Here is a 133,011-nt window from a genome sequence, read left to right as displayed (position 1 = left end):
ATAATTAATATTAGTAACTTTTCTAATTTTAATTAATATTTAAATTTTAATAATAATTTAGTCAAATCATGAGTAAGATAAAAATAAAAGTGATAATGGAATCCTAGATTTGTTTGTTATTGAGAATAATATATTTTTAAATATAATATATATTTTAAAATATAAATAAAAATTTGAAAAATATTATTTAACAATATTTAAAATAACATTTATTATAAAAAGCATATTTAAAATATAATCTCCAACTGATAATTGGTGATAATGGGTATTTAATATTGTTTATGTCAACCATCACATTCGTAATCTTATTGAAAATTTGGTAAGATTTTTATAATTTTCATATCTTGGATTTAGTATAGACTTCATAGATTAATATTTTTAAATTTTAATATAATTAAATAATATGTAAACTTTTATCATAATAATTTATTTACTATAATTTTTTAATAAATATAAAAAAGCTTTGTTGTTAGATGAAAATTTTTTTCCTTTGTCCAACTAAGTAACAAAAGTGTTCCTCTATAAGATTATGATTTTTATTTTTTTATTTTTTATATAGAAGACCCCATTAAGTTCGCTTTTAATTTTTTTTAATTTTTAATAAGTAATATTCTATAAATATAACTAGAAAAATTCCTAATAAAATAGATTTCATATATTAGTATTCTTAAATTTTATTAAGTCAGTTTCTAATAATTAATTAATTAATAATTTTGTGGTAATTAAATATTTATAAAATTTTATTAAAATTTAATATTAAATACGGATAAATATATTATCTAAATAATAAATAACGTAAATAATATTTAGCTAGTTACAATAATAATTTGTCTCCTTTTACACAAGAGATATAAATTGTGATAGATAAATTTTTATATAATTAATCAAATAAAATTTTATATAGTATAAATTCTTCTCAATTTATAATTTTGATGCCAAACCAAATACATAGCTGTAGGTCTAAACAATAAACATCCGAATTTATATAAAAATCATAATTATTATATTTTTTTGAAATTGATTAATTTAATTTTATATTATCTAATTAAATAAAATAAAATTAGCCCTTTATTAATAATATAAATGAACATGGGTAGTTTTGAAAATCCCAATGTTCCCTCATTTCATAAATTTATATAGACTATAGGTTATTAATTAATTGTATTTTTTTATTTTTCATTTATTGATTTTTTATTTTAATTAATTACTTCTTATGAAATTTTATATTTAATTAAAGTTAAATATAAGTGGGATTAAAAATTTTAAATTTATATGAATATAAAATTAAGAATTTTAAAATTTATACAAATATTAAAATTAATTTAAATAATAAAATATAATTGTAATTAATTTAAAAAATGAAGGGCAATTTAGATAAAGCAAATGTTCCCTGTTCCGACATTTATATATAGTATAGAAATGTGAATAGTTAATCAATTTATAAAGAAAATGTGGAAAAGAATTATAAAAATCACATTAAAGACCAATAGTTAAAAATAGGATTTAAAAAATTATGATTTTAGTCATTATATGTATATGGTTGTGGAAATAGGCTAACCCCTTAAGTAAGCCATCAATTTCATTTACTAATTGGTTCCTATTAACCAAAAAAATTAAAATCAATTGGATTTTAGCCTAATAGTAAAATTAACCAAATTATGATCTTAAAATTAAAAATTTTGATATTTTTTTGTTTGATATATTTTATGTTATTAATTGATTGTTTGTCTATTTTATAGTTGCCAATATATTATAATTATAATTAATATTATTTTTATACCACGATGCATTTGCAATTTTTTTATTACAAAAATTAAGAACTTTAGTGAAAAGAAAAAAAAAAAAAAAAACCCAACTCCCCACGGCACCGTTTCTAGGAGTTGTGTTGAGGAGATTTTCTATGCTAATCATTGGATGGACTGCTAAAATTTAATTTAATGATAAAATAAATAAAATAAGTTAAAAATCTAAATAATCATAGAAGACACTAATAATATTTCTCGAGACAAAATAATATTAATTATAATATTTCTATATATTTCAATCAATTAAATATTTTATATGATATTATCTTATGATAATGAAGCCTTGCTTTAGTCAGGAAATAATAAAAATTATCTTTGTCTGACAATATAAATTAATATTTTTTTAATATAATGAGTTTCATAAATAAGTAAAAATGAAAGAAAAATTATATGCATAAAATGCCAATTGATATATATTTTTTATATTTTTTAATTCAAATTTTATTGAGAAGCTAAGGCTTTCACCTTTTACATTGTCTAAATTTTAGGGTTAGGTTGGAATCTAAATTGAGAATTCACCATCACATCACAACTGTGATGCATGGAAACAACAAGGGTTGATGTTCCCTGTTCTGAAAATGTTTCTGATACGAAAATGGTGAGACATAATAAGAAAGCGTTTCAAAGTCATCCTTAAATTTTGAAAGTTAGAAACGCGTTTCAGATATCGAAAATGTGTTTCTTTGAAAAATAAAAAATAATTTTAGATTAAAAATGCAGACAAACAAGACAAGGCTGTCACATAGGCAGAGAAAGAGAAGAAAAATAAAAAGTTGTGATTTTCTGCGATTCCTAATGGAAGCTTCTCTTCCTCATATCGGTGGTGATGTTTTCCATCTCTAGTTGTTGTCTGATCATGGAGCTCTTCATTTTGGCAAACCCCCTCTGTTCCGTTTCTTTGATTCGAGTTGTATTTGGGTTGATTTCCTTGGGTCTTAGTGCTCATTTGTATTTGGGTTTGGATTTAATATTTCTGAACTGGGTGTAAATGTGTTGGTAAGGCCTTTTTTTTAAGCCCACTTTGCTGCTTTCATGAATTAGGTTATTTAACTCAAAATTATTTAAACTGATTCTAAATTTTTTAGATAAAAACTTAGTTGAGTTGAGTTTTAATAATATATTTTAATAATATTTTTAAAATATAAAAAATAACTTTTTCTTTTAAAAAAAATAAATTCTTTTTTATCTTTTTATTGATTAAAAAATATTTTTTATTAATCTATTTTCTTGAGTCTTCTAAAAATAGAAAGTGTGTGCAAAACAAATGAAAGGTTAATGTTTTTTCTTTTTTATATGGTTGAATGTTGATTTGTATTTTATTTATTATTAGGTTTCTTTCATAATTTATGTTTGGATATATATATTTTTTATATCTACGTGTTTTTTTCACATTTTTGTTTTTTATATATTTAAAAGGTCATTTTTTTGTATTCATTTTTACATTTTTTCATGTATGTATTTTCTCATATAAGTATTTTTATTTCTGTACCAGCAACATAACTCAAAATGGATAAATAACATAAACGATATATTAATTTAAGATTATGTAATAATAAGATATTTAAAGTTTAATTTATAATACAAAATCTTATAATTTTGAATTTAAATAACATAAAACTCCCTTATTATTTATACTGACCTAACATTTATTAAAATAAAAAATTATATTTTCATGAAATGATAGTTTTAAGTAAATCGATTCTAAGTTATATGTACAATTTTAATTGTTGTAGTTATATGTAAATAGGTAATAAAATTAAATTTTTTTTCGAGAAAAGTATTATTTTAAATATAACAAGTATCTTGCTGATAAAAATAACTTAGAAATTGATTACTAATATCACAGGAGGTTTTTTGTGACTTAAATTAAGATTAAAAAGTATAGTAAATTAAAATTTAGATATCTTATTGTTACATACATTAAGGAATGGTACATAATAAAAGGGCAAGAAAGAGTAAGGGGGTATTTGGTTTATCATTTTGATGTAGCTAATAACTGATAGACATTCAAATAGGTAAATTGCAGTATTTGGCAATATTAAAAAAATAGAGCTAATAGTTGATAGGTAACTGATAGGATACCTATCGGCTGTAGTTTGTAAAAGCTTTAAAAATAAAGTTTTTTTAGTTGATTTTATTTTATTTTTTATTTAGATCATATTATCATTTTTTATGTAACTCGAAAATTAATGTTATTAATGTTACTTGTATTTATTTTTTCATTTATAATTTTAACACCCTTAATTAGCATACTGGAATTTTATTAAAATATTTTTTTTATTAATAACATAAAATATAAAATACTTATTTATTATGAAAAAGAATACTTTTTTCTAAAAACTTAAAATTATAAGATTTTCTTTTTTTTTATCAATAATAAAATTACTTTATTATTTGATAACTACATTTTTTAAATTATTTAATTACTTTTGTAAGAATTTAATTATTTTCTTATTTCAATAATAAAATAAATAATATAATATAATAAATTAATAATTATATTTTCATTTTAATAATTTAATAAATAATATAATATATTAAATTAATAATTATATATTTATTTTAGTAATAAAATAAATAATATTATATAATAAATTTTATAATTTTATATTTATTTTAATAATAAAATAAATTATATGATAGACACCCTTATTAATCATTTTACTTATTAATAATAATTATTAAACATAATTTTACTAAATACTTAATATAAATTAACTATTATTAATTATCAATCGTTAAGATCAGCTATCAGTAATAGTTATCAACAGTTATAACTATACATCTAACAATTAAATTAAATAAGCCTTAAATAAAAAAAAATAAGAGTTATCAATAAAAAAAATTTTATATTTAAAAAAAATTAATATAAAAATAAAAAAATAAATTTATTCTTTATATTTAAAAAAATAAAAAAAATAAATTTTTAAAAATATATAAATAAAAATATTCTAAACTTTTATTTAAAAAATTTCAAATTTACTTTTCCGCCCCTTACCTTTAATTCACTTTATCTTTGTTTACCCATCTTCCCCTTCATCAAGCTTACCCTGTGGTAATGATGATGAATCCGACACAAAATCCAAACACCACATCTCATATATCCCCTGCCAGAATCCACACCCACGATTAAAATCATGGCTCATTCGCCACTCTCCACACACAGAATGCCATCGCTGCAGCATTTCAAAGGTGCAGAAATGTGTGTCCAACGGACTCGACAACGCCAGTGACGAGTATAGAAAACCCATTCTTAAAGCAAATTCGATCATTGAACTCAGTGCTACAGATCGTGGAGGAAATTAGTGGCCTCGCAGTGGAGATCCTCGAGATACCTAACCCCTTTCTGAAACCGTGGCAACTCCCTTGGGAAGCCATGAAGTTTCTATTGTGCTTCTCTAGGTTGGCGGAGGAGCCGAAGGTGGAGAACTTCCCTGGCATTGGCTAAAATTTTTTTTCCTAGCAGTGTGAAAGGTCAAAATATTTATTATTTATTAAATTAAAATTTAAAAAAATTCGTGAAACTCAAAAGCATAAAGACACGCTCTTTGGCAAGGTACCCTTTTTATAATCACTTGCCCCCAACCAGCAACAACTGTCTATTCTCCACTCCACACACGGCAGTGGCAATCTCGTTATTTCAATCAAATCCGGTGGCATTCCGTTCTCTCCTCACTCCCTCGGTCCCATCGCCGAAGCCCATCCCCTTTAAAACACACAAAACACACGCGCAAAAACAAGACAGACGTAGAGAGAGAGAGAGAGAGAGAGAGAGAGAGACACCGACAGCTCTTTCTCCGAGACACCATAAAAACAAAGAAAACTGGTCTACAGGTGAGCTTGGACAAGATGTTGAAGGTACCCTTCAATTCTACGGACCAACTCCAAGCCCTAGCTTCTCAATGCAGATTTCTTAATCATCACCATAACAGCCCTCATTTCACTCGCCGCCCTAACGCCCTCGCTTTCTCCTCCTCCGTCTATAACTCTAAGACCTCCGTTCAGGCTGTCGTGTCTCAGGGAGACGCCACCCGCGTCGATTCTGTGTGTGAAAGCTTGGCCAACCGCCTCCGCTTGGGGAACTTGACGGAGGATGGCTTGTCTTACAAAGAGAAGTTTATCGTCAGGAGCTATGAGGTTGGGATTAATAAAACTGCCACTGTCGAGACCATTGCTAACTTTTTGCAGGTACGCTTTTGAATTTCATTTCTTTTATTCAAGTCAAAGTCTTATTCTTTTTTTCTTCTGCTTGTTTTGCCTTTCCTCTTCTTTGTAAATTTTATTAATGTGTTTCGTTTTGTTTGTTTACACTTTGGAATTTTGAGGGAGTGTACTTTGACCTCTTGCTTTTTTTTTTTTTTTTTTTTTTTTTTTAGCATTAAGTGTATTTATTCGATTTCAATTCTGGAATTGTTGGCAAAGTTTGAGATTTTTGTCATCTGGGTATGCTTGGTTTTGCCATTTTCTCGCACTTGCACTTCTAAAGATATGAAATTTGGCAATTATCATCACATTTATGACCATTAGCATCTGGATGGTGCATAACTTTGCTGTTGGTTTGCTTGACCGTTTTCCTTAAATTCGTCATTTTTCTTCTTCTTTTGTTTTTTTTCGGTTAGTTTGTTGGAATCCATGACTCTTACCTATCAGTCTCTTTGTTTGCATTTCCGTGAAATTACATATTCTTCTGCTACCTGAGGAATGGTGATGAACAGATTGAAATCCTTACTTTCGTTGCAGAAAATTGTCAGTTGTGTTCTTTGTGTTCGCTATTGAATGATGACTTATTTGAAATTTGCGGCTGATGCCAATGTGGTCATTGCTCAACAGAAGTGGAACCAATCTTACCATTTTATTTTTTCTCATTCCGGTTGATTACTTTTAGAGGACAAGATTTCATTTGGCTGTTGCTACATTTAACAATTATAATTGGTTTGGTTGTCGGGATGGCTTTTCTTTTGCTAATATTAACATACGAGAATATGAATATGACTGAATGAAACTTCGCTTTCATCGTGTATTTTTCTAATATTTTTTATGCCGTGGGGAAATATGATCTCTAGGAGGTTGGCTGCAATCATGCTCAGAGTGTTGGATTTTCTACTGATGGATTTGCTACAACCCACACAATGAGGAAGTTGCATCTCATATGGGTAACTGCTCGCATGCACATTGAAATATACAAGTATCCAGCCTGGTGGGTTTTATTCTCTATCATCAATGATGTTAGTGAAAGTTATGGGTTTATAATTTCCCTCAGCTATTAAAATATGGATATGTCAAACAGGAGTGATGTAGTTGAAGTAGAAACATGGTGCCAAAATGAAGGAAGAATTGGAACCAGACGTGATTGGATTCTGACAGATTATGCTACTGGTCAAGTTATAGGAAGAGCCACAAGGTGCATTTCTAAGTTTCTCTCTTTTTCCTCTGTTCTTTGCAGGAAAGAAAAAACAGACAAATAAAGATGGATTCTAGCTACAGACAACTATTTGTATTAAACCAGAGTCTTTTATAGATGTACACACTTATTTAGTTGGACCTCAAGGCAAGGACCTTGGAGTTGACTCTCAGACTTGATTGATCTTTTATATCTTTTACCTTCTCATTTCTTACGGTCCAAGCTGCTTTGCAAACAGAATTTAATGATGAATATTTAAATACCCTAGGTTGATCAAATTTTAGCTATTAACAGCATTGCATTTTTTTAAGAGCATACTCTGGCTTGGTAGTGTTCAATAATATGCCTGTAGCACTTATCCTCTTTAGGTTTGTATCATTTGTTTCAGATCTACATCAAGAGTTGAACTTTGCACATATCTTTCTGAATAAAGTTGTGTTATAGCAGTTGATTATATGTTTTACTTGATTTCAGCAAGTGGGTGATGATGAACCAAGATACTAGGCGGCTTCAAAAAGTAACTGATGATGTCCGAGATGAGTTAATGGTTTACTGCCCACGAGAACTCAGGTAGGCAGCATTTCATTTCTAGAGGCCTAAATAATCACCGTTTATTCTCTCATGTTTCTGCATAATTCATAATTGACATCTAGAAGGCTATATTATTTACTGCATTAGGTTTTCAATAGTGCGGCTAAATTCTATCTTCATATTTTTAGATGAATGGCTGGGTCAAGGGTGAATAGAGAGGGAATTTAACCACATGAATTCAGTATATCTCCATCCACTATTCTTCAGTTTGAACTGCAAACTGTCCCTTTAAAATCATGGTTTGGTTTGTGATGGAAAAAAGGGACTTTGAGATGTGCTTTTCAGATATTAACACCTCCCAATTATAGCTTCCATTTTTTAGGCTCATTTATTTTCCAATTTCCAGGAACATGTGCCATGAGAAGGTCCTTTTGGATATTTTCTCATAACAGGTCTTTTCATTGATCTTTTAAATGCCCCTAGCAGACAAGTTTAAGTTTTTGGTTATATTTGAGACTATGAGGGAACATTTTAAGAAATTAGAAATGCATTAGCGTTTTTAACATTTTGAGAGTGTGAAGTTACAACATAAAATTTTGAAAATGCATTACAGCAATTTGGAACATATAATAAGAGTGCAGATTCAACATCCCCAGCTCCACTCTTCCTTCATTGCCATTGCAAAAAGGACCATTTGAAATTTGATGACGATGTTTTAATGTTGATAGTTTTATTTTCATCTAAGATTTTTTTTTTGGTGGAAAATCTCAAGTGATATGGAAGCACAGTCAACTCATTGATTGATCAAATATCGTAACGTATTCCATTTTGCTTGAATTGTGTCTGATTAGAATATTTGATGCGTTTAAGATAGTAGGAATCCATAATACTTCTGTGAACTTCCTTTTTTCTATTTTCATTTTCCTTTTATTGTCCACATCTTTGGTTGAATGTTTAAGAAGGTATACCATCAAGCTTACAGGACGCAAGCTGCAAATTTCCAGGAAATTCCCATGTTTGTAGAGTATATGGATAATTGCGTTCTGTCTCATTTTGATTGATTGTGATTGACATAATATAATTGGATTATTTGTATATTGGCGGTGTTTATAGATTAGCATTTCCAGAGGATAATAATCGCAGCTTAAAGAAGATTTCAAAGCTAGAAGATCCTGTTCAATATTCCAAACTAGGACTTGTGGTAAGCTATTTGGTTCATCTCAATTCTGTCAATTTTATTCCAATTTATTAAGGTTCGATTCAGTTCTACCGTGTTATTCTGACTTATAAGCATGCTTTTGAATCTGCAGCCTAGAAGAGCAGATTTGGATATGAATCAACATGTTAACAATGTCACTTATATTGGATGGGTTCTGGAGGTTGGTAATTGAAAGTATTCTTGAATAGTTTCTGTTGGTTTTTTTTCCATCACTTCTTGGTCTTTAAAAGGTTACGTCTCTTCATGACAGAGCATGCCTCAAGAAATCATCGACACCCATGAACTGCAAACAATCACTTTGGATTACAGAAGGGAATGCCAACATGATGATATAGTTAATTCCCTCACAAGTGTGGAACCTATTGAGGATTCAGAGCTTCATGAAACAAATGGTTCTGCCACTGCAACCGCTGGCTACCAGGATTGCCGAAACTTTTTACATCTACTGAGATTGTCAAGTGATGGGCTCGAAATAAACCAAGGTCGCACTGAGTGGAGGAAAAAACCCACAAGATAAAAGGTAAATCTCTGTACTTGTTTGGACGTCTACCAGTTTTTTAGAGGATCCCTGCTGGTTTCTTTTTCTGTTCTTTCACTTCCAAGTAATGTTCTGATTATGTTGTTAGGTTAGATATTGTGTTGAAAAAATAGACATTGCTTGGACGAAAGAGGAAAATGTACCTAATTTATAAAATTGTTTCGTGTACCTCGCCAAGTAAATTAATCAATTGTTCTGCTTCTGTTTAGTGTTTATTAAAGATTCTTGGAAAGTTCAACTACTCGAGACTTTGCATTGTCAACTTCACTCGAAGTCTTAGTTCAATAAGCTACAAAATAGAAATAATGATCTCTTTTCTTAAGATTTGGTCTCTCTCTTTTGGTAAACCTAATCGGATCTGAACTTATTCTCGTCAGAATTTGAAATTGAGACTTTCCAAAATATATTATGAAAAAGCTTTCCAGGGCTGTTAGGTCATATATATATATATATATATGAGAATAGTCCATCCAAATACGTTAGGCAAGTGCAATGTCATTAAATTAATGGATATTAGTTAAAAGTGCCTAGTTCATCCAGTAAAAAGTTTTGAGGATTTAATTTGTGGTAATTTTTTCTTAAAAATTTCAATATAAAAAGTTGAGAAAATGAAGTATTACATTATGACTATATTATGAGACTGGAAATTAAATGAAATCTTATAAGATCAATAATAATTATTTAATAATTGAATATTTATCTTATATTATAAGAGATTAAGAATTCAATTTACAATACTATTTTTCTTGAAAATTTCCTATGAAAAAAAAGATTTGTTTTTTTAAAGTGTGTTTATGAGTGTTTTACAGCAAAGAGTTCATATTGCATTCCTTAGAAGCAATATTTAAGAAACGTTTAATCCAAGGCTTTCCGAGCTGGTAAAACCTTCATTCAGTAGAGAGAAAACAAGAAATAAAAATATAAGATTTATTTTATGTTCATGGTAAGATACGAATGAAAAGATTTCATTATAGGAATCATTCAAAACTCTTTAAATCTTAGTTTTACTCAAACTTTCACAATTTATTGAAATATGTAAAATATATAATATTTATATTAATTTATAGTATGAGAGCAAAGTCAGCACCATGCCTATTATAAACTATAATTATTTGCATCATAATAATTTTGGATTTAATCTCTCCTCTCTTTTCCTTTCTTTGTTTCTCTCGAACCAGGGTTCCTGTCCTTTCGTACAGTTGTTTCGTCAGTTTCATCTACCTGCCTCTCTAGGGATGACAATTTTTATCAGCATCTAATTTGATCGAATTCTAATAGAATGAGTTTTGACAGTATATAATCAGGTTTGAGACGAATTTGAGTTTGAAATATAATACTCGTGACGGGTTCGAGTCTGGTTTAGATTTTATATATTAGGTATTTATTACCTGAACTTGTTTTTATATAAATATTTATTAAATATAAAATATATATATTTTTATAATAATATTTATAAATTTTTATATATTTTATTTCATATAAAATAAAATTGAAATATTTTATGAAATTATTATTTAACTCAACTAAGCCTTTATCCCAAAAATTTGGGATCGGCTATATGGATTCGCTTTCTCCACTCTAAACGATTTTTGATTAAATCCTTATAAATTTGTAATGCTTCTAGGTCATGTTGTACTACTCTCCTCCAAGTCAATTTAGGTCTATCCCTTTTTTTCTTTCTATCCTCTAACCTAATGTGCTCTACTTGTCTAATTGGAGCCTCCGTTTGTCTACCCTTCACATGACTAAACCACCTTAATCTCCCTTCTCTCAACTTATTCTCAATTGGTACCACTCCTACCTTTTTTCTAATACTCTCATTACGGACTTTATCTAGTCTAGTACGGCCACTCATCCACCTTAACATTCTCATCTCTGCAACTTTTATCTTAGATGCATACGACTCCTTCAATGCCCAACACTCACTACCATATAACATAGCCAGTTGTATGATTGTACGGTAAAATTTTCCTTTCAACTTATTGGGAATCTTGCGATTACATAAAACTCCCGTGGCACTTCTCCGCTTCAACCATCCATCTTTAATCCTATGACTAACATCCCCCTTACATCCCCTATCTACTTGAAGGACTGAGCCGAGATATTTAAAGTGATTACTTTGGGACAGTACCCCTTTAATTATTAATTAAATATATAAAATTAAACGGGTTCGGATATTTTTCAGATAATAATAATTGGGTTTGGGATGGATTCCAGTAGTTGAGAATAAATTTTAATTGGGTTTATGACGGGCTCAGGTTTTGAAAATATTAATCGTGTTCAGATTCGAGTATGATAATTTTCACAGATATCCTACCCATTAGCATCCCTATGCCCCTCCGAGCAAAGGAATACCCTTCTATCCCTGCTCAGCCTATGGTTTCTCTTCTCACAAGTGGGTTGGGTTGTAAATAATTTTGGTGTTACTTGGTGGAGCAAGTTGGCACTGCATGTTGAGAGGGAGTATGTAACACCCCCACTGTAACCATTCCATACATTCTATTGTTCTGATGATTGGTGTCGGTCCGGATAGTTAGAACGTTTAGAAAAATATTTAGACTAGAGTGAGAAATCATAAATAACTCAAATATTAATAAGAAAAATTTAGGAAAAATTTTAGAAATAAAGTAAGGTAAGTTAGGGTGCTCCGGCACCGAACGTAGCACATCTCGCTCGGTTACACTGTAGTCGGGTGAGGGGTGTTACATTTATAAGTGTAGCCGAGCGAGGTGTGCTACATTCAGTGTCGGAGCACCCTAACTTATCTTACTTTATTTCTAAAATTTTTTCTAAATTTTTCTTATTAATATTTGAGTTATTTATGATTCCTCACTCTAGTCTAAACATTTTTCTAAACGTTCTAGCTATCTGGACCGACACCGATCACCAGAATAGTAGAATGTATGGAATGGTTACAGTGGGGGTGTTATAGAGTATTTAGGGTTGCTTGGGTTTTTACTATGTTTTCTTATTTGTGTTTTGTAAGGTTATTTATAGGTATTTCTGAGAGACTATGTGAATCGGCTTGAACTCTGTCTTTGAATGGCTAAGGATAAGTTTTGGTGTTGGTAACTCATAGGGTCACACGATGGAATGGTCGACTTGGAAGGTGCAAGCAGGACACCAAAGAGACCCACCTCCGCTGCTCTCTGCTACTTCCGGTGCTAATGAGATGTCTCCGACCTTGCCTATTCCTGGGGTTGCACTTTTTTCTCCATGAATGTTTTGCCTATGGGGGTTCTGCTACCTATCCAACGAAAGTAAGAGTTTGCCAACTCAGTTGCTGTGAGCGTAGTTGTGTAGTCGTTTCTGCCCGGTTTCTATCGCATCAGAGTGCTAGTGTTAGAAATGGAAGGCATCTTAGGGTGGCAGAAACTTTCTCTACTGGTTTAGGAAGACTAGAGTTAGTTTGGTATATGAGCCTAATGCTCGTCTTGGGCATTTGTTGAGGGGCATTTATTGTTTGGGCCTCAGTCCCCCTTTTTTCAATTAGTCCGTCTATGTTTGTAATAGATTTAAGCTTTAGTTCTAATGTATTATGTTTAGCTTTTAAAGCCCATCTATGAAATATCTTACCTATTGAAAACAAAGAAAAACTCTTGATTTAGTAAGCGTTTGGTTCACTTTTTTAGGGTAATTGATAGCTAAAAGATACTTAAATAGGTAAATCAATGTGCTTGATAAACTTTTAAAAATAGAGATAATAGCTAATAAGCAATTGATAGAGTACCCATTAGCGATAGTTTGTATTAACTTTAGAGCCTGTTTAGTTTAACTATTAACCATAACTGATATCTGGTGATGATTAATAATTGCTACTGTTAGTTGATAACTGATAGGCAATTGTAACTGATTTTTATTAAGTATTTGATAAACTATGTCTAACTGTTGTTGATATTTACAATGACTGGTAATAATATATTTTATAATTTATTTTACTATTGAAATAAATATATAATTATTAATTTATTATATTATTTTATTTTATTATCAAAATAGATAAAAAAAAATAATATAAAAATACATAATCCAATAACTTAAGAAGAAATTAAAAAAAATAAATGTTAAAAACAAAATGAAATTAGAGTGATAAATTAAAAATAGGAAGAATAAATTTTAATAATAAAAAATAAATCATTTGATTATAAAAATTGAAAAATAAAAGAATGTAATTATATATTTATTTTCTTTTATTTAAGAGATTTTAAAAAGCGTGGTGCTTTGCACTGTTTCAACATTATTATAATGTTGTTATTTCTTTGAGAGAAAACAAGAGAGAATAGGTTCATTTTGTCAAAACAATTAAAAAAGTACTGCATTTTACATGCCAACGGTTTAACCAAACAAACCAAGTAATAATTGATTTTATTATTTTTTTTATTTACATCATATTATCACTTCAAAATTATTAATTACAATATTTGTCTTTAAAATAGTTATTTATACCAGTGAATTATTTAAAATTATAACAAATAATAAATAAATATAAAATATTATAAACATAATAATTATAATTTTATTTAAAAAATAATTATATTTTTAATAATATTGATTAATAAATTAATAATTATATTTATTAAAATAAATAATATGTCATATTCCCTTATAGATATTTTACATATAGTAATAATAAATTATCCGTAATAGCTATTAACTATATCATTTATATGTTATCCGTTACCATTCAGTAGTTAAACCAAACATATCCTTATTATCCCTGCAAAAGCTATTAATAATACCGGGTTTGGAGGAAGAAAGAAAAATAAAAAAATCTTGAAAATTGCTTGAAATACATTTTGATCATTTCTATTTTGAAATTGGCATTTTAATCCCTAAATTTTTATTGATAAAAAAGATTTTAAGAAATTAAAGTATTTCTATAGTATAATGATTCAAGGACTAAACTTGTTTAACAACAATGAATCAATAGTGTGGAAAAGATTTTTTATATAAATTAATTTTAATTTAAATTTAAAAAGAAAAACTATAAAAAAAATATAGTAGTCAATAAATTATTTTATTGTTGAGAGAGACTAATTAATAATTAATAAAAATTTTAAACACAAATAAACAAAATAAAAAAAAATGTATAATACTCAATTGCACATCAGGCACAAGTAAAGAATGAGTATTTTGACTAAAAGACTTGCAAGATGATTGCCTACCAAGCAGGAGGGGAAAAAAAAAAAAATATTCAAGAAGAAAAAGGAGAAGAAGATGATAATTGCCTACCAACCCTCTTATATGACCAAACATTATCATAGATAAACCTATTACCTATCAGACTAGTAAGTTGTAGTAGCGCTTCTTAAAGCTTATTGTGTTTAGTTGTCACTGTTAATATATAAAATAATTAATAAAAATATATATTATATAATTTATTTTATTAATAAAATAAATAAAAAATTATAAATTTAATTTATTTTATTATTAAAATAAATATATAATTATTAATTTAATATATTATATTATTTATTATATTATTAAAAAAATATATTATTATTGATTTATTACATTATATTATATTATATTATATTATTGATCTTATTGTTAAAATAAGAAAATTATATTCCTTAAAAAAAAATTAAATAATTTTAAAAAAGTAATTATAAAATAATAAAGAAAAAAATTTATAAATTTAAATTTTTAGACGAAAAAAATATATTTTTTCATAATAAATAAATATTTTATATTTCATATTATTAATAAAAAATATTGTAACAAAATTGTAATATGCTAATTAAGGTGTTAAAATTATAAATGAAAAAAAATAAAAGTACACAACATTAATAATATTGATTTTTAAAAAGATAATATAATCTAAATAAAAAATAAAATCAAACAAATTATTAATTGATAAAAACATATTTAAAAATAGACCTGATACAAATTATAATTAATAGATATCATATTAGTTATTTACTAACGGTAAACTATCAACTATATTTTTTTTAAGTTTATCAAACACAACACTTTAATTCATCTGAATGTTTATTAGCTATTACCTACACTAAGGACCTGTTTGATTTAACTATTGAATACAACTGATAACTATTAGCTGATAGTTATTACTGTTAGCTGATAACTAGAAGCTAATGATAGCTCATTTATGTTAATTGTTTGGTAAAACTATGTTTAGCTATTGCTGTTGATATATAAAATAAACAATAAGAACATATATTATATAATTTATTTTATTATTGAAATAAATATAAAATTATAAATTTATTATATTATTAAAATAAAAATATAATTATTAATTTATTATATTATATTATTTATTTTATTATTAAAATAAAAATATAATTAAATTTTTTAAAAAATAATTAAATAATTTAAAAAATATAAATAAAATAATAAAATAATTATTACTGTTAATAAAGAAAATTTTATAATTAATTTTAAGTTTTTAAATATAAATAAATATTTTACGTTATTAATAAAAAATATTTTAACAAAGTTAAAATGTATTAATTAAAATATTAAAATTATAAATAAAAAATATAAAAATATTAATAATATTAATTTTCAAGTTAAATAATATGATCAAAATAAAAAATCAAATCAACTATCAACGAATGAGAAACGACTCTAAAAATAAAGCTGATATAAACTGCAACTATTGGATACATATCAACTATCCATTAGCTATCAATTTTATTTTTTAAAACTTACCACACACTCTAATTCACTTATTTGAGTGTGCACTTAACTGGTGAATCAAGCATCCCCTAAAAAAGTGATCCAAACAAAAGTACCCAACGTTTCACCGGTTATTATCCTGAAAATGTTATATTAATTATCATGAACAGAATAATAAACTTTTTTTTAATAGGGGAATAATAGGATTATAGACTTAAATAAACTAAACATAAATTTCATAGAATTTCTGTTGTCATCTGATTACCTGATAAATTTAGCTCATCAACCATTTGAAGTAAATTTGACCCCAAAAAACAAAATCCACTATTGCCTTTTGGTATATCAATTTGAACCGCACAGGTTAGAGAAAGTCCAAGTTTCAAGTAAAAAAAATACAATAATAATAATCCACATACATGCTACAGCCTCTGTTTCATCCCCCCATCTCATAACTGTTTCTATCAACCTGCTGCAGAAAATGGAGAAAATGAATTAATCATCGCTTTGGGATGAACATAAAGGAGATAAAAATATGTGCACTCATACTAAGAACAAACACATTCGATACTTTTCATAATAAAAGCCATTTTTTAAAATAAATAAATAAATAGGCATTATACTTGAGCATACCATCATTTCTTTTGTCTAATCATTCCACCAATATCCCACAAAATAAACTTAAAGCTCAGATTTTTCATTCTGAGATCCAACACCTCAAGGTGAGTGTGAATGTACTATCATAATGACATCCCACATAACAAATTCTTGAACTACATATATATTGCACATCTACGAGCTGATACTTCTTCTCTATCAAGGAAATTAATCAATTATAAAGAAAAAAGAAAACTTACATGAAATAGCAATTGGCCATAAGCATCTCAATCAACTTGTTGCTGGAAGGAACACCCGAATAAGTTCTTTAACAGCGACTTTTTTCCTACATGTAGGACATTTTCCTTGTACGCTAATAGCAGCCTTAATGCAAGCCTTACAGAAAATATGCCCGCATTTTGTTGATGTCTCCTCAACAAATGGACCCATGCAAATTGGACAATTGAAGGTTGGCTCCTTTGGAGGTTGGGTTGGCTGTACATCATCTCTCTGCCAAAAAACTATAACTGTAAGCCTCACAACTTTAAAAACATCCATTAAAATGAGTGAAATAAACAATGTCCAATCATTAGTCGTACACTATTCTTCCATTCTCCAATGCAATTAATTATGAACTTAATCAACAAAATAAAATTATAACTCCAGCAGCAAAATCCAGGTGCCCAAAGTAATCCCCATCCATTAATGCAAAGATTAAGATCCTAAAAGTTGTGTGAAAGCAACAAGTCAACAGATAAATTCTGTTCATAAAGCCATCAGAGCTACACTAACTCAAATTTAACTACAGCAGTCAGCACGTTTTAACCGCATTTAAGTTTCCTAAATCAAACATTATTTGCAATATCTTTTAGCACAATCAACATAGAAAAATATGGAGGGACACAGAAAAGATCAGGAAGTATGATGGACAAGTTAAAGTATCTCAAGCCAATCATCCACCTTAACAGCATTAAGTATAATGATACATCTCTAAAAACAGTATGCTGTTCTAAAACTCAACAAGAAAACAATGACCAATAGGAGATAGACAAGCGGAGCATAGGCATATGCTTTCAGGTATTACCGTGGAGTTGCTACTGCTTTCCAAATTTACATAATGCTCACAATTGATAATTGTTTGATTTGGTAGAACTCTTCTGCGCTTGTTATGGTTATTATAATTCAACCTAGTTGTTCGTCCTGGAATAAGAAAAGGTACACACTTCAGTTGACAGAACAAGTGAAACAAAGAAACATCATTACCAATCAATGTCACTGAACAAGCACTGTATAATGCCATATAACTACTATGAAATATAATACAGAAAAGGTGAAGGAAATATCATATTACCTGAATCTACATCGACCACAACAGTCCTTCCATGAGTTCTTTGGGCATTGTTTCTTTGGGCATTACTTTTAGCCTAAAATGAAATTAAACAAAACAAAAGGTTTTCGTTCAAAATAAGAACATTAATGGGAAAAGAGAGAGAGACAGAAAGCATACTTCAGCAAAAGCCCTCGGGGAAGATTCAATAACATCATCATCAAAAGCCTCAACATCAATTGTAGTAGGTGGTACAGGCTGCCCTTGTTGGCTTGCTTGCACCCCATGTTGCACATCCTGAGTTGAAGTTCCTTCCTGATCCCTGCTTTCACTTGGAGGCACATTTAAGTCAAGCATTGCCTTCCTCCTCCGATACCCCCTTAACGTAGGGCCTCTCACCCCCTGAGTCTGACTGCTCATGCTCTATTTCCAGCCTTAAAAACCTAAAAATGCATAATCCAAATAAAGGGGAAAAATTAAGGCTTTTTGTCTAATGCATTCACTCAATTATTTTCCTACTCTTTTTAACAAAAAGAAAATTCTAAAGCGCTCAAATTGAATTTCAAAACAGATTAGTGGTACAGTAACACATTCAGAATGAAGCATTAAAAATATAATATTTTAAACCCAGCAGTAAAATTCACATTAAAAGTTCCTACCCTCAATGGTTTCTGCTCCCAAAATTCATAATTTCAGTTTAAATTTCATAATCAACAAAATCAATTTTTTTTCCTGTTTACATAGAAATTCAAATACCGGACTCTACCATACAAATCACGCGATTAATCAACTACGATTTCCATTAACCAAAAAAAAAAAAAAAAAACACTGAGACCCAATCAACACAGATAAGCAAAATCAATTACAATAAACTTAATCTAAGACACAAAAACTAGAGAAAATTAGAGAGAGAGAAAGAGAGAGGCCAATCGAAAAGCCAGTCCGCCGATTAACTGAACAGATGTTTGAACAATCAGAACTTAAAAAACTGAAAGCAGGAATCTACCATTCAATCTAAGACCTTGCAAACCAAATCGATTAACCTACAAATATAAAATTTCAAAGATGAAGAAAGAGACTAAATTCTTTCACGTACAATTTCTAGGGTTTTAAACAGAGAATGAATTGGGAGAGGCAGAAGAAGGAAGAGAAGACTGTGCAGGGCACAAAACGAGAAACAAATTCACTACTTTCGGGTATGTCTCTGTGACAAGCGGGTCGGTGAGGAGAGGCCTGAACGTTGTCCACGTGGCACCACTCGTAAAGTGTTACGTATATCCTTGCATCTACAGCGAGTGCTTTGTCAACGCCTCTAATGGTTTTTCTCGGAGCGTCTTCACTGTGTTGAGTAATTGAGCAATGACCAATTGACTCCGTCATATTTTTTTTTCTTTTAAAAATATTATTTTAATTCGTTGCCTTAATTTCTCTAAGAAAAAATCATTAGTAAATGGTGAAATAGATTTAAAAAGAAAATACTTGAGACAATTTGAAAAACAAAATAAGAAAATTATATTTTATAATTTTTATTTTTGTTTTTTATAAAAAAAAAATTATGACTCTATCAATATTTTCTACGCAAAATAAACAAAAAATTAAAAATTAAAATATTATTAAACACTCCCTTAAATTTAATCGATTGTACATAAATATTATGTTATCGCTATTATAAGAATTTAATTTTAAATTTTTTTATTAATCTTAAATGTATTTTTGTTCCCTAATCATTTAATATAACGTATCCTATAGTTCGATTTTATTTTTTATCAATCACAATTTAAACAAGTATGAATAAAATAATAGAGTTTCAGTAATGTTGTTATATATTATTTTAATTTTTTTTTTACTTTTTACATTTATTATCTAATTTTTAAATAATTATTATCTAGTAATTAAAAAATCAAAATTTGGATTAAATTGATAATAAGTTTAGGTTTAATTCTCTAATTTTAAAAATGAAAAATAAATCTACTAAACCAAAATGAAGAAACCAGTTAACTAATCGATGGTTAGATCAAAATCAGGTACAACTAGCATTCACATTAAATTTTGACCCTCCATATTTTATCCTGCGTCCTCTTGATCATGTTCAGAATATATAATGAGATTTTTTATTCTACCTAATTGCCAATTGGTGATGGCATATAAATATTAAATTCAGAAAGTAATGCAGTCAAATATTTCCCAGATGAAAAATTTATTCACAAGATTTACAGCTAAAGAATAACTACAACATATGATATAAACAAGCAATTACTCGGTTGTATTCTGTCTTTACACAGCAAAATTTGGGATCTTTCCTCTGCTTTCACCACACAAGACAATGGAAGAATGTAAACAAAACTAAAACAAAATACAATTACTATTGTCAATCCGAGATGACAAGAAGCGAGTTGTGGAGAAAGTAGTTAAAAGATAAGGAGGAAAGAATTCTAGATGGACTTGAATCAAATTTGACTTTGCATTTATGAATCATTTCAAACGTTGCAGGAAAAAAGAAAATTAGAGAAACGAACATGTGCCCTTTCCCGAGAGCAACCCCACTAGATTGTAGGGAGAAAGATCAGAATCAGATAAATTCATAAAGAAGGAAAAAAGAGAGAGAGAGAGAGAGAGAGATGTAACTGGACAGTAGACAGAGTTCTCCATCATAGCTTCTCAGTTAATCTAATCATAAAATTATTAACTGCACCTTTATCTAAAACAATCCATGAAGATTCAAACAACTCATGAAAGAACTCGGCTCCACTCTCCTCAACTGCATTTCTGAATGCAACTCCAAAGGCGTTACCTTGAACTGCCCCAAGTCGAGGCTTTCCACAAACCCCAACAATCAACATCTTGTCTGGTTCTTGTGATAAGCATGCGCAAAGCAAGGGCTTTGCCTTAGCTCCTTTCTCTCTCAAGGCATCCATCAAAAAGTAGCAGAATTTAGTCAAAGCTTGTGGGCAACCCAACAACTTTGTGTCCACTGAATCCTCAAGCTTTACCCATCTGAACTTTCCTCCACTTCTGATAGAGCCACTTTTTGTTATTGCTGTACTTCCTTGTCTAAGAATTGCTCGTTGTACCTTGATTGCTTGTTGCATTCCAACTTTCAACTTATCAAGGTTGTTCAAAGACAGTGCATCATATGCCTCCCCAAACTGCTTGGAAGCACAAGAGCCATCAGATACAACGAATGACTCAAGCAATGCAGTAACCCCATAGACCACATCTGCTGCAGACACCCTGGAGCTATAGCCATGAAGCCTCAAGAAACTCCTATAGTAAAATTCAGTAAGACCATATTCAGGTAAAAACCGTTCAAATTCATCTTTCATCTTTCGCTTCACTTCAAGGTTCATGTATTGAAACTTCTGTTGGCAATCCACAAGCGCAAATCCCATTCTTGCAAGGAGAAGTTTTAGCTTTTTCATTCCATTGTCGCTCCACGTCTTCAATTTTGTGGCAATATATGAAGAACACAGCATCGAATCAAACAAACTCCACTCCCTTAATAACATAAGTCGTGGCTCATCTTCATATGCAATCCTTGATGACTCAGGTGCTCGAATCTTTGTTCCATCTTTGAGAGTCACCATAGAAACAGCCTCTAAATTACCCGAACTGTTTATATGTTGCTCAAGCTCCATAACCCCGGCTTGGTACCTCTCATCTGTTAATCTCTCGTGAACAAACTGATCAGTTAGCGAAACACAAGCCAACCAAAGCAATTCATTTGTGTTCTTCCTCAAAGAATGTGATAAGTCAAACATCAACCACCCTGAGGGCTTTCCATGGAAAGTACCCATGTGATAATATTCCCTCTTCAATTTCCTGAAAAGCTGAAGTGGGTCATCTTCATTCTCTTTTGAAACCCTCCTTCGCTTTCTCGACCCACCACTTCCATCCTCTTCGTCCTCACTTTCACTATCTTCCTCCTCTTCACTATCTGAACTGTCACTCTCATCATCACTATTCAACTCGCTCGCATTAGCCAAAGCCGAAACATCAAAATCATAAGCTAAGTCAGCTTGTTGCTCATCATCATGCGTGTAAAGCACAATCACACCGTCATTTTTCTCGCTTAGGTTATGCAAATGGATGGGACGGTGACTGTCAATGACAAAAACACGCACCCCTCGGCCTAAATTGAGTAACCTCCGCAAATCACGCTGGCAACCCCAATTAATTAAGAGGATTGAAGTGGGTTCACTTGATGGTGAACTCATTTCAGCGCCAGCATATTTGTGAATTTCTTCGAAAGAGGAGACGGGATAGCAAGAATAGCGGACAGAATCAGATTCAAGAATATGAAAAATGATTTTAAGAGCACATAGTGAATCAACATCAGAAGTTGAGGGGAATATAAGCAGAGGAGAAATAGATGAAGACGAGACTGATTCACGGAGGTGAGCATAAAAAGACCCTAACCTTTGCTCTCTCACCATAACTACCCAATTGGCGCCACAAATATAAAGAAAGAGAGAGAAGAGGCAGTAAAAGCAACAGCAACGGGACAAGGGACTTCCTTTTTCTGATCTCAAACGGTGAAATTGGAAATTAGAGTGAGACAACGTGGCTAGCTCATAATCTACTCATTTTTCTTGAATTGTAAGGCGCAACAACTCAATTGGGTAAACAGAGATTCAGGGAAATATCACAAAAATGGAAATACAAAACATTTAATCATTCGAATTGCTCAAAAGTAATGAGAGAACTAAAATTAATAAAGATCTTTGAATTTGAAAAAAGAATAACAGGTGAGATGGATCCAATATAGAAACTCGCATAAAGAAAAGTCGTTCTACACCAAGGAGTAGAGATGGGCACCTGAGATTTGTGGACAGAACGAGAAATCCTCTTTCTTTCAACTCTAACATCCGGATCTGTAGAGAGTGCGTGTGGTTTTGAATTCACCGTCAGTTTATGAAATTTAAAATTCAATCTTTGCGCCAAGCTTTGGCGCTAGCTCACATTCTCATACCTTTGGCCAGATCTTGACCTCTAGGGTTAAGATCATATGTACTCGCCCTCAGCGTATCTGTAATATTTTGGCGTATGCCTTGCACTGGCTTACGGTTTTATTTTTTCAAGGAAAAGTATTCTCATCCGATGGTCAAGATATGATGTCTGGTCTAAATCAACTTCATGCCCTTCATTTCAAATCTAAATCAATATATATATATATATATATATATATATATATATATTTTTTTTTTTTTTTTTTTTTTTTAATGAGAAATTAGTGGGAGTGTAATACAATTTGAACATTTAATGTTTCTATATAAGATTCATAAGATTAAATATTTCATCAAATATTATGTTTTTAAAACTATTCACCATTAATTAATGCCAAGTTTCATTAATCAACATTTTATTATGAGACCCACAATAATTTTAACTAAAATGGCAATTGACAATTGGCAACTGAGTGTATACACTCAGTGTAGGTAAAAATTAATTAATTGATTATTTTTGCCTCCAGGCCAGCCTTCCCCTCTTTCCTCTCCTCTATATGTTCACAGTTCTCTCCCTTGAGATGGTGGATTGTTTGTGGAGTATACTTTTGCTAAGCCACTTCAAATTTTGTGTTCTTCAACTTTGCGAGATTACTTTCACAACAATATCTCATGGAAGAGCAAGATGAAAAAGGAAAACATGATATTATATTATATTAGAATTAAAGAATTTGTATCTGGTCCTTAACAGCCAAATATAACTGTGAAAGCTAAACAACATAATGCAAGTAAGCAATCTAAAAGTGGAAAAAAAATATTAGACTGAAAAGAACAAGACTACAGTTCCAGAAAAACGCTGTTTATAATCATAAAATGCCACGCAAATAGAGAGAATATACTCAAAGAAGTTACTGCCACGCAAATAGAGAGAATATACTCAAAGAAGTTACTCTGCATGAAGAGAGACTTCAAAGTATTTACAAGTTCTACACACCACATAATTTTCCACAATGTACTCAAAGACATCACTTTCTGAACCATGGAAAGCAGCAACTCTGAAAATTGGAAAAAGATATTAGGAAATTATATATAAATGATAAGATAATCCACGAGCATGCAAACCAGTGCACTTGGTGATAGACTGAGAGTGATGGCATACCTTGGAGCTGTTGCTGGGGGTTTCCTTACGAGTGTTGCTCATGGATGACTCAGTAGGCATGCCAGGCACTTTACCTGCCTCAATTTGCCTTTCCTCCCTCACTTTGTTGAAAATGTGAGTATAGCCATCAGCTGATGCGGGGTTATTCTCATCCCACTCACCAAATTTAGGAACAGCAGCACCCTTATCAGGCTGCCACACCAGAAAAGCAACAGACATTTCAGTAAAGATTTAAGCTACTTAGTTTAAATAATAATAGTAACAGATCAAAACACATTCAAATGAATACTTGAATAATAAAATTCTGGGGCAGAAGAGAGAAGAATTACACTTTCATCGCCTCTTGGTTTCAATCGGGATCTTCCAGGAGTACCATGGCTACCCTCATATGAACCTTTTCCTTCCCAGGCAGGAGATGGAGCCCCGCTACCTCTCCCTGAAATCTTGGCCTTATGATGCAGTGGGGATTGCTCCATGCTGTTATCAGAACCAATGCTTTGTGCACTTGGTCTTCCAGTCCGTCTTTGGTTTTCACCATAACTTACTCCACGACCACCATAACGCTGGGGTGCTAGCTCATTGCTAGCTCTACGATTCATGTTGTCATGGCGTGCTGGAGAGTCAGTAAACCGTCTGAGGTCACCATCTTCTCTGCTCCTGCGACGCTCGTGTGCCCGTCTAACAGCTCCCTGCCCTGTTGGTTCCTCTGATACAACTCCACCCCCAGAAGAGGGAGCTTGAGCTGAAGCTTCAAAATCTGAGCCTAAATCAGGATTCTCTTGGGGATCATTTGGATTTATCATCTTCCCTTCACCTCGACCCTTTCGAGCCTTTTCAAAGTAGGCTGTGTAAGGAACATTCTCTTCACTTTCCCAATTGCCAAACTTTGGCACGTGCGAATGTTGCTGCCACAATAACAAGATATTGTTACCTAACAGAATGTCATCCATAAAACAACTAATTTTCATCATCGAAAATATAACAGTTCATCGACCAGGATTAGTGAGTCACCGGTCACGTTCACAAAGTAAAAAGATATCTCATTGCTACAAATTGGGTGAATCAAGGCATGCTAATAAACCAGGAACAAAACAATAGAAAGATCCAAAATTCAAAGTAGCTTCAAATATCTGAAAATGAGAGAGGCTGCCTTACACCACCATGATAACCATATATCTTAATATTTCCAGAGCGCAGAAGATGATAAAGGCCACATTCCAACAATGCAGTATATTAGTCACCTCTTATTCTGTTTAATGATTTAAAATTAGATCTACATCTCCCAACAAGCCTCAGATATAAAGCAACTTAAATCATACTGACAGCACAACTGAGGCTGGAATAGCCTATTTGCTATTAAAAGAAAATGTTGCAAACAAGGAGGGAAAAAAAAAAAGCAATGCATGATTGAACATATTACATTTTTACAACAAAAGGTGGGGATGAAATTGAATGCATATAAAAGTAAAATTTAAATATAAGTCATAACTAAAAAATCTGTTTGAACCAGGATTATACAATAATATTAGCACCATCTGGTAAACTAGCTTGTGGACATTACATGTCTGCACATGTAAAATACATATCAAGATTACTTCAAATTGTAGTCTGATGAATAACCCCACCTGCGCCATCAAAACTAGAGCTGAGATTGTGTTTTTCCTGTCAACAGGAAAATTCAGCACGTAAAGGAGAAACAGGTGTTGATGAGGAGAAGTGACATGCAATTTGAATACTACGATAGAAACAATTAGTTTTATGTCTATATGCAATCTATGATTGTGGAGTCCTCTTCAGCATTTTCAAATAGCTTATCAGATAAACCAATGAAAGGAAAAAGAAAATGAGACGGGATTTCAGTCTAGCAAATTCAACTGATATTTCCTTTTCTAGGCCCCTGAAAATCTTTCAGCTCAATCTCCAAACTAAATTCATTTATCAGTGTGACATCAGAAATAGTTAAAGCAATGAATTAGATAAAAATTAGGATCAAGATGAAAAAAAATTATAACTCAATTGTGAAACAAGTACCAATTTGGTTTTCAACTTATGAATACTTCTAGTAGCTAGAACTACAGGCTGACCAGGGTAAGAAAATCCATGTAATACAGGAAAAGAACCAATCCTTCATCTGCACATTAAGTATGCTCGTGCACTGTGAAGTGTAATTAGTCTATTCACCTTCTGAGAGATGCATGATCTATCCAGACTATCCATGCTTCATCTTAGAGGTAGCAAACTAGCAGCTGGGACAAAAATGGATCAATAAAGAGCTAAATTTTAAAGAACTTATGAATTGAAGTGCAATAGTTGCATGTTACTTCATTCTTTCTCTACCAGTAAGTCATAATTTTGAATTGAATCACACCATTCAATCTTTTCATTTGATCCTTTTGTCCATGGTTGATTTGGATTCTTTCTACTTTTCTCAATTTGCTAATCATGGTAGTAAGTTGATCAAGCACCTAAACTATACCAGAATGATGTTCTCTGTTTTGATTGAGGGGAAGCATTACTACAGCATACACAAAATTATTACAAAGAAAATAAGTTATCCCCCAGTTTCCCTGGTGAAATATAGAAAGCCAATCCAAAAACATGAATCTACTCGGTACTTTTTTTTTTATACGTGTCTATTGGAAACAAAGGAAGTTATTCTTGTTGGTCAATCTATTGGGAACACAGGAAGTTATTCTTGTTGGTCAATCTCATCATTTTCATTCCTTCATGATTTTTAAATTGAGTTAGTTTGACAATTTCAACTACCTTCTAGTGACACGGCTGATTACTGTCATTTCACTCCATTTAAAATCACCGGCTGTGTGTCTCATAGTTGGACAACCAGACTAAAGCAGACCAACTTTAACCCATAGGCCTGCAAATGCGTCTTTCCTTATGTGTTACTCTTAGGATGTGTTTGGCAAAAAGTTAAAAAAATCAAGGGTTAAATGTTACCCTTATAAGTTTTAACTTTTAAATAGAGTAATTATTAACCTAGGCGGCTAAGCCCCCCAAGGTTAATATTTAACCTCTTAATGAGGTGAAAAGTTAACTTATTATTTTTAAGTATCCAAATAACATTAATGAAGAGTTAAAAGTTACAGCCATTACTTCTTAATAAAAGTAAGTTTTGTAAGAAAGAATTTCAAAGGAAAATTATAGGTGAGAAAAATAGTAATTCACAAATTCTTCCAAGCAAATTTATAGACTATACCATTTGTTCCTAGTAAGATTTATATGGTCCTTAGCTAGAAAGAAGTTACAAAAAAGCAGAAAAGACAAAAAATGAGGTACAAGAGACTATCTATAACCGTCTACCATGGACACAACACTAGCATCAAAACCATAAAATTTTAGGAGTAAAATGATAATCAAACATTTTGTCAGCATATACCAAAACACTTGAGAATACTCAGAAATAGAAAAATGCCAAAATGGAAAGACAACCATACCAATCATCAAAAGCCAAGATGCTATGTTTTAGATATTCCTAATTCAACAAATACGAAAAGAGAACTGCCAAATAATGCTTACTCACTAGGACATAACAGAGAAGAGAATGTTTACCAGAGTACATATTATGTTTGTCTAATTAGCGAAGCATAAGAATGAATTCAATATTCTAGACTTCCTTAACTAGTATTCACAGGAAATACTAATCAAGCAACTGTCACCTAAAGTCCCTAAACAATCAAAGCATCATTCCTTTTGCCAAATAAGATTGGTTCATTTAGTACAACTAGAGGTAATGTTAGGACCATGTCATGTGTTCAACAGCCAAACCCTTGTACAACAAAACAAGAGGTGTTGTACTTTTACACATTCTTTAATCCTTATCAAAGAAGTGAGAGCATAAATGAAGTAAACTACACAATGTCCTAAGAGAAACCCCTTTTATGCCATATGTTCCTCCTTCCACTGAAAAAGGGCCCTTGGCTCCAGTTTTGAATACAGAAAACTAAATGAAGAAAAGGTGCAAGCTAGTTATGTTAAAAGAAAAATGCAACAAAATGGCATGCTCTACTCCATTGACAATATCTATTACAAGGCAGACCTAGGTGCATTAAACAATATTACACAAAAACACATAATTGTGTTCTCCTCAATAACTACAGAATTTGCACTCTATGAAGAATTCAGACATCCATCATCCATGCACCAAATGGAAGATATAAGACTTTTGATTATGAAATTTCACAGTTCTATTTACAAAAAATAGTCATACCTTATCCAAATACGAATAGATGTATTTTGAAGAAGAAGAAGAAGAATAAGTCAAAGCATGCACATTTGCAAATAAAAAAATTGCTAATCCTAACATCCCCAAACAAAAACACATTTAACCTCTAACAACATAACATACATTAGACAACTAAAAAATACAAATAAAAAAGGGCAATTCAGTTCTCCGCCAAAAAAATTCAACAAAATGACATTTTAAATAAGGAACTCAAGTTAAACTTCTATCATAAACAAGGAAAGCTGGACACAAGTTTTTAAGAAAAGTTGATACATGTCCAATAATGCTTCACCTTTGTTAAAGTGTCGGTCAAATTATAATCAATTCATTTTAATTCGGGCTTATATAAGTGATTAGATTGCTTTACACATCAAAATGACTAGCCAAGTCAATGTTGCAACTTAACCACTTATATATTGCCCTTTTACTTTATATTCTTTCGATGTGGGATTCCAACACTCCCCCCTCAAGTGCAACCACATGGTTGTCACTTGACAATTAATTTGTATTTTTATTTTTAACCCAACACGGGCCCAATTATACAGCCTTATGGGCGGCTGAAACCCACAACCCAGTCCGGGCTCTGATACCATGTTAAATTCGGAGAGAGTGTCGGTCAAATTATAATCAATTCATTTTAATTCGGGCTTATATAAGTGATTAGATTGCTTTACACATCAAAATGACTAGCCAAGTCAATGTTGCAACTTAACCACTTATATATTGCCCTTTTACTTTATATTCTTTCGATGTGGGATTCCAACAACCCTGAACTTGAACCTTAAAATTATACAAGCCATTTATCTCAATGATCGATGTGATATCCCTAGTCTTTATATCTCTTATTGCATCAAGGTACCAAGGGGAAAAAATTCCTTTAAATTAAAGCCAACATGGTCCAACAGAGAGCGTATTGTCACAAACCAAATCAAAACTAGTACATCTCATCAGTCAAAATATTCTATATTAGGATTATTGTCAAGTAAGAACTTGAGATTGTTAATACTTTCCCAAATTATGGTAATTAGGTTATGTTTCATCTACCATTTGTTACTGATGTTGATATCCACCTAATTTGTGTACATATCCATTCCCCGTTTATTTACGCATTACATGATTCCCTTACAAGCTAATAGATCAAGCAAAACTGAGACAGATAAACTGCCAATTTACCCAAAAATTTTGTAAAAATTATTATTACATCTACAAGAAAATGAGGATTCATCAAAGTTCTAATTTTCCATTATGAATTGCGCAGTTAAAAATTCGGTACTAATTCTAATCCATACAATTCATACCCATAAACAGACAAATTAACGAAACCCAGATTACCAGAAAGCCAGTCCAACTATATGACAATCAACAGCTGATAAGAAAACCCAACATTGCCAATCAAGGCAATACAAATTAACATAATCTTCAAATACTACATATGCTGTCTTTGGTCCATAAAAACCAGAAGGGCATATTTTATTTTCTCTTCTGCAACTTTAAGCAACCAAACAGCAAACAATGAAAATAACCCAAACCATATAGACATAAAAGTATGAATAACTAATAATTTGAAAAAGAAAAATTAAAAGGGCAAAACTTACAGCCATTTCCCTTTCCACCAAGGTTGGAAGGAAACCCAGAAAGCAAAGAATAATCGTTTAACCAAAATTCAGCTTTTCCTCCGACAATAGAAGCTCAAATCTCCACCAAAGAACCCTTCAACGACCCAGTAAGAAAAAGAGAGAACTTTACCCACACGGAGAGAAGAGGGAGAGAAAAATCTTTTAAAGAGAGTCCAGAGAGACTTTTTGACAGAGAAAGAGCTTGTTTATAGAGAGGTTTATCAACCATTGACGGGAGCCATGGTAATGTTTGACCATTCTCTGTCCGCGCTCTCTCTCTCTCTCTGTAAAAAAGAAAAAGTCTCAATTTCTTCTCAGCTCAAGGGTCTCTCTCACTCACACCCAAGTCGCCGTGTGTTTACGTATATATACGATCTTCCTTCTCCTTCGTCATTTTCCCGTTGTTGGCAGGTAAGCTTCTATTGCTTCCACTACTGAATTTTGTACATTATCCAATAGAGTAAGCCAATTTGGCGTGGAAGAAGTGAGTTCACACTCTAGTCATAGCCGTGTTTGTAAAAATCCATTTGTGTAGTTGTCCATTCGGGGTTAGAGTTAACGGCGTGACTGTTACTGGCGGCTGACCACCTTAACCTTTAAGCTGCGTTTGTCTTTGTCAGCAGTGAATAGTGTTGTCTTTGTCTGCTTCTGTCCAAACATTTCTGTTGACCTTTCTTTTTCTTTTCTTAAATTATTTTATAAAAATAAATAATTATACATATAATTTTAAAATTAAAAAATAATTTAGATATTATATTTTAAGTGAGATTAGCCAATAAAAATGAAATTTAAAATTTTCATATGATTTTTTATAATTTTTATTAATTAAGCCTTGATTAGAATTCCATTTTTTTAACTTTTCTGTGTACTTTATTATTTATAAATTAAGTTTACACATAAAAAAATACTAATTGTGAATAATATTTAGGAAAATTTACTAAAAAAAATCTCAGCCATTGATAATTTTTACAATTCTACTATATTTCTTTTTTAATAATTTCACTCTAATTTTTAACATCTAATTTAATTTTACTCTACCATCAAAATTAGTTATTAAACTTAACAGTAACACTACATTATCATGTCTAATAAGCATTAAATATTTAATTAATAGTTAATTATGTCCTTAAGTTATCATAATAATCTCTAAATTAAAAAAAAAAAACTTAAGATTTCAAATCTAAAATCGATTCTGTTTCATTATCTCATTCTTCTTCTGCTTCACTGTCTCATGAAATAATGAGACAAATGAGCATAATCGATTTTGAGTTATGAATCCTGAGTTTTCTTTTTAATTTAGAAATTATTATGATAATTTAGAGATAGGGTTAGCATTTAATTATATATTATAATACTTATTAGATATTATGAAGTAGTGTTACTATTAAATTTAACAACTAATTTTCACAGTACAGTAGAATTAAATCGAGTGCAAAAGATTGGGGTGAAATTATTAAAAAAAATGAATAAATTCGTAAAAATGAGCAAAGATTATGGTTTTTTTGGCAATTTATCGTAATATTTGTTTAAAAATTAAATATATTCCATGTAAACTTGAGTTCATATGAGAATAAATTTAATAATAATTATATTAAATATTTATATTAAATTTTATACAAAATTAATTAAAATGTGTATATAAAATATATAAATTTATATATAAATATTTAATTTAATGTTTGATAAATTCATTTTCATATGAGTTGAAGTTTTCATAATTATATTTTAGAAGTTTGAATTATTTTTTTAAATTGTAAATGAAATGAAGAATTAAGAAGGTAGGGGCAAATTGTGGTAATAAAATCCCACATGGAGCATTTTATTTGGCTCATATAACAGTTGTCCACCTGTACTAAACAAGCAAATTCCTTAGTCTCAGCTGGAAAAAGTTTTTTTTTTTTCCTTAAATTATTATTATTATTTTAGCAATTTTCTTAAATTAATGTTTTCTACCAATTGTAAGAATGAAAATGAAAGCTCATGTTTCATGCTTATAATTTCTATTAAGTTTCCAATTTTTTAATGAATTAAAATTGTGAGAATTACTCATCAATGTGATAACCATTCTAAAATAATTTTATTTCTTCTAATATAATAAAAATGATTAAAAGAAAAAATAATTCAGCAATTGAGTATTTATTTTTTAATATGGGAAGTTGAGAATTAAATATTGATAACTTTTTTTTTAAAAAATAAAATATATAAAATATTGAATCTATAATTATTATTGGTATCCTATATTGGTAAATATATTTTATTAAAAATTATTATCCAAATAAAACATAACTTGGAACCTTATTTGTGTTGATCTATATATGTTTTTATTGATATTGCTCATAAAGATTATTTGGATACATTTTAATGATTACAAATGTTAAGATTTGTTTTAAAATATAATTTAGTTTTTATTAATTTAAAATTAATAAATTTATGTTATAATTTTTATTATTATCAATAAAAATATAAAATTTTAAGAGATTAAATTTTAAAATTTTTTAAATCAAAACGTGGTATACTTTAAAATGTCATAGATTAAAAAATAAGTATAGTCATTGTAAAAATATAGGGATTAAAATTATTAATTTTAAAATAATTTGTACTCATTGAAAGTGAAATCACAACAATAATGATTTTTAGAAAGTGTTTAGCTTAATTTATGAGATCAATTTATCAACACCTAATGCTTATAATTTGAACTAATAAATATTTAAAAGTTTTAAACAGTTACGTATTTAATTAAAGTACTTATAAATGACTGATAAATAGTTAATGTGTTTAATAAAGAGTAATTCATGAGCACATTTATTATTAAAATGGCTAAAAATATATTAAAATAAATTAATAATAAAATTTTAAAAATTAAATAAAAATAATATAACAAAATATTTTATCAAAATAATTTATAAATACAAGACTTATCAGCACAAAAATAAAAAATTTAATCCCTTAACTTTTTTATTTATCTTATAAACTTAATTTATAAGCCTGAAATTTATTATAAATAAATAAATTAACTTGTTTTTATGATTTAAAAATTAATCTGATCAATTTATAAGTTAAGACACGTCCGCCTCTTAGTCATTGAAAATGATTTCTTAGTTATTAAAATGATTAAAGGCCCTTAATATGCTAATATAAGTATGTATTTGGATCTAATTATATAAACACTTACATGTACAAAATGATACTAATTAATTACTAGTATAAAAAGCTTTTGGTACTCTTCATTTTAATTTAAAAAAATCACCATATTTTACAAGAATTTTGAAATTAAATATCTTAAAATTTTTAAATGTTAATTTGGGTTTTTTTTTTTGGGAAAAAAAGGTGTCGGTTATCAGTCAATTAATTCTGTAGGGAGACATTCCCATTAATGAGCTAGCATGAAACCCTAACCCTTCAATTAAACCAAATCTTTTACCTATTTCTTTTTTTTAAAAAAAAAAAAAAACTGTGAAGTCAATTCTTGAAATTTCCTTTCATGCTTTTACAAAATATGTCCACATGCAAAGTTAGAAGCTTGGGACTATCCCAATTAAGTTTTCACATGAAGAAGTTTCTCAATTACAAATCTTTTCCTCAACGAAGGACTTGTAGGAACTATTCTTCTCATTAAAGCCCTCTTCTTATCTATTTTTTGGGAGGTTACAACTGAGATTTTATTTTATTTTTTTAACATTACAACTAATTATTTTTATTGATAGCAGCTACTTTCAAATATGTATATGTTTTAAATAGATTTTAAACATATTTCATTATATGTATTATTAATAGATTTTGAGAGAGTAAATCCTTATATTTATACTTATCGTTAGATTTTGAGTTATTATTCTCATTATATCTATTATTATTAGTAAATTTTGAATGAATAAATACTCATATTTATCCTCATCATTAGATTTTGAGTTTTCATGTTTTTTCTTAATAGAGTTTTTTTTAATATTTTATTTTTTTAGAATAATACTTTATGATGTGCAGATATTTTCTTCAAATCTAATTAAATTTGAAGATTATCTGATAAATCTCATTAAAAACTATGTAGTCGAATAGGAAAATATGCAATCCACCTATTAATTAATTTATATATTCTATCAACACTATTAAATTTTTAAAATTTTTTATATTATTTTTTATGTGAGTAGTCAGTTTCTTTTCTTTCTTTATTCTCTTTAAAATCTGTATTATTTGAGTGGTTCTAATAAGTGTTTTCACTGATAGCAACCTCTCCCATTTATTTTCTTTTTTTTTTTTCTAATAACTTATAGATTTGTATAAGTTTTGAACAAATTTTGGATATATTTTTTTGTATCTATGATTATTAATAGATTCTGAGTGAATATGTCCTCATATATTATCTACATTGGTAAATCTTGAGTTTATGTGGTATTTCCTCTCCTTTAATAGAGTTGTTTTGCTTTTTTTTTGTTGATTTTTTTTTTAGAATAGTATTATATGAGTTACTGATTTTTCTTTAATGTGATATCTAAAATTAGATATTATCTAACGAGACTCATAAAAAGTTTATAAACTTGAAGAGTGGAATGTGCAATCTATTATTGGTCGATCTATGTATTATGTCAATACTACTGAATCTTTCAAAAAAATTTATATTATTTTTATTCATACAAAAATATAATATATCAACTTATATTTATCTTCTGTACTCTATTTCTAATTGATGAAATATATTTTTTTCATTATTTAAAGCAAATAAAAATATATAATAATATAATGATGATAATAATAATAACAAATTTTTTTGTTTATTTGTGAATAATAATTTTGCCATTTATTTAAAATTAATACATAATTATTTTCACATATTGTTATTACCTTTTTAAGTATAACACACATATGGTATATGCTTTTATTCATAAATTATGTATGGATATTTTATATAAAAGTATAATACTTATATAAAATTTATCTTTTATTTTAAAAAATAATAAATAATATTTAATCCCTTTCACACCTAAATCTATTTAAAAAAAAAAACAATAGTAAAATATGCTATGTCACTGGCATTACAAATCTGTTTAGTATTACTGTTAGAACTATTATTAAAAAATTATTATTTTTTAAATATATTAATAAGATAGTATTAAAAAATAATTTAAAATTAAATTTAATAAATTTTAATTAAAAAATATTAAAATAATAAAATAATTTTTTTAAATTATTTTTTTAACTGTATATAAAATAATATTTTTTATTAAAAAAATAGATTTTACTTCTAATTTTAATTTCTAATTTTAATATCAAACAAACACAACATAAAATCCAACTCTACCTAATGAAAACTCCAAAAACATATAATTCTTTGAAAACAAGCTAGCAAGATATTTAGACGATGTACTGCAAACTCTATTTAAGAATTGCATCAAGTGCCTATGAGACTCTGCTACTGTTCTTTCACAACCACTTCTTTAACCTACCCACGTTGCAACTTATGCCTGGCTATATTTGGTGCTAGAAAACATGCTATAATAATCCATTTTTATTGAAGAAAAGGGCAGCTCAGCCAATGAAGAACATACCTGTGTGCTGATTTACCATTAATAATGTACAATACAAAACTCTTATAGGTTTTACCATATGCCTAACTGATTTACCAAACTCCATTAATGCTTCAATGCCTTCCTATGATTGATGTCTTCATAGATCTTCCTCTATTGAACTGGCTAGAAGAGGCTTATTATGGTATCCCCATGTGCATGCCTGCACATCAAAATAATTAATGAAGGAGAGGTGCCTGTTGCCTGCTCTTATCTTCACTACTCCCTCATGTTCATTTCAAATATCCCTGTAAATAACTGGTGTACAATTATCTAAAAGTCACACAATATGTTTTTTTAAAGAGTGCAACATTACACTTATTAAACTTATTAAAATTTATTAAATATATTTATTTATTACTAATTTTATATCAGTAACATAAGAAATGATTTTACCTCAGTCTCATTTTAAGTGATGTTTTAAAATTTTTTCTTATCCCATTTAAATTGATTTTTTAGAAAATTAAAAAGTATTAATTATTTTTTTTCTAACTTTACCTTTATCTATTGTTATCTTTGATCCTTATCATCTTTCGCTATTTTAATTAAATATAAGAGTATTTTAATTAATTATTAATATTTTTTATAGGAATGAGATTATTTATTCATTTCCTTAATTCTTAGGAAAAATCTTAAAAAATACTTAAAATGAGATGGAATGAGTATTTTTTTTATGCGATATTGCATATTTTTTTATGTAATATATTACACATTTTTATGTAATATTGATAATTTTTTATGTAAAATTATATTGCACTTGTTAAAAAAACCATGAAAGTAAAATGGGTATGGTTATTGCAAGTTTGTTTTTATATAAAAATGAATTTAGTAATTTTTAATTTAAATATTTATTATGAAATTTATGAAGATTTTATTAAAGTGTACACATACATTAAGTTTGGTTTGGTAAAAAATAAAGGAAAGTAAAATAAGAAGAGAAATTTTCCACCATAAACTTGTTTGGAAAGGGAGAAAGGAAAATAAAGTTGGAAAATATAATGTGTAACCCATAAATAATTTCTCTCCAATTTAGAAAAAAAAAAAAGAAAATGGGTGAAATTACATTTATAACTCTATAATTATTTATTTTAATTGTAAATAAAAAAATAAATATTTTATTAAAAGTATTTAATCTCCTCTTTTATTTTCTTTTCTAATATCTAAATAAACAGAAAAAAATTTCTTTCTTCACTTTTATATTTTCTTCTTATTTGCCTTCATTTATTTGTTTCCCTTAAAACATTTCCTAATATATATAAAAAAAAAAATCAAGTTGAATGGTGACTGAGCTGTTACAAAATTCATTCCAACTTATTTACTAATTGGACAAATTAAATATTATTATAAATTTAAATATAATTTATTTTTTAGGCAAAAGGTTCATTTTTGATCCTTAAACTATTAATCAAAATTTAAATAAGCCCTTAAACTTTTTTTTAGGTTCAAATAAGCCCCTTAACTATTTAAAATGACATTATTAACTCCAATGTTAACAGAGTTACACGACCTACTAGAATACTTTCAATTTCTTCAAATATGGTGCTCATCCCATTTCTATCAAAACTGTTATCTTATACCATCTCTGTTTTAAATGCATCCCTCACTTGAGCAAACATGAATGCATCAGAAAAGGCAAGCAACAGTGATCCTAGGAGAGTTTCTATGGTAGTTTCAGTATTCCCAGCATCTTCATCATCTTCCAAACCATCAATAGAATCACTCAAATATAAATGGATATTCAAGTGTGATTTTGACCATTCTGGGCTATGTACTTCCAAATTGATTTTGAAAGCTTCCCATCATAAATTTCTTGCTACGAAGACATCCCAAAGCCGGTTGGCTCAAATGCTTTGTATTTTAAGGCGCAAAAACATGCAATGGTATGATTTAATTATTAAAGAAAGATCTAAACCTCATATGGATATTCCCAGCGGAGGAAGAAAAACTCTATTCTATCATGCTAAAATTTTATAATGCAGAAAATTTTAGCCAAAAAAAAGAAAAAAGATTTGATGAAAGTATTTACAAAATGACAAAATCTCACTTTGAGCGGATCCTGGACATCTCTATTCTCATCTAGGAACTTGACATTCCACATCATAGCAGCAGCAGTGGTGGTCTGCGCTACAATTACCAGCGTTAACAGGTTATCCATGATATCGAGTCGTCAAGTTTTTCACTGGATGGATATGAATCTCTCTGTAATATGGACTGTAGGAAGTCATCATGGGTCTCCTTTCCTCCTCGTCTATCACCAATCATCCCCCCGAAGGTTTCAATAAGTCTTTGACGTGCCTGTTCTATCTACTCCTATTAGGCATTTATACAACTCAAAGTCAAGAACACAAGTTGAAGATATGTCCATCAAAACTGAATTGCTACCTTGTATCCAGGATTTCCCTTTCTTAATTACCTTAATGCCTTCATAGTAAGTGTCTGGTGCTAGGAATCATGAGAGGAAGGATAACATAGCGTTTGAAACAACAGTGCGATCTCTTTCTATCACTTGTAGCAAGGAATCCTTCATGATACTCATTAGCATATTGGACACTGCATCAAATATCATCTGCATAAAAATTTTTTAGAAATTATTCACTTGACTATAACCAATATTTTACTTGCGAGCTGAATTTAAATCTTTAAGTTCTCTGCGCTAGAAGCACAAGCAAACCAATTACAAAGTCCTTCCTCCTCTTCTTACTTTAAATTGCTTTCTCAAATCAGTGGAACAAAGTTTAAGAGTTGGCCATTTCCCTTTCAATCACTTCACCCATGGAGCTAAGAGATGGAAGTAATGAATTAAGGAATCCCTAATGGGTCTAATGGCTTTGAATTGAAGAGATGACGGATTTTGTTGGAAGAAAATGTCTATTAGTTGTTACGTGACCGCGTGACTAACAACTGGTTTAAGATGAGCCGATATCTATCAAGTTTGATGTTTTTATGTCATTTTAAATAGTTAAGGGGCTTTTTTTGAACCAAACAAAATTTTAAGGACTTATTTAACTTTTAACCAATAATTTAAGAGTCAAAATGGGCTTTTTACCTATTTTCTATTGCAAATTGGTGAAATAATAGCCTTGTTGATCAAATCACAAGTGATGCTTCTAATCTAAAATCCTAAAGTACCTTTAGCTCTAACTCTAATCCTATCAGCCAGACAACCATATTTAACCTCAGCAAGAGTAAATTATACAAATCATTACTCCATTTTTAGATTCTTTTATTTTAATCCCTCAAATTTAATTTATTAAAATAATACTCATTGACTTCACTTTAATGACAAAAAAGCCTCTTATAATTTTTAGTAGTTTGTGCTTAAATTATTTATATTGATCGTAATATTTATCAAATTAAAAAAAATATATTTTATAGATTTATAGTTTTAAATAAATAGATTATAAATTATTGAAGTGTCAATTTATATAATTCGAGTAGAGAGAAAATAGAGGTGAAAGAAATTAATTATAAATATTATAATCAATTAATTAAAAATTTTTTTGATAAATTTTAAATAACAAAAAGAAAATATAATTTTTTAATGTAAATATAAAAATAATATAAAAATGAGTTGATGAATATCACATAAAATTTTGTGTTAATTAAATTAAAAATCATGCAATTTTGTAATATAGATTGAAATTTAATTTTTTATTGTTATCACCTAAATTGAGGCATAATGTACCCAATACTCCAAATAATCATTAACAAAAATAGGGTATAATGGCATAAAGAAAGATATGTGGATTCTTTCCATTTTTAAAAAAAAAAAACAATATTTTCAAGAAAAGATTAGCAAACTTTTCAAATCCCATTAAATGAATGAATAATTTTTATATCTCGTATTTGAACTTTACACATTTTATTTTTATCTCTTAATTTTAATTTATTATTAAAAAAGAATCTCTAAATTTATTTTTAATTTTAAAAAATTCTTATAAACCTATAATAACAAATTTTTAGATTAAAAAACCTCTTTAAGTTTCAATATAACATTTATGAATGAAATTTAGTATTTTTAGAGATGGGTAATTCCCTTTTATAAAAAAAATATAAGTATTTTTGTGATAGGTTTAGATAATAATTAAATTTTTAATATTTTTTTAGTGTGAGAAGAAAGGAATTTAAAAAGTAATTGCATTGATTTTTTTTTATTTGAAAATCTGTTTATAACAAATTAGAAGGATTTTTATGAAATAAAATTAAATTAAAAATTTTTTAAATAATAAATTAAAATTAAAGGATAAAAGTAAAATATAAAGTTAAATTTAAGAACATATTATAAAAATTACTCTAAAATTATTCTTATTTCATTATTAATTTAAGATATAAATTAAATTTATTTTTTAATTTAATAATTTATCTAACTAATATAATTTTTTTTTTCTTCTTCTCTTTAATTTTTTTTTTTTTAACAATTAGCAATGCAAAGGCTTTGTCTGAACGGAAGTACTTTTGAATTATTTTTGAAGAACAGTACAAAGCAAAAGATGTCCATTGTGGTGGACTTTTTAAAGAGGGAGAAAATAAATGAAAGAAAATAAAAATTATTATTATTATTATTATTTATTATTAATAAAAAGAAAAAAAATTAATTATTTTTTATTAAATAATATTAAAAATAAAAGGAGAAAAGAAAGTTGTAATTGATTTATAATTTTATCTCATATATTTTGAAAAAGGTAACTTTATAATTTTAGTTTATAAAAAGCAAATTTTCATCACATTTTTTTGAATTTTTTTTCAAATTAAAAAGATAATTATAAGAAAAGAAATATTTATTTTATTTTTTATTTTTCCCCTTTTTGTAAATAAGAAAAGTGTTGATTTATTTTCTCAAAGTTATTTTTCTCGCTCTTCATTTTCCACGCATCCAATCAGAGGGTAAGTAACAGAACAGGCATTGAGACAAAACTAGTTCTACTTTGTTGAGCTTGAAGCTAGGGAGGTGTGCCGGCTCGCTAGATGTTCCAATTTCCAAAACTCCAGTGGTTCGTCAGCTGCACACAGCGACCACTCTTCAAGGGTAGAAAGCTAACCATCATCAGCTTAACCATAACCAAACACTTATGTAGTAAGCCACACATGATCGTCTCTGCTTCTGGCTTCTGGGTCTAATGGTTACAGTCATTTTTATCCTCCTAATGCCTTTTTTCTCCACTCTCATTTGATATTTTTCGCTTTTGACTGATACCCATTCGGCCTAATCCCTTTTGGCCAGCCGAAAAGTTTACTTATTTTCTAATTCACCTACCACTAATCCCTAAACCCCACCCATTAAGTTTTTATTTTTCTGGAAGCAAAAGAAACTTGTGAAAAGCTTCCACCTTTTGCTTAGAGGAGCTAATTCCGCAGATCTATAACCTTGGAACCCCTTGTTTTTAAGATTAAACCTGATTTTTTTAGCAGGTTTTTCTTGTTTTTCTTATGAAAGTTCATACCCACTTTTCATTTTTTACTTTTTATTTTTAAAATTTTTCCATTTCGTTCTGGATTTTTCTGGTGCTGTTAAGCAAAGATGACAATTAGGTTTCAATGAAAGGGGTTCTTTTTGATTTCTGCCTGAATCTATAGATCTATAGGCTTCAACTCCCTTTTTTTTTTTTTTGAAGATAGAGTGTGGGCATTGTTTGTTGAAGCAGAGATGATTCATTTGTTATTCTTAGTTCTCTTTGCTGAGGGAGTTGTGGCATTCTTATTACTGGTAAAGATTGGTCCCTTGAGAGAGTTAGTAATAAAGAGTTTGGATCAACTGAAGATGGGAAAGGGTCCAGCCACGGTGAAGACCATTGCTAGTACCATGTCTGTGATTCTTGTTTCAAGCCTTATGAGTATCATTAAGATCCAAAACAAGGGTGCAAAGCTTGGCACTATGTCACCTATGGATCAGGTTCTCTGGAGGACCTACTTGCTTGAGGCATCACTCATGGGTATGGTCCCATTCTTTTCCCTGGCTTCTTTTATTTGCTGTTTTGTATATACTGTTGTTTCATTTTTTTTTATTTTTTTTTTATACATTGTGCTTTCCATTTTTAGCTTATTGGGTAATTGAACTTAATTGATGTTGAGTATCCGTACTGTTTATTACTGAAACCGTTTACACAGACAGAAAAAACTATATAATCAGAGAAAATATACACAGTAGATGAGCTTTATCAACATTAAAGTTTGAGGTCTGGCAAATTAAGGACGTTAGCTTTTGAGTAGACAGTACCTTTGATAATATCCTATTACATATGGGGCTAAGAGGTGGAAATTGCTGCTGGGAGGTAAGTTACTGAGAAATAGCTTAGAATGAATGCGAGTCCAGGCTGCACGAGCTATTGCATAAAAGCATATTGCTTCTATGAATAATTATGCCTTTAGATGTGTGTATTGTTCTTCATGGTGCAGAAAGTTTAGATGAGAATCATAGACAACATTTAAAGTCATGAGAATCCTCGAGATCCCGGAGATATTAGATTTGCATGGAAATTGGTGAACAAAATGACCTTCTTGGAGACAGTTTGTGTATCACTAGTATTCTATGATTACTCCCCTTTTTTGGTTTGGAGAAATTTAAAATTTCCGTCTCTTACTGGGATTCTTACATTAATTATTCTTTTAGAAGAGATCCCATGCCTTTCATTAGCCTAAACTCAATTAATATATTATCTTGTGGAAGGTTAATATCAGTTGAAGTAACTGCTTAGCCATAACTGCTTTCTTTTAGTCAGAACAGGTTGTATTTTTTTTCTTGAATTTTCTGTAAATAGAGTGTACAAAGAAATAATTGAACTTTGTCCTATGATGGTTTAACTCCACATTGGTGATTGGTAACACTAAAACATTTTGGAGATATTTGACCAGCTTTGAACATTGTAATAGGGATGAGGTAAAAATCATCAGTAGGATCTGAAAAGGAGAAAGCCAAACTGGTCCTTGTGCTCTCTATTCTTCTTGGATGAAAAAGGCGCTCTTCATTGTTGGTCTGAAAACAAGAAAACAATCAGTAGGATTTCACACTTTTTTTGGTTTGTCAAGGTAAAAGCACACATACAACAGAGAAGGATAGTTGTATAAGTGTCCTTGTGTGCATTCAAATGTTGAGTAGACTTTTGGTCTATGTATTTATCACAGAAAGAGAAACTGTAATCTTAATCTTTTTAGTTTTATAGCTGTTAGTTATGAAATAAAGATATCAATTGTGTTCACCTGATAGATATTTTAAAAGACCTGCTTGTTTTACCTTGAGTTCACCATCATCTCTGGATGAGTGGTTAATAAAGCATCTCCCCACCCCACTTTTTTTTTTTTTGGCATATTAAAATTCTTATAAGTCTTTGATTATGGGCTCTGTGAGCTCGCCAAATATGGCATGTTGTGTACCTTAAGCTTGAAGTTCTGCTGCTTGCAGCATATAAACAATGGAGTTTTTTAATTGACCACTGCTCTTAGCCTTTAGTTCAGTCCACTGTCCCTAATGACTTGAACTTGATCTTTCAGGTTTCACACTATTTCTTGGGTTCATGATTGATCGTGTGCACCACTATCTTACAAAACTTATTGGATTGAGAAGTAGTATTGGATCTTCAAAAGAAGAAGCTGAAAGGCTTCAGAAAGATAAAATGCAGCTTAAAGAGAAGGAGGAGAAAGCTTCCAATGAAATAAAGCTACTAAAGGAGCAAATTTCTACTCTATCAGAGAATTTGAACAAGCTGAAGTTGGAAAATGAAGTGAAGGAGAAGCAGATTGAAACTGCCGAAGCCCATGTTGCTTCTCTTCAGAAACAATCTGCTGACCTATTACTTGAATATGACCGTTTGCTAGAAGACAACCAAAATCTTCAGGCTCAAGGTCTAGGATACAAGGGCTGAGAAAATTTTGAAATTTGCCAAGTAAGTAATTCAGGTTTTGTGAAGTATTTTTGTTCACTGAGTTTTGGCAGAAAACGTCCCTGACTCATGGAAATGGCCATTATTCAATGCATCTTAGTAGGGTAAAAGGAGGCATTGGCAACATTTCCCAGAACAGAGAATGGTTCCAATTGACCAGGATCAGAAATTTTGTAATTCTTAAATCTAGAATCTTTGGTTCTGCCATCTTTGTTTTCTATTGTTGATAGCGGCTTTTTCTCTCTATTTAACTTTCTCCAACGGGTATAGTCATGTGACTTAGATTGTTGATGGCATTCATATATTTGAAACTGGTGGAGATAGTTGGGAACTTGGAATTATTCGTAAATGTATTATGCTTTCTCTTTCTTCCTCTTGTGTGTTCTGTTGCAAGTGTGCCTAACTATTTGCAATTACAGTGAAGGACTTTGGCAACCAAATCCTGATCAGATTAGAAAATAGATGGAGCAGATGACTAAAATTTTTTCCTGTCAAGCGGAGGTCCCCAAGCAATAGAACAAGAAAATGTTGAAACATCTATTCTACTGCATCACACATAAGATATAGAAAGAATAATTATCATATACATTGGAAACACATCATCTCTATTATACCACATGCAACTGGGATCCAGAATAAACAGGCACATCAATCTGCTTAATGGCCTACGTGGCTGAATACTCTTGATCTGTGTCAGAGAGCCAGAAAATTCCGGGACACAAAAGGTAGAGACTCAGAGCCTCAGTGTACAGATGGAAAGGTGATCCTGGCCTTTGCTTTCTTTCTCCAGACTATGCTCCACTCTTATAAACAAACATCTGGCTGTGACCGAGCCTTTCAGTTCAAAAGGTAATCTCTGTTCTTAGCAGACTCCTGTAGAATGGGATGGAAGGCAGGTTTAGACTTTAGAATTAACAATGTCAAATATCTTACAGACAACAAATGCATGTGGAACTAAATAAAGAACTGCTAGAACCTGCTAGGGGAGTACTTTTGCTTGATGCAAATTGTCCAACGACGATGACGTTTTCTTTAGCCCGTTTAGTGTGAATTGTGATTAGAAGAAAGCTCCATAAGATGAGCTGTTAATGTGATTGGAAGTTTGGGTTTTATGCAACAAGGATCTCAAAGCGATTACTAAAGAAAATGTCCTTTCACTTCTTCCATGCCATGAAACACCAATTCAGTCTCTGGGACACATCTGTTAGCTCTCATCTCATCATCCAGAGTGCCCAATATTTGCAATATATCTTCATATTGATTGAGGCTCTTGTGTTCCATTAGAAAAACTTGGTGTTTCCCATTCACTTCCACTGCACTATAACCAGGCACTTTCCTCATTCCCGTGTTTTTCATTATCTTCCTCAAAACAGCTGCTTCATCCCACTTCTTGGCCATGGAAAAGAAGTTTGAAACCAAAACATAAATTCCCAGATCATCCGGATTTGACTCAAGAATCTTCTTTGCTGCCATCTCTCCAATCAATAAATTTCTATAATTATAGCAACCTGATAAAAGAGCAACCCAAATGGCAAGCCCTGGTTCAGTGTGCATTGATTTTATTAGCTGATAAGCTTCTTCCACTTGTCCTGCTCGGCTCAAAAGATCAACCATACAAGCATAATGCTTCTCATCCGGCTGGATCTTAGATTCATTAACCATGAAATGAAACCAGTGTTTACCTTCTTCTACTAGTCCTGAGTGGCTACAAGCTGATAGAAGAGAAGCAAAAGTTGCATGATCTGGATTTAAGTTTGTTTCTCTCATCTGGAGGAATAGTGAGAGAGCTTCCTTCCCATCTCCATGGATTCCATAGCTAGCAATCATTGCATTCCACAATATCAAGTCCCTAGAATCTATTTGTTCAAATAAGGTACGTGCATAAGAACGTGCTCCACATTTAGCATACATGTCAATCAATGCAGTGCCTGAAACTTGCTCAAAATGAAGCCTTCTAACAATATATCCATGTAGAGATTTTCCCCATTTCAAATATCCCAATTGTGAGCATGCCAAAAGCGCACTGATAAGAGAAACTGAATCTGGTTTGAACCCAAAACTCTGCATTTCAACCAGCAATTCAAGCGCATTCCCCGCAAAACCATTCTGAGCAAAGCCAGAAATCAATGCTCCCCAAGAAATAACATTCTTATGTGGCATCTCCTTGAAGACAAGCGAAGCAAGCTCCAATAACCCATTCTTAGCGTACATATCAACAAGGCTAGTTTGAAGGAGGACATTATCCATGGCCATCTCTCTCCTAACCATATACCCATGAATAGAAAGACCCAATTTTGAATCTCCAAGACTACCACAAGCCTGAATCAACCCCACTATCGCAACTCCATCTCCTTCAAACCCCGCCTTCTGCATTCTCCTATAAACATCAATGGCTTCCGAAGGCCGCTTGCTTTTTACAAATCCTGTTATCATAGTAGTCCAACTGACAATGTCCCTTTTCAACATTTTATCAAACACCACCTTTGCTTTGTCCATTTTCTCACTTTTAGCGTATAAATTCAATACAGATGACACAACAAACACATCACTCCCATACCCAAAATCCATCGCCCAATGCCAAATTTCCTCTCCCGCTTCCAACTCCATCAAGCTTGAACAGGCCTTTAGCACGACCGTGAAAGTGGAGCTATCAGGTCTAACTCCCTCGGTTATCATTTTATAGTAAAGGTTTAAAACTTCACTCGGATAAATTCGAGAATACGCAACTATCATAGAATTCCATGCATCCACGCCTCTTTGAGTCAATTTATCGAATATGCGGCGGGCGGAAACGATGTCGCCAACGCGCGCATATGAAGCAATTAAGCGGACAAGGGAGTTTGAGTTGGGAGAGAGACCAGTTGTGAGCATGAGAGTGTGGATTTGGGCGACGGATATTTTGTCTTTGCAAGCAAAGAGGAGAGGTATGAGGCAATTTGGCCATGGAAGAGACCGCATAAATAAAATTATTAGAAGCAAAAAACCTCACTTGTCTTCTGCGCCTGTACCAGCAGCCGTTGTATCAAGTAAATAAGAAATGAAAATGGAGGGAAACAGATTTCAAAGGGATTTTGGATTTCTATCACTATCAGTTGGGAACCCCATACCATAAAAAAAAGGTCTTCTTTTTCTTTATCAGTGAAACCTCAATCAATTTACATGAATTCTTGTGAAAATATGAAAAACAAATCCTTTTACCTGGTTTGCTGACAATTGATGGTTGACATCAATTTCCCATTTGCTCGGCCGCTGTTTTTCCAAAGTGATTGTCAAATGGATAAGAATCAATTCTCCTACATACACAGTTGTCTAATTGACCGAGGCTTTTGTGAGGGAAACACTTCCATTAAAAGTCAAGTGCACAAAAAAAAGGTTTGGATTCCAGAACTCTGTTTTTAAGCACAGCTGCAGTCTTGAAGAGTCTTGTTTGTCTTTGACATTTACTTGGTCCGTTTTTTATACTTTTCCTTGCTTTCTGCTAAACAATGGAAGCTGAAAACTATAACATGGAAGAGCAGCCTTTCTTCTCCCATTATGTGTTCTTTTGCTTCTTGTCTGAGCAGCCTTTATTCCTGCCAGTTTCAGTGCATGTTCTCCTTGCGGATTTAAGAGAATGGAGGAGATACAAGCAATAAAGTGCGAAGTAGTCATTATGGAAGGCTAAAGCAAAGGTAGAGTCTTAGTCGTTTCCCTGAACATAATTTGACATGAAGGTTCCAGCAGTTGGAGAAGATGCAAGATGACACAGGAGAAGGAATTGAGCCGCCAGGCGATTGCATTTTTGAAAGATTTTTCTGTAGTTTTGCTAGCTTATGTATATCATTTGATGTTCTGGAGGACCCTAGAAATTCCTAGGCATCATTGGTGTCGGCTGGTTCATTAGATATATTAGTGGCCCATTGAAAAAGCGAATCCTTCGCCTGTGGAAAAGGCAGGAGCCTGAAGGCATGTCTTGGGCTGCACAAGATGCTTAACCCTCGCAGCTAACTTGAGAGATCTGGCTTAGCTAAGAGTGGTGTAATGGATGATAATTGAAAATGAAATTCTTTAAATTGCTAGTCTCGTGCTTCACAGAAGTTTGTTCAGGTCAGACAGATCACGTCTTGGTTTACATTGAATAAGTTCTCATCAGTTAGCTGAAAATTCTTCTAGATGGCACTCAGCTTACACATTAACATTTCAGAGAAAGAAGAGGGTCACATTCATTTGCGTAGTTCACTTGTTGACCTGGCAAATTCAAATAGCAGGACAAAGGGCAAATCAAAGTCTTGTATGGAAACCTGACAGCCACTCTCCAATAGCAGGCCGAATTGTTCTCTTTCGTTTAAAAACCTTCCAAGTTCAGTGAAAGCAAACAATGCATACACAGTACATATTGCCACTTTGACTTCTAAATGAATACGTAGAAACCATGTAACAGAGGCTGCACTCACTTGTAATAAATTTATGCATCCCAAATATGGGAGTATTAAGACCCAAATTTGAAAATTGATTTTCGCCCCTTCCAAATCTTCCAAAAGCTCCAATTATTATTTTAAGTTAGAGCTATTTCATTACCAGAAGCACTTCATAACACCCCATGATTACCCAAAAAACAGTTGATAGAAAAGAACATAGAATTTCATTGATCTAAAAAGATCTTACCACTAGTCACCGGAAAAAAAAAAAAAAAGATAGAGAGAGAGGACCTAAAAGAAGAAAAATCCTACGGCTGGTTCAAGCAAAAAATTCAACCAGTTTCATATCTGAAATGAACCACTTAGGCCACTTTCAGCAGTACACCAAAGAACAACCAACAGGAAACAATGTTACATCCGGGCATCTATCAACCAAAACAGTCCTACTAATTGGACTGAAGATCCAATAATACATGCAAGTATGCACTTCCCTTCCCCATGTTAGCCATACGCACTTCCCTTCTGAAGATTAACCCCTAGATTCCAATGCTAAAAGTATCTTCTTTCTTGGACCCTGAAACCACCGACAAACCAAAAATGAGTAGGCATAGAAGTGGCAGGAAGGAAACTATGAAAATGAGACACTTAATCTAGAAGGTATAGTAGAGTTACACCAGAAAACACGTGGTTATCATGCAACCTGAAGCATTCCAGACATAAAAATTCACACCTAAGTGACATTTTAGATCATAGACAGAGACTTCCCTCCTCAAATCGCAAGTGAGCAGGTGATATAGAATTTAGGGTGGGTAATATATTTTCAATTTGACAATTAGGCATGCAAAAAAGGAAAAGGAAAAGAAAAGGCAAAAAAAAAAAAAAATGTAAACAAAAAAATTGAGCTAGTAACCCAATGGTTGGATGCCCATCTCATACTGTAGGGAGTAAGGAATTCAAAATCTACTTCCCCCATCATATTGAGTATATACAAGAGGTTGAAAATTTATTCTATCTCATACCGTAGGAACTAAGGAATTAAAAGTAGGTCGAAGATTTCTTCTTTAAGAGACTATTTTTCCTCTTCATTTGCTATTCAAAGATAATTACAAATAAGCTAATTGAAATATTTTCTCAATTAACAATTTTATTGTGACATTGTGGAATAATTTTTGCGTATTAAATTTACAACATGTTACAACATGAAAGTTGGATAAGGATTGTATGGCTTTTGGCATACACAACTATGTTCAAGAGTTATGACCCACCTAAAACTCAATAGTTATTCTAATAATGATATGATAAGTCTAATTAGTGTTGGACTTCTAATATTGACACAGATTTTGGGGGGTTAGAGATCCTTTTGAGTATAGTTTGGCCTTTCACATTTCTTTTGTGCATATCAAGAAAGGAAGGTCCCTAGTTCTTCATCATCAATATAAAGAACACAAACACATCAATAGATGAAAGGTTAAACCCATATCCAAGCCCTGCAACTTTTTAAGTTTATGTTATTAAGCCCTTGGTGAATAGTTTCTGATTACAACCCTAGACTTTTATTTTTGAACACATACATTTTTTACTGGAGTTAAAAATGTGGAGAACAAGCACCGCTTAATGGCATGTTAATAAGGTAGGAGAGATTTTTTTCTAAAGATCATTATTTTTTTAAAAAAAAGAAAAGAATAAAAAAGAAAGGAAAACAATAGTTTTTTTTTTTCCTGCTCAAAACAAAATTTCCCAATCCATTTCAGATTCAGAGGAAAAACAATAGTTTTTTTTTTTTCCTGCTCAAAACAAAATTTCCCAATCCATTTCAGATTCAGAGGAAAACCTTGCTTTGCAATTTGGGATCTCATAGGAATTGCAGGCTAGATGGCATGATATCCATTAAAGGTGATTGAATCATGGGTTAAAGTGCATAAAAAGATTGAGATTGGAGTTTGAGATGGGATATTTTGTTTGTGTTAAAGGAGTTTCACTTGTTCAAGGGTTTGATGTGGTATGTCTATGGTTATGTTCTTGTTTAGGGCTGAAATTTGAATTGTTTTGATTTGTTTTTCATCTGTTGCTTGATTTGGTTTGCTTTTGGAAATATGGTCCCATGCTTCTTTGTGGTTCTGTTCCTTCCCAATAGTTTTTTCTTTCTTTTGTTTTTTGTAATTTTTCTGAAAATACATGGGGAATTTTTTAAAAAATATTTTTCTTAATGTCGAATAACACAAACTTGAAAAGTTGAGCGGCTTGGAAATGAGTTTAGCCTAGATGAAAATGCACCACAAAAGACAAGCATTCCATGTCTGAAAGGGCAGTTTAAGTTCACCATTGGTATTCCTATAGCCTTGAGATCCTCATCATTCATGTGTACAAGAGCTGTCATATCAACCTGCGTTGAGTAAAATAAAAGAAAAGCCCCTGAAGATGATGAATAGAGTCAACAAATAACATATTACAGCACAAAATTTACTTACTTCCTCAGCTTGAAAAGTAATGAGGTATTTCTCAAGGCCTATTGATTGCAGAAAACCTTCTATTGAAGTATCAGCCTGCACTAAACATGTAGAACTTAGAAATAAGAAAAGAAAGCTACAGAAACAAGTGTATCTATGTGCAGGTGCATGCGTAGTAGTGGCCTTCCTAATTATTGCCTTTCATGAAAAGGACCTCCGTCCCTCTCTCACAAGCATGATAAAGGCACAATTACACATATCACATATGAACTCTTCCACAGTAAAAACACAGAATGAGAGAATTGCAAAAGCTTATGAAAAATCACAACCGCACTAAGTGATCATAAAACTTTTATGTCCACAATAAATTTTTGGTTATCTATTGTGATGTAGATAAATTGCATACCTGTAAACAACCTTCAACATTCATACAAACGCTAACAATGCTTTTCAAAAAAAAAAAAGGTTCTCTACTGGAAAACTCACTACTCAATTTGCAATGGTCTCTGATTTTCACTTACAGCATTAGCTAATCATTCGCTTTTTTTTTTCTCTTTCTATTTTATATTTCTCAGAGTTTACTCCACTATAATGTCTTTTCGAAACCCAAAGCATGCTACATGACCCACATTCATATTTTTTTAGGTCACAATTCATTGTACATAGAGAAAAATCTTTCCCTTGTTAAACATGCAATAACATACAACAACCCTGACTAGAAAACTAACCCCAGACAGTAGTTTTCTAACAGGTATTTTGATTAAGGCAGTGCAAACAAATCAGAAGCTGCATACCTAAGGTAGTCTCCCACAAAAAAAAAAAAAAGAAAAAAAAGGAGAAAAAAGTAGATGCATGCCTTTTGCTGAGACTTTTTTCTAGGAGCCACACTAGAAACCTTTTTAATCTCTGGCTCAGGTGCGTCAACTGCAACACTTCTTATAGCTGGTTTAGCAGTCTCCAATTTTCGTTTGGGTGGATCAGCATTTGCTGGTTGTGAATTCATAGTCCCAGAGAGCTTTTCACGTAAATCCCACATACCTGAAACTGAACCCCTTCCGGTTTGTGACGCTTGTGGGAGATTCTTCTTTTGAAGCTTCAGTCGAAGATCTTGAGAACTGACTTTGCGATCTTCACAAGCCATTAACAAAAAGTCAAAAACCAAGTATAGTTATTTGAGTTGCATCCAACAATAGCAGCAATTTTTAGTTGCCTGTATGTCACAGTCAATTCATACTTGAAACATGTGGTTCATCCTCGTCATAGAGATCGTGTTCCCACTTATCATCTTGCCTCTGCCTGCAAAACATATGGAATCAACTTGCTAATAGAGTTTGGACCTTACTAAAACAGGATCAGTAAAGGATAATGAATAAAGAATCTAGAGGAGAGTTGTGGAACAGGAATACCATGTGATAAACTTAACCCCTTGCAATTTACAAACCAAAAACAAATGGCTAAACTAGGAAAGCAAATAGAAACCAATAAGACAAATAAATAAAAAATCTCATGGTACTCTTCTTTTTTTTTTTTAAAGCAAAACTTATAACATGCCTTGCATATTGTACAAATCTAAGTTAGCAAATAAGAACTACAAAATGCTTTCATCAATTTAGAACCTTCCATGATGGAATCTACTGCTCTATTTTGTGATGAAGGATCTTCATCTCTCATCTATCATATGTCAAAAAGATGTGAATGAAAATCCCAAATTAGACTTTCCCATCCTTGGCATCTAATGTCCAAGTTATATTCTGATATTTCCTCAAACTATTCACGCAATAAATTTCGGGTAAAAAAAATGATAGGCAAAATTTGAATGTCATGAACTAATGTTCAGCTAGATTCTCAAAATAAATAAAAAGTTAACACTGAAGGGTACTCTTTAGCATTCTTCATCTGTATTCTATGGCATCACCCGGACTGCTCACAAGGAAATATGGCAATTGATCATACGAATGGAGGAGGGGGACTCAAACACCTAGGTATATCACCTAGAGAAACTCAATCATCCTCTTTGAAATAAATCCACAATTTGAAGCGCTAGAATATCCAAGCAAACGGTACCCACTGCAAAATGAGAGCAGCAAGGGAAGGACTGGGAAAAAGAAAATGAAGAGGAGAATTCTCTTTGGATAAAATTGAAAAGGACAAAACACATTACAAAAATCAAACTTGTACAATCATGCGAACAATGAGAATAAACACAAAAGCCAAATTACAGTAAAGTAAATCATCCCAGAGAAGGAAAAAGGAAGTTAAAGCGATTTCCGAAAATACAGACCTTTTGCCAGTAATTTTACGCTGGCGAGTAAAGTCGTCGGTAGAATTGCCATTAAGACGCTCCTTTACCGACCTCTTCGCCGCAGCTTCCACTCGATCAGCATACATGTCTATGAAATCGTTAAACCCTAACCCTAACAGGACTGGAATTAATTTTGCACGGCTTTGGAATGGAAGGGAGTGAAAATCAAAGCCCTAACCCTTCATCATGCGAGCGGAGGCACAAGTTATGGGCTTGAGATAGATTCCTGCAATCAAACGAAGCTCCAGCGCGCCGCCCCGTCGTGTAAGGACTGGTGTTAGCAAGGCTCAATTTGTTAAAATAACAAAAAGAAGAAAAAAATATACATATAGGAATTTATTAATGTATTTTTTTAAATAACAATATTAAATAATTAATTTTATAATAAGTTATTATTTTTTATAATTTATTAAAATTAATTATTCAACTCAGCTTTTAAACTCAATTAATTTTTTTATATATTTTATAAAATTAAATTCTTTATATTTTATTAAATTTTTATTAAATAAAACGTTAATCTGTTTGTTTTAATGTTAATCAAGATACCAGATAGTGTGAATAGTTAAAATTACAGGACTAATTATTGTAAATATTAAGACCTAAATAAATTAATTGGGTTTTTTTTTTTATAAAATGATTAATAAATTTAATTTTATAAAAGGGTTAATCTCTTTTTATTACGGGTTAATCTCCTTAATGTAACGAAATACATTCTTCAATTAACCCCCTGAAAATATTTGGACGTATAAAGGCAAAGGTAAAGCTAAAGCCGACTCTAGTCTGACTCAGCATAAAAAGAGTAGGAGAACTTGAAGCTATTTGACAAATTTGTGATTCTACCAGAGATATCCACAGAGAACTGACGCATTTTTCTATCAAACATATCAAGAATTCGTCTCATTTTTCAACGAAAATGAGCTTCGGGATCGCTTTCTTGGACGAAGAGGGTGCAGAAGTAGACTGTAACGATGCAGTAGTCGTTGCTGCTGCAAAAACTTGCTCCACTTTGAGCCAACTTGGTGAGCTTTTATCGCTTCTTGGGCAAAGAGGGTGAAGAAGAAATGGAGCTTCAACACAATACTCTTCTGCATTTGCAGGTTCTTTGTTAAACCATATTAATTACAATAATAATCTTGATTTCTAGTGCACGATTGCTTTTTTAATGTGGCAAATATGCTGTGACAGTTCATAGAGTTAGAAGCCTGGCACTGGCCTCCAGGTACAATCACTGTGTCCTGGACGGGATTGCAGTTCGCTAATTTGAGAAGAATTTAGCCGCCTTAACTCGGGTTGATGAAATTGTGATGTTGCCAAATCCTGATAGAACGGTTTCCTGAGCTAGGAACCCACCAAGAATCATTCACCCACTCTACTCCACAGCCATCTGTGAGGCGGAAAGCTTATTCTCAGTTTGTAGGACGTGTGGCATCAATGTCAAGGACTCTTCACCACATAATAAAAATTCCCCTGATCTGTATCTCCCTTGAAAAGATTGCCGGCTTGAAGAAGGCAGTTCTTGAGGATGGAAAATTGGAAAAACGCAGTAGTTTCCAACTTTTGGCTGCCTAGATATGGAAGGCAAGGAGCATTGCAGTGAAGATGCAGGAAGAGATAAGCATTAAGCAGCACCATGTTATTTCCAGTGGATGCTGGAAGAATTGTGGTGCCACCAGCCCCAATTGGGTTTGCTAGAAATGCATTAGTTCCTAGATTTGCACAAGCAAAGTGAAGGAACTGAGAGATAGAGAGCAGTCTTACCTGGTGAAGAAAGTGCAGGAAGGGGTGGAAAGAGCGGATGACGAGCATGCAAGGTCTGGGATAGAATGGCTTGAGATTCACAGAGTGATGATGGGGAAAAATTAAATGTGCCACGCTAATTATGGTAGAAACCTGGTTTGGTCATTCTTCTGCCAGGGCCACAACGGGAGGGAGGTCTTCATGCCTGCCTAGAGCTGCCCCATTATCAAATGGATGAATTTTGTGGATTATTGTTGGAAGAATAAAGAAATTGATATGGCTTATGAGACAAAATGCAGATATAGTTAGAGACAGAGAGAAAGGATTTCCCCCAGTTAATATAGCAATTATTCTTCGATGGGGCATTTCCTTGGAGCATTGCTACAGAGAACAATGGACTTCCATTAATCATAAATAATCTGTCTTGAGGCATATCTTGTTTAAATTGTGGACTGACAGAAAACCAAAGCGGCATTTTTTTTTTAATTTTTACTGGTTCAGATTAACAGCTTTAACGTTCAATCTATCATCTCTCATCTCCAATATCTTTTCCCTATACTATGTTCTTCAGGAATTTTATTGGCCAAGGAAACATTAATTTTCAGTTATGAGCAATAAAAAAAAACCATACTTCCTCCCATTATAAGCTCCGGTGGGTCCAACCCTCACCCAAATGAAGGCAATAAATCAATAATGTCATATATCAGACTCGCATATAACAATAGGAAGAAAATATAAGAAGACCAGTTAGCTGAAAAAGTATGGAAATTAAAATAATAATGGACATTCATTTCCAAAATATTTAAGAACGTAGTAGTATTATTATATAACAGGGAACCCAGCACACAACAACAATGAACATAATAGACATTGGTCGCTAAGTTTGCCTCCTAATTTGAAGAATCTGGTCAGTGGACCTACCACAGCAACAATTCTCTTACCCATAGGAGAGAAGACCATAGAAGGGATTTGTTATCGCAGACCTTATTTCAGACCCCGCTGAGTTTAATAGTGCCACGTCCACTTTGTCATGAGGAAGGAATAAATATTTGCCCCCTTCAATTCTCTCAAATCCACAAAGTTCAAGAAACTCAATACCTCCTTTCAATCTTCCAACTCTATCCTGTTGCCACATTGATGTACATATTTTTAGGATATGCTTGCACATGATAGAACTTGGGTTTAAAGAAAATCCAGCAAGTCCACTAATCTAGAAAACAATTTGGATGTATAAATATTCCATCATTTAAAATGTATACAGAAATTCATAACCATTCAAGTCAGGAAGACAAAAAAAGGATGAATAAGTGAATTCCTCACAGCTGTTGAATTGGGACATTTCTTCACTGAAGCTTAAGGCAGAAGAACATGTCGATTTAGCAAGTGAGAGGAACAGTTTTTGGCTATATGTAAGACATCATGGTCATTAAATTATAATTCTCACTTAATCAACTCTAATTTTATATGTCTATGATGCAATTTATGGGCCTAAATGATTGAAATTTTATGGCAATAACCAATCTTGTAGGTTCCCATCAAATGGACAACTTGAACTTTAATGGATTGGAGGATAACATCTCAATATATATGACTGGCTGATAATGCCAGGAAAATGGCTTTGTCAGCATAATCAATCGGAGATGTAAGGACCTGGAATAATGGATTACTGATTCGGATCTTCCTGAATTTTTCCACATCAGGATTCTTTGCAACATTCCCCACATAAATCAAAAGGGTTTGAAAGGCCCTTTTGACTGCAGCATCATCATCCTACACTCAAAACATGAAAAGAACATAGAATGTTAGAAAACAAGGAGTATAATGCTTATTAAAGAAAATGAGTGCAGAACAATTGATAGGACATGTATAGTAGTGTAGCAACACTTCAAACTAAAGCAGCATCTAGAACTTAGCTAATAAGCACTCTGTGGTTATGCTGAAATTCATACAGCTCTTGTTGATATTTTCATTTCTTCCAGAATTTACATTTTTTACAACAAGATCTCAACACCTAGTTCTAATTCAAAAGTAGAAAAATAATATTTTGCTTTTTATAACTACCAGCAGAGCATTTTATAGGAAAGAATTTGTTAACCTTGTGATTGCGCCTGAGAGACCTTAAACATTCTCTTAATTGCTCAGCCCTTGTAGCAGAAAGAGAAAAGTTCTGGAATTTACATGAAAAGCAAAAGCGTATCACTATCAGCTTGTCTGCAACATTATTATGATTTCTCAGATACAGAATTAGTAAAGGATACTAGACCTTTTTTTCCTGCACAACATCTCTGGAAGGATTTATAGCCTCATGTCTAACAGATGGTGGCAATCCAAGCATTCTTCTTCTTTCCGCCTGTGAAGAAAATTAACATTTTCAAATTGAATTGAAAGTCAGAAAAAATATTTTTGGAACCAATTAGGATCGTAGTAGATCAACAGCAATGGTTTTCCAATTCTTTAATACAATTTAAAGCAGTAGTCAAACTCAAAAAGGATGACTTGTTAACTTGTTTAATGTGCTTACAAGTCTTTTAAATGCATAACAAAGGATGTTTGAACACTTGTGGTAGAGATCTTCTCTTTACCCCTAGACATTTAGTCTACCATGTGCCTACATGCTAAGCAAAGGTGCTACAGAATTCTCATAAGCTAAATACCTCTAGGCAGATACTTGTTCGCCAAATAACAAAAAATTTAGTCAAGTGCTCCTCTTTCTGCTTTTACTTGTTGTATAACTACAATTTTTATTGATCTCTCTTACTCTTTCTGTGTTTTCCATTTCAGTCTTTGGCAGGCAAACTTCTATATTGAGAGGCAGAAAAAATTAATGAAGCATGGAAATAGCATAAACCTTGTCAGCTTCTAGTTTCTGACGAACTTTCTCCCTTGCCCTTTTCTCTTCCTCTTTTTCTGCTTTCCTCAATGCTAAATAACTGGGAAAATTTCTTGGAGGTCAAAATGGAGAATCATTTCATGTATTAAGAAAAATAGGGGCAAAGCAATATAAGATTGCTATAAATAAAGTAGTAACAGCCTAACCAACTAGAAACATACCGTTTTCTTTCATTCTCTTCAGCAGTTCTCTTTGCCTCAAGGATTTCCTTACCAGCTCGAATCCTTTCCTAAAACAAAAGTAGCTGCAAGGTTATACGTAGAAGACAAAAACTACTGGTGCACTGTCAAATTGATCAAGCTATGTTGAATTGATCATTTAATCTAGTCACTTTTGGCACAAACATGAAAAGATGTGCATCAGAAAAACTTGCTATCATCCTTTATCCACCAGCTATCTTCAACAACTATTCAGAAGTGTTAACGTGCTCTCCAATAGCAATAGAATTAAACATATGGTGCGAGCAAGATGGCACAAATACTAAATTATTTTCTGCTTTCACTTCATATTTTTGAGCAACAAAAGCAGGGCATGATGCAGAGGAAGAAGAAAAAGACGGAATTTTAACAACAAAAATGGAGCATGATTTGCAGGAAGAAGAGAAGCAATAACAAAATAAAAGAGGAAGAAAAAATCATCAACCTAGATGCACGCACCTTCTCCTTTTCCCTTTCTAGTTTCTTTTCTTCTTCTTCATTCCTCTTGCGAGCTTGATCCCTAAAAGTGAATAACAACAACCAAAAAAAAAAAGTTGAATTAAATGAGCAACAAGCTGGATGAAGCATCAAAATTTCAAGGAAAAAAATCGAAAAGAATATAAATCGGCAATGCAGAAATAAGAAGTGTAAAGAAATTGCATTTGACAATTAGCAACGATAAGCAAAGCTAAAATCAAAAAGAAACTATGAAGAACAAACCTTAACTCTTGCACCTTATTCTGTATTTCCTCTGTAGTTTGAAATGGTTGAGACTCAATATCTATGTTCACTGCTATCTGGATTTTATTGAACAGGCAAGATAAGTAAGTCCTGTGACAATATAAGATCAAACGTTTAATTTATTCATTTTCCTAATGAATTACTTCTTCCCACTCCTTAACTAAAATAATAAAATGTGATCTACACCAGCAAGGGTAAATAAAAACTGAGGCAAACTGTAAAATTCTTATTTCTAGAACAAACCATGAAATAATATTGGTGAAGTGGGAAGTATGGGTCAAATGCTCCGGAAATTTTGACCAAATTAGAATATGGAGTGCTTTATTTTCACCAACGAATCTAAGAGAGATTCTTGATAGAAAACATACTTCCTACCAAAAGTCTGAATAATAATTCTTCCGGCTAACCAGTTATGAAGAGTATATACTCTTAAGTCAACCTCCCAAACCAACTTCACAAAATTAGGGCAAGAGAAAAAAATTAAATACCATTTTCAATATAAAAACTACTCAGATCATACTGCTGCTTTGATTTAGAGACCAACAGACATTATGTCAAGCTTTTACAAGTAATAGCTATCCATCATAAATGGTTGACAAGCAGGTAAATGCTATTTTTAATTTATTATGAAAAAGTTGAGGATGGTTATGCATGAAAACACAATAAATTTAGTTCTATTCAAATGTAATTCGAGTGAATAACTTATATACATTATTCCCTTCCATCCAAATAAGAAAGAGAGAGAGAGAGAGAGAGAGAGAGAGAGAGAGAGAGAGAGAGCATGGCATAAACTCCATGATATGACTTTTTGTAAAAAAGAAGTCGAGACTTGGACATCAACTGTAAATATCACCAGTGGGCATGCAATATAAGGCAAACCAGCATGAAGATGAAAAAAAAGAAAAAAAAAATCATACCAAGGGCACTTGATCAATATCTGGGTCATCCTCATGATCAACAATCCAATTTATGGCATCCTCAAGGCTAGCATTGCCTGAAGGAAAAAAAAGAATACGTTCACAAACATTAACAGAGCACAGGATTACTAAAAAATCTGAAAGGCAGGAAGGCATGTCAAAGGGACAATTGCTGAAGAAAATCACTTAGAATACCGCTAGAAATCAAAACCGGTTTGGAAAAAGAAAATGCCTCAAGGAAGCATACTTCTTAGCACATGACTCTCCACTTAAATTCAAGTAATGTGTTATCCTTGCAGATCAAACAAAATAGACTTATCTTCTTGGCGTTGAAGAGCTTAACTTATATAAGTTCCTTTGTGTTTTAGGAGTCTTTCACGGCTCTAGACCTCTAGTATGTTCACTTATTTAAAATGTCATTTTTTTTAAAAAAATTAATGGAAATACATCAAAAAGTGACCACTTTATAATTCTAATATGAAATGCTTTCAATCATTTTATCCACTCCCAGTGTTTTAAACAATAATATACTCTCAACTCTTCAGTAGGACTCATAACACAAATATAAAACATAATGTGTATAAGTATCACACTCCACATTCATACATATATATACAGTGTTCACCTGAATGATGAAGTGCGCGTGCTGCTCGACCAATTGTGAATCCCATGTCTTCAAGTTCCCGAAGCAGTCGTTTGTTTACTTCCAATACATCAGTTTCTGTAAAGTAGAAAACTTTATTAGGGCAAAATCCATATACAAATTACAAAAATTCATCAACCCAATAGCATATCAGAAAATTCATGATTAGTTCACTGATGCATACAACAAAAGGCATTGAAAATATTGAAATCCATGGTAAAGGAATTTAAATGTAAGGATGCTAAGATCAAAAGCAGTATGAGGAAAATAAATCCATACCCTGTTGTTGGGGCTGCATTGCCATTGCAAGCAGATTGAGAGGGTTGGAATGGATTGGATTGACAAGACGAAACCGAAAAGAGAAGAGAGGTATAAATGGTGCAGCGGGATAATGCAGGAACATGAAAGAAGCCCTGAAATGTACGCCACTTCAGATTCAGAGACCGCACTTGCCATTTTCTTATTCTTTGCGGATCTCTCTTTCCCTGTTTCTTTTTGTACCTTTTGGCTTTCGTTTGGTTACTTCCCTCCCACGAATAGAACTCGGCAAGTTACAACCCGCTCTGTTTGGGTGAGGGTGAGGTAAGTGTAAACAAGTGCGACTGGAATAAATAAGTTCACCATGTGAATCAGTAAAGGTAAGTAAAGATGAGGTTTAAGTTTCTCATTTTTTTAATTTTAATTTTTTTTATATTTTAAATTAAGGTGTAAGTAAGGGAAGGTAAGATCTGAAACTTTTTATTTTTTTATTATTTTTTTAATTTTTTATTAAAAATATAATTATACAGATTAAAAATAAATATAGAGTATCATTATAAATAAATGTCTTTTTTCTCAGGTGGCTATATATATTTTCTCTGCTCTCAATTATTTATTTTTTTAATAGTTTACTGTAATTATTATGCTTCAATTATTAAATTTTTTTATTTATTCTTTCAATAGTTTGTTATAATTATTTTATTTTAATTATCATTTTTTTTAAATAATTCATCTTTTATTCAATCTTTGTTAGATTTGTACATTATTATTTTGATTTATTAATTTTATGATTTATTCATGGTAGACTATTACTGTTTATAAATTCAAGATTTATCATAATGAATTTAATATTTAATAAATTATCTAATAGAAAATGATATTTTTGTACTTTTAAAAATTATTTATCTTTCTTTCACCTCTTTTCAAATATAAATAATATACATTACTTCTCTTTAACTTTCTATTAATTCACCTCTTTTCAAACATGGGATTTTTTTATTGTATCCCTCCTCTCACTCTTTTCCTTTCTTACCCCACTTTACCCGTCCATTAATAAGCCTTCCCTCACTCCATCCAAATAGAGTCTCTCTCTCTCTTTCTCTCTATATGAGAGTATATATATATTCTCATATCTGGAATCAAATAATTTAATTATTTTAATTTAATAAATTTTTTTTTAAATAAATAAAATTAATGTAAAATTTTTTTTAAATTACCTTCTTATAAATGGTTTTTTTTAAATAAACACTATAAAATCTTCAAAAATTCAAATTTCATAAATTACTTATAGCCTTTTTAGTTTATTGATGGATAGATAATAGCTGATAATGGATTGTAATTAATATATTTTAAATAATCATAAAATTATATTTAATTGTCATTATTTATATGTATAAAATAAATAATAAGAAAATATATAAAATTATTTAGTTTTATTATTAAAAAATATATATATAATTATTAATTTATTAGACAAAATATATAAAAATATAATATTAAGAATATATTATAACTAATTTAATTATTGTTTACAATATTTTTATAATTATTTATTATTTCTTATAATTATAAATAATTTATTCATATAAAAAAATCTATTTGAAGACAAAAATTTTGTAATAAATAAAGTTTAAAATTCATAAAAATTTTTAAATGTATTTGGGGGGTAATTGTTGGGTACAAAACTCAAAACATTAAATCAAACACTACTTTGATCATTAATCCAACCTGGCAGAATCAAACACTACTTTGACTATGAATCCAACCTAACAGATTAATCAAGTTGATGGAACAAGTGTTCTCTTCTTGCCCTTTGTTTGGATAAAAGGTAATGAAAAGAAAAGGATATATATATATTAATTTATCTTATTTGGACATTAGATATAAGATATAAAAGAGAATATAGGAGAAAAATAAAAGACAAATTTTATTTCTCAAATCTTTGTGATTGACTAAAAATATTTCTCTTAAAATTGGAGTGAAATGAAAGGAACCTTAATAATTAGGGTTTGATTTTGTTGCCCTTTGTTTGGATAAAAGGTAATGAAAAGAAAAGGATATATATATATATATATATATATATATATATATATATATATATATATATATATATATATATATATATATATATATTAATTTATCTTATTTGGACATTAGATATAAGATATAAAAGAGAATATAGGAGAAACATAAAAGAGAAATTTTATTTCTCAAATCTTTGTGATTGACTAAAAATATTTCTCTTCAAATTAGAGTGAAATGAAAGGAAATGTGAAAATAAAAATATTATTTATATTAAAATTACTTAGATGCCCTTGTACGATATAATAATAAATATAATGTTATGATAATTATTATTCTTTTCCTTTTAAGAGAGAAATTATATTTTTTTTTTCTTATTATAATAACATGTCTAAATAATATAAAGAAAATTAGATTTCATTTCTCCTATTCAATTTATCTGCATTTCCCTGCATAATTAAGGATCCAAAAATAAATAAATAAATAATACTTCAAAACATATCTCTTTGTTTGGAATTTAAAATTTTACAAGAATTTAATTCAGTTGATTTTTTTTTTGTCAATTATCATATTTGAAATAAAAGAGTTTAATTCTTTATAACTTTAAAAAAATTATTTTCAAAGAAATAATAATCAACTGTATGTGAGAATTTATTTAAATTATTTTTTTAAATAATTTATTTCAAATTAATTCATTAAGTTTACCGATTAGAATTGCCTAACAATGCTTAATTCAGCAGCTAAAGATATATCATTTACCTCACAGAGTTGAGTTCAAATCTCACTCCTCTAATCCCCTCTCAAAAAAAAAAGAAAAGCAATTAAAATTTGAGTATTTCAGTATTATTTGTCATAAATGCATTAATTCGATATGAGAGAATATAATTTTTGAAAAATTTTTTAATTTCAATATAGGCTTAAAGATTTAAATGAATATTTATTTTTAATAATATTTATTGGCGAGTACGTGTAATCTAATGTAAATAGTTAAATGAGTTATATTTTGGTTAAAAATTAAAATGTATGTTTTTACTTAAATAAGATTCAATAAAAAAAATAAATTAATAAATTTAAAAAATATATATTCTTCCTTTTTAAACCCGTTTATTTTATATCGTGTTCTAAATTAAAAGGGCTGGGATTAAAAATGTTAAAAACTTAACTATTAAAAGCTGAGAAATTAATATTTTATTTATTTTAAATTTTAAAATGATATATATATATAAAGCTACTTTTGTATAAAAAATTGATTTAATATTTTTACTAATTAACTATAATATAATTCATTATTCTTCACTTTTAAAAATATGAAAAATAAATTCCTGTGGTCTTCCTTTTAGTTTAGCAAATAACTTGGAAAGCAGCTCAGAAAGCCAACTGGTTTTCATGCCGGCTACAAGAAGCAAACTAACTAAAAAGAAGCAACAGAGCAAAACATGATGTTACTTTCTTGATATTGAAAATGATAAACTGTTTTGCGTGTAAACGGTAAAGAATTAAAGAAAACACATAAACTATTAATATTTATGTGGTTCAATAAAGAAATGGCAAAACCCTTATTAACAATAAGCACCATGATAGCTTATCAATTTTCATTGCTGAACAGCTATTGTGATTATGTTTTATTTCAAACTTCAAGATTGGGATTGGTTCCTTGCTTTTTAATGACATAATCTATAGGTTAAGTTGTGTATATTTAGATTTCTATGATGCAAACATGTTGGATCTTTTATCTGTCCTGTTTGTTATCATTTATATGTTTAATTTATTTTGCAATTTGTATGGTCCTAGGATAGCAATGAGGTGTTCTTTAGGATCAAGCGAAGCACCCAGCTACAGAAGTTGATGACTACATACTGTGATAGACAGCCGTGTTGAGGCAATGGGTGTAGAATAGACTTTGAAGCATGATGAATCATTATCTTTAAGGTATTAATTGCTCCCACTAGATTGCTGCAAGGTTATGGCAATATACCTCTAGGATACAATAAAGCCTGAAATCTGCAGACAGTAACTCCTGAAGATTTTCCTTAAAAACTCTTTATACGAACTAAATTTAGAAGGACTAGAAGAAAAGAAAAAGAAGTAGAAGTAGTATGTATATCTGGATTGAAAAACTCATTTTAGAAGGACTAGAAGAAAAGAAAAAGAAGTAGAAGTAGTATGTATATCTGGATTGAAAAACTCATCCATATTTATAAAGAATGAAAAGTTATGTCACCTTTTCTAGATATATTTATCTATCTCCATTAGATATAACTGTTTGTGTAAAAGATATGTATGTTTATTAACAGACACCTATACAAATAGTTATAACTGTTTATATAGAATAGATATATCTGTTTATTAACAGACACCTATACAAACAGTTATTACTGTTTGTATAGAATATACATGTCTCATGTCTGTTTATTAACAGACACTTATACAAACAGTTATGACTGTTTGTATAGAATTGACATGTCTATTTATTAATAGACATATCTACTTGTTAATAAATACATCTGTTCGTAATTTATTTACGAAAATTATAATAAGATAATTATTTTAGTTTACACATATACGTTCCAAGTGCTATAATAGAATAATATTTATTTATTTATATATATAATTCTATACACATTTCACTCTTGCTATTCCTTCATTTTCTTATATTTTAACAATATAGGAATTATTTCTTTCTATACTATCTAACATACAAGCTATTTATAACAATCCCCCACTTAGCTTGTATTGTTAGATCCTATTATTTCATACATAATGAAAAATATTTTTCGATTTAAACTTTTTCTTAGTGTAAGTATTTCAAAATTTTAAAGAAATCATGGTGGCCTTAGCTTAAACCTAGATTCCTATTAAATAGAACTGGAAATACTATATACACGAATCAATTAGTTTGACTTAAAAAGTTTACCAAAATTTTAGCACGAATATGGCTTTGTGCTACCTCCTATTTTTATGAACATTTATAAAAGTTATTCTCACTTTTTTTGAAGCGACATCACTTTCTATGTTCATATAGGTAAAGTTTCTTTTATAATAATATTAAATTTTATTAAGAGTATAAATACTCATCCTCATTCCATTAACTTAGTACACTAAGTATTTAATTACAATATTTACTAATGACTTATTGTTACCCTTTAAACTTTATTTAGTAATACTACTATAAAGTAGGGTTCCCATCAGTAGTAAATTTAATGAAATTTTTTAAATCCTAATTAGCACATGTACTTATGATTATAACTCTCGAGAGCCCTTTTATTAAAGGATTTGCTAGATTATTATAGGATTTAACATAAACATGGTAATATCACTATTAGATACTAATTGTCTTACATTTTTATGTCTTAAACTTATATGTATATACTTTCAATTGTATATTTTACTATAAGCTTTAGCTATCATGATTTGAATGATTTGACTATCACAATATAATGAAATAGATGGCACAAGTTGTGGTCATAACTTAATATCCGGTAACAAGTTTTTCAGCCATTCTGCTTCTTTACCAACATTTGCCAAAGTTATAAATTTGGATTCCACCTAAGAATGAGTTATACAATTTTATTTCTTTGATACTCAAGAAACAGCACCTCCACCTAAAGTGGACACTCAACCAAAGGTTGACTTATTATCCTTAGTACTAGTTATCCAACTAGCATTTGTATAACCCTAAGATCTCCACTATAATTGTTTTATTAGTCTACCATGCAATTACATATTTATAACATGAACTACATAAATAATTCAGAGTCTAGATATGTACCTTATTTGCAGAAATAAATTACTCCATAACTTGTTTAAAATGAGAGCATTCAAAAATAAAAAATCAAGCTAAACTTGCACACACACACAAATGCATACTCATTTGTTCTTTTATCACTTCTTACAAATGACTTGTAAGGCTCTTATTTTTACTACTCAAAAAGTATAAACCTTTTGGCCAATAAATTTATCTCTTCATGCATGTAACTATTAAGAAGAATAGCATCTTTTAATTTGATTACATCTTTTGGCCAAGGGACACAACTCTTTGCATGGATACAACTCTTTATATGGTTTTAACAAAATTGGAAATTTGTCATAGAACAATCCATAGTTTATAATTCCTTTTTAAATATCCAAAAGCCCTTGAAATTTCTTTCCAATATTTCATATTAATATTACTAGTATAACTTGTTAATTTACATACTGCAAAAGCAATATCAGGTCTAGTGCAATACATAGCATATATTAAGCTATCAATAGCATTAGTATACTCAATTTGAACAATTTCCCTACCAAAGTTTTTCGGTTAATTTGGAAGAAACATCATATGGAATTTTTGCTTCTTTGACTTTTAAATGATTAAATTTATTTAATATTTTCTCAACATAATGAGATTGACAAAGAGCAAAACTCCTACTATGTTATAGCTGGGTAGTTTAAGCAGATCCCTGCAGGATAATAACCAAAATATAATTCTAGATAGTAATTTTAAAATTCCCCTAAGAATAAATTCAAGAAAAATAGTGTTAATTGTAGGTAGAAAAGAAGAGAAGAGACAAAAGAGAAAAGCTAATAGATTTTTTGTTTCAAACTGCTATTTATAAATCATTTACATCTCTTCGAATGTATACAACAGTTCACTTTGTATCTATTAGAATAATTACATCTGTTTACTTATACCTTTTAGAACATATACAACCATTCACTTTATATCTCTTAGAACAATTATATTTGTTCATTTACACCTTTTAAAATAGATATAACTATCAGTAATAAATAGTTCATTTTGATGCCTTTTAATAAACATACATAACTCTTTCAAAATGAGACAAATTTTTCTATCACTAATATTTTTAACAATATCTCCACCTAGTTAGTGATAGACACAATCAATATAAATTAGGATTTATGCATACAAAAAGTGTTTTTTGACTTATGCACATAAATCTTATTACCTTCTTGAACACATTCACTATGAGCTTTAGCACCATAATATAACCTTATATTTCTTCTAATTATAAGCATGTCATCAACATAAAGACAAATTATCACATAAAAAACTTTTTAATGTATAAGTGTTTCTGAATCTGTTTAAGAGAAAAGTCGTATGTGGCATACAATAATTTCTTCCTATAATCATTCAAACTAGAAGTATGATGTGCTATTATTCCTCCTAATTGCAGTGATTTAGGAACTACCACTTTCAAATCCTTAAACTTTGAAACAAAGATATACAACTCATAGACTTATCCATAACAGACATATTATCAAGTATTTAGAATTTAAAATATTTCATAATGAAAAATTTATCCATAACTTTTTTTTTTATTCGAATTCTAACGAATTCCAGATTTCCTTTGGAGACTTGACAAAGGTAAACAAATCTTATAGCCTATCTGATGAGTTGTTGAGAATATGACATCTGCATGGCAATTCATCTTCTTTTCCAATTCTGCTTTCACCTTCTTAGTGAACATAATTTGTTCCTTAAAACGATCAAGTTTCACGAACTCTTGATTCATTACGGAAACAGTCTTAGACTCTATTGCGATTAATACCTTAAAATTGTTGAGGCAGTAGATGTAGAATATGCTTTGAGGCGTGATGAATCACTATCTTTAAGGTATTAATTACCCCCACTAGATTGCTGCAAGGTTATGGCAATATACCTCCAGGATACAACAAAGCCTGAAATCTGCAGACAGCAACTCATTAAGATTTTCCTTAAAAACTCTTTATGCAAACTGAATTTAGAGAGACTAGAAGAAAAGAAGAAAAAGTAGAAGTAGTATGTATATCTAGATTGAAAAACTCATCCATATTTATAAAGAATGAAAAGTTATGTGTAACACCCTCACCGTGGGTAGTTCATACGTTCTACTATTCTGACGACTAATATCTGTCCGAACAGCTAAGATGTCTGGAACTATATTTAAATGATAGTGATGAGGCATAAAATGATGGAATAAATGATAAGAAAATACAAGAAAAATTAAGAGAAAATAAAAGAGATAAAGTGCAATTAGGTTAAACAAGCCGAAACCGTAGCGATGGGTAATCGCACTAGGAAGTTACTATGTAGATAGTTGACGACCCCAGGACCAGGAATTAAGGAACTATCGGATCAGAAATTAAATCGGTATTACCGAAAAAGTCCGATTATGACCCGAAGAGGGGCATTTTGGTCATTTGGCACCTAAAGTTAACTTTTGACCTAAATGTCCATTAAAAAAAAATAATAAGTGGTATTAAATTTTGAAAATCCCATAAAAATATGCAATTATATATATAATGTAATTAAGGGAAATAAAAGGGTATAATTTGAAATAATTAAAAGTTTGATTATTATACTAATTAAACTAAAGTTTAGTGGGATTATATAAGGCTATAAGGTGACATATACCTCCACTAACTCCATCATCTTCCTCTCCTCATTGCTGAAATGAATTCTCTCAAATTCTCCATGGCCGGCCACCATGCAAAGCTCCAATCCACCATGTTCAAGCCATGATTCTTGTAACTTCCTTTACTAAACTTTATCCACACATCTTGGGAAGGATATAGGCAGTAAAAAGAAAAGGATTTGGTGAAGTTTTATCAAGCTCAAGAAAAGGTTAGTGTCAATTTTTCCTTCATCTCTTAATTAAACTTTGAATTAAGGTTGTAGTGAGTTGAGATGTTGAGAAATTTGAAGGATTTGATGAGTAATTGAGGAGTCTCAATTTCAGCAGCCATGGAAAACAATGAGAATTTGGTTAATTCTACATGTAAATGATGATTAGGCATGTTGATTAAAGTAAATATATGTATTAGAGTTTAATGGCATGTGTATGTTTGAAGTTGTCAAATTTAATTAGGGTTTGAACACTTGTTGAAGACTTTGGGCAATTGATGAATTCGGCAGCCTTGATGAAGTTAGAAGAATGATAATTCCATGAATTTAAATGTTGAATTATGGTGTTGATGGATTAGTGGAAGTGCATTACATGTTGCTAGTTGAAATTACATGTATTAGTTAATTGTTTTCATGTATATATTATTGACTTGGACCATTTGGATTGGGGTTTTGTATTGAATATTGAGGACTTGTGTAAACTGCTGGGAATTGACTAAAATGAGATTTGATGAATGACATTAGAAGTGCCATGAATGCAGAATTTTAGCTTGAAAGAAGGAGGAATGAAAATTGGAAGTGTAATTTTTATGCAGGTTGTGCATTTGTTGAAAACAATGTGTGTTTTGAGTCATAACCTAAATTGTGTGACTCCAATTGGTATGAGGAAAATTGGAGGTAAAACTAGACCTATAATGCACCAACTTCCATGTAGAAACCATGCCAAAATTCTGCCTAAAAAGTGACCTCAAAACTGACCTAATCCGGATTGCCAAAATGTAAACCCAGAATTTTGACCAAATGAACAATGTTCATTCATTTAGCCATATCTCACTGTAGACAGGTCCAAATGACCTGAAATTTATACCATTGGAAAGCTTAGACATAGAGCTACAACTCTTGTGAAGACTGCAAGGCCCAGAAATGCAATTGTTAAATTGCTTGCCTAAATAGGGACACCAAAACTGTCCATAATTGAAATTGACCAAAATTTGCTAAACAAAGCCAACATGTCCAGCTTTGATAAAAAGACCATAACTTGGTCTATAGAACTCCAAATGATATGAAATTAGTGTCAAAATTTCAATAAGATATAGATCTACAATATTGCTATTTTGACTAGAACCCAGAAATTAAAGAAATTAGGTCATTTAACTAGGTCAAGACAGCATACAAAATCTAGAAATATGCATAAGTATCCATTGAGTCCAGAATGGTCTTTTAAACATAACTTGAGCTAGAAAACTTCAAATGGAGTGATTCAAAAAGGGAATTAAAGAAGACATAATAAGAAACAACTTTGTTAAAGAGAGTTTAGCCAAATGTTTACTGTATAAATGACTAATGAAATAGTAAACTCAAGGCATGAAATCTGAAAAATTGAAATGATATGCAAGAAGCTTCGAAATGAATTTGGCAACAAAAGCCAACATTTGTAAAATGCAAAATGTGACGTGTTGGTATTATTTGAACCAACTTACCTATTGTGTATGAAAAGTCAATATTTTAGTTGACTAGTGAAATGAACAGTAACCAATAAAAATTAAATACAAAGAATTATACATTAAACTTTATAATATGCCATTGTATTGCCTAGTATGATTGGTTTGGATAGGTTGGCATGCCAATAAGGTTCTGATAGCAGTACTGCATATGGCTTCACACTATTCTGTGTTTTATGGCCTATTATGCCGTTCTGTGATATAATAGCCTATGGCTGTTCTGATTATGTTGATATGCTTGGCCTTGTGCCCACTGACTTTTATGGCTTAATAGTCGTTCTGTCTGCACACTGAGAGACACTTTGTGACTGATGGTGTGATGGCCCGAGGTACTTAGTACCCAATACTAGTTTACCCATTTATCTAGTCCGGTCAATTGTTAGGTTACTTGGGCAACTAAATTCAGTCTTAATAAATTATTACCAAATAAAAACATAAAAAATATTAAATTAATAATCTTACTAAAGATTACTGAAATATTAGTCTGCAAAAGATATTGACATCAAAATTGCATAAATATTTATTTTATTTTATTTTAGTTTATTTCTATTTTATTATTGGCAATACTAAGTAGTATTAGTTAGCGCGTCACTTTTTGCTACGCGTAGGTACTAGAGACATAGCTGGGGAGCTCAGCAGACCTTAGGCCAAGTGATTAAATAGATCTGCAAGAGTCCAGAGTCACCTACACCATAGTGCATGCTTGGCAGGATATTAGGTGCATTTTGTATTTTGTATTTTGTAGCAGACTTGGGCTTTACTGTGTACCTTGTAAATTTATGAAATTTAAAGTTTTTATAAATATCTGTATATTTTGTAGTTAAATAAAATTTGAGTATTTCTTTATATATTTGAGATTATTATGGTATGAATGAAATTGTAGAAGTAATGTGAATGAAATATTGAGATTATGATAAACTGTTGAGACTTCTGAGAAATTTTGAGATTGTGTTGAGATAAATTGAGTTTGAGAATTTGAGTATTATTTTGGAATTGTTTTTAACAGGTTCTGAAGAACTGTTTTTCCAAATTACAGTCGGCACTCTCTCGGATTTTCTATAAAATGTGTGAAAACTCAAATTAAGCAAGGTTTTAAATAATAATGTAAAATGATAGAAATTTCTTACAAAGGCTATCTGAATTGCTAAAATGAGTATTTAGAAAATATAATAAGATAAGATATGGTGCTCCGGTACTCCGTGTGGCACACCTTGCTCGGCTACACTATAGACGAGTGAGAGGTGTTACATTTAGTGGTATCAGAGCACAGTTTAGTCATTTCTGAGTCTAGATAGATTGCATATCATGCATCGCATTGTAAGTGTTTAGGTGACTCTAATGTTGATCTATTTTTTCTGGTTATTTTAGGTTAAGGTATGGATCTCGGACCATAGAAAGTCATAAATTCGAAAAGGATAAGTATAGGAAAAATCTGATCTATTAGGACATACCGTGGTAACTACGCAATATTCTCGATATTTGTGCTGTAAGCTGCTGATTATAGTACCGACTTGGACTATTGTATAGAGCTACATATTTCCGATAGTAAATCGAAATGAGGATAAGATTGTAAAACTATGACTAATAAGACAGACTAAAGAGAAAGTAAAGTATTATAACACGAAAAAGTGGAAAGACAAGGATATAGTGGTTCCTCGATTAGTTACACTGGGTAAATTTCGATGACAAAATTTTATTTAGAGGGAAAGAATTATAACACCCTCACCGTGGGTAGTCCATACGTTTTAGTGTTCCGATGACTAATGTCTGTCCGAACAACTAGGATATCTGGAACTATATTTAAATGATAGTGAGGAGGCATAAAATGATAGAATAAATGATAAGAAAATGCAAGAAAAATTAAAAGAAAATAAAAGAGATAAAGTGCAATTAGGTTAAACGAGCCGGAATCGTAGTGATGAGTGACCGCCCTGGGAAGTCACTGCGTAGACAGTTGACGACCCCAGGACCGCAGGAAACCTTAGGAAATAATTTTCGAGACCTAATTAAAAAGGTTTATTGAAGTAAAAATGATATTAAAAATGTCAAAGAAAAATTTAGTGAATCGATACAGACGAAAATTTAAGAAACCATCGGATCAGAAATTAAATCGGTATTATCGAAAAAGTCCGAATATGACCCGAAGAGGGGCATTTTGGTCATTTGGCACATAGAGTTGACTTTTGACCTAAGTGTCCATTAAAAATTAAAAAAATAATAAGTGGTATGAAATTTTGAAAATTCCATAAAAATATACAATTATATATGTAATGTAATTAAGGGAAATAAAAGGGTATAATTTGGAATAATTAAAAGTTTGATTATTATACTAATTAAACTAAAGTTTAGTGGGACTACATAAGGCTATAAGGTGACACATACCTCCACTAACTCCATCATCTTCATCTTCCTCTCCTCGTTGCCGAAATGAATTCTCTCATATTCTCCATGGCCAACCACCATGCAAAGCTCCAATCCACCATGTTCAAGCCATGATTCTTGCAACTTCCTTCACTAAACTTTGTCCACACATCTGGGGAAGGATATAGGCAGTAAAAAGAAAAGGATTCGGTAAAGTTTTATCAAGCTCAAGAAAAGGTTAGTGTCAATTTTTCCTTCCTTTCTTAATTAAACTTTGAATTAAGGTTGTAGTGAGTTGAGATGTTGAGAAATTTGAACGGTTTGATGAGTAATTGAGAAGTCTCAATTTTAGCATCCCTGGAAGACAATGGGAATTTGGTTAATTCTACATGTAAATGATGATTAGGCATGTTGATTAAAGTAAATATATGTATTAGAGTTTAATGGCATGTGTATGTTTGAAGTTGTCAAATTTAATTAGGGTTTGAACACTTGTTGAAGACTTTGGGCAATTGATGAATTCGGCAGATAATTCCATGAATTTAAATGTTGAATTATGGTTTTGATGGATTAGTGGATGTGTATTACATATTGCTAGTTGAAGTTTCATGTATTAGTTAATTGTTTTCATGTATATATTGTTGACTTGGACCATTTAGATTAGGGTTTTATATTGAATATTGAAGACTTGTGTAAACTGTTGGGAATTGACTAAAATGAGATTTGATGAATGATATTAGAAGTGCCATGAATACAGAATTGTAGTTTGGAATAAGGAGGAATGAAAATTGGAAGTGCAATTTTTATACAGGTTGTGCATTTGTTGAAAATAGTGTGTGTTTTGAGCCATAACCTAAATTGTGTGACTCCAATTGGTATGAGGCCAATTGGAGGTAAAACTAGACCTATAATGCACCAACTTCTATGCAAAAACCATGAAAAATTCTACCTAAAAAGTGACTTTAAGACTGACCTAATCCGGACTGCCAAAATGTAAACCTAGAATTTTGACCAAATGAACAGTGTTCATTCATTTGGCCATATCTCACTATAGACAGGTCTAAATAACCTAAAATTTATACCATTGGAAAGCTTAGACATAGGGCTATAACTCTTGTGAAGACACTAAAGCCCAGAAATGCCATTAAACAAGTCAAATTACTTGACTAATAGGGACACCAAAACTATCCATAATTGAAATTGACCAGAATTTGCTAAACAAAGGCAATATGTCCAGCTTTGATAAAAAGACCATAACTTAGTCCATAGAACTCCAAATGATATGAAATTAGTGCCAAAATTTCAATAAGACATAGACCTACAATATTGCTATTTTGACTAGAACTCAGAAATCAAGGAAATTATGTCATTTAACTAGGTCAAGACAGCATATAAAATTTGAAAATTTACATAAGTATCCATTGAGTCCAGAATGGTCTTTTAAACATAAATTGAGCTAGAAAACTCCAAATAGAGTGATTCAAAAAGGGAATTAAAGAAGACACAATAAGAAACAACTTTGTTAAAGAGAGTTTAGCCAAATGTTTACTGTATAAATAACCAATGAAATAGTAAACTCAAGGCATGAAATCTGAAAAATTGAAATGATATGCAATAAGCTTCGAAATGAATTTGGCAACAAAAGCCAACATTTGTAGAATGCAAAATGTGACATGTTGGTATTATTTGAACCAACTTACCTATTGTGTATGAAAAGTCAATATTTTGGTTGACTAGTGAAATGAATAGTAGCCAATAAAAATTAAATACAAAGAATTATACATTAAACTTGGTAATATGCCATAGTATTGCCTAGTATGATTGGTTTGAATAGGTTGGCATGCCAATAGAGTTCTAATAGTAGTACTGCTTATGGCTTTATGCCATTCTATTTTTTTATGGCTTATTATGCCATGCTGTGATATAATAGCATATGGCTGTTCTGATTATGTTGATATGCTTGGCCTTGTGCCCAATGACTTTTATGGCTTAATAGCCATTCTGTCTGCACACCGGGAGACACTTTGTGACTGATGGTGTGATGACCCGAGATACTTGGTACCAGTGCCAGTTTACCCGTTTATCCAGTTCGTTCAGTTGTTAGGTTACTTGGGCAACTAAATTCAGTCTTAATAAATTATTACCAAATAAAGACATAAAAAGTATTAAATTAATAATCTTACTAAAGATTACTGAAATATTAGTCTGCAAAAGATATTGACATCAAAATTGCATAAATATTTATTTTATTTTATTTTAGTTTATTTCTAATTTATTATTGGCACCACTAAGCAATATTGCTTAGCGAGTCACTTTTTGCTACACGTAGGTACTAGAGACATAGCTCGGGAGCCCAGCAGACCTCAGGCTAAGTGATTAAACAGATCTGCATGAGTCCAGAGGCACCTACACCATAGTGCATGCTTGGTGGGATATTAGGTGCATTTTGGATTTTGGATTTTGTATTTTGTAGCAGACTTGGGTTTTACCATGTAACTTGTAAATTTATGAAATTTAAAGTTTATGTAAATATCTATAAATTTTGTAGTTAAATAAAATTTGAGTATTTCTTTATGTATTTGAGATTATTATTGTATGAATGAAATTGTAGAAGTAATGTGAATGAAATATTGAGATTATGATAAACTGTTGAGACTTCTGAGAAATTTTGAGATTGTGTTGAGATAAATTGAGTTTGAGAATTTGAGTATTATTTTGGAATTGTTTTTAACAGGTTCTAAAGAACTGTTTTTCCAAATTGCAGCCGGCACTCTGCCAGATTTTCTGTAAAATGTGTGAAAACTCAAATTAAGCAAGGTTTTAAATAATAACGTAAAATGATAGAATTTTCTTATAAAAGCTATCTGAATTGCTAAAATGAGTATTTAGAAAATATAATAAGATAAAATAAGGTACTCCGGCACTCCATGTAACACGTCTTGCTCGACTACACTGTAGACGGGTGAGAGGTGTTACATTATGACACCTTTTCTAGATATATACATCTCTATATCTTCAATAGATATAACTGTTTGTGTAATTGTTTGTATAGAATAGACATGTCTATTTATTAACAGACATCTATACAATTAGTTGTGACTGTTTGTATAGAATAGACATGTCTGTTTATTAATAGACACCTATACAAACAGTTGTGACTTTTTATATAGAATAGACATGCCTGTTTATTAACAGACACCTGACTGTTTGTATAGAATTGACATATATGTTTATTAATAGACATATCTACTTATTAATAAACACATCTGTTCGTAATTTATTTACTAAAAGTACAATAAGATAATTATTTTATTTCACACATATAGGTGCCAAGTATCATAATAGAATAATATATATCTATTTAAATATATAATTCTATACACATTTCACTCTTACCATTCATTCAATTTCCTATATTTTAACAATATAGAAATTCATTCTTTCTATACCATCTAACATACAAGCTATTTATAACAAGCCGTTGGAACAGACTCCATTGCATTTTTATTTGATGGGCGCAGACTGGTTCTGTGTTGGTTGCTTTCGCATTAATCCCTTGTCCCATGCACGTTTAAGATAATAATGAGACATTGTTTGACATTTATCTGTAGAGGTCATTACCAATATAACCCACTGGACAAACTAATCACTGTTTTTTGTATGGTATATTTTGTTTATTTACAGTTGCCTCATGAACAACAATCGTTTTTTGCCCATCTTTTGCAGATGTGGATTGCAGAATGCCAATCCTGGTCTGCTAGTAACTGTATCCCTTAAAATACATACAACACAACAATTTAAAATAATAGTTTATGTAATAAATTTTAACTGGTTAAATCAAATTTATTATTTTTGTTCCTCTGTTTTTTCTAATACTTTGTTTTGGGGTACAGCTTGAGATGGAAGATGGAGATGAAATTGATCATTTGTTCAGCCTGCATTGATAGTTAGAAACTTGAAATGTTTCAGGAATTGTATATGCAACTTGATTTCCTTTTCATCTGCGGATAAAATGAAATATGTGCATTAGCCAGCGATCATAATCGATACATGTTGTTGCCTTGCATTACATGCCCAACTCAAATATCTATCTTCCAATCACTCGTGATAGGGTTTCCATGCAACAGGCAAATATCAATGCAACTGTCATTAAAAGTGAACTAATGGACTGATGTTAATATTCTTCTTCACAAAAATATTCAGCAAGAAGAAGCGTTCACTTTCATGGCATCTGAAAACAATTACTTTCTCCAAGAAACCTGAGTACAATACAAATATCTAAAATAAGTTGAATAAAGAAAAGAACTAAAAATTAAGTTGTTGTTGTTGACAAATTAAGAAGTCCTCAAGCACAGAGGGTTTGTCCTTGAGCCTTTCAAGCTGGTAACTGGAGCTTCTTGTTGTTTTTCCAGCTGCAGCAGAGTTGAAAATAAAAACTGGAGTGAATACTTAATAGTGATGGCTAACACATGAAAATTACTTGAATGTACAAGTACCTCTCGAAGTAATAATAGAAGAAGTCGGCGTAAAGCAATGTTTGCACAAAACCAGATATCCAAGCTGCAGGGATTTCCCATAATATAGATATCATCAGTGTAGAGATTGTACCCAAAGTGAAAAAGGAAAAGAAAATGGGAAAGGAAACCACATGGCAGTGACACATAAAGAATAACAAATCAAACTGTAATGTAAGATTTGTATTTAATTATTGTAGCATTGCCATCCTCAATAAAAAAAAATGTACATGATTGAATCAGGATAACTCATGCAAGTGTCACAGCTGCAAATACACAAGCACAGAGACATACAGTATAACAATGAGAATACAGCCACATACTCTGCAGTAAATTTACTAGGAAGACGAAAATGGCAAACAACTATAAGTGATTTATCCCTCTGCTTATTTTTCCGCAAAGCAATATAGAAAACCAGAGTAGGGCAGGGGGATACAAGTAATGGTTAAGAAAAATAGAAACTCAAGGAATTCCTCATAAAGCATGTGAAAGGAACCAAATAATAATTACGTTCAGAAGACAATTAATCTGTAGTTAATATTCCATTCTTTAGAATTTAACATTCATGTTCCATGTAGGAGCTCTTACAATGGAATTATTATAGCTATAATGTCTAGAATCCATATTTCATATCAAGGCGAAGGACTAAAAAAATTAGAGAACAAAAATATTAAAATCCATATTTGAAACAACAAGGAAGCTTTTATCACCCCATGAAGGAAAAGTATTCTAGGTTTCTTAGTAGAAGAAGAAATGCATAAGGAAAATACAAGAGAGAGTAATATAGAAAGAAGGAGAGGATGGAGGGATTAAAAAAAAAAAAAAAAAAAAAAAGATAAGACTAGGGAAGAGATAGAGAGGAGATTCACGAAAAGGAAATGCAGAAGCAAAAAATAGACAGCCTAATTGGAGAACAAAGGATAATTTGGGAGAAAAGGGGGGACCCCAGTCAGAGCATTGCCATTTTATTATTTAATTCTCTGTTTTTTTAATTCTCTCTCTCTCTCTCTCTCTCTCTCTCTCTCTCTGTATTATTTTCATTTTATTATATACCCAACCTTCAATCAATAGTTTAGATTAAATAACAAAAAGTGAACAGAAAAAATAGACGTTGGCAAATCAAAGGCACATTACTGTTGCATTGTGCATAATAAGAGATGCGTGCATTGGTTAGGTTGCCTAACCATTATAAAGGCACTAGACCAAGTGCTTTTTTAACCTCAACCATGAGGCATGCCTTTAACAACTATGATTAATTGTTATGTGTAGTTCAACATGAGCTTGGCACTATAACAAGCCTAAACACAGATACAAATCAACTGGGCTTTTTTTTTTCTAATTTTTTGCCGTCCTAAACTCCAAGAAGAAAAACATTTGGGATATCAAAAAAGAACTTCCTTCTTTTCACTCATTTGAGACACTATATGTTCTATAGCTCTTGCTCTTCCCCCAAACTCATAACACGGAAATGCAAGATCAATACCCAGATTTCTTGACAACAGCCATTCCCATATGCATGCATATGTGTATGCTTTAAGAGAGGCAGAGAGAGGAGACATGCACACACGCATGGAAAGACAGAAAGAGAGTTCATACTTATCCAATGGGTATAGTGTGTCTCAGTGAAGTAGCGATAAATCCAATTGAGAATGTATAGGGCTCGGTATGCACTGCAATAAGGAAAAGATCAAAAGAAAAATTTACATATTAACCTTTTTCTTAAGCATCTAAGATTAAGAACATAGCTACTTGACAACTAATCACATATGCACATACATAATTATATGACACTTAAGGCTATTAAAAAAAAAAGAAATTTTTTTTATTTTTCATTTTAGCACAGAACTTCCAAATAGTAATTCAAGGAAGTAACAAACAGTAGTCTTATTACATGATAAAATTTTATATATATGCTTTCCCAACTATTTTATATCTAAAGGAGCAGTGCAACCACAGTTAGCTGGAATTTCAATTACATATAAATCCCATAAAGAATATCTACATTATTATTTGAAAATAGAAAACAAAAAAGGATATTGACAAGAAATAATGACTCGGTAAATAATAAGGAGTGAAATCATGTGGTTCTGACATCAAAGAAACCATCTTAACAAATGCATTATACCACAATATGCTGTCATTGAAAATGTAGGATTTTAATATTAACAATCCACTAAATCTGAAATGGTAGCTTACCCAAGAAGAAATACATATTGCCCCGTCAAGTTGTCGATATTTCTAGTTCTTTGTAACAGCACAAGCTGAGGAAGTATGGCAACAGCTTCTAAATATATGGAAAATGTCCACATCACCTAATCAATTTTTTTGTGAAGCATATAAGAAAGTGAAAAGCAGGGAAAGAAGGCAAAGCTACCTTTCTCATTTGAAGTTGAAAACTTTTTGCACATTTAGTCAAGTAGCTCAAAAATAGACTGTGCAAAGGTATGCACAGTTATCACTAGAAAAAAGAATTAATAAAATATAAAATATGAAGCAAACAAACCTCCTTAAATGTGAATTTCTCATTAACAACAAGGGCCAAGAGTAAGCAAGGCAATATAAGGAAATAATGACGGAAGGTGTCCTGAGCTTTATCATAAGACCTATTGACAATCTTGTGGTTCCTCATGTACCAAACAATTGAAAATGAACTTCCTAAAAATATTAGCTTCATGGTAGTATTGTAGAGGGAAATGAAATCTGTAAATATATCCAAATAGCGAGTAGCAAAAACAATAGCATAGAGTTCTTGAGTCTTCAAAGAAATGCCTGCATAAAACATAGCACAATCAAAATTAAAAAACAAATAATTTGATAAAATGGAACACCAAGGGTTCTAATAAATGAAATAAAATACAACTAGTAATTATTTTCCAACAACCAGTATCAGAGTGGTTTTCTTTGAAATTCAACAAGCGTTTTGGGTGGTTATTCACACTTCATTTTGGAGAAGCTTTAATGAAAAAGCAATTTCACTTTTTGAGAAAGAATGAAAGACCTTGTTGTCCAACAAGGCCATTTTTTTTATTGGAATGGAAAAACATTATCACCAAGGTGGATATTGTTAGAGTTAGCATGTATTTTTAGGACTGGCAAATTACTTTGTCATGTATTGCCCAGTGGAAGTATAAGAAGTGTAAACAAACAAACAAAAAAAAAATCTGAATGCTTGTAAAGTTGGAAAAGGGTACTATAGACGTATTTAGAAGATAAGAAGACACTTCAGGGAACAAAAACACTTTGAGATCATTCAGTATTTTATTTTAGTTTCTTTACGTTTATGTGAGAGGAATAAACTATATATCATGGATCTAGGTTGAATTAAGTGAAAAGACATTACAATCTACATTTACAACAACTTTTTTTTGTCTCTATTTGCATGGGAAATCAAGTGATGAACCCACAAAAATCTTAGTGCACTTGTCATTCTGGGTTTTAAAGCAATGCTGCGCTTGGTGATTTTCTTGATTGCTCAGAACAAATGGGCTTAGTGTACACAAATATTATAACAGACCCTCAAGTGGGCAGCCTTAACTTAAGTTAGTAATGGTATGCTTTCTCACATTTCTCCCACTATTCATAACAATCAAATTAACAATATAATCAAACTCAATGGTACAACAATACCCACGTATATATACAGAAAATAAAATGAAATCTCCGATACATTTTCACACCAAATTTTCATTTTGAAAGAACATTTTATGCGCAAAAATAAAGAAGAAAAGAGAAGGGAGGGAGTACCAGCGCAGGATTTGATGGTGTGGATCTTGAGGAGCAATACGAGAACGCTGGCAAGGTGAGTCATATCACCTGCTAATCTGAATATATTCATCTTCTTCGAGATTCGATCTACTAATCTCTCAAAGGAAAAAACATAAATTGAATGAAATGGATGAAACTATTCCCGAATCTCTAAGAAATTCAGCTTGAGTTCAGCTTCCTTGTTCGCAGTTTAGCAGAGAAGCAGAAAGAAAAGGAAAGCAGGTAGTTCGTTCCACACAACGCTGTTCGGTGGATTCGCACCAGGCTCAGATCTCGCAGCATGAGCAAGCCTCCGCTAAACCATTCGTGCGTGGGGGCTTTTTTTTTATTATTATTTTTAATCAATTCTAACATTAACCCATATGTTTCATTTTTACTCTATCTGTGGACCCCAAGTAAAATCAATTGTTATCCGACATTGGAACTTTGTAGAATTTAATTATATTAAATATTAATTAATAAACTTAATTAATTAGTTTTTTTATTACAAAAAATAAGGTTTTTCGAATGTGATAATTATAGCCCATTAATTATCATTTTCCTTTCATTGAAGCAATTTGTCACCATTATTAAAATGTACAATTAAATAAGAACCTTATCCTTTTCCTCTTCATCTTCAAATCCCTTTTTCATATGTTTTTCCTTTGTTTAACTCTATAGTTTTCAACATCTAATTATATTGATTTTTGAGATAAAATATTTCAATTTCATTATGTGTTTTTACTTTATAGTATCCACAAATGTTGAAAAAGTCATATTCATGGATGGATTTAGAGAAAAAAAAAAAAATCTTGTTCAAATCGTATGATACATATGAGGAAGAACGTTTATCGCTTTTTAATGCATTGAATATATCATATAATTTATTTTATATATTAATTTTAAAAAAATATATTAATTTTTTTAAAATAAAATATTAAAAAAAATTAAATAAATTCTCACATAATTATATTTATTTATATTTCTTTAAAAATAAATTTTTTTAATTAAAAATAATTAAATTATTTCATTTTAAATGTGAGAATTAACTAAATAATAATAAATTAAATTAAAATTTTTCAAAAATTTTAGATTTCAAATAAAGAAATTGTGAATTTGTTCCTTTGTTTTTTTAATTATTATTATTTAAGTATGTCATTAATTTTTATATTTGAATAACCTAATAATTAATAGGTCCTTCCAATTAAAAAATTATAAATTTGTCATTAATATATGCTCAATAAAAGGTATTGTTTAGTCTATGCGAATTGAAATTATTTATAAGTAAGTTCTTATATTTTATTAAATTACATTAATTAATTCAGGAATTTAATTCCACCATGATATATCCCAATAATTATTTCTCCATTTCCATATTATTTTCTTTAAAATTTAAATTATTGAATAAGATTATATAAAAAAAAAAGTCTAGCAACATATTTTTTCATCAATTTAAAATTTTAGTAACTTTTTTCTCATAATTTCATTGCTATTATTAGAATCTTTGTCTTGCAATAATTTCATCATACTCAAATTATGTATAAAAAAAATCTTTCATAAATTAAAACATATCATTTATTTTATATAATTTATAATTTTAATTAAATTTATTTTCATAATTATTGTAAAAAAATTAAATTCAAAATAAATTGGACCGTTTTTTTAATTTTAGAGTATCAATTTATTATGAATTCAATAATTCCTAATATATAAAAGAAACACAAGATAGATGGACAGAGACTATATTATTTATATATATGACAACTAAAATTGAATAGATGAACTATTTAGTTGACAAAATTATTAATTAAAGTAAATTTTAAAATATAATAATTGACTCGTGAAAATAATAATTCACACTAATATTAGATAGATTAATTAGTTAATAATTATTGGACCGAGGAAGTATTTAGTTGACAAAATTACTAATTAAAGTAATTTTCAAAATGTAATAACTGACTCATGAAAATAATATTAAATATATTAATTAGTAAATAATGATAATATTTAAAGATTAAATAATAATATATTATTTTTAAATAAATAAATAAAAAGAAAGCTATTAGATATTTTTCATTATTATGCCGTTGGGTGCGAGGTTGGCGTCCCAGTGACGACAATATTATGGTATATGTGGATTCCTTTCTGCAAAATCACAATAATTATCAATTTTTAATTCTAGTTTGATCTAAGAAATGGAGCCAATGTTAATTTAATTTAGAATTACAAATTAAAAAGATCAATCATGTCCTAATTAGAAGAAATTAAATGGAGTATTAATTGGTATTTACGGTTCTTTTAATTTTATTTTATTTATTTTCTCTTTCTTCTTTCTTTCTAATTATTTTCACTTTCACGTTTCTTTTTTTTTAATAGTAACAGTAATTTTTTACTATTAACTATCTCTAAATCATCTCTCCTTTTTCTTTTATTATTTTTTTAATAAACTCTCATATCTGTATTTATTTAAAATAAATTTGAGTTTCTCTCTTTAAGTTTTTCTCCTTTAAAAACATATATGAGATTTTCTTCCTACTATTGAAGTCGTATTTCTCTATTGGGATTAATTTTTCTGCCGTTAGCTAGGTTTTATTTTTATTTTTATTTTTTTAATATTTGAATAGGTAATTTGACAATTCGAAATATAACATAAATTGTTGATTTCTTTTAGTTGAAAACTTAAGTATGGTAATGATATTCTATCAATGAAACTGGTAGTGTGGCCTATTCTTTATTGACTTTTAGTGATTTAATATCTTTTGTAGGGCACAAAGGTATCAACATCTCAAAAGGACAGTATCGTAAAAGATTTCATTATTCGTCTAAAATAAAAAGAGATCAGTTACTATTCGGAAGGTTATTCTATTATATCTATATCATATTTGAACATAATATTTTAATTATCTATATTTTTATTCTTTTTATCTTATGAGAATATTATGATGTACTCATCTTATTAACGAACTGTCAAATTTATATAAAAAAGAACATGATATAACATAATATATAAATAATTACAATATTTCATATCTTATAATTTCTATCAAATATACTTAATTATTATTTATAAGTTTTTATAATTTGTATCTTTAATACTTCCGTATTTCTAATCCTAATTTTGATAATAGTTGTAATTTATAATATTTTCATGAGATAATTACACTTAAACAACATAAAATTTTTACATATATTCATCACTGTATATAAGAAAATACCATATGTAATTTGAAAATTATGATTTACAAAGAGATATAAAATTTCTTTGTACGAAATCGTACGAAAAATGATCTTATTCATCTACTAAAATAATTATCCATTTAATAGCTATGCTCCATAAAGGACTCTTTATACATAGAGATTCAAATATTCTACGTGTCAAAACAATATAAAAATTTACGTAGTAACTGTGACTACATCCTTTTGTTAGAAAGTCTATAAATTGTGTACAAAAGAAAAAGTGAGGTCACCAATTTAATAGTAACCACTCCCATGCTTAAGTTAGAGAGTTGATAGAGTTGGTAGACTCAAGCAATAGAATAAAGATGGTGGCTATGATTGTAAAACGTAGTTTGATTATTATGTTTTACCTTTTCATAGTGTCTCTGTAGCCATTGATGCCATTTTATAGATCTTGGTGGCAAATCTCAAATGTCTCGTGCTCTTTATGATACCAGCTCTGTGATTCACGTCTAGAATCATAATTTTTTTGTATTTAATTGAAAAGTCAAAGTACATGTGAGTTACATTTGCCCATTTGCTAATATAGAGGTTAAATAATATATTTTTATAAAATTTAGGTGTAAAATGAGATATAATTAATGTCCTTTTTTTTTTAATAAGGAAAAGGGAAAGAAAAATTATAAGGGAAGGAAAAAAAAAAAAGAATAATTTCCTTATTTTGTTAGAAGAAAAAAAAAATTAAAATTTCAATTCCCCTGTTTGGGTAGAAGGAAAAGAGGAAAGAAAAAAAATATGAAACATTTTGAGCCATTTTCTTTTTGTTGGAAAAGAGTAGAAACAGTGTTAATCTTTTTATATTTTCCCTTTATGGCATAATAATAATAATAAAAATATAATACATTTCCCTTGTCACCTTTCATTTTATCAAAATATGAAAAATAAATAAATCACTTCTGTCACTTTCTTTTTCATATGAAAAAGATACATAAAAAAATTAATATTTTTCTTTTATATAGGGATTTTATTTTCTTTACAATTTCATTTTCTTTTCCTTTTTCTAATTTTCATTTTAACAAAACAGACCCTAAAAATAAAGACGCCAAGTGACTTTTCAAGAAATAGTCAAAGGTCAAAAGATGCTTTCAAACTTTTAATATATATTATTAAAACATATTTTAAAAAATATCAAATGTATAAATTCACTCTTAAAATTTATAAAAAAATATAATGGCACACTATATTTTTAAAACATTCCATTACAGAAAATTATAACTAAAATAACCTTGCGAACTTGAGACCAAATAGTCAGAAATATAATCGTGCTGACATGCATTGTTGGATCTGGCATGGATAAAAAACAGAACAAAATATAGTAAAATAATTTAACTTATAAAATGACCCAAAGCACAGCTTCTTTAACCTAAATCTCTAAATTCCCTAATTTTTTATCCCACAATATCACAGAACCAAATTGCCTAATCTAAACTCTCTCCACATAATCATATACTTATTCAAATTATCAATGATTAGGTTTACACCCACAATTTTCCCAGCAACATATTTACTCACTCCACCAACTCAAATCCTTCTCCAAGAATAACGAAAAACTTGTGGGAAGTTGCAACCACGGCTCACGTTGCCCACCTCAACTAACCATCCTGGTCTTCTTCCGAGAAGTTCATAACTCATGGAAAACTTATCTAACCAAGAGAGCAAATAACTTCTTGTTGTTTTTCTCGTCTGCGAGAATGGTTGATAGATCTTAGAGATTAGACCTGCAAGATAACAACAGAGAATGGGTTAATTGACCAATAGAAAATACTAGATAGGTTAGTTGACCACCACTTGATACTTAATTTATTATTGAGAACTTAATTGTTAGAAAATGAAAACGCAACTAGGTTAGATATGCATGCTTGGTGGCTTTTATATTGGTTTTGACTTATATTCTTGCTAGGATTAAGAATTAGTAATAGAATAGGACTTGAAGTCCAATTTGCATGAAATTCTTATGGATGTTAAAACTGTAAATATGACGAGAATCACAGGATCTTATCTCTTAGTAAATATTTCGAGTAATTAGGGATATAATGTGCGAGCATTGTTACTTGGACAGCTAGAGTGAGTGTTCGAGCTGCATATGGTAGCTCGACTTTTATCCGGATATCTTTATCTGTTAGTGGATTACTCGCCCATAGATACCATTTTGAGGGTTGTAGTATAATAACCCAACAATGTTTTAATTAATTGGAGGAAATGAAATTGGGCGTATGACTCTCAACTGTGTTTTAATTGTCTAGCATAACATCTTCATGGAAACTAGTGAAATTTGAGCCAATTTGGATGAAAAACGATGATAAGGATGCTAATTCATATGTAATCTCATGTTGGTTCTCCAATTTATTGGCAATTTGTTTGAAAAAGAAGCGTCTGTGCCCTTGTATCAAGCCTGGTTGGATTAGTACTGGCATTGGTGGGAGTTTATACAAGCATGGAAAGAGAACTTGAGATGTGAAAAATGGGGGTGAAGTGTTTTCCTTCTTTATTCGAAGAAAGGGATTGAAGGGTAAGTGAGATATAAATTTTTACAATGCAAAGCTAAGGGAAAAGAATCTACTGGAGATCAAAAGAAGAAAAAGAACTCATTCAGGTTTATAAATCCCCAAAAGATAAAACTTTGATGAAAGGAGAACCTTTTTTATTGTTGAGCTTTATATATATATATATATATATATATTTCATGTTAGTATTTTTTAACAACTCATTATCTCATTGTGTGTCATTCACGCTCTATGATACTCTCTATCATAGGATTATCTTAATTTTATTTTTTTTATAATTTACTTACGAAACATTTTAAAAATTATAAGTACTATTAAATTTTTTTCGTTAAAATTTAAAATTAATTTTTAATATATTTGATAATGAGTTTTATAGACGAAAATTATTTTTCTGAATAAAAATATTATTTTAAATATTATTAAAAAATAATTAAAAAATTATTCTATTATTTTAATTTTTTTATAATTAAAATTAATTAAATTTAATTTTTATTATTTTATAATTAATATATTTAAAATAATAATTTTTTCAATAATAATTTCAATAGTATCCCAACTTTCAAAATGAAAGGAAAAAGAGCAGCCCATGCCCTAATCCAGGCCCAGCATTCTCGCATCAGAAAGTCCTGTCGAGTGTCGAGTCGACCCCACTAACGAAGAACTGAAGAAGAAAAAATACAGGGCAATGTCACGTTCAACCATATCAAACAGCATACACGCTCCCAGTCCGGCGCACTTCCAAACCGCTGAAAATTATTGATACTTTTCGATCTACAATTGGACCGTTAAACCACGCGTGAAGAGGGAGAGTGAAAGAGAAAGCCAATAATTTATGGAAGGAAAGTCTTGATTATATGAAAATTAATAAATAATTAAGGAAAGATAATCCACGAGTAACGGACTCGGGGAGGGGTCCAGTCCTGTTGTGGTCCTCCTCTCTCTCTCTGTCTCTCTCTCTCATATGTAAAAAAGTCCTGTTGTGTCCTCCTCTCTCTCTCTCATATGTAAAAGTCCATAAGAGGGATGCCTAGAATTAATGTTAAATAAAAGGCACTAATAAAACAAAGGGTAGATATCTCTGATATCTCTGAGAGAGCACATATCTCAAGCAAAGCACAGTCACTAAACTTTCTCTGTCTGTCCGTGTGTGTATATATATGTTGTTTATTTGGGTAGCAATGCGGAGAGAAAACTGAGAAAATGGATCTGGACTAAGAACGGCTATTTTCTGATGCTAAAGTGGAGAGAGAGTAGACTTTGATTACTAAGTCTGCATTTGTTGGGATATTTAGATGGATTACAACAATAACAGGTAAATTTTTCTCAAACTGGTCTTCACTTCTGTAGATTTTTTTTTTCTCCAACTGCTATTTTTTTAATGGGTTTTCATTAACCTGCATTTATTTTAAAAAATTTATTCTATGAGATTGCTTTGGTCTGCATTTATACTAGTTTTGTGAATATCAATTTGCTTTTTTTTTTTACTTCTTTTTGTTTGTTGGTTTTGCTGGATTTATCTTGCACTGTTTGAGGATAATATGATGATGATGAGTATGTGGGCTCTGAACAAATTGGTTAGCCATTCTGTTTTCTTTCCCCTTTTCCTTTCTGCTTTTCTATTTTCTTATCCGTTTTGGCAATTTATTTAGGAATAGGAAATTGTCTAAACATATGTTGTGGTCTAACGTTCTTATCTTTGCTTAAATCCAAACAATCGAAATGGCCCTTTACCCTGCATTTGATGCTTGCTTTGGGCTAAAAAATTGGATGCAATGAGCCGATTTTAGTTTTCCCATATGCAATTTGTTGCTGATGATGATCCATTTCTGATTGATTTTGTTTGGGAAATCTGTGATTTTGTTTTCCTTTTACTTCTTGAATCATTATATTGACCTGAGGTTGACTTAAGCTGAAGTTAGTAAAATGCAGTAAGGAACCTAATTCTAAGCATGAGATTTATCATCCATTCATCATCTCAGGATTGCGTTCCTTGTTTCTTCGGGTTTGAATTTTGAATTTTATGATTGTCTTTTACTTGTTAGGCTTTAGAGATGTGTGTTGATAAGCCTAATATTCCTAATTCCTTTCTCATTTTATGAAGTGGCAATGGGGGACATTGGGATTGGCAAGGGGAGGAATATTGTCTTCAAAAGGATTCCAGTTATGGTAAGTTGTTTTGTTGCATGGTTTCTAATTTGATTGGAAGTGAAAAATGCATCACTCAAGCTAGTGATTGGGCCGAGTGAGGCAAAAAAAACCAATGGAGTTGCTGATGTGTGGGTGGTGTTTTTGTTCTCAGCAGACGAATCTCAATGTTTATGGAATGAAGTGACTTTGAATGAGGAAGATCTCTCTTACATGTTAGATGAAACAACCCCAATTAAGGCTTGTGGGGATTTGGCTTATCATGTTAATCATAGTGGTATGGCTTTATTCTTTTTTTTTTTTTGTTTGTATTAATTGTTATCTTTTTCTGCTTTGACTAGGTGTAAGTTGCCTGTTGTCATCTAATCAGAAAGAATGTATTTCAGATAACATGCACAAGGAACCAGATGAACACAAAGAAACTTCTTCACAGTTAAAGAGACGCCGAATGTTACAGTTTGATACTCAAGCTGTAGATTCCCACTTTTGCAATGAAGAGATGTCGTCTATGTTTCTATCAAATGTAAATACTAGATATCCCTTTAATTTTCTGAGACTTACATAATCTAAAGGTTCTTGTTATGGCCTGTATGATAGAGAATAGGCTATCTGTGAAATTTTAATTTTGTGCTCATACAAGCTTAAAAAACCTTTTATACACATCATGTGTATGCAAGCCAATTTTGTTATATGTGATATCTAGATGTTGTAGATATTTAATTGTGCAGTTGAGATGTGGAGCTTTAAAATGGAACATTATTGGGCATAATGCAGTTTTCTTTAACTAGCTTAACTCTGCCTTTGGTCCATCAAACATTTTAGCCCATATATTTCATCTTGTCCTACATTATTGATAGAGTACCAAAGTGTGTACTGTACTTATGAGAATGGATTAGCTCTTGATATTTCTGCGATAAATGTCTTTGGTTCTATGTTTAGGAGAGGGAGGACTCACTTGATGAAGTTTTACCTCAAGCGTCAGAGTGGGCTCAGGGGTTTTCAGGTTTGTCTTGTGCAAGACTCTGTGCTGAAACCCATTGAACTTGGAGTATCCGATTTTACCTCAATACTTGCTGTAGGATTTGTAATAAACTAATAACGATGTCATATGCTTAAGCAGACGTGTCCGCCTCCTGTTATGAGGTCCTGGATCAGTCATCTGAGGGGTGGCTTGCTGAATGCCTTAATGACACTGAGATACAGTTTAGTCCCAATGATATGCATGCTTCTTTTTAACTTTCTACTCTAGTTTGATTATTGTCTAACAGAGGCTGACTGATTTATTATGTGAAACTTAGGAATTTTGCTGGAGCATCTGATGTTCAAATTGATATTTCAGGTATATGCTTTGATTTTTTCATTCACATATTATGCATGCATATTGCACTCTATTCTTTTTATGTATTGTGAAGTGCATGATGTTTATTATGTAAAGAGCATAATATTAGCTTGCTGCTGTAGAGTTCTGTAATGATGCACTCAGTAATGAAGCTAATGCTCTTCAAAAGCATGTTCCACGGACTCCTCGGAATGTAGTTTTTAAAGGTATTCATCTTTTCTCAATGTTCTCTTTGTTACATGTATATTCATCACATGTAGTTTTTAAAGCACGTTCCATGTATATTCCTCTTTTCTCAATACATGGATATTTTCTAATGATGTGCAAATTTCTCACTTTGTGGTCACTTTAGTGCAGTTAAGTTCTTATTTTTTATCCACTTTCTTTTAACTGGTTTTACATCTGGAATGCCTGCCGTAATTCTTAATATTGGGTGAACAAAGGAAGTAACTATAAAACCATCAAAATATCATCATAATATTGTGATTATCTCCATTCTTGTTGCAGATAATATTGGGTTATTGTTGCTGTTTTTTTCTCTTATTCTTGCTATGCTAAAACTTAACACACTAACTATGACTGAATTTCTTTTTCTGCACCTTTAGGTAAGAAGTCTTTTATACGAACACCCACTAAGTTAGCTTCATCTGTTGTCTATCCATTTGCCTTCATCAAACCCTGTGGGTTCGATGGAGATGTTACCCTGAAGGACATAAACCAGCGAATCCGCACTCCTCCATCAAAATCAAAGCAAAATGATGAAGATCCTGCTTGTTACCCCACCTCAGCTTTTTCTGGGAAGCCTGTTGTTGGCAAAACCAAAATCCGCACTGAAGGTGGAAAAGGAAGCATCACAATTATGAGAACCAAAGGTTGAGTGAGTGGATAGGCGTCTTCACAGACTTCTGGTTTTGCAGCCCGATGGACTCATCCCATTATTTTCTGGGTTTTTTTTCTTAACTTATTTTTGCTCTGTACTATTCTCGGGCCTTCAAGTATAGATGTTGATAATATATATATATATATATATATATATATATATATATATATATATTGTTCAGGTTTTTCATGGGATTCATATATCACATTAAAGTGTTTATGTTTCCTAGTTTTTAGGTATCAATGGCGGTTGTGTCATTCATATTTGACTTTCGTCTAGGACTAATGAAATCTTAATGTCAATTGATAATCTGTGTATTTTCTATCGTCTTCAGAATTGCTCTGTTAGTGCTTTCACTGAATTCCTCTTGAGTTGTGCAAAGCTTATGTGTTTTAATATTGTATTTGAGAGTTATCTGGCATCATTTTCCCTTGAGCAATTTTTGCATGCGCCATGTCAACCAGTGATTGAGCTGTCCATGGCAAGAAAAAGTAGCCTTCCAAGCTGCCTAAGCTATTGTTTTGTTGGAAAAAGCAGCAGAGTAGAGTTTCAAAGAGGGTAGTCCCAGATTTGTTCCATTTTGTTTGTTAATCACAATTTATTTTTGATACAAAGGAGTTTATTATTATTTTACCTTTTCATAAAGTGTAATTCTTTGAGTTTCCTATCATTATTATCTGTATTGGCTATGCTGTACAGTTGAAGATTGAATACATGACAGTTATAAATTACAAAACAGACAGACATGTGTAGACGTAGATAGACAGATATAGATATAAATATAGACACAGACATAGATATAAATATAAACAAATATAATAGGGATAGACATAAATAAAGACATACATAAAAATAAAAGATATATATATATATATATATATATATATATATATATATATATATAGACACAAATTTAGATATAGACATATATAAATATAGTCAGATAGCTACAAATATAAATATAGACATAGATAAATACATATAAATATAAATAGACAGACATATTATAATTATTTTTTATATTTGTACTTTTAATAAAGAAAAAAAAAAGAAGTATGCAATAAAAGATATAAATAAATAATTTTAAAAAAATATTTTAAATTGAAAATAATTTTTTTTTTTAATTTTGAATGAAATTCATTTACAAATGAAGTAAATTTCATCAGAGAATTGAATCAATGAGGTCTAACAAGGTCTAAGTTTATGATGAAATATTATAGTAAGAAAGGATGTTGGCCTCAGCTTTTCAAATCTATTTGAAATGAACTCCTCTCCAAATTAATTACTATAGCCTCAGGTTTTCAATTGTATCCCATCAATCTCTATCGAGGATGCTAAGGTTTTAATGAATAGGTTAAATATTGATTGCAATCCATTAAAAAAATTAAAGGCTTTTTTTGAATCCACATTTTCCTTTTATGCTGTCTATAAATCTTTATTTCAATTATATAATTTAGCTCTTATTTATTTATTTTTATTTCTACTAATTTTTTTTAAATGTTTGATTGCTTGTAAAATTATATGAAAAAAAACTTATATTTCAATTAAGGGTTAAATAAATCCTTATCCTTTTTAATTAAGGCCAAATAAGTCCATAAGTAATATAATATTATTTTTTTAATAATAAAATATTATTTTTCTAATTTTTTTAAATAATAAAATATTAAAAAGAATAATTTTATTATTAAAAATTTTTGCTTATCATGTGTTTAATTTCTTTTTTGAAATTTATTTTAATTAAACTAAAAAATAATTTTTAATATTTTAATTTAGGAAAAAATAATATTTTATTATTAAAAAATATTTTATTAAGTGTGAACTTATTTAGTCTTATTAAAAATTATAAAAATTTATTTAATTCAAAACTTAATTTTGAACTTATTTAGGACATGTTTGGTTTAACTGTTGAATACAACTGATAGCTGTTAGCTGATAGCTGTTACTGTTAGCTGATAATTGATAGCTGATGATAGTTGTTTTATGTTAAGTATTTGATAAAATTATATTTAGCTGATGCTGTTGATATGTGAAATGACTAATAAAGGTATATATCGTATAATTTGTTTTATTTTTTAAATAAATATAAAATTATAAATTTATTATATTATATTATTTATTTTATTATTAAATTAAATATATAATTATTAAATTAATATATTATATTATTTAAATAAATATATAATTATTAATCTTTTATATTATATCATTTATTTTATTATTGAAATAAGAAAATAATTATTTTTTAAGATAAATAATTTTAAAAATATAGATAAAATAATAAAATAATTATTATTATTAGAAAATTTTATAATTAATTTTAAATTTTTAGATATAAATAAATATTTTATATTTTATGTTATTAATAAAAAATATTTTAATAAAGTTGAAATACGTTAATTAAAATATTAAAATTATAAATAAAAAAATAAAAATATTAATAATATTAATTTTTAAGTTAAATAAAAAAAAGATAATATTATCAAAATAGAAAATAGAATCAAATCAACTATTAGCTGATGAAAAATAATTCTAAAAATAGAGCTGATACAAACTACAGCTGCTGATGGTTATCATATCAGTTACCATTAGCTATCAGCTCTATTTTTTAAACTTGTCAAACACTATAATTTACTTATTTAAATATCTATCAATTATCGACTGTACTCAACAGATAAATTAAATACTCTCTTAATGCTTAAGTAGGGCTTAATTGACTTTTTTTTTTCAAAATTAAATAGTATTATTATTGATGCCGAGATCCTCCTTTAAAGGCCTTGAAGACTGTGATTTTTCCTTGAAGACTGTGCCCATTTCTAGTGCAAGCAAAAATACATTGACCTAATTTTCCTCCTAAAGCTAATATGAAAAGAAAAGGTCTACCCAAATACAAATACTTATCCCAAACAAGGCAACACAAGGAGCTATCCTAGCAGAATGGCAGTCATGGGAGACCTTGGACTTGCATACAGCACAAGACCCGAACTTGTTCTGCCGGTTGGTGATGTAACTTAAGCAAATCTGTACCTCACAAATGGAACTAGCTCAGACTGCTATTCTTGCTCATTTTCAGAAACCCCAATACATGAGACTTATCAGCCTCGTTGGGATTACTGGGGAACGGTTATTATTATTATTTTTTTCAATCTTTTGAATCTCATCTTGCTAGCATTGCTATTTTATTTTTCTTGCTCCCTTTTGCCTTCCTTGAGTTTTTAGATAGTTTATACTAGCTAGCATTTTGAGGGATAAAATCTTTACAGGTTTATGCAATACCTAGTTTCTAAAGTTCCACTAATGGTGGTAGAAGGGAACCATGAAATTGAACCACAAGCTGGAACCAAACATTTGTTGCTTACAGTTCTCGATTTGCATTCCTATCTATGGAAAGTAGATCTTCATCTACATTCTACTACTCCATGGTGTCCTGTTGTTGCCTTCAGTCCTCGAGTGCACTTGGATGGTCCTCCATTGTGCCAAATCATGATATTGGTCTTAAATAAAACTTGTTTCTGGACTAAATTAAAATCAAAGTTTAAGTGGGTTAATTTAATTTGAAGTTAATGCACTTCTTAATAAGATGTAATAGTATTTCAATAATGGCTAAGCAAATGGCATATGGAGCAATTTTCTTTTATTCTAACAGTGGCAATTTAGAGGTTGAATAAAACCTTCTGTTAATAATCAATCACCAGGTCCATGCATATGAGAGGTCGAATCGAGTTTGTAACCACAAATTGGATCCATGTGGTCCTGTGTATATTACAGTTGGAGATGGGGGTAACCTAGAAAAGATGGCTATTGAACATGTTGATGAACCTGGCAATTTTCCAGAGCCATCAACTACTCCTGATCCTTGTATGGGTGGCTTTTGTGCAATAAACTTCACAACAGGCCCAGCAGCTGGTATTTTCTACTGAGAAAATATAAAACCGTAATCTTATCAAAAGTTTAAACTTTCAATGTAAATTGCAGGTGAAGAATGAGACTTGGGCTTTATGGTCATGGCACCGAAATCAAGACTTCGACAGTGAAATTGGGGATCAAATTTATATAGTGAGACAGCCTGATAAATGCCGTGTCCACCGCACGCTAACTAATTGCTGGTTTGCTGACATTTAACTGGTTTTTGTATGAGATTCTAATAGATGCCTCTTAGCCATATGAAAGATTATGGAAGATGAAAAACAGATGACTTGTGACAACTATATGTGGAGAAATGCAGCAGGTGGGGCTGGCAGCATATGGTCTTTTGACGGATCCTTCCCTATATAACACTAAACACACTAGGAAAAAAAATACCAGATATTTTTGCATTGTAAATTGTTAAGTACAGACAACAGAGTGTTATTTACAGAGTTTATAGTTTATATTGGACAATTCCCTCCTTTCTCATAGTTGTAATTGAAGAGCAGCAGTAGTTATACGTGTAGAATTATGGCTAGAAATCGGCTTATATTTGGCTTGTGTTGTCGTTTTCTTGTTTGTAGATTTGGAATTAAAATAAAAATGGGTATGCTCATTTTTGGAGAAGGCAAATATTTTGAATGAAATAGTGAGAAATTAGGTGTAAGATTCCAGAAACAAATGGCAATACAAGTGACAACCACACATGGATGCCAATAGCTAATAAGATGACAAGCAGAAAGCCACATATAGTTGATCATCTTTGAAACACATATAGAACCTACAAAGGTGATGTCTACATCAAGAGTTTCAGACAATTTACTTTAAGAAAAATTAATTATACATAGCTTAATCTCTTAGCAAATAGTATGAATGGGCCAAACAGAAGAAGCCTCCACCAGAATAAGCTCAAATGTGTGCATATATGAGCAAGGCATAGTTAAACAAATAGGTTATGGTTAAGGTATACAAAGCCTAGTACCACTACGTTTGTCCTATGAAATGAAAATGACTTGTGAATAGAAGATTTACAGTCACATGCATCTGGTTGAAACTGAGAGCGTATATACCCCACCTCACTTTACTCGTATCAGGGCTATAAAATTCATCCATAAAGAGTGGTCATACCACCAAGGCCAACCATTTTTATCCATTACAGATCGAGTTGAAGTCCTGATGGACTTGATGATCTCTACTAGTTACTGGGTTCATCAGTTGCTATAAGGTAACTCTGCAGCTAATACTTTCAACAGGTTTTATTCACATTTTCTTATTCCCTTTAGTTTGCAGCCTCAAATGTGAAAGCTGCAATAAGAATTTTTCGTTTGGGCATTCTTTACAGCATTTTGCAGCTATGCAACACCCTTTTACGAAACCAAATTATTGAATCTCACATGGTTGAAACTTGTTGCATGAGATTCTAATGTCAGAAATAAAAATTCCATTTATTATTATTTTTTTATTTCATTCTGGAACCCAACACAAAAGGGTTCCTTAATCAAAAGAAACATATTATTAGTAAGACTAAACCCTTATTTTAATAAAGAAAAGGGACCACAATCCATTGGTGATAAGCTTAATCTCATTCTTTATTGCTTGTATTGAGATGTCTTGTAGACCAACTATTACTAGCATGACTGTCACTCGTTTGGCTTTATCCATGTCTTTATGCAAAAAAACACAAGATAGGCATTTCTGGGCTAAATGCCAAAGGCAGCAACTCATTTTTTCATCCCCCAGATGCAGGTACTTCATATAATTTCTTATTTTTACCATTTTCAAAATTAATACAAACAAGTCACTAAAAAATTCCAAAATAGAAGAAGAAGGAGAGAGAGAGAGAGAGAAGAGAGAGGATGTTCACACAAATTTGAAATTTCTTGTGATTGTAAATAACATTGGAAATTCAAGGGGAAAAAATAATAATAAAAAAAACTAAAAAATATCAAGAATTTCCAAGATGAACCCATTGCATAGAGGGCAATTACCTCTTTGGACCCAAAGCTCTCTTGAACATAACCTGCAAAAGGTGTGGCCGCAGGGGATAAATGCCGCACCTTTATGCCTTATCATGCACACGCAGCATGTGTGCTCTATCCCGTCAGCCGCTCCATCTTCATCATCTTCTTCTTCCTCTTCCTCGCATTCATCTTCATCTTCCATTGTGTATCTGGACCCCTCCAATCCCATCTGCCTATCTGTCTCCTCCAACAAGTCCATTAATGACATCCTCACTGGCTGCGCCCCCGCAGCCCCTAGGTCCGCCGGACCATTAGCTTCCTCCTCTTCCTCTTGCTCCGCCGCGGCAGCAGCAGCAGCAGCTTCAGCCGCTGCTCGAGCAGCTGCCTCCGCCTCTGCCGCTTCCTGCGCCGCTACTGCCTCCCTCGCAGACAATGCTCTCTCCTCCGCCAATGCCGCTCCTAGACGGCGGCGACCTTCACGCACCGGCTCTTCTTCACTGTCTAGGAACGACTCGGAGGGCCGAATTGAATTGTGCCGCGACATTTGCGGTCTGAAACTTCGTGATGGAGGCCCTCCCACCGCGTGAATGTTCGTAGATGATTCATCAGACCGTGTAGAATCGGACGGTGTAAGTGTAGTGAACCGGGAGGATGCCCGGCGACTCATTTGCGGTCCGGAACTCGAAACGGCAGAATGATCGTTGGAGTCCTCCGTGTGACTTGACTCGCCCGAGGTAGGGGAGGAGACTGTTGTGAAACGCATCGAATTGCGGGATCTGGGATTATTTATATTGTTGCCAAAACTATAGTTGCTATTCTGGATAGGAATATCGGAGGCTGGAATCGGGACGGAGGAGGTCCAAGCAGAACCGGCACCGGTGCCGGCGCGCTTAAGGCGAAGGCGTTCTCTGAAGGCTTTCCAGCTCTTCTTGTCCTTGTTACCAAACAAGGAACCATGAGGCTCATCGTCGCGGATTATATCCAAAAGAGTTCTGTTCGCCTGAGGAGGCGTATGAGAAACCGCCACCGTTGGCCGTTTGTCAGAGGCCAACACGTCATCCAGAGTCAAGCCGGCAAGTTCTCTGCGGTTCTCAATTGCTGACATTTGGTCCAATAGCGAGAGTCTCCGATGACGACCACTACCACCACCTTCTTCCATGAAAAGATAGTTACAAATTCCAAGACAATGAGAAACTACACCAACTTCGAAGAAAATTATGTAAAAAAAAAAAATCCTTACAAAAATAAAATTAAGGGGTAGTTTCGGAGAGGAATTCAAGAATTAGAAACATCTTTCCTCTCTCAGAAATGAGAGAGAATGAGACCAAAATCCGAAGCGATAATCAGATAGGAAAATACACAAGAAATGACAAATTTCCCAGGAAAATTGGCCATTTGTGTATGAAGAGAAATTTGGGACCTACATGAAAAAAGCTAGAGATCTAAAAATGAATGGAACATTTACAGTACGGAGACTAGAGTCTGAAAATTCAGCATTGGATACCTTGCTTCTCTCTGGTGGCAGATCTCTGATAACAATTTCACAGCAGCTTTGAATTATAAAATCCTGAAAAAGAAGAAAAAAGAAAAGGCTGATAATTTGACCAGGAAAGAGACAGGAAATGTATTAGAGAGAAAAAGATAAAAGATTGAAGCACGCACCAAAAGAGCCAAAAGAAGAAGTCCTCTCGGATGTCTGTTTATCACTAAAAATTGGGCCTTTATTTATTTACGCTGGATCTCTTTTCTCTTCTCTCTCTGTATAAATATCTCAGAGCTCATAGAGAAATGGAGAGATTGCGCTGTAGAACAAGTCCTACGGGAAGACCGGGGTCCCCATTAGATCCCATCCTTTGCAGGAACTATTTTTCAAGCCTATATTATTATTATTATTATATAGAGAAAATAAAGTACATTGTTTTATTTATTTATTTTTTAATGAAAATTAAGACAGGACGCCACTTAATCAAACTAGAATAGGCATGATTGAATGAAATAAATTATATAAATAGTATTTCAATTTAAGAATATGGAGTAGTAAAATATTTAAATTTTAATTTATAGTTTAAAATTTTTAATTTTTAATTTAAATAATATAAAAATTTTTTTATGATATTTTAATAATTAATTTTTAAATTATTTATATTTACGTTGAAAAATTACTTTTTCATAACTTTAAGTAGATAAATTTTAAGTTACTGAAATGTTAATTTATATAATTTGAATCGTTTGGGTTGTAGAAGATAAAAAGTATAATTTTTTTTTCTTGAAAAGTAACAAGTTAATATATAAAAATATAATTTTTAATTTAATAAATATCATATTAATAAAAATAATTTAGAAGCTGATTATAGATATTGCAGCAAATATTTTATGCTATTTAAATTTAAACTAAAAAATTTTATATTACAAATTAAAATAAATATTCTCTATGTAATTTACCTTAATTTATTGTTTCTATTATTGAAGACTTGAGGTAATAATTTTATTACAAGTTAGTTCTTATGATTTTGAATCAATAATTACTTAAGTGGTAGAATTTTTTTTTTCATAAGGTTCACAATGTCATTATTTTTTTTTATGTTATTAGACATTGTACAAAATTACAAGTTTTTAACTTATAATAAAAAAATTTCTTACACCCTCAATAATAAAAGGGCTAAACTACATAATATCTTAGTGTATTTTGCTATTTCATAGTTGGGGTCCATCTTTTCATTTTAAAAATATGTTAATAATTCTTATAATTTAACCATGTTAATACAATAATTTATCTATTATATTTTTTTAACATATTTCAATATATTCTATCAATCTAGTAAGGTAAATATTGGATTAATCAAACTGAACTTTTAATTAATTGAATTATTAATCGACTATAAGAATGTTAATCGAACTAAATTAAAATTTAGAGAAATTTAAAATTAATTAAAATTAAAAATATTTGATTGGTTATTGATTATAATAAAAAAATAAAAATATATACATATTATATAATTAATAAAAATATATTTATAATTTGTTTTATAAATAGAATTTGATATTAATAAGAGAATAATTATAAGTTAAATATTATTATTAAATTATAAATAATATGTCATTAATACACTGATGCTTGAAGCTCAAGGCCTTTCACGAAGAAAAATTATGCAGATGCTTGAAGGGGTTTGATGTTAATTACAGAATAAATTAATAAGTATTCTCAGGATCTTACAATGCTTTGGATTTGTTTCTTTAGGGCATGCTTGACGTTGTTAAAATTACAATTAAAAATTTTAATTAAATAATATTAAAATTAAATTTAATAAATTTTAATTATAAAAATATTAAAATAATAAAATAATTTTTTTAATTATTTTTTAATAATATCTAAAAAAAATATTTTTATTTAAAAGAATAATTTAAATTTTCTTAGTTTAATGTCAAACAGGCACTCAGTTTTTGTGGACAAAAAGTGTGTGCTGGGAAAGGACATGGATCCCACATCGAAATAGAACGAGATAGCCAATAACTTTAAAAGCCTCCATGAGAGCCTGCACGCTCACGACCTTACTTGAACAGGATCTGTTCTATAGGTTCGTACTTCTGTATCCTTTAGCACAAAGGAGACAGGAACTCAAGTCTGGTGGATGAAGCAAGACCGTTAGATCAGAGCGTGATTAATGGCTGAACGGTTCTTCGGAGTTGTTTGGTTGTAGAGGATCGTTCTCAGTCGGATAGCGGACTGGGGTGGTCCAACGGTTGTCTGACAGATTTCGATTTTTCAGATTTTAGATTTTTTATATAATCATAGTAATTATATTAATTTTTCTTCAAATTTTATTTTATACTATTATTATTACCATTTTATTGTTAAAACAAAACTTAATGAAATAAATTATTTTAAATTAAAAATAGTTAATAATTAATTTAGACAATAAAAATTAATTTATTAATAAAATTTAAATTTAAGAATCAAATTATTATTAAAAATAAATCAGAATTTTACTCTATCTTAAAAATTTAATTATAATTTATCCTAAAGTTAAAAATACACCCATAATTCTCCAAAAATATTCAGAGTCAGCAGCCCAAGAAGCAAAACTATTTGTTCCACTAGAAAGTTTCAATCTCTTCATAATTGCCAGCATTGATAAATTAAATTAGTATGGTAAAAGAATTCTAAGAACAATGATGGTGTATGAATGATCCCAATCATTGGCATTTTGGTCTCCAAACTCATATACCAGAATCCAATGACATCACGGGACCTGAATATTCATCAATTGATTATTTATGCGGTTCAGTATTCGATTCAAACTGAATCATTATAATTAAATTAATTAAATTATTATATTTTAAAAATTAAATGATATTAAAATGAGTGAAAAATCAAATCGAATTGAGTCACTTTATTTTGGTTTAGTTCAATTTAGTTTGAATCGATCAGTTTTGAGCTTTAATAAATTTTTTAATTAATACTTAATTTTCAAATTATTTGATCTGATTTTAATCTTGATTTGAATCTAATAATCATTAATTAATAAAATTAAACAATTTATATAAAATAATTACATAAAATTAATAAATTTCCTATAAAAATTAAACCAATTTAAAAATCAATAAAATAATTAGATTTGATTCAATTTAATCAATTTTTTCTCTTCAAAATGAACCGAACCGAAATAATTGAAATTCTTAAAATGTAAAATCAAACCGAATCAAATCGAATTATCTTAAAAACCAAATCAAATTACTGAAATAAAATGATTCAATTTGATTTATTTGATTCAAACCAAATAGTGCTCACCCATAATTAGTTATCTATCATATCTAATTCTAAACATTTTAATTTTGTCACAACACCACATTATATCTCATTATAATATAAAGTTATTAGGGTATGATTATTATAAATTATTATTGTGTAACATAAAATAGAATTTCATATATTTTAATTATAAAAAGATTTAATAAATCTAATTTGTCGAATGCAAATAGCACTCCTTGTTAAATTTTATAAATTTATAAAATTATAAATTTTATAAATCTAAGGTGAAATTAAAATAAGTGTTTTACTATATTTTATAAATTTGATGTACAATTTAAAATAAGTGGTTTATCAAATAATCAGATCATTCAAATTAAGATAATTGCTTCCTAAATTTTTTTATGAAAAATTATAATTTTGTATTTATATTATGTTATCATTTAATGAAAATTTTATCTTTTATTTAATTTTTTTTTTTAAATGTTCCATTAGCTTTGTTCCATAATATTTTTGGCAAACACAACTCTACAAAATCAATGTAAACCTTTTTTTTTTTTTTTTTAATTTTCAGTCATATATATAATGAAATAGAACTTTTACTTATTTTCTAAAATTGTAATAGAGAATAATTTATTATATTAATAAAAAATATGAGATTAATGCAAAAAATTGCACAAGTTGTATAGTTGGTTGGCAGTTGAGCTATTAGAGAACTAAGAATTCAAAAAAAAAAAACAATTTAGAAAATATTAAAAAGTAATTTAGAATTGAATTTAACATATTTAATAATAAAAATATAAAATAATTAAATATTTTTATAATAATATTTAAAAAATATTTTTTAACCTTCCAACACCAACTCCAAACATACTCTATTTTGCTTTTATCATTCTTCAAAATAGTAATATTAACTCACCTCATAATTAGGTGAGGTAGAGGATAGTTCCCAGGTCTCACTCTATTCTTTGATTTCTGGTACTTCAAGGACTCAATGTTTATCATCTGGTGATTCAGAAAACCATATTACTATCAGTAGTTTTAAAAATTCACAAGCTAAATAAAATTTTAATTTAATAATATTAATTTTTTCAAAAAATTTTAAAATTTCAAATTTTAATTTTAATTATATATATATATATATATAATCTAGATGATGATGGTAGGTTTGGATTGGTTAGCATAAAAATGAGAATGGGTAAAGAAAATCATTAGCTTTATATTTCATGGATAAATTAATCTAGCATTGATGATCTCACATGTATGACCATCATATTGTTTAAAGAGACCATGGACCACCTCCAATTTTTTTTTTTTTTTATTTTTTAATGGGATTAGGATAATGATTGTAACTAGAAGGACCACCTTGCTTCTAGCATGCAACTATACTCATAAATATAGTATTTAATAGGAAGATGAAATCATTCTATAAATAAATAAAAAAGTACACAATCATAATAATTAATGATCAGAAAAATAATTAAATTCTACTATTTAAATACATACTTTAAAAAAATAGAAATTTATTATTAGTAATTAAAAAAAAAACTATTTTCATACTATTTTTTCATGTCTCTTAAATGCATTCTTTAACATGCATGTGTAAAGATAGAGTTCTTTTTTTTTTCATTTGTATTAAATTATAATTTGCTTTTTATTTAAAAAAAGAATTTATTTATTTATTAATATATTCTTATTTAATATGCATTGGAAAAATAAAATTTATTATTTTTAAAAATAATTTATTAATATTAACTGAGCAAAATAAATAAAGGATATATTATAAAAGACTAAATAAAATTAGTGATTTCAATAGTGTATTTAAACACTTTTCTTGTATGAGTTAATATATTATTGGTTAAGATTATTTTAAATAAGTTTTTATATATTAAAATTAAAATTTATTTTTAAGTAATTTTAAAAATAAACTCTTTTATATTAATTTAATGTATTTAAAATAAATAATCATAATATTTTCAATAAAATCGAACCTAATTAATAAGAAATTACTACTTACATTCTTGTTAATTGCAGTAATTTTATTAGAAACAATTTATTTCAAAGGAACGCTTAAAGTAAACTGGACTTGCTGCTCATTTAATTGGGCTAAAATCCAAGCATAACAGCTCTAACGCCCGAAATTGTCCATTTTGGCCCAACTACGTCCGCTGCAAATTGTTAACTTCAGATTATTGAGGTAATTTTTATAATTGATGAATTTTATCTTGTATTTTATTTTTCTCTCCTTAAATTAATATATTATTAAAAAATTTTAAATTTTAAATTTATTTCATAAAAATTTCTCTAATTTATTATAGTAGATTTTAAAATTAAATAAAAATAATAATAAAACATAACGATTTACTTATTGAAAAGAGAAAGATTTATATTTTATTGAAAAGTGTTAAAACTACATTTATAATATTTAGATTATAACTGGGGAGATTTTTTAACTGAATTTTCTGTGTAGCAAAATTAAATTTTAAAATTTTTTTAATAATAAATTAAAATTAAGGAATCAAAATTGAGTGATGGAGTATAAAAATTAACTCCCCAAGATAAATTAATTAAAGGATTCATGAATTTCATGTATTTTTCGGTGGAATATATAAATTAAAATTACTAGATTTTATTAATTTCTTAAAATTTTAAATTTAATGTTATTAAATACTAATTTAACATAGAATTGCGAATTACAAAAATATATAAGATGTAAACTTAGAATACCATAAACAAATTGCTTAAAAGCCCAATAGAAAAAGCTTATTGGGTTAAGTTTGCATTCATTTTTAAAATGTATGGAATTAAAGGTTTGGAACTGGAACGAACAACTCTCAGCCTACAACTTATCATACTCATTTCTGCCTCTCGATTTCAACCGAGCGTTCATCATTTCTCAACAAACAGACAACTCAGAAAAGTGTTGATGATGAAGAGAAATTGAGAGAGGAAGACGATGGAGAAAAGTTTTCCAGGCTATTGATTTCTATGTTAAAAGAGGAATTAGGTTTAAATAAAGTGAAACCTCACTTTAGTAGAGATTTTCTTTTTCACGATATCAAAAACCATTTTTATAGTTAAAAGGTTGATACAAATTTTAATGTAATTCTAAAACTAATGTGTACAAAAAGACACAAATAACGCACAAGTCCAAATAAAATTGAAATGAGAATAATAAATAAAGTCCATAATCACTTAGTTAATTTACTTTCATTGGTTTTTAATAATAATTCAATTTTAAAAATTAAGAATGACATTTACATATATATATAATTAAAATTTCATTTATAATTATAAGGCATTTTTTATATGAATAATTTAACCAAAAAATTTTTAGCCTCCCTACACATATATTAAAAACACTGTAATTAAGACTTAAGTACTTGAAATTAAGTCCTGATCACAATTAAGAAAATGAATCCACCACAAACAACTCCTGAAAAGTCATGACTCAATTTTCAAAATTTAAATAGCCAACTAATGCTGGGAAAAACAAGCAAAAAATACCAACTCTCAACATTTACGCCTCTGTTCCTGGATAATCAAACACAACATCTTTGCCTGAAAGCTTTCGGTAAACAGCAGCAAAAGTATCTAACTTGTATTCTGTGTTATTTCGCTCCTTTGGGTCCAAGAAAACCTGACCATAAAAGAGGGTACGATTAGCATGACAAGTTATAATTAATTACGTTCATTACAAATGGTGAACAATTAGCTAGTATATCAATCGAATAAATTCATCAACAATCTGCAATGCGTTAAATATCAACCTACAAACAGTCGAGGATATAAATCTAAAATAATGCTTAGAAAATGATTATGTCTAGAATTACCTTCATTATCTTAGACCCATCAATTCGATATCTGGTGCGTTTCCCAACAATTTCAGCAGGCAGTACAATATCCTCCAGCATTGCCTCATGCACAGCAGTAAGCGTGCGGCTGCGAGGCCTTTGAGCAGCTGAACCTTTCTTTGGAGGCCTTAATATCCTCCTAGTGGCAATAAGGATTACATCCTAATAAACAATTATAAGCAAAGATGAAAATAAGACCATTTGCAACACAAAATTCACATTATTAAATGGGGAATTTGTTAAAAAAACTTCATAATAAACATTCTTTAGCTTGGCACTTCATACTAACTTGAGAACAATAAGAAGGCTCCTACAGTAAATAGAATAATCGTTATCTGAACGGTACCAGAGGTAAAACAGCAGATCCAACACAATAGCATAGAGGGATTATAAAGATGAGACACTTGGAATGCTAGCCAAGAAAGGACTAACACAAAAAATTCAGAGCTGTAAACCTCTGACACAAATCTTCACAGCTTGTTCATGTGGTTATAAAGAGGATGTTTGACCAGATGTTTTATGGGTTATTACTTAAAATTGTCTTGATGAAAAACCTTTAACTAGGTATCTTCTATTAATCCATTTGGCTTGATCATTCTAGTCAATTTGTGGAGTTTGTAGAACATGCTGCATCCTTCATTTGGTTCTCCCTTTTCAGTTAAGTATATCAAAGTAAAACTAAAAACATTGCTTTATAGGGGCACTGCTTTATGCATCTTAAAGGAAATTTTTAGTAGCTTTTAACAAAACCAGGCAAGATGGCTTCTAACATACAGTCGTAGCAACAACAATATCAAATAAGCCCCTCGTCAACAACAGTATCAAAATAAAAAGGATTGATTTATTCCCAATCAAAGAAATAATACTTCTTAGTTCTTAGTATAAAACAGACCCACTAACATTTAATGAAGCAACATACAAATATTATATCCCAATTTACAAGTACATCAATTTATTCCCTATAAATAAATTGCTTAACAAATTAATGGTTTATTTTGTTTCTTTAGGATGGTATAAAATTGAAAGAGACCCAACAACAAAAGTTTAAGATTACCTTCCCACTGAACTTCTTCTCAAGTTCTCTCACAAGCCTAACATGAATCTTTCTGTAAGCTTTCCTCAATCTGAAAGGAACATGGATAACAACAGCCTTCCGGTTCCCAGCAACATCAATTTGGCTGCAATATATATGGAAGAGTAATAAATAGGCAAGAAGCAAGACCCATGCATGCCATAATGCGAATCAATTAGACCATTCTTACATCGCTGAATTAATGTAGAGATCCTTCATGTCACTTTTCAGCTCCTGGTTGGTATTTTCCAGATCAAAGAAAGCCTGCAAGTGAAAAAAAGAAGCAAACATCGTCGAAACACAAGTTAAGTTTAGCTTGAGTTTCACAAATCAAACAACAACAAAAGCATTTTAAAACCTGTGCGACAGACTCCTCAAATTCAGTGGGTTCAGCATCCTTATCCTTGTGAATCTTCTGCTTTGTAGTATACATCTTCACAAAACTAGAAGAGATAGAACAGAGCAACTCAGAAAAAAATAAAAATAAAAATAAACCAACAAGAGTGAGTTTGCAGCTACGCATACAACACTAGGACAGATCATTTGACATTGCAATTGAACAAGTAAATAAAACCCAGTTAGAGAAGAAGAAAACGAGGAACAAATCAAATCTAAAATTTAGTACAATTTTCTCTTACTATTTTTTCACGGGTTTTCTGAGAATCAAACCTGCAATTCTGGGATCCTGCTAGAGATGACAGAACCGCCGCGCAGCAGCTGCAAGTGAAGCAAGATTAAGGAGCGGCGGCGACAGCAATAGAGTTAGAGGCGTGGAGGAGGCGAGAAACAGATGTATATATATCCATGTATATATATATATATAAAGGTGCGTTGAGACTCTGATTTTAGGTTTTAGGTTTACACTCAAAGCGAAACGATGTAGTTTAACGTAAAAGCATCTCATATATATATATATATATATATATATATATATATATATATATACACAAAATAAAAATCTTCATAATTGGTGAGTTGTAAAATTGATAAAAATCGAAATTAAGTATTAAATTTTCAAATAAAAAAATTATAAATATTAAGATTAATAATATATTTAATTCCACTATCTAATTTATCATAATGTTTTTATAAAATTAAATTCTAAAATATTTTATTTTAATTAAACGAAATATTTTTCTTTTTATAAATTGATTGTATTATAATATAATGACAATAAAAAGATTTAAAAAAATTGTTAATTTTTACACTAATAAAGGCTATAATATATTTCAAAATATTAAAATAATTTTATATAATTAATCTTTTACATTTTAGTTAAATAAATAAATAATTTATTATATGTAAAAATTAAATCTTCATATTATAAAACAATAAATAAAATTATAGAACATGCGATGTGAAGATTATATATCATGAAATTACTTCTTTTCACTTAAATATAACTAAATTTTAGTCCCTATAATTAAATTTATGAAATAGCACCAAAATAACTATATTTTAAATACGATGTAACTTATAACATGACTAAGTAAATGATAAAAAAATATAATACAAAATAAATCATAGAAAAAAATATTTTACATTTTAAAAACAAATAATATAAATTTAAAAAATATATAATAAAATAAGTGTTTTATAATAGAGTTTATATTTATTATTTTTAATTAATTTTATATTTAGTGATAAATGAATTTAAAATATAAATATGTAAGACTCACTTATTTAATAGGTGAATCTCATTATATATATTATATATTGAATTTATATAAATCCGATCTAAACAAAAAAAATCCTAAGGAATAAAAAGAAGATGTCCTAAAAATAGAATCACATATTGACTAGATGTTCACTATTGTGAGCTACAAAATGTAACTGATCTCAAATTCAATAAAATTAGTATAATGTCAATGCTTTACGTGGGTGATTTATAATTTTTATTTTTTAATTATATTTTTAATAAAATAAATGATTACTATTAAAATATTTTTAAATTCAAATTTCTCTCTTTTTTAATTTTATTTGAATAAATTTTCACCTATTATAATAATAAAATTTTAATTAATTTATAGTGTAATTAATTAAAATACCTATTTAATTATATATATATATATTTAATTATATATATATATATATGTGTGTGTGTGCTAATAGTAATTTTTATGATTATTTTGTTTAAAATTTAATAAAATCACTTTATTCAAAAAAATAATTTAAATTTCATAAAATTTTTATATTAAATTGATATTTATATTTTATAAATTAAAAAAATACATTAAATTAATGAAAAAATAATATTACTTTAAAAATATATAAATATAATATTTTTTTGTTATTAATATAATAAAAAAAATATTAAATTACTAATAATGAATTGAATTTTTTAATTCTAATAATAGTAAAAATATGTAACATTATTATTAATTAAAAATAACATTCTATTATATTATTTTTACTATATCTAAGTGTAAATTCTTTTTATTAATTTGATATATTTTTTATAAAATAATTCTTTGACTAAAATATTATCATTTAACATAAATTTATTATATAAAATAAATACATTTCATAAAAATTAAAATTTTAAAATATCATCATTTTATATTAATATAATAAATATTAAAAATACATACTATTTTTTAAAAGATAGATTCCATAATTTTTATACGGTAACTTTAGTTTTTTTAATCATCTTTATTTGTAACTAAATTTTCTATGCAATCATATTTATAATTTATTTTTAAAATTCTACTTATATATAAAAAAATATAGTTGAGAAATAATTTATGCATAAAAATATAGATATTTAATTAAAATTTAAAAATAATTAAATTAAAAATTAATGATAATAAAATATAGATAATCAACATATTAGTTATAATTGTATTAAATATATAATTATAATGAAATAAAATATTTAAAAATTTAAAAAATATTAAATAAGAAATTTATTAAAAAATTAATAATTAAATACATATTAATTAAATATATTTAAATAAAATAAAATTTGAAAATGATAACTAATAACTTTGAAAGAAATAATAAAAAAAATAGTGTAAATAAAAAAAATTGGAGAACATTTAGGTAAAATAAAAATACTTAGTGAAGGAAGAGTATTTAACATGTATCACATATCTCATATGACATATTATATACAGATAAATAATTGAAATTATTTAAATAAAAAATTAACATAATTAAATATTATTTAATTAAAAAAGGCAACAAAGGCCCTCAAATTCAATTTTTACAATAATAAAATTATAACACTCCAAATTTTTAAATTTATTATTTTGTGAGTAATATTAATATTTTATTTTATTTAAATTTTAGGAAATTATTTGAAATTTTTCGAATTTTCGAAATAAGGTTTGATTTCCCAAAAATATGAAACTTTAATAATTTTTAAAAATTAATTTAAAGACCACATGGAAAACTAAAAATACATTTGGAGTCTACGAATTTTTCTGAGTTTTCTAGAATTTTTTTCGAAATTTTTGGGCCTTGTTTTCGGTCTCAAGGCAGAGTAAAAATTTAAAATTTTGTATCTTGAATCGGACTGGCCTTTCTTTTCTTCTTCTTATTCTCTTAACCGCGCGTCCCGACCCTCCTTCCTCTCTCTCCCGTTTTCTCTCTACTCCCTCCTCCCCAGGCCGCTCCGCCGCCAACCAGCCTTCCCCACCTCGCCAACGCACCACCCCAGTGCCTCCCCACGGCCGGCCGATGCTCCAAGCGGTCGAAAAACGCGCACGAAGACCTACATGCAAACGCGCGCCGTTTCGGCTTCCAGGCCAAAATCAGATCAATCCGGCCACCAATTGGGCCGGGTCTTATGTCAAACACCATTTACACCTCGAGAGCTTTCCATAGACACTAAGAACACCAAAATCCATCTAGCGGTTTGCCCAATTTTTGTTCGGGAAGTTTTAGCCCATTTCGACTTTTGGACTAGATTGCTCACAAACTGTGAACCCCACGAGAAAACCGAGAGTACCAGAGCACTCCACTCGTCGAGAGTTTCGCGGCAATATAAATTTCAAAATTTTTCGATACCATTTTTTGGTGAGTCTCACGAAATTTCGTAGTGTTTTTTCGGGCATTAAATGAGCTTAGAAATTTCCATAAAAGTTATATACTAACCCCCGTGTTGTGACCTTCGTGTAGGTACCTTCAATTCATGGAAATTCGATGGTTGCTCGGGCCTGTGAATTTCCGGTCAGACAGACCGGCTATCAAAAGAGTCTTGGAATTGGATCGAGATTTTAGCTACCCCATCATTGTCAGACGTCCCGAGCGCATCCCCGGAGTCGGAATCGGCATAGATAGACCCGAACCTTACTTTTTCGTAATTTTCTAGTGCTTGAATGGGATTAAAAATCCATAAAATATTCGTGGTAGCTCATAAAACTTTAATTCTTTTTGCATTAGCTTAGTAATATTGCTAAGGACCGTGGGGTAAAGTTTTAGAATTTTTAGAGCTTATTTGGGTAGTTTTTGCAAAAAGAGTCAATTATAAGGACTAAACTGTAATTTTACATATTGAAATTGATGATTGTTTTGATGGGCCCAGGAGGGGCTGTGTGATGTGATTGAGTTGTGGATATATGGTTTGTGGATATAGAAGTGTGTTTAAAGCCTTTTTGCAGGTTGGGTAGGTCATAGGTATAGGAGAGACTCTGCCGGATTTTCGGTACGACTTAAGACGTATTTGGTCTTTTCTTGGTTTGTATTGAGTCAATTGTATTAAATAATTGTAATAAAGTTTTCAGGTGAGCCGGGACAGCCTTCCTCCTCCGCCCAGCCGCCACAGTGACTTCGGTTGAGTCTGTGAGTAAAATATTAATTTTAATTGTAATTTCGATATTATTATATGTTCAAGCATGTCCATGCATCACTTATAAATATGTATCTATGTAGTTAAACACTAGGCATGTTTTATGTTGCATTCATAATTGTTAAAGTGCCATGGATATTGTTATGGTAATTTGGAGCAGTGTGTGTGAGTTGGCGTGCGTGTGGTGTGGTGTTGGCTATGGACAGGATGGGTAGACACAGCTTGAGATCTTCACTGGGACCTGGTCCTTTGGGGTAGACACGACTTGAGTTTTTCGCTGGGACCCTGATTTGGTTTATTAAGTGGAAGTCCGAGCTTGAGTTCTTCGCTGGCACAGTTTGGTTAAGAGAGCTGTATAAGGGATCAGCTACCATATATGTATTGTTTGACATTATTGGGTGTGTGAGTGCTCCAAATTGCCTTTTTGATGTGATTCGTATGAAAATATTGTCGATGTTGCATTTTACTTCACAAGGTGCATTAGCTTTAGATAGCTATAGAGATTATGGTTAAAATTGATATTTTACTCTCTGAGTCAAACGCTCACTCCTATTCATTATTTTTCAGGCTACAGGAGGATTATTGTTGTGGTTAACCTGCTTTTCTCCTTCGCAGGTCATTTATTAATATTTGTATAATTCTGTTAACTCCTAAAATTTCCGCATGTGTTAAAAATATTTATTTAATTTGGGTCTGTAATATAATTATCATGTTGGACCTGTAAACTTATTATTATATTTGTGTATGTTGGACTGGATGAGGGAGCTAAGCTCCCATTTATTTTTATGACATTTGAGTATATGGAGGGTGAGATGAGCTCCTCAAATGATTATTTATTGTGTTTACAGGTCGGGTGAGTCAAAAACTCCTCGTTAAAAGGTCCATTTTATGGCCGAACTCTGTCCGATTGAATTCTTGAAATTGGGCCCAAAAGGGCTTTAGAATTGGGTTGAGGAATAGTTAGGCTTACTACAGGCCTCGGGGGATTTAGGCTGGCCTAGGTCCTAGCGCCGGTCCGACCCATAGGTTGGGTCATGACAAATGTGGTATCAAAGCTTAGGCTCCAGATTCATAGGGAATAATTGTCTAAGGTGTTGGAAAGAGTCTAATAAGAGTCACATGCGGAAAATAGGGTCCACATTCGTCTTGCATTGTCATCTTTGCTTCTAGTTTCTGCTTCATATATTGTGTGTAAATATGAGTCTATAGAGTTATGTAACATGCCGTTTTGAAATTTTGTAGGCTAATGCTGCTGAATTTCAGGAAGATGCGTAGAAGTAGGAGAGCTGCCACTGTACCAGAACCAGATGCGCCTGACGAGGTGTCGACACAGGATGATGCACCTGCCCCGAGGAGGCATGGTAGGAGGTTTAGAGCTGCTCAAGTAGAGGAGCAGCTGCCACCAGTTCAGGATCAGTCTTTTATGACACAGGGTCCCATGGACCCAATGACAGCTACTCTAGCTGGTTTGCAGATAACCATCAATATGATGGCGCAGTATATGATTCACCCCTCACAGCAGCAACAGTCCACCGCACCAAGAGGGGAACCTTACAAACGGATAATCAATTTCAAGAAGTTGGTGCCTGGTACTTATGATGTGTCAGATGATGCCTATCGATTTTTGGATTCCTGCAAACAAGTAGGAACAGAGTTGTCGTTGATTGATAGGAGACTTATAGAATGTGTGCAGCATGTCATGAGGCCTATGCCTAAACAATGGATGAATGACTACATATTACCTCGGATGGAAGGTTTGACATGGACCTAGTTTATGGAACTGTTTATCAACAAGTTTGTGCCAGAAAGTTTCAGAGACCAAAAGCAGTGGGCCTTTGAGGCCTTAAGGCAGAATGGTAGGTCTATAGATGAATATGCTACAGAATTTCTGGAATTGAGCAAATATGCCCTTACAGCAGTGGCTACTGAAAGTATGAAGGTGAAAAGGTTCCTAAAGGGGCTGGACAGGAGGTATGCAAACCTGGCCATGATGTCTAATCAGTCTTTTGATGTGGTAGTTGATCGAGCCTGACAGATTAAGATTAGCTACACCGGAGATGACAGTGGAAGAGTAAAGAAAAATAGAGCTGAGGGTTTTTCAGGTGTTCTCCACATGGGTGCTCTGGATAGCGGAGGACAGAGTAATTACAGAGGAAGAAGCAGGAATAAGAGGAGTGGTTTTAGATACAAATCTCGAGGATTCAGACCAGAGTATGGATCCAGTAGTGGTCACAGTTCGGGGTACAGCAGTTCTGGGTTTGGTTCAGGATTCTCCTTGGCACCTTGTGCACAATGTGGAAGAGGACATTCAGGACCTTGTCTGATGGGTTCAGGAGTATGTTTCAGGTGTGGCCAACCGAGTCACTTTGCTAGGGAATGCCCCGTGTTTAGCAAGCCACAGATGGGGTCACAGGGTTCTGTTGCAAATGTTTCTCTTCAATTTTATCTTGGTGCTTCCAACATGGCAGGCAGTTAGTTCAGTGGCCAATAGGGCCGAGGACAAGGGGGACGTGAATTTGGAGGCAGATCAGGAGGTAGAAGTCAATATCAGGGTTCTACAACGCAGGTTAGGGGTCAAGCTCGGGTTTTCACCCTGACCCACCAGGATGCTTAGGCTTCCAATGCAGTTATGGCAGGTATTCTACTAGTCTGTTCCTATGAGGCTCGTGTTTTAATGGATCCAGGTGCTATGCACTCATTTGTCTCCCCAGTGTTTACCATGAGATTGGATAGGAACCCTACAACTTTAGAATGTCCTTTGTCTGTAGCGACCCCACTTAGTAACAGCATAGATGTAGATATGGTTTTTTCGGGTAGCCCAGTAGTAGTGGATGAAAAGATCCTCCCAGCAGACTTGGTTCCTTTACCTGTAATAGATTTCGATGTAATCTTGGGAATGAATTGGTTGACAACTCGTTATGCTACTTTAGACTGCAAGAATAAAAAGGTGTATTTTCACATACCTGGTGTGGAAAAGTTTAGCTTTGATGATGACAGGAGCGTGGCTCCATATAATTTGATATCAGCAATTAGTGCTAGAAAAATGTTGAGGCATGGATGTCAAGGGTATTTGGCATTGATGAGAGATACATCTGTAGAAGGTGTCATCATGGAAAATGTTCCTGTTGTCAGAGAATTCATGGATGTCTTCTCGAGGAGCTTCGGGGTTGCCACGGGAAGGGAAATAGAGTTTTGCATTGATGTTGTGCCGAGTACAAACCCCATATCAATGCTGCCTTACAGGATGGCACCAGCAGAATTGAAAGAGCTAAAGGAGCAACTACAGGAGCTTTTGGACAAGGGTTTCATACATCCGAGCACTTCACCCTGGGACACTCCTGTTCTATTTGTGAGAAAGAAAGATGGGTCATTAAGGTTGTGTATTGACTATAGACAGCTAAACAAGGTGACTGTGAAGAATAAGTATCCACTTTCTCGGATCGATGATCTGTTTGATCAGCTCCAAGGAGCTAGATTCTTTTCCAAGATAGACCTCAGTTGAGAATCAGGAATGAGGATGTGTCCAAAATAGCATTCAGGACAAGATATGGTCATTATGAGTTCTTGGTGATGTCTTTTGGACTCACTAATGCACCAGCAGCCTCATTGTCACGACCCAACCTATGGGCCGGACCGGCACTAGGACCTGGGCCAGCCTAAAGCCCCCGAGGCCCGTAGTAAGCCTTAACTATTCATTTACCCAACTCTAAGGCCCATTTGGGCCCAATTTCAAGAAACCAACCGGACAGAGTCCGGCCATAAAATGGACCTACCAACGGGGAGTTTTTGACTCACCCGACCTGTAAACACAATAAACAATCCATTGGGGAGCTCAGCTCACCCTCCACATACTCATATCATCATAATGATAAATGGGAGCTCAGCTCCCTCATCCAGTCCATTAAACATGCATATAATAATTTTTATAGGTCCACAATAATAATTTAGTTTACAGACCCAAATCAAATAAACATTTCTAACACATGCGGAAATTCTAGGAGTAAATAAAATTACACAAATATTGATAAACAACCTGCGAGGAAAGGAAGCAGGTTAACCTCAAAAATATCCTCCTGTGGCCTGGAAAAATATTGAACAGGAGTGAGCGTTCGACTCAGAGAGTAAAATATCAATTTTAACCATAATCTCTATAACTATCTAAAACTAATGCACCCTGTAGAGTGAAATGCAACATCAACAACATTTTCACATCATAACATCAAAAAGGTAAATTTGGAGCACTCACGCACCCTGTAACATCAATCATAATATATGGGAGCTGATCCCCTATACAGCTCTCTTAAATCCAACCTGGTGCCAGCGAAGAACTAAGCTCGGACTTCCACTTAATAACCAAATCGGGGTCCCAGCGAAGAACTCAAGCCGTGTCTACCCCGAAGGACCGGGTCCCAGCGAAGATCTCAAGCCGTGTCTACCCGTCCTATCCATAGTCCACACCACTTCACATGCACGCCAACGCACGCACACTGCTCCAAATTACCACAACAACATCCATGGCACGCTAACAGTTATGAATGCAACATAAATCGTGCCTAGAGTTTAACTACATAAATATTTGCATATAAGTGATGCATGGGCATGCTTGAACATATAATAATATCGAAATTACAATTAAAATTAATATTTTACTCACAGACTTGACGGCAATCACTGTGGCGGCTGAGCGGAGGAAGAAGGCTGTCCCGGCTCACCTGACAATTATATTACAATTATTTAATACAAATGACCCAATACAAATCAAGAAAAGACCCAATACGTCCTAAGTCGTGCCGAAAATCCAGCAGAGTCTCCCCTATACCTAGGACCTACCCAACCTGCAAAAGGGCTCAAAACACAATTCTATATCCACAACTCAATCACATCACACAGCCCCTCCTGGGCCCATCAAATCAATCATTCATCACAATATGTAAAATTTTAATTTAGTCCTTATAATTGATCATTTTTGCAAAAACTGCTCAAATAAGCTCTAAAAATTATAAAACTCTGCCCCGCGGTCCTTAGAAATATTACTAAGCTATTGCAAAAAGAATCGTAATTTTTTAAGCTACCACGAATATTTTATGGATTTTTAATCCTATTTAAGCACTAAAAAATTACGAAAAAGCAAGGTTCGGGTTTACCTTTGCCGATTCCGACTTCGGGAACGCGCTCGAGATGCCTGACAATGGTGGGGTAGCCAAAACCTCGATCCAATCCAAAGACTTTTCCGGTAGCTGGTCTGTCTGGCCGGAAATTCACAGATCCGGACAACTGTTGAATTTCCGCGAATTGAGGATACCTACACGAAGCCCAATAATAATATATAAAAAATCAGGGGTGTTACATTCTCCCCCCCTTACAGAAAATTCGTCCTCGGATTTTACACAAGGCAGAATAAAGTACATGATTACACATTGAACAGATAAGGGTACTTGCTACGCATGTCCCGTTCTGACTCCCGGGTGCACTCTTCCACTGACTGGCTCCTCCACAAAACCTTAACCATAGGGATCTGTTTTGATCTTAGCTGTCTCAATTGGTAGTCCACTATGGCTACAGGTTGCTCCTCAAATGTCAAGTTCTCCTTTAGTTCTATTACATCCGACTGTAGTACATGAGAAGGATCGGGAATGTATTTCCTGAGCATAGAGATGTGAAACACGGGATGAACGTGAGAAAGGTTGGGTGGTAGCTCCAACCGGTAGGCAACTGCTCCAACTCTATCAGTAACCTCAAAAGGTCCAATATACCGAGGTGCCAACTTGCCCTTCTTTCCAAATCTCATGACTCTCTTCATTGGAGAAATCTTCAGGAATACATAGTCGCCCACTGCAAACTCCACATCCCTCTGTCTGGGTTCTGCATAACTCTTCTACCTACTGAAAGCTGTTTTCAGTCGTTCCCTGATTAAAGGAACTATCTCTGAAGTGTACTGCACTAGGTCTACATCATGCACCTTCGCTTCCCCCATTTCCGTCCAACACAGAGGAGACCTATACTTTCTTCCATATAGTGCCTCATAGGGTGGCATCCCTATACTGGAGTGATAACTGTTGTTGTAGGCAAACTCCACCAAAGCTAGCTGCTCATCCCATTGACCTCCAAAATCCAAAACACTCATGCGAAGCATGTCTTCCAGTGTTTGGATTGTACTTTCAATTTGTCCCGCATGCGAGGGTGGAAAGCCGTACTGAAGTTCAACTGTGTGCCAAGTGCCTCCTGCAACTTTCTCCAAAACCGAGAAGTGAACTGGGGCCCTCTGTCAGATATTATGGAAGCCGGAACTCCATGCAATCTGACTATTTCTTGAATGTAGAGCTGGGCGTACTGTGCCACAGAATATGTAGTCTTCACAGGTAAGAAGTGAGTTGATTTGATTAGGCAGTCTACAATTACCCATATCGAATCATATCCTCGTGTGGTACGAGGCAACCCAGTCACAAAATCCATAGAAATCATTTCCCACTTTCATTCTGGGATAGGGAGCTCTTGCAACTTCCCAGCGGTCTCAGTGTTCAAACTTCACCTTCGACAAGTCAAGCACTTGGACACAAAGTCTGCTATGCCTCTCTTCATGCCATTCCACCAATAGCTATCTCTCACATCATGGTACATCTTGGTGGAACCTGGGTGGACACTGTACAGTGTATAGTGTGCCTCTCGCATGATTTCATTCCTGAGGTTGTCCACATTGGGCACACATATCCTAGAACCTTGCACTAGGACGCCATCATTGGCAAATCCAAACTCACCACCTTCACCCTGCTGGACTCTTTCTATGATCTTCATTAATTGTTGGTCTCTGTTGGGAAACTCTAACTCTATCTCGCAAGTCTGGCCTCACTGAAAAATGAGCCAACATGACCCCCTCATCTGAAAGATCTAGGATTAAACCTTGATCCATCAACTCATGTACTATCTGAATCAACGGTCTCTTCTCTGCTGAAATGTGCGCCAAGCGCTGTAAGATTTTCTCGCTAAAGCATCTGCTACTACATTGGCCTTCCAGGTGTGGTACCGGATGGTGCAATCATAGTCTTCCAGAAGCTCCATCCATCTCCTCTGTCTCAAGTTGAAATCCCTCTGTTGGAAGATGTACTTCAAACTCTTATAGTCGGTATATATCTCTCACACTTCACCATACAGGTAGTGTCTCCAGATTTTTAGTGCAAAGACTACACCGCCATTTCCAAATCATGGGTGGGATAGTTACGCTCATGCCTCTTCAGTGCCTTGAAGCATAAGCCACTACTTTTCCATTCCGCATCAAAACACACCCTAGGCCAACTCAAGGCGTCACAAGACACGGTGTATCCTTCACCGCTCATAGGTAGTGTTAACACGAGGGTGGTTAGACACTCCTTATCCTCATCATTATAAGCGACTCTATCGAGCTCTCTTCTGTCCTTTGCATCTTATCCACTTCCCTTTTCCTATTTTTGGTATTGTTGGTATCTTTTCAACTCTTTGTACTTATTCCTTAATTTTAGTCCTATCTCATCCTTACACCTTTTCCTTCAAAGATGTCTATCCCATCATCAACTTTAACTTTCTTTTTATTTCTTAGTCTTATCTTGATTACTAGTTTCATTACTGAGAGAATTCTAACCCTATGATTTACTCCTATCAGCACATTCTTCACCTTATGTAACACTTATAATTACCCATAGAAAATTTTTCTTGTATCCCCTTTTTTCCAACTTAACTATCAGAACATTATCATTCCCTACCAGCCTTAGTAGGAAATTGCTTATCCTGGATGAATATGAGCCCTATAAACTATAAGTTCCATCTGAACTAACACGGCTGTAGGAAATATGTGTCATGCCTTAATTCCAAACAAGATACTTCACGTGTTCATTCTCCTTAATATAATCATATATACTGCCCATAGCTTTCTAAACTTCAACCTCAAATTACCCATCAGCAACAATTTCATCTATTGAAACTCATCCATAAATAGTACTTCATCTAGCTCATAGTTTAAAACAGTCGTAAGCCTTAGTAGCTAACTCAATTTAACTCCTGTCATTACTCTGATCGTCCTTTATACTTAACACTAGGTATGCACTTACTGTCATTCTCATATCAGGAAATTGTATATGAATTGGTGCCTATCAAAACCTCAAATAACTAGGTCTCCTTGCCTCAGTCTCTGCTCCTTATATAACGCTCTGGAATCAAAAACACGAGCTAAACTTGAAAAGAAAGAAAAATATCCTCTATATTCAACTACGCCCGATTGTCCATATAATAACGTTTAACCTATGTTTCTTAGTCTCTCTTCAAATTTCATCATCTCCTAGCACAATTGTGCTCTACCTATAAGGTATCATCTGCATGAACCCTTTACTATACCATCGTCCTTCCTGACGTAATATTTTATAATTTATTAACTTTACTTATACTCGATCTATGATTCATATCTATCATCGTTTATATTGTGCCCTTAACCCTTGTTGAATCCTGAAAGATTTCTCTCGCTAATAGATTCTTCAAACACTAATTCCACCCTTATCTATGGTCATTAATTTGATCCTTAAACTTTCTAGTGATTTATTACCATCCATACTTGTCACTTTTTATTCTACCCCTACTGTTGCTCTGTCGTTATTGCGTCACTGCAAAGTGATTCTGTTGATCACACTAAAAATGTTTGCCTGACATTCATAACGAACCTCTAACTACCTTCTCACTATCTCAAAAGTCTAACCTAAAACCCATGTGTCATTATCTATCATTCTTTTCCTCTCATCATACCTATTTGATCCCTTAGACTGACTTTTATTCAACTTACTGCTTACTAACTTCTCTTTCTCTACCTATTTAGGTAGTCCGCAATACCATCGCACACCTTCTAACATTTACTCATTATTATTGTATTCTATACCTCCATCACTTTTCTCACTAATGTGGTCTCATTTTGGGTTTTCCATCCTTGTCATTCTCCTTGCCAAGAATAACACTTAGCCTATCCTATATCTTAACTTTGTTCCTTTTATTATGCGCTCTTTAGGTTGTCCTTTCATTTATTTCCTTTGTCTTACCCAAAATAGAACTTGACTATTCTATCCCTGGTTCCATTCTTCTTCCTAACATAATAGTTGTACTTGCTAACTATATCTTTCAGAGTCTCTATCGCGTTATCATATGTCTGTGCTACTCAGATTTGGTCCTTTGACCACTCTAGCTAGTACTTCCACTAGCATTTAGATTATATTGCATCTGCAATCAATTGTCCAAACTTTCATTCTGCACTTTCTTTATCCATTGGCCTTCTGTGATTTATCTTCGCTAATTTATTACTCTTAACACTATTATAATTAGATTATACTATTGTTTTGAATAATTTGAAATTAGAAAGGAACTCAGCAAATTACAGTCATACTTTTATTGTATGATCTCTATTCTTATCCTTTAGCTTACATAATACCCTTACCACCTCGAGAACTGATTCTGTAGTAATTTTATTTATTTGTTATTATTATTATTATCCATGTTTACTCAATTAGCCAAAACTTAAGGTTCCGGGCACCCAAACCCGTCATCCAATTCAAAGGATTTACATCCATCGTGATCTGATTATATATGATTCCTATAATAGAACTTGCATCCTCCGCAGGATACCTGAGCCAACTTCTCTCTACCACACTCTACAGTCCCATCCGGGTACTATTTTGTTGGTCACCATTATTAGTAATAACTTTCGATCCCTTCTGAAAAGATAGGACTATACCCTAACTTGCTGCAACAAAGATACTACATTTACCACCTTGCCCAAAACCATGTCAAATTAATGACTCTCCTATCATATTATAGCTCTGTGAATCATCAATTCATAGTTTCGACTTTCCCTAGGTAGTAGGGTTGTACTTTATTTCATACTGATACACACAAGGTATACTATTCTCACTAAGTTCTAATTAAATGTTTGTCATACTGCAAAAACCATCCAAAATTCCATACCGAAGACTAGATGGTCTCACTCTATAGGTGTCACCTTTACTTTGCAACTAGTCCGAAACCTCTGGTCTGATAGCAACTCTTACTGTAACTCTAGCTCATGCTAGGGTAACTGGGTCACTGACTCTAGTTACCACCCAACTGTGACCTTCGATATTCTAGCTCTAGATCCCTAACCAAGAGTTCCCAACTCCTTTGCAGATATAGAACTCGCTCGCATTCTTGTACCAAAGCAGACCGCACGCAACATCCTCATCATAAGCACTCTGGAAGTACGCAGCTCTACACAATAATCTCATGTCTGCATCTTGTAATGCGACTCGAGCAGGACATCGAGAATATTGTATAGTTACTACGCTACGTCCTGGCAGACTAGGTCTCTTAATCTCTTATCTCTCTTGAATCTTCTATTATCATAAACTTATTCATGCGGGTCATCCATCGATGACCGCCAAGAATGGTATCCTCATCCTTATCTAGGGCAACTGTACTTTCAAGACTCACTTTTATGTACTCGTGCCTTGCACGAAATGGGCACACCATTTAAACCCATACTGACGAAAATATAGTATTTATTGGAGTACGTGTTTCCAAGGTAGATCTCAATAAGTTTGCTAAATCTATTTCATGTTTCTATGTACTCCACGAAAATCAAGACACTAACTGAGGTAATCTTATATTTCCCAAGGTATAACGTAGAATCTAGAAACAAAGAATTACAGAAAAGAGCAAGCAGAATCCTATACTCCGCATGTGACTCCTAATAGACTCTTCCCAACACTTAGATAATTTTTCCCTATGAATCTGGAGCCTAAGCTCTGATACCACATTTGTCACGACCCAACCTATGGGCCGGACCGGCACTAGGACCTGGGCCAGCCTAAAGCCCCCGAGGCCCGTAGTAAGCCTTAACTATTCATTTACCCAACTCTAAGGCCCATTTGAGCCCAATTTCAAGAAACCAACCGGATAGAGTCCGGCTATAAAATGGACCTACCAACGGGGAGTTTTTGACTCACCCGACCTGTAAACATAATAAACAATCCATTGGGGAGCTCAGCTCACCCTCCACATACTCATATCATCATAATGATAAATGGGAGCTCAGCTCCCTCATCCAGTCCATCAAACATGCATATAAGAATTTTTACAGGTCCACAATAATAATTTAGTTTACAGACCCAAATCAAATAAACATTTCTAACACATGCGGAAATTCTAGGAGTAAATAAAATTACACAAATATTGATAAACAACCTGCGAGGAAAGGAAGCAGGTTAACCTCAAAAATATCCTCCTATGGCTCGAAAATATTGAACAGAGTGAGCGTTCGACTCAGAGTAAAATATCAATTATAACCATAATCTCTATAACTATCTAAAACTAATGCACCCTGTAGAGTGAAATGCAACATCAACAACATTTTCACATCATAACATCAAAAAGGTAAATTTGGAGCACTCACGCACCCTGTAACATCAATCATAATATATGGGAGCTGATCCCCTATACAGCTCTCTTAAATCCAACCTGGTGCCAGCGAAGAACTAAGCTCGGACTTCCACTTAATAACCAAATCGGGGTCCCAGCGAAGAACTCAAGCCGTGTCTACCCCGAAGGACCGGGTCCCAGCGAAGATCTCAAGCCGTGTCTACCCGTCCTATCCATAGTCCACACCACTTCACATGCACGCCAACGCACGCACACTGCTCCAAATTACCACAACAACATCCATGGCACGCTAACAGTTATGAATGCAACATAAATCGTGCCTAGAGTTTAACTACATAAATATTTGCATATAAGTGATGCATGGGCATGCTTGAACATATAATAATATCGAAATTACAATTAAAATTAATATTTTACCCACAGACTTTGACGCAATCACCGTGGACGGTGAGCGGAGGAAGAAGGTCATCGGCTCACCTGACAATTATATTACAATTATTTAATACAAATGACCCAATACAAATCAAGAAAAGACCCAATACGTCCTAAGTCGTGCCGAAAATCCAGCAGAGTCTCCCCTATACCTAGGACCTACCCAACCTGCAAAAGGGCTCAAAACACACTTCTATATCCACAACTCAATCACATCACACAGCCCCTCCTGGGCCCATCAAATCAATCATTCATCACAATATGTAAAATTTCAATTTAGTCCTTATAATTGATCATTTTTGCAAAAACTGCTCAAATAAGCTCTAAAAATTATAAAACTACGCTTGCGGTCCTTAGAAATATTACTAAGCTATTGCAAAAAGAATCGTAATTTTCTAAGCTACCACGAATATTTTATGGATTTTTAATCCTATTTAAGCACTAAAAAATTATGAAAAAGCAAGGTTCGGGTTTACCTTTGCCGATTCCGACTTCGGGAACGCGCTCGAGATGCCTGACAATGGTGGGGTAGCCAAAACCTCGATCCAATCCGAAGACTTTTCCGGTAGCTGGTCTGTCTGGCCGAAAATTCACAGATCCGGACAACTGTCGAACTTCCGCGAATTGAGGATACCTACACGAAGCCCAATAATAATATATAAAAAATCAGGGGTGTTACATTCATGGACCTGATGAATAGGGTGTTCAGGCCATTCCTGGACCGTTTTGTCATTGTATTCATAGATGACATTTGGTATGCTCTCGGACTGAGGAAGAACACGTGTGGCATTTGAGGATGGTGTTGCAGACTTTGAGAGAGCACCAGCTATATGCCAAATTTTCAAAATGTGAATTTTGGCTAGAAAGCATCTCATTCTTGGGACACGTGGTTTCTAGTGAAGGCATTCAAGTGGATCCCAAGAAAATTGAGGCTGTAACTGATTAGCTTAGGCCTACAACAGTTACTAAGGTGCGAAATTTTTTGGGCCTAGCTGGCTACTATAGGCATTTTGTGCAGGATTTTTTCAGGATAGCAGCTCCCCTAACTAAGTTGACTCAGAAGAATGTTCCATTCATTTGGGCAGATGATTATGAGGAGAGTTTCCAGAAGCTTAAGGAGTGTCTAACCACCGCCCCTGTGTTGACACTACCGATGAGTGGTGAAGGATATATCGTGTACTGTGATGCCTTCAGGGTTGGCGTAGGGTGTGTTCTGATGCAGAATGAAAAAGTAGTGGCTTATGCTTCAAGACAGCTAAAAAGACATGAGTAGAATTACCCCACCCATGATTTGGAAATGACGACTGTAGTCTTTGCACTAAAGATATGGAGACACTACCTGTATGGTGAAGTGTGCGAGATATACATCGACCACAAGAGTTTGAAGTACATCTTCCAACAGAGGGATTTAAACTTGAGACAGAGGAGATGGATGGAGCTTCTGAAAGACTATGATTGCACCATCCAGTACCACCCTGGGAAGGCCAATGCAGTAGCAGATGCTTTGAGCAGAAAATCTTCTGGTAGCTTGGCACACATATCAGCGGAGAAGAGACAGTTGATTCAAGAAGTACATGAGTTGATGGATCAAGGTCTAATCCTAGATCTTTTAGATTAGGGGGTATTGCTGGCTCATTTTTCAGTGAGGCCAGACTTGCGAGACAGAGTCAGAGTTTCCCAGTACAGAGACCAACAACTGATGAAGATCATAGAAAGAGTACAGCGGGGTAAAGGTGGTGAGTTTGGATTTGCCAATAATGGCGTCGTTATGCAAGGTTTCAGGATATGTGTGCCCGACGTGGACAATCTCATAAATGAAATCATGCAAGAGGCAAACTATACACTGTACAATATCCACCCAGGCTCCACCAAAATGTACCATGATGTGAAAGATAGCTACTGGTGGAATGGTATGAAGAGAGACATAGTAGACTTTGTGTCCAAGTGCTTGACTTGTCAGAAGGTGAAGTTTGAACACCAGAGGCCATCAAGGAAGCTGCAAGAGCTCCCTATCCCAAAATGAAAGTGGGAGATGATTACTATGGATTTTATGACTGGGTTGCCTCGTACCACGCGAGGATATAATTCAATATGGATAATTGTAGACCGCCTAACTAAATCAGCTCATTTTTTGCCTGTGAAGACTATATATTCTGTGGCACAGTACGCTCGGCTCTATATTCGAGAAATAGCCAGATTGTATAGAGTTCCGACTTCCATAATATTTGACAGAGGGCCCTAGTTCACTTCTCAGTTTTGGAGAAAGTTACAGGAGGCACTTGGCACACAGTTGAACTTCAGTACCACTTTTCACCCTTAAACAGACGGACAGTCCGAAAGGATCATTCAAACACTGGAAGATATGCTCCGCATGTGTGTTTTGGATTTTGGAGGTCAATGGGATGATCAGTTACCTTTGGTGGAGTTTGCCTACAATAACAGTTACCATTCCAGCATAGGGATGGCACCCTATGAGGCACTATATGGAAGAAAGTGTAGGCCTCCTCTGTGTTAGACGAAAATGGGAGAAGCGAAGGTGCATGATGTAGACCTAGTGTAGTACACTTCAGAGATGGTTCCTTTAATCAGGGAATGATTAAAAACAGCTTTCAGCAGGCAGAAGAGTTATGCAGATCCTAGATGGAAGGATGTGGAGTTTGCAGTGGGCGATTATGTATTCCTGACGGTTTCTCCGATGAAGGGAGTTATGAGATTTGGAAAGAAGGGCAAGTTGGTACCTCAGTATATTGGACCTTTTAAGGTTACTAATAGAGTTGGAGCAGTTGTCTACCGATTGGAGCTACCAACCAACCTCTTTCATGTTCATCATGTATTTCACATCTCCATGCTCAGGAAATACATACCTGATCCTTCTCATGTGCTACAGCCGGATGTAGTAGAGTTGAAAGAAAACCTGATGTTTGAGGAGCAACTTGTAGCCATAGTGGACTACCAAGTGAGGCAGCTAAGATCCAAATAGATCCCTATGGTTAAGGTTTTGTGGAGGAGCCAAACAGTGGAAGAATGCACCTGGGAGTCAGAGCGGGACATGTGTAGCAAGTATCCTTATCTATTCAATGTGTAATTCTATACTTTATTCTGCCTTGTGTAAAATTTGAGAATGAATTTTCTGTAAGGGGGGGAGAATGTAACACCCCAAATTTTTAAATTTATTATTTTGTGAGTAATATTAACATTTTATTTTATTTAAATTTTAGGAAATTATTTGAAATTTTTCAGATTTTCGAAATCGGGTTTGATTTCATGAAAATATAAAATTTTGATGATTTTTAAAAATTAATTTAAAGACCACGTGACAAAACTAAAAATATATTTAGAGTCTACAAATTTTTTTGAGTTTTCTAGAATTTTTTTTCTGAATTTTTTGGCCTCGTTTTCGGTCCCAAGGCAGAGTAAAAATTTAAAATTTTGTATCCTGAATCGAACCGACTCAATCAAACGAGACCGGATCAGACCGGTTGAATCGAACCGGCCTTTCTTTTCTTCTTCTTCTCTTCCCCGCGCGTCCCGACCCTCCTTCCTCTCTCTCCCGTTTTCTCTCTCCTCCGTCCTCCCCAGGCCACGCCGCCACCAACTTGCCTTCCCCACCTCGCCGGCGCACCGCCCAATGCCTCCCCACGACCGGCTGACGCTCCAGGCGGCCCAAAAACAAGCGCGAAGACCCACATGCGTGCTAGCACTGTTTCGGCTTCCCGGCCGAAATTAGGTCGATTCGGCCACCGATTGGGCCAGGTCTTGTGTCAAACACAATTTACACTTCGAGAGCTTTCCATAGACACCAATAACACGAAAATCCATCAAGCAGTTTGCCCAATTTTTATTCAGGAAGTTTTAGCCCATTCCGACTATTGGGCTAGATTTCTCGCAAACCATGAACCCCACGAGAAAACCGAAAGTACCAAAGCGCTCTACTCGTCGAGAGCTTCGCGGCAATATAAATTTTGAAATTTTTCGACACCGTTTTTCGGTGGGTCCCACGAAACTTTGTAGTGTTTTTTTCGAGCATTAAATGAGATTAGAAAATTTAGCAAAAATTATATACTAACCCTCATGTTGTGGGCTTCGTGTAGGTACCTTCAATTCACTAAAATTCGATGGTTGCCCAGGTCTATAAATTTCCGGCCAGACAGACTGGCTGCCAAAAAAGTCTTGGAATTGGATCGAGATTTTGGCTACCCTACCGTTGTCATATGTCCCAAGCGCGTCCCTAGAGTAGGAATCGACATAGATAAATCCGAACCTTGCTTTTTCATAATTTTTAGTGCTTGAATGGGATTAAAAATCCATAAAATATTCGTGGTAGCTCAAAAAATTTTAATTCTTTTTTCATTAGCTTAGTAATATTGCTAAGGACCACGGGGCAAAGTTTAAGAATTTTTAGAGTTTATTTGGGTAGTTTTTATAAAAAGAGTAAATTATAAGGACTAAAATATAATTTTACATATTGAAATTGATGATTGTTTGGATGGGCCCAGGAGGGGCTGTGTGATGTGATTGAGTTGTGGATATATGGTTTGTGGATATAAAAGTGTTTTTAAAGCCTTTTTGCAAGTTGGGTAGGTCCTAGGTATAGGGGAGACTCTGCCGGATTTTCAGCAAGACTTAGGACATATTTGGTCTTTTCTTGGTTTGTATTGAGTCAATTGTATTAAATAATTGTAATAAAATTGTCAGGTGAGCCGGGACATCCTTCCTCCTCCACCCAGCCACCACAGTGACTTCAGTTGAGTCTGTGAGTAAAATATTAATTTTAATTGTAATTTCGATATTATTATATGTTCAAGCATGCCCATGCATCACTTATAAATATGTATCTATGTAGTTAAACACTAAGCACATTTTATGTTGCATTCATAATTATTAAAGTGCCATAGATGTTGTTGTAGTAATTTGGAGTAGTGTGCGTGAGTTGGCGTGCGTGTGGTGTGGTGTTGGCTATGGACAGGATGGGTAGACAAGGCTTGAGATCTTCACTGGAACCCAGTCCTTCGGGGTAGACACGGCTTGAGTTCTTCGCTGGAACCCCGATTTGGTTTATTAAGTGGAAGTCCGAGCTTGAGTTCTTCGCTGGCACAGTTTGGATTAAGAGAGCTGTATAAGGGATCAGCTCCCATATATGTATTGTTTGACATTATCGGGTGTGTGAGTGCTCCAAATTACCTTTTTAATGTGATTTGTATGAAAATATTGCCGATGTTGCATTTCACTTCACAAGGTGCATTAGCTTTAGATAGCTATAGAGATTATGGTTAAAATTGATATTTTACTCTCTGAGTCGAATGCTCACTCCTGTTCATAATTTTTCAAGCTACAGGAGGATTATTATTGTGGTTAACCTGCTTTTCTTCTTCGCAGGTCGTTTATTAATATTTGTATAATTCTGTTAACTCCTAGAATTTTCGCATGTGTTAGAAATATTCATTTGATTTGAGTCTGTAATATAATTACCATGTTAGACCTGTAAACTTATTATTATATTCGTGTATGTTGAACTGGATGAGGGAGCTGAGCTCCCATTTATTTTTATGACATTTGAGTATGTGGAGGGTGAGCTGAGCTCCTCAAATGATTATATATTGTGTTTACAGGTCGGGTGAGTAAAAAACTCTCGTTGAAAAGTCTATTTTATGGCCGGACTCTGTCCGGTTAAATTCTTGAAATTGGGCCCAAATAGGCCTTAGAATTAGGTTGAGGAATAGTTAGGCTTACTACGGGCCTCGGGGGCTTTAGTTTGACCTGGCTCCTAGTGCCGGTCTGGCCCATAGGTTGGGTTGTGACAAAAAAATATTTTTTTTATTTGTTCATTTCGATTAAATGGCCATAAGTTGGCAATAATTATGATAATAATAATAATTAACATTACTTAATCTTAGAAAAGTAAAATTAAAAGAATATTAAATTATTGAGATAAAAAAATACATACTAATTATAAATAAGTCAAATCTCTATATTTTATTTTTATAATTTTTTATATAGAATACACTTTTGTCTCTTAATTTTTTTTAATAAAAATAATATAAAATATGATAATGTAATAAAAATATTTATTAAAAATATGAAATAATTTAAGTTTGATTAAATTATATGATAATTGATTATGAAATCATAAATTAATACTTAATTTTCTTTAAATTAATGGCTATCAATGACCTATTATTATTATTATTATTATTATTATTATTATTATTATTATTATTATTATTATTATTATTATTAAGGATAATATGTGGTAAATAATATAAATAATTTTTAAATATTGCATTTAATCATAAAATGTCTTAATTTTTAAAAATCAAATTATAAAGAAAATAATAATTTAAATCATAAATGTTAAGGTAGTATTGTAAATAATAATGATAATTAAAAGAGAAATAAAAAATTAAATAATAATTAGTATTTGTAAAATAATATAAATAATTTTTAAATATTACATTTAATTACAAAATGTATTAATTTTTAAAAATTAAATTTAAAAAATTAATAATTTAAATCACAAATGTTAAGGTATTATTGTAAATAATAATGATAATTAAATGATAAATAAAAATTTAAATAATAATTAGTATAAAAAAGAGTATTTATAACTGATTATGAGATCACAAATTAATAGTCAATTTTCTTTAAACTAATAAGTATCAATGACCTATTATTATTATTATTATTATTATTATGGATAGTAATATGTTGTAAATAATATTTTTATATAAATGAATTTATTAAAAAAAAATTTTAAATATTGTATTTAATTATAAAAGGTCTTAATTTTTAAAAATAAAATTTTAAAAAATAAAATTTTAAATTATAAATGTTCATGTAGTATTGTTAATAATAATGATAATTAAAAGAGAAATAAAAAAATTAAATAATAATTTAATATTTATAAATAATACAAATAATTTTTAAATATTACATTTTCTTAATTTTTTAAAAATTAAATTTTAAATAATAATAATAATTTAAATTAATAAATGTTAAGGTATTATTATAAATAATAATGATAATTAAAAAAGAAATAAAAAAATTAAATAATAATTAATATATATGAGAGAGTATTTACAATCAATTATGAGCAGTATCAAAGCTAGATTGTTTATTGAACATGGGCAAAGGCGAAAAAATAAATTCTATTAAATTTTACAAAGATGATACTTTAAAATATAAAATTGAAATAGTAACAAATAATATTCTATTTAAAATTAACTAATAGAAAAATAGTATATTTCAACATCCCAAAATGATATAACCAAGCCATAACATTACTCATAGATGTCAACTACGCATTGCATCAATACATGAATTTCTAAGTGGCAATTGCTCTCTACGAGTTTTTATGTTTTGATATCGTTCCATGATCACCTCATTGTCAATGGAATTAAAAATTTCTTTCTAGATATATGTAATTAAACAATTAGGCATCCATTGATCTTCCATTCGATTACGCAATCGATTATTCACAATCTTCATAGCAGAAAATGCTCTATCGACAGAAGCTGTTGCAATAGGTAGAATTAAGGCCAATGTTATAAGCCTATAAACTGAAGGATATAACACATTCCTTTTTGTCTGCAGCATTTTTTTAGCAAAATATGCTAATTCCTGTTAAATTTGAAAACTCAGCATTGGACTTCATATGAAGAATATATGCCTTCAATTGATTGTTAAGAGCAACAAGTTGTACTATAGAAAATGCAATCGGGTAAAATTGAGCAAAGCGCAACAAATTTTCCTTATCAAAAGCTAAAAAGGAATCATTCAGACTCAAACAAGCAACAAATAAAAGCAACTCTGTATTTACTTCATTAAAATGATTGTTAAGCTCCTGAAGCTGCAAATCTATAACAGCATAAAATATTTGAACCCGATAATGATGCATGTTAGTCACTTTTTCAAAACTGCGTCGAGATCGTCCACGAAGAACATACATATCATCCATGGAAGGCATTTCGATATTGTGTTTATTATAAAACACTGTAACGTCATCAAATAAAGAATTTCATCCTTCATCTCGCATAGATTGCAACCGTTGTTTAGCTATTTTGACCTGTCATAACATTCACAATATCTTGATATTTTCTTTGCAAAGCTTGTGATAGTTCATAAATGATCCCTATAATATTTCTCATAAAATGAAGGCTAAATGCAACATCAAAAGATTATAGTGAATCAAGGAGATTGAATGCTTCAGCTTTCTGTTCAGACTTAGAATTTTCCACAATCAACTTAAGCACATCAATAACAGCAGAAAACATCTTAATTAAGCTAATAAGAGTTTTATAATGTGACCCCCACCATGTGTCTCTTGCTCGTTTAAGAGTAGATTCTTGATTTTGGCCAGTTTCACTAATCAATTCACTATTTTCAAGTGCTCTTGAGATTCTTGAAGAATATCATGATGTTTACAAGAACCACTAACAACATTCACCACATTTGAAACTAAAGTGAAGAGTAATGCAATAGATACATTAGTTTTTACAACAGCTATAAGTGCTAATTGAAGTTGATGTGAAAACAGTGAACATACAAAGCACTCCCATTTTCCTTCAAGACTAGAGTTTTGAGACCATTAAACTCACCTCGCATGTTGCTTGCCCCATCATAGCCTTGGCCCCATAATCTTGAGGTGCTTAAGCTATGTTTGGAAAACAGTGCATCTATGGCTGCTTTTAGTGAAAAAGAACTAGGATCAGTAATATGTACAATGCCCAAATTATGCTCCACCACATGTCCATTATTGTCCACATAGCGTATAACAATAGCCATCTGTTCGTTATCCGATATATCACGAGCTTCATCAACTGAAATAGAAAACAAAGCATCTCCAAGATCTCGAATAATAATGTTGATAGTTTCAGTTGCACAATCATTGACAATGTTTTTTTGTATATCTGATGATGTCAACTTCAAATTTTCATGACATTTATCTAAAACAACTCGTTTGATGCCTTCATTGTGATCAACAAGAAATTGTAAAATTTCAAGATAATTACCTTTACTGGTTGAATTATTTGATTCGTTATGGCCGCAAAAAGCCAAACCTTATTTGAGAAGAAATCGAACACAATCAATAGAAGCATTCAAATGCATCCAGTAGTCATTTTGAGCTTCATTAGTTTATTTATTCATAAATGCTCTAAGATGTTGTTCATTCATTAAAGCTTGACAATTCCTCCAGGCTCGATTGTGAGTACTGTTAGGGCCTCTAACATGTTCACCTAGTTTCTCCTTTTGCTTTCAATTTTGAAACCCTTTGACAACAAATGCATCACCACTACCAGCATGTTGTTTGCTATCAGATTTGAAAAGATAGCAATGCAAGCAAAATGCATTGTCTACTGTTGTGCTGTATTCTAATCAGGAAAATTCATTATACCAAGGGGGATTAAATCACCGTAAAATATTTCCTAATTGAATTTGTCATCACGGGGTTGACAAGGACCTTTTTGCAAGTACCACCTTCGTATTTCATGCCGTAGATTAGGATGATATCCCATAATTAGCTCACGCAATGCAGGATCAATAGAAAGATTGTCCTTATCATACTCAAAATAGCTCTTTTTTATGTAGTGTTTCTTCAAATATCTATCCAATGTAGCCATATCTACGATAAAAAAAAATCAATGTTATTAATTATTATATTAATACATTTAGTTTCAATTTAGTGTAAAAATATAAATAAAAGAAAATGAAATTCTAAATAATGATTAACTGAATATATCAAACAATGTATAAATTCTTAATTCAAATAAAGCATTTATCATAATATATCAATATAAAAATTTGAGGTCAATCAAATTATTGCTAGTTTGGGATCAATCAAAGTAGTTAAGTAACAATCAAACAAATTACTACTATTTTATTATCAATCAAGATAGCTAAAAATTATTATTGTATTACTAACTAAATTGAAATAAGGAATAGTTGAAAATAGCAATAACAAGCTATTAATTAAAATAAGGAATAATTGAAAACAAATTATAATTACTAAC

General features: G+C 31.5%; 12 protein-coding genes, 1 long non-coding RNA gene, 1 other non-coding gene and 2 pseudogenes across 21 annotated transcripts; 6 read left to right on the top strand and 10 right to left on the bottom strand.

Moving 5' to 3' along the window:
* The first annotated feature begins 5,536 nt into the window (after nt 1-5,536).
* Nucleotides 5,537-9,702, top strand: LOC110652466 (oleoyl-acyl carrier protein thioesterase 1, chloroplastic). Its single transcript, XM_021808070.2, has 7 exons — nt 5,537-5,993; nt 6,869-7,002; nt 7,093-7,206; nt 7,681-7,776; nt 8,851-8,938; nt 9,048-9,116; nt 9,207-9,702. The coding sequence occupies exons 1-7, from the start codon at nt 5,655-5,657 to the stop codon at nt 9,471-9,473; spliced, it is 1,107 nt and encodes a 368-aa protein (XP_021663762.2). The 5' UTR covers nt 5,537-5,654; the 3' UTR covers nt 9,474-9,702.
* A 6,653-nt stretch (nt 9,703-16,355) lies between these two features.
* Nucleotides 16,356-19,377, bottom strand: LOC110652084 (uncharacterized). 3 transcript variants are annotated; one of them, XM_021807583.2, is made up of 6 exons: nt 19,064-19,377; nt 18,238-18,500; nt 18,082-18,154; nt 17,815-17,930; nt 16,991-17,240; nt 16,356-16,605 (listed from the first exon to the last, which is right to left on the bottom strand). In XM_021807583.2, the coding sequence occupies exons 2-5, from the start codon at nt 18,475-18,477 to the stop codon at nt 17,022-17,024; spliced, it is 648 nt and encodes a 215-aa protein (XP_021663275.2). In that variant the 5' UTR covers nt 18,478-18,500; nt 19,064-19,377; the 3' UTR covers nt 16,356-16,605; nt 16,991-17,021. The 3 variants fall into 3 exon arrangements, with proteins under 3 accessions (XP_021663275.2, XP_021663276.2, XP_058005880.1); XM_021807584.2 differs by having other exon boundaries at nt 19,154-19,312; XM_058149897.1 differs by having other exon boundaries at nt 16,356-16,602; nt 19,154-19,312.
* Nucleotides 19,378-20,266: 889 nt separating this feature from the next.
* On the bottom strand, nt 20,267-22,866 carry LOC110652083 (uncharacterized). The gene has a single exon (XM_058149896.1). It carries the CDS (start codon nt 22,488-22,490, stop codon nt 20,706-20,708), a length of 1,785 nt encoding a protein of 594 aa, XP_058005879.1. The 5' UTR covers nt 22,491-22,866; the 3' UTR covers nt 20,267-20,705.
* Nucleotides 22,867-23,817: 951 nt separating this feature from the next.
* Nucleotides 23,818-30,373, bottom strand: LOC110652082 (RPM1-interacting protein 4). The gene is made up of 4 exons (XM_021807581.2): nt 29,995-30,373; nt 24,489-25,064; nt 24,160-24,351; nt 23,818-24,055 (listed from the first exon to the last, which is right to left on the bottom strand). Exons 1-4 carry the CDS (start codon nt 29,998-30,000, stop codon nt 24,026-24,028), a joined length of 804 nt encoding a protein of 267 aa, XP_021663273.2. The 5' UTR covers nt 30,001-30,373; the 3' UTR covers nt 23,818-24,025.
* Nucleotides 30,374-40,374: 10,001 nt separating this feature from the next.
* Nucleotides 40,375-43,816, top strand: LOC110651377 (uncharacterized). The gene is made up of 2 exons (XM_058149894.1): nt 40,375-41,500; nt 43,056-43,816. The coding sequence occupies exons 1-2, from the start codon at nt 41,215-41,217 to the stop codon at nt 43,424-43,426; spliced, it is 657 nt and encodes a 218-aa protein (XP_058005877.1). The 5' UTR covers nt 40,375-41,214; the 3' UTR covers nt 43,427-43,816.
* A 192-nt stretch (nt 43,817-44,008) lies between these two features.
* On the bottom strand, nt 44,009-47,773 carry LOC110651376 (putative pentatricopeptide repeat-containing protein At3g25060, mitochondrial). 2 transcript variants are annotated; one of them, XM_058149891.1, is made up of 3 exons: nt 46,643-47,773; nt 44,421-46,446; nt 44,009-44,317 (listed from the first exon to the last, which is right to left on the bottom strand). In XM_058149891.1, the coding sequence occupies exon 2, from the start codon at nt 46,400-46,402 to the stop codon at nt 44,582-44,584; it is 1,821 nt and encodes a 606-aa protein (XP_058005874.1). In that variant the 5' UTR covers nt 46,403-46,446; nt 46,643-47,773; the 3' UTR covers nt 44,009-44,317; nt 44,421-44,581. The 2 variants fall into 2 exon arrangements, with proteins under 2 accessions (XP_058005874.1, XP_058005875.1); XM_058149892.1 differs by having other exon boundaries at nt 44,436-47,773.
* Nucleotides 47,774-48,042: 269 nt separating this feature from the next.
* On the bottom strand, nt 48,043-52,906 carry LOC110651378 (uncharacterized). Of its 2 annotated transcripts, XM_058149895.1 has the most exons (7): nt 52,570-52,906; nt 52,168-52,414; nt 51,523-51,584; nt 51,145-51,416; nt 50,310-50,384; nt 50,162-50,224; nt 48,043-48,415 (listed from the first exon to the last, which is right to left on the bottom strand). In XM_058149895.1, the coding sequence occupies exons 2-7, from the start codon at nt 52,182-52,184 to the stop codon at nt 48,371-48,373; spliced, it is 534 nt and encodes a 177-aa protein (XP_058005878.1). In that variant the 5' UTR covers nt 52,185-52,414; nt 52,570-52,906; the 3' UTR covers nt 48,043-48,370. The 2 variants fall into 2 exon arrangements, with proteins under 2 accessions (XP_058005878.1, XP_021662386.2); XM_021806694.2 differs by lacking the exon at nt 52,168-52,414 and having other exon boundaries at nt 52,570-52,905.
* Nucleotides 52,907-53,503: 597 nt separating this feature from the next.
* Nucleotides 53,504-54,851, top strand: LOC110651375 (omega-hydroxypalmitate O-feruloyl transferase-like; annotated as a pseudogene).
* A 223-nt stretch (nt 54,852-55,074) lies between these two features.
* LOC110651374 (uncharacterized) lies at nt 55,075-60,307 on the bottom strand. The gene is made up of 11 exons (XM_021806687.2): nt 59,995-60,307; nt 59,698-59,793; nt 59,073-59,149; nt 58,135-58,211; nt 57,874-57,934; nt 57,379-57,446; nt 57,176-57,257; nt 56,591-56,677; nt 56,423-56,494; nt 55,978-56,097; nt 55,075-55,450 (listed from the first exon to the last, which is right to left on the bottom strand). Exons 1-11 carry the CDS (start codon nt 60,116-60,118, stop codon nt 55,265-55,267), a joined length of 1,050 nt encoding a protein of 349 aa, XP_021662379.2. The 5' UTR covers nt 60,119-60,307; the 3' UTR covers nt 55,075-55,264.
* A 16,274-nt stretch (nt 60,308-76,581) lies between these two features.
* On the bottom strand, nt 76,582-81,071 carry LOC110650829 (ER lumen protein-retaining receptor). 2 transcript variants are annotated; one of them, XM_021805947.2, is made up of 6 exons: nt 80,721-81,071; nt 79,480-79,745; nt 79,173-79,288; nt 78,573-78,646; nt 76,959-77,022; nt 76,582-76,874 (listed from the first exon to the last, which is right to left on the bottom strand). In XM_021805947.2, the coding sequence occupies exons 1-6, from the start codon at nt 80,809-80,811 to the stop codon at nt 76,838-76,840; spliced, it is 648 nt and encodes a 215-aa protein (XP_021661639.2). In that variant the 5' UTR covers nt 80,812-81,071; the 3' UTR covers nt 76,582-76,837. The 2 variants fall into 2 exon arrangements, with proteins under 2 accessions (XP_021661639.2, XP_058005873.1); XM_058149890.1 differs by lacking the exon at nt 78,573-78,646 and having other exon boundaries at nt 80,721-81,065.
* A 6,475-nt stretch (nt 81,072-87,546) lies between these two features.
* LOC110650826 (protein XRI1) lies at nt 87,547-91,239 on the top strand. Of its 2 annotated transcripts, none has more exons than XM_021805946.2 (9): nt 87,547-87,773; nt 88,563-88,627; nt 88,764-88,883; nt 88,993-89,129; nt 89,546-89,609; nt 89,727-89,808; nt 89,905-89,945; nt 90,068-90,151; nt 90,551-91,239. In XM_021805946.2, exons 1-9 carry the CDS (start codon nt 87,754-87,756, stop codon nt 90,820-90,822), a joined length of 885 nt encoding a protein of 294 aa, XP_021661638.2. In that variant the 5' UTR covers nt 87,547-87,753; the 3' UTR covers nt 90,823-91,239. The 2 variants fall into 2 exon arrangements, with proteins under 2 accessions (XP_021661638.2, XP_021661637.2); XM_021805945.2 differs by having other exon boundaries at nt 88,761-88,883.
* On the top strand, nt 91,068-95,033 carry LOC110650828 (purple acid phosphatase 15-like; annotated as a pseudogene).
* Nucleotides 95,034-96,585: 1,552 nt separating this feature from the next.
* LOC110650825 (uncharacterized) lies at nt 96,586-98,535 on the bottom strand. Of its 2 annotated transcripts, XM_058149888.1 has the most exons (2): nt 98,194-98,535; nt 96,586-97,838 (listed from the first exon to the last, which is right to left on the bottom strand). In XM_058149888.1, the coding sequence occupies exon 2, from the start codon at nt 97,792-97,794 to the stop codon at nt 96,664-96,666; it is 1,131 nt and encodes a 376-aa protein (XP_058005871.1). In that variant the 5' UTR covers nt 97,795-97,838; nt 98,194-98,535; the 3' UTR covers nt 96,586-96,663. The 2 variants fall into 2 exon arrangements, with proteins under 2 accessions (XP_058005871.1, XP_058005870.1); XM_058149887.1 differs by having other exon boundaries at nt 96,586-98,535.
* A 1,697-nt stretch (nt 98,536-100,232) lies between these two features.
* On the top strand, nt 100,233-100,444 carry LOC131181939 (small nucleolar RNA U3). Its single transcript, XR_009150409.1, has one exon. It is a non-coding gene; the product is annotated as a small nucleolar RNA U3 (small nucleolar RNA).
* A 4,372-nt stretch (nt 100,445-104,816) lies between these two features.
* On the bottom strand, nt 104,817-107,184 carry LOC110653060 (40S ribosomal protein S7). The gene is made up of 6 exons (XM_058149886.1): nt 107,032-107,184; nt 106,721-106,805; nt 106,553-106,626; nt 106,345-106,468; nt 105,270-105,452; nt 104,817-105,076 (listed from the first exon to the last, which is right to left on the bottom strand). The coding sequence occupies exons 2-6, from the start codon at nt 106,793-106,795 to the stop codon at nt 104,957-104,959; spliced, it is 576 nt and encodes a 191-aa protein (XP_058005869.1). The 5' UTR covers nt 106,796-106,805; nt 107,032-107,184; the 3' UTR covers nt 104,817-104,956.
* Nucleotides 107,185-114,852: 7,668 nt separating this feature from the next.
* Nucleotides 114,853-117,298, bottom strand: LOC131181496 (uncharacterized). Its single transcript, XR_009150019.1, has 3 exons — nt 116,299-117,298; nt 115,809-115,866; nt 114,853-115,234 (listed from the first exon to the last, which is right to left on the bottom strand). It is a non-coding gene; the product is annotated as an uncharacterized LOC131181496 (long non-coding RNA).
* Between the last annotated feature and the right edge of the window lie 15,713 nt (nt 117,299-133,011).

Source organism: Hevea brasiliensis, chromosome 7 (assembly GCF_030052815.1).
Source record: "Hevea brasiliensis isolate MT/VB/25A 57/8 chromosome 7, ASM3005281v1, whole genome shotgun sequence".
Classification (NCBI taxonomy): Eukaryota; Viridiplantae; Streptophyta; class Magnoliopsida; order Malpighiales; family Euphorbiaceae; genus Hevea; species Hevea brasiliensis.
This window is presented reverse-complemented; position numbering and strand designations above follow the sequence as displayed.

Excerpts from the sequence above, each read along its gene's own strand:
- LOC110651374 (XM_021806687.2), bottom strand. The coding sequence starts at position 60,118 with ATGTTCCTGCATTATCCCGCTGCACCATTTATACCTCTCTTCTCTTTT. Across the intron at positions 57,935-58,134 it reads AATAAGGTGCAAGAGTTAAG|GGATCAAGCTCGCAAGAGGA; the intron begins GTTTGTTCTTCA and ends ATTCACTTTTAG. Across the intron at positions 56,495-56,590 it reads ATGTTGTGCAGGAAAAAAAG|AACTTTTCTCTTTCTGCTAC; the intron begins GTCTAGTATCCT and ends TGTAAATTCCAG.
- LOC110650825 (XM_058149887.1), bottom strand. The coding sequence starts at position 97,848 with ATGGAAGAAGGTGGTGGTAGTGGTCGTCATCGGAGACTCTCGCTATTG.
- LOC110652466 (XM_021808070.2), top strand. The coding sequence starts at position 5,655 with ATGTTGAAGGTACCCTTCAATTCTACGGACCAACTCCAAGCCCTAGCT. Across the intron at positions 5,994-6,868 it reads CCATTGCTAACTTTTTGCAG|GAGGTTGGCTGCAATCATGC; the intron begins GTACGCTTTTGA and ends TATGATCTCTAG. Across the intron at positions 9,117-9,206 it reads ATATTGGATGGGTTCTGGAG|AGCATGCCTCAAGAAATCAT; the intron begins GTTGGTAATTGA and ends TCTTCATGACAG.
- LOC110651378 (XM_021806694.2), bottom strand. The coding sequence starts at position 52,676 with ATGTATGCTGATCGAGTGGAAGCTGCGGCGAAGAGGTCGGTAAAGGAG. Across the intron at positions 51,585-52,569 it reads CGTAAAATTACTGGCAAAAG|GCAGAGGCAAGATGATAAGT; the intron begins GTCTGTATTTTC and ends TATGTTTTGCAG. Across the intron at positions 50,225-50,309 it reads TTACTTTTCAAGCTGAGGAA|GTTGATATGACAGCTCTTGT; the intron begins GTAAGTAAATTT and ends TACTCAACGCAG.
- LOC110652082 (XM_021807581.2), bottom strand. Across the intron at positions 24,352-24,488 it reads AACCAAGAGGCGATGAAAGT|CCTGATAAGGGTGCTGCTGT; the intron begins GTAATTCTTCTC and ends CTGGTGTGGCAG. Across the intron at positions 24,056-24,159 it reads CCCCCAGCAACAGCTCCAAG|AGTTGCTGCTTTCCATGGTT; the intron begins GTATGCCATCAC and ends TCCAATTTTCAG.
- LOC110651377 (XM_058149894.1), top strand. The coding sequence starts at position 41,215 with ATGATTCATTTGTTATTCTTAGTTCTCTTTGCTGAGGGAGTTGTGGCA. Across the intron at positions 41,501-43,055 it reads GCTTGAGGCATCACTCATGG|GTTTCACACTATTTCTTGGG; the intron begins GTATGGTCCCAT and ends TTGATCTTTCAG.
- LOC110652084 (XM_021807583.2), bottom strand. The coding sequence starts at position 18,477 with ATGAGCAGTCAGACTCAGGGGGTGAGAGGCCCTACGTTAAGGGGGTAT. Across the intron at positions 18,155-18,237 it reads CCCCGAGGGCTTTTGCTGAA|GCTAAAAGTAATGCCCAAAG; the intron begins GTATGCTTTCTG and ends ATTTCATTTTAG. Across the intron at positions 17,931-18,081 it reads TGTGGTCGATGTAGATTCAG|GACGAACAACTAGGTTGAAT; the intron begins GTAATATGATAT and ends TTCTTATTCCAG.
- LOC110651376 (XM_058149892.1), bottom strand. The coding sequence starts at position 46,402 with ATGCGGTCTCTTCCATGGCCAAATTGCCTCATACCTCTCCTCTTTGCT.
- LOC110650826 (XM_021805945.2), top strand. The coding sequence starts at position 87,754 with ATGGATTACAACAATAACAG. Across the intron at positions 89,610-89,726 it reads GTGGGCTCAGGGGTTTTCAG|ACGTGTCCGCCTCCTGTTAT; the intron begins GTTTGTCTTGTG and ends ATGCTTAAGCAG. Across the intron at positions 90,152-90,550 it reads TCGGAATGTAGTTTTTAAAG|GTAAGAAGTCTTTTATACGA; the intron begins GTATTCATCTTT and ends CTGCACCTTTAG.
- LOC110653060 (XM_058149886.1), bottom strand. The coding sequence starts at position 106,795 with ATGTATACTACAAAGCAGAAGATTCACAAGGATAAGGATGCTGAACCC. Across the intron at positions 105,453-106,344 it reads AGAAGAAGTTCAGTGGGAAG|GATGTAATCCTTATTGCCAC; the intron begins GTAATCTTAAAC and ends ATTGTTTATTAG. Across the intron at positions 105,077-105,269 it reads ATGGGTCTAAGATAATGAAG|GTTTTCTTGGACCCAAAGGA; the intron begins GTAATTCTAGAC and ends TTTTATGGTCAG.
- LOC110652083 (XM_058149896.1), bottom strand. The coding sequence starts at position 22,490 with ATGGTGAGAGAGCAAAGGTTAGGGTCTTTTTATGCTCACCTCCGTGAA.
- LOC110650829 (XM_021805947.2), bottom strand. The coding sequence starts at position 80,811 with ATGAATATATTCAGATTAGCAGGTGATATGACTCACCTTGCCAGCGTT. Across the intron at positions 77,023-78,572 it reads ACACTATACCCATTGGATAA|CTTGGATATCTGGTTTTGTG; the intron begins GTATGAACTCTC and ends AAATCCCTGCAG. Across the intron at positions 76,875-76,958 it reads TTCTATTATTACTTCGAGAG|CTGGAAAAACAACAAGAAGC; the intron begins GTACTTGTACAT and ends ACTCTGCTGCAG.